At 51.4% G+C, this 140,824-nt stretch overlaps 6 protein-coding genes and 1 long non-coding RNA gene across 8 annotated transcripts in view; 2 read left to right on the top strand and 5 right to left on the bottom strand.

The window, feature by feature from the left end:
• Window positions 1–14,934, bottom strand: part of LOC103162169 (zinc finger and SCAN domain-containing protein 5B) — a 29,668-nt gene extending 14,734 nt beyond the window's left edge. The window contains exons 1-6 of the mRNA XM_035449182.1: window positions 14,758–14,934; window positions 11,462–11,821; window positions 10,891–11,094; window positions 7,969–8,136; window positions 7,671–7,680; window positions 6,907–7,529 (exon numbers count right to left, since the gene is read on the bottom strand). Of these exons, the coding sequence (XP_035305073.1) occupies window positions 6,907–7,529; window positions 7,671–7,680; window positions 7,969–8,136; window positions 10,891–11,094; window positions 11,462–11,821; window positions 14,758–14,934 (1,542 nt within the window). The remainder of the gene's footprint in view (window positions 1–6,906; window positions 7,530–7,670; window positions 7,681–7,968; window positions 8,137–10,890; window positions 11,095–11,461; window positions 11,822–14,757) is intronic.
• Window positions 14,935–22,297: 7,363 nt separating this feature from the next.
• On the bottom strand, window positions 22,298–59,052 carry Galp (galanin like peptide). 2 transcript variants are annotated; one of them, XM_027430828.2, is made up of 6 exons: window positions 58,972–59,052; window positions 33,841–33,962; window positions 30,792–30,840; window positions 27,148–27,228; window positions 24,773–24,850; window positions 22,298–22,426 (listed from the first exon to the last, which is right to left on the bottom strand). In XM_027430828.2, exons 2-6 carry the CDS (start codon window positions 33,922–33,924, stop codon window positions 22,383–22,385), a joined length of 336 nt encoding a protein of 111 aa, XP_027286629.1. In that variant the 5' UTR covers window positions 33,925–33,962; window positions 58,972–59,052; the 3' UTR covers window positions 22,298–22,382. The 2 variants fall into 2 exon arrangements, with proteins under 2 accessions (XP_027286629.1, XP_027286628.1); XM_027430827.2 differs by lacking the exon at window positions 58,972–59,052 and adding an exon at window positions 45,680–45,788.
• Window positions 43,454–59,101, bottom strand: LOC113837276 (zinc finger protein 444-like). The gene is given in 5 exon segments (XM_027430819.2): window positions 43,454–43,639; window positions 43,642–44,195; window positions 45,680–45,788; window positions 47,851–48,191; window positions 58,972–59,101. Coding segments are annotated over 4 exon segments (1,029 nt in total). The 5' UTR covers window positions 48,163–48,191; window positions 58,972–59,101; the 3' UTR covers window positions 43,454–43,585.
• An 81-nt stretch (window positions 59,102–59,182) lies between these two features.
• LOC118239335 lies at window positions 59,183–71,402 on the top strand. The gene is made up of 3 exons (XR_004771213.1): window positions 59,183–59,771; window positions 69,602–70,002; window positions 70,961–71,402. It is a non-coding gene; the product is annotated as an uncharacterized LOC118239335 (long non-coding RNA).
• Window positions 71,403–72,677: 1,275 nt separating this feature from the next.
• Window positions 72,678–73,919, bottom strand: LOC113837278. Its single transcript, XM_027430851.2, has 2 exons — window positions 73,564–73,919; window positions 72,678–73,472 (listed from the first exon to the last, which is right to left on the bottom strand). The coding sequence occupies exons 1-2, from the start codon at window positions 73,917–73,919 to the stop codon at window positions 73,157–73,159; spliced, it is 672 nt and encodes a 223-aa protein (XP_027286652.1). The 3' UTR covers window positions 72,678–73,156.
• Window positions 73,920–77,507: 3,588 nt separating this feature from the next.
• LOC113837275 (zinc finger protein 787-like) lies at window positions 77,508–96,994 on the top strand. The gene is given in 4 exon segments (XM_027430818.2): window positions 77,508–79,411; window positions 86,342–86,430; window positions 95,797–96,438; window positions 96,441–96,994. Coding segments are annotated over 4 exon segments (1,305 nt in total). The 5' UTR covers window positions 77,508–79,307; the 3' UTR covers window positions 96,911–96,994.
• A 7,997-nt stretch (window positions 96,995–104,991) lies between these two features.
• On the bottom strand, window positions 104,992–139,604 carry LOC100752389 (NACHT, LRR and PYD domains-containing protein 5). Its single transcript, XM_035449181.1, has 15 exons — window positions 139,535–139,604; window positions 137,525–137,575; window positions 135,727–135,804; window positions 134,025–134,075; window positions 129,694–129,744; window positions 127,649–127,714; window positions 124,081–125,665; window positions 121,422–121,592; window positions 118,936–119,103; window positions 117,322–117,492; window positions 115,210–115,380; window positions 113,048–113,218; window positions 111,406–111,576; window positions 108,870–109,040; window positions 104,992–105,124 (listed from the first exon to the last, which is right to left on the bottom strand). The coding sequence occupies exons 1-15, from the start codon at window positions 139,602–139,604 to the stop codon at window positions 104,992–104,994; spliced, it is 3,279 nt and encodes a 1,092-aa protein (XP_035305072.1).
• Between the last annotated feature and the right edge of the window lie 1,220 nt (window positions 139,605–140,824).

The raw sequence follows: 140,824 nt of genomic DNA, 5'->3' as shown, positions 1-140,824 counted from the left end.
CTTTGGAACCTATCCTGGCACTCGCTCTGTAGACCAGGCTGGCCTCGAACTCACAGAGATCCGCCTGCCTCTGCCATTGTAAGCTACTTTAAGCGGGTGCTAGGACCCTAGCTTGAGTCTTCCAGGAGAGCAGAAAGTGCTGTTAACCACTGAGCTATCTCCCCAGCCTCAATTTGTCTGTAATTTTCCAGACAGGGTCTCCTCACTCCATAGACCAAGGCTATCCTTTGGTCTACCTACCAGCTCACGGTGCAGGTTGGAATCAGCCAGCCCTCCTGCCTCAGCCTCCCAAGTGCTGGAGTCAAAGTGTGAGCTGACACATCCAGTTCTGGATTTGGGTGCTGTCCTCCTGATCGCATTTGGTAGGGGGAGGGAGGGTTAGGGTGAGAGATGCTGAACCCGTAGAGTCTATGTCAATATTCACAGTTCTGAAAGTGCTTGAAATTTGAAACACTTCTAGCCCCGGGCATTTCAAAAAACCCAGAGAGAGAGAGAGAGAGAGAGAGAGAGAGAGAGAGAGAGAGAGAGAGAACTCGTTACTCTGCATGCTAACCTACAAAAGACAGACCCCCTCCCAATTCCTCCCCGCCCCCACATATTCCCCTGGGGCAGACAAGACTTTTCCTGCCTCCCTCTTCTGCCCTCTCTCTGTCTGTGCATTTTTGCCTCTTTTCTCTTTCCTCCCACCCCCACCCCATCCCCTTTCCCTTTCTAATAAAACTTCTCACTAAGCTCTGTCTTCCTGGCCTGTTTGTCCCTCTGTCTCTGTCAACCTCGTCCGACATGGAGTCTTCCAAGGGTCCCCACGAATGTTGTCATAAGAGTGTGTCTATATTTTTTTATACACACCCAGGTAGCTATTTCTACATACGCGCAAAGTCTTTAAAAGCCACCACCAGTATTAAAATTGTCACTAGAGTCAGGAAGAGTGGCACCTGCCTATCACCCTAGCACTGAGGAGGTGGAGGTAGGAGAATCAGGAGTTCAAAGCCAGACTTGGTGACATAGCTAGTTAGAGGCCAACCTGAGCTACAGGAGACCTGCTTTAAAACAAAACAAAAAACGGTAGGCCAGTGAGATGGTTCATCAGGGAAAGGCACTTGTTGCCAAGAATGGCAGCCCGAGTTCTATTCTCTGAACCCACAAGGTGAATAGAGAGAGCCGATGTCTGGGATTTTTTTTTTTTTTTTTTGACTTTCACACGGACAGAATGGTGCATTCCCAGAGCATGTTTACAACAAAACAAAACTAAACTAAATAAAATGGTGGGATTAGAGCCAATGTAAACATTCTCCATTGTCCCTCCTGTCTTATCAAGTGTATTTAATGAATACGTGTGTATTGTCCCTCCCATCAGACACTGGCAACAGTCACTTTTTAAATTAATGAGGACCGAGTAAAGGCAGGCCCCCCTCGGGGCCAGCAATTGACAAATGACGTTTTCCCGGTTCTCAGAGTTAACTTTCCTACGCTAATTAAAAACTCTGGCTGGCAGGAACTGAGCTGCACCGTCCGGGCCTCATTAAAAGTGGTGTTAGTAGCTCCCACCGGGACTCTGAACAACTCTTCTCTCCACGGGATCATTGAGAGTAATTTGCTCCGCCCACCTTGTTCTGGCACACGAAAAAAACAAACACCAGAGAGAAAAACAAGAGTATGGCAGAAGGATATGGGAATAAATCAATTTGAACCAATTCAAGAGAGTTAAACTCAGAAATAGCTAGGAGTGTTGTTGCCCTGTTGTGCTGGGGACTAATTACCTAGCTGGATGTTTGTCACTTGGACTCCTCTGTTGGCCCGATGACAGGGGCTGCTGCTGGAGTTTCTTAATTCTCTGTGGCTTCCTCAGAAAAGGACAAGTTTCATCTCCCCACCCCCATCCCCGTACCCCGTACTCTCAGCGGGCCCCTGAGCACACTCAGGCTCAATAACTGGCAATTCTCGGAGACACTATTTTGCAAGTTGTGTGTATGTGCGTGTGTCCAGAAACTTCGTAATTAAAATGCAAGTCCTGGATCTGCCAGGTCGCTCAGTGGGTAAAGGCGCTTGGACCCAAGCATAAGGGAACCTGAGTTTCATCCCCAGGGCCCAAAGGATGTTAAGAGAAACCAACTCCAGTGGGCTGTCCGGTGCCCTCCATATGTGTGCGTATGCACAAGGTATAGACACACACAAATAAATGGGTGCAAATTTAGATAAAATAAATACAAATAGTTCTCCTGTTTCCAGTGACAGACTCTGAGGCCGATGAGAAAGCACAGCTCTGCCTGTAGATTGCCCAATGTGACTTTCTGTCACCTCGGCACTATGTGGTATAGATCTTCCTGGGTGGACCTTGCGTCTGGTTGGCTAGCTAGCTTTTGGGGCACGGGATCAGTTATCAATATGTTACAAATAAATTCCTCAGATTAGTACATGAAAATACGATTCTTTAGTGGGCACTAAGTCCTTGTTGGATGGGGAAAGAGGCTCTGGAAAGCTGCCGTCCCACAGGAGAAAAGGCGCTCAAGGTCTCTACAGTGGGGCTGGAGAGATGGCTCAGGGGTTAAGAGCAACGGCTGCTCTTCCAGAGGTCCTGAGTTCAATTCCCAGCAACTACATGGTGGCTCACAGCCATCCGTTATGAGATCTGGCGCCCTCTTCCCGCCTGCAGGCATACATGCAGGCAGAACACTGTACACATTATAAATCTTTAAGAAAAAGAAAAGTCTCTGTGAGTTTGATGTCAGTAAGTTCCAGGACAGGCTTCAGAGCTACAGAGAAACCCTGTCTTGAAAAACAAAACCAAAAGCCTCTACTGTAAACGACAGATTTTTGGCAGGAGGAAGCTTTAAACACTGTGTAATGTATATACACTTTGATGTATCATATGGTACCCAATAAAGAGAATTTAAGTGTATCAGTTAAAATGAGGGCTGGAGAGACAGATGGCTCAGTGGTTAAGAGCACTGTGTTCAGTTCTCGGCACCTACATGACAGCTCACAACCGTCTTTAACTCCATTTGCAGGGCATCCGATGCCCTCTTACTGCCCCCAGGGGCACGACAGATAAAACCCCCATACTCATAAAATAGAAATTAAAGAAGAAAAAAAAAAAACGGGTTGGAGAGATGGCTCGGTAGTTAAGAGCATGTACTCTGCTATAAAGCGTTGGAAAAGTTGAAGGTTACAGGGTCCCGGCATATCTCAGCCTGCCACGGGCAGGAGGAAATGCCAGGAAAAAAAAAAGTCATGGCACCAATGTTATGATAAAGTGAGTGGGGACTCTTGGCGGATTCCGTGGCAGGCGAGGGTGAGTCAGGGAACAAACATCCCAGGCAGACAGAGCTTAGTGAGAGTTTTATTAGAAAGGAAAGGGGGTTGGGGAGTAAAGAGAATAGAGGTAAAGAGACAGAGACACAGAGAGAGGACAGAAGAGAAGAGGGAGACAGGAAAGGGAAAGTCGTGTCTATCCCAGGGAAACCGAGGGGAAGAGAGCGCTTAAAGGGGTCCTTTGCACCTGCGTGCAAACTAAATGCAGTCATGGAGCCCTGGGCTGACCAGGGTACTGCCTGAGTGCATTCTACCAGGCGACAGGAACAGGCCAGCATAGTGCCTGAATCCTTACATACTCCACAAGCAGAGGACCTGGGCTGGGTTCCCAGCACCCACAGCGATGGCTTTTATTCCTGCTCCAGGAGATCCAGCATCCATCCTTTTCTCTCTGGGCCACAATACTCTCATGCCCAAATCCCAGTTTCCCCCTACATACATATACACATATTTAAAGTAAATAAATATTTCTTCAAATGCATAAGCCAGGCATGGCAGTATACGCTAAGGTGCTGAACTCTCCCACTTGACAAATGAATTTGGGTTTCAGTTCGCTGAGAAGGACACACAGGTGTCTCTCCTAACAAAGAGTTAATTATCCACTATAACTTCAGGGTCGAGGGAGAAAACGGAGGGCCTAAGTCAGCCTCACAGTATCTCAAGAACAAATCCAGCAGCTCCCCCCTTCTGGGTCACACCCAAACTTATGCATTTGTGTCCAAAAATGATTAATCCTCAGCCAATTAGAGATATACTAACGTAACTGATGCTTGCTTAACCAATTAAATTTGAGATCACCTAGTTAACCGTAAAACTCTCCTTTACTTAAAAGGAGACTACACTTTCCTCTCGGGGTTTGTCGTCATTTTGTACAGGTGAAGACCCCACACGCATGTGGTATAATAAACGCTCTTTGCGCTTACATACTATTTGAGCTGGGGGTCTTCCTTCAGCCCCTACAGTGCCTGTAAAGCCAGCACTCGGGAAGAGAGGGCAGAATAGTCAAAGAGTTTAAATCAAGCCTCAGCTGTGTAGAGTTTCATTCCAGCCTGAGATACATGAGAACAGGTCTCAAAAATTTTTATTATTAAAAAATAAGCTGGCGGGGCGTTGGTGGCACACGCCTTTAATGTCAGCACTCAGGAGGCAGAGGCATGTGGATCTCTGTGAGTTCGAGGCCAGCCTGGTCTACAGAGTGAGTTCCAGGACAGTCTCTCTCTGTGTAGCCCTGGCTGTCCTAGAACTTGCTCTGCAGACCAGGCTGGCCTCCAACTCAGAGATCCCCCTGCCTCTGCCTCCAGAGTGTTGGGATTAAAGGTGTGCACAGCCATTGCCCTGGCAACAAATGTTTTTTGTGTTGTTTAAATAAATCTTTAAAAAAAAAAAAAACAAATGGGGTGGGGCAGTAAGTTTGGCTTCACACTGCATGCACAAAACTCTACCTGGTTTACAAACAGTGTCTCTCTTACTGTTTAATCGGGTAGAAAGCGTTCCTTTGGGCTGGAGAGATGGCTCGGCAGTTAAGAGCAATGGCTGCTCTTCCAGAGGACCCAGGTTTCATTCCCAACACCGACACGGTGGCTCACAACTCAACTCCAGGAGATGCGATGCTTTATTCAGACCACCACAGGTACCGGCACAATGCGCATAAAACAATATATAAATCTAAAATCACTGAAAAGGAAACCACTCCCTTGGTTTAATGGTCTTGCACTGTCAAAGCCGAACCGGCCTGCCCCACAGGCCAGAGAAGGGCCTTTGCTATCACCTGCTGGACATTCCCATAACTACACATGATGGCTAAAAAAAAGATAAAACTTTAAAACCTGTAATCCCAGAACTCCAGGTGCTGAGGCCAAAGGATGCTGGTGAGTTCAAGGTTAGCCTGGGAAACAAAGTGAGATTCTGATATTTTAAGCGCCACGTGGCGGGAATGATGACTCAAGTCTGTGTTCTCAGAACTCTGAAGACGTGAGGCAGGAGGCTTGCCCATAAACCATCTGAGCTTTAGTTCCAGGTCTGTCAATGCTATATATCAAAACCCTATCTCAAAAAATAAAGGCCTGTCAATGATGGCACACACTTCGATCCCAGTGCTGGGGGTTGGGGGGCAGAGGTAGGTAGATGTGAGTTCGAGGCCGGTCTGGTGTACAGAAAGAATTCCAGGACAGCCAGAGCTACAGAGTAACCCTGTTGTGAAAAAATAGAAAAGAAAAATAACATTTACAGAATAATTGAGGTAGATGAGCTGGTACTCATGTGTAACTACACCCTGCCATTCAAAACCTGCCCCTAGTCACCGCATTCGGAACCAAACATGTGCCCTGGTCGTCACATCTAGGACCGAAGCCCTATCTCAGTGCTTACCTAGTGTGCAGTAGCCCGAGTTCAATCCCCAGCACCAGATAAAACCGGATGTGGATGCACACCTGCAGCCCCCCCCCCAATTTGGTAAAAATCAAGGTTGGGACTGGGGAGACGGCCCAGTGGTTAAGAGCACTGGCTGCTCTTCCAAAGATCCTAAGTTCAATTCCCAGGAACCACATGGTGGCTCACAGCCATCTGTAATGAGATCTGGTGCCCTCTTCTGGCCTCTTCTTAAAAAGTGAAATCAAGTTCAGGGCTGGTGAGACGGGTCAGAGGTTAAGAGCACTGACTGCCCTCCCGGAGGACCGGGGTTCAATTCCCAGCACACACACACACACACACAAGGCAGCTCACAATTGCCTGTAACTCCAGTTCCAGGGGATCCCTGACCTCCACACTCGTGCTTTGGAATTCAGACTCACGAGTACACACACAGAAAAAATTCGCTGGGTGAGCCGAACCTTTAACCTCAGCACTCTGGCCAGTCTGGTCTACACAGGGAGCTTCAGGCCAGCCACAGCTACACAGAAAGAACCTGTCTCAGAGTAAACAAATACATGACTGTATGTTCTAAATATTTACCTGCGTAAATATTTCTCTGCGTAGCCTTGGATGTCTTGGAACTCTGTAGAACAGGCTGGCCAGGATATCCGCCTGCCTCTGCTCTGAGAGCTGGGATTAAAGGCGTGAGCAACCACACCTTGTCCTGAAATTTTCATTGAAATATTAAAAATAATGGTAACGGGGAAAATACACTTTAAAAGCGTCGTCCTTGGCCAAGTTATTTATTGGAAACTCACATTTTAACATTTTACAGCATTGACGGGACAAAATGTCACTCCCATCTTGTTATTCAATACTGACAACTCGAGAACTACGTCAACCAAGAAAACGTGTAACAAAAGCCCCTGCCAAGGAGAGGCCATCTCAACCTTAGGGGCGGAGGGGTGGGTGGGGTCACAAATCCATAGCCAATCTGGGCTACTTAAGGAAAGTGGGTCTCTAGAATTTCAAGCCAGCCTGGTGTTCATAGTGAGTTCCAGGACAGTCAGAGATACCTAGTGTTTCCTGTCTCACGAAACAAACCAACCAACACCAGTGGGGAATAGTGAGACAGAAATGTCCTCAGACCTTCAACATGCTCCCAAGGTGTTGTCATGGAAGAGGGGTAACCTAGCAACAGTCTCTAGGAAAAAAACAAACAAACAAAACTGGACACAGAATCACACGGGCACTGCTCTTGAATGGGTTTTCACACGTCGCTTCAGAGTGCCGCTGTCGGAAGGGTCTGTAGGGTCTGCAGTCGCTGTGGATTCGGAGATGGACGTTGAGGTTGCCCTTGTGGCTGAAGCATTTCCAGCAGTGCTTGAACGCATAGGGCTTCTCCTTGGTGTGGACCCGACTGTGGCCCAGCAGGGTGGACTCGTGGGCAAACACCTTGCCCCAGACCCTGCACACGCAGGGCTTCTCACCCGTGTGGGTGCGCTGGTGGACCCGAAGGTCCGAGGACTGCAGGAAGCCCTTGTTGCACAAGGGACGCTCAAAGGGTCTCTCTCCCGTGGGTGACCTCTGGTGGATGATAAACTGAGACCTGTAAAGGAAACTCCTCCTGCATTCCCTGCACTCAAACCGAGCCTGGCCTGGGAGATGCTCTAGAGCAGCCACCGCTAGCTGCCTGTTTTCAGTATGGTCCACACCAGAGGCCCCTCCTCGGCAAGTAGGAGCGCGGTCCCTGCTGTTGCTGCAGAGACCCTGAGGATCTGTGCTTGCGGCTTGGTCTCTTTTTTCTAGAATGTGGGTGAACGGTGTGACAGGATCCAATTTTGCCTCTTCCCGGGGCGTCATCACATCTGATTGGGCGGGATTCCACACACAACGTTTAAAACTTGAGAGTCCAGTCTCAAAAGCCAATTATTTACTTGATGGCCGAGGGAGATGCCACCCTAAGAATGTGGTGGGCAGAGGACGACTTTTAGGGTTGGTTCTGTCACCATGAGGGCCCTGGGGATTGAACACAGGCAATCAGGCTTTGTGGCAAGCGCCTTTCCCCCCACTGAGACACACAGCACTCATTAAAGACTGCCTCAATCATACCAGACCCAGCAAGCTCTGGTGCTGGCTGAGACATCCCATCCACACCCCAAGCTGGAGAGCTCAGCCTGCAGAATTCTCTGGAAAGCTAGCCCTGGAGGGGGTGGGGAGTGCTGGACAAGGGACTGAAAGTCCCCAGTGAGTTCCCACCTTGTACTCACCAGGACCCTGGGCTGGCTGACAGTGTCACACGCTTACCTGCCTGACAGACGACGGCTCAGTCCCTGGCAGGTTCTGAAGCTCCAGGCTAGAGCAGCAACTGCTGGGGCTGTCTCCTGACACCACCACCACATCCTGGTCCCAGTCATCCCATTCATCTGCCTTGGCTTTTTCTGTTTTAGTAAAACCTCTTTGGGAAAATAAAGCCTGTGGGGGGGATGGGAACAGGTGAGACCCCAGAGGTTGCTCTCACAACTCCCCAGGGTTTCTCTGTGTAGCTTTGGAGCCTATCCTGGCACTCACTCTGGAGACCAGGCTGGCCTCGATCTCACAGAGATCCGCCTGCCTCTGCCTCCCGAGTGCTGGGATTAATTAAGGCATGCCCACTTAAAACATTCTGTCACCTACAGAAACTTGGAATTACGTGGATGAGCTGGTCCAGACACACACACACACACACACACACACAGAGAGAGAGAGAGAGAGAGAGAGAGAGAGAGAGAGAGGAGGAGGAAGAGAGAGAGAGAGAGAGGGAGAGAGAGGAGAGAGAGAGAGACGGTAAGGATAAAGCTTGAGAGGGACTTTGGTTGGGGGACCATGATGGATTCCATGGCAAGCAAGGGTGACTGAGGCAGAGGGACAAACATGCCAGGCAGACAGAGCTTAAATGAGAATTTTTTTTTTTTTTTAGAAAGGGGAGGGCGGGGGGAAAGAAAGAGAAAAGAGGTAAACAGACAGAGACAGAGAGAGGACAGGAGAGAAGAGGGAGACAGGAAAAGTCCTGTCTGCCCCAGGGGAACAGCAAGAAAAAGGAAAAGGGGGGGCGGGGAAGCTGGAAGAATAAGTGTCGGGGTCTTTCTTTTAAAGGGGTCCTTTGCACCTGCAAGCAGACTACACAACCATGGAACCCTGGCTCACCTGAGTGCATTCTGCCAGGTGACAGCACAATGCCTGAATCCTTACAGAGACAGACGGATAGCCAGAGACAGGCAGACAAAGACAAGGGAGAGAAACAGAGACAGAAAGAGACAAGGGGAGAGAGACACACACACTTTTTCTAAATCCAGACTAACTTGCCTGTAATCCTAGAACTCTGGAAGCTGAAGCAGCAAGATGAAGCTTAGGGCAGCTGGGGCTGCAGTGTGAAATCCTGTCTCAAAAACAAACACGTGCTTCCCCTAACCCTACCCAAGGCTCAGGAACCAGCAGGGAAAATGGGGTGTTAAGATTCCAAGAGGCACCTGGCTGTGCCGTTGGTGGCGCAGGCCTTTGATGCCAGCACTTGCAGAGGCAGGAGGATCTCTGTGATCTCAAGCCTGGTCTCCAGAGTCCCAGGACAGCCAAGGCTATGCAGAGAGGAGACCCTGTCTCAAAATAATAAAATAAGATTCTCAGAAGCAGAGTTGGGGGGAGGATGGGAAGTTGCGTGCGCCCGCCACAACTGCCTGGCGGTTTTGCTTTGTTTTGAAAGAGGGGCAGGAAGTTGGGGCATTGGGAAAGAGGTATGGCTCTGGGAGGCCACAGGTAACAAAATAAACTTTCCCAGTGGCTTCTGGCCTCACTCTGGACCTGAAAGACTCAGTGGGAGAATGGACTACCTTCTTCCCACTCACTGTGGCTTCATTCACCCACACCCAGCCAGCCAGTGACTCTACTAGCTTTTTTTTCCACCTCTTGGCTTCTATACTTGCTTATGGCACTAGGGCCTTGTGAGAGCAAGCATTTTACTGCTGAGTCACAAGGCCCTCTCCTCACTGGTGGACTCTAGGGGTCTGTGTGTGTGTGTGTGTGTGTGTGTGTGTGTGTGTGTGTGTGTGTGTGTGTGTGTGTGTGTCTACCTCTGTCCACTATGCTGGCCCTTTAACATATTTTCAGTTGGAAATAGGCTCTTCCTAAGTTACCCAGGCCCCTCTCCTCACTGGTGGACTCTAGGGGTGTGTGTGTGTGTGTGTGTGTGTGTGTGTGTTCTACCTCTGGCCACTCTGCTGGCCCTTTAACATATTTTCAGTTTGAAATAGGCTCTTCCTAAGTTACCCAGGCTGCCCCTGATCAAGCGTGTAGCCCGGCCTAGCCTCACACCTGATACCTTAGCCTCCTGAGCGGCTAAGGGTTAACACTTGTTTTTACCAGTTTCATTTTGATGCTGGCCTCGCATGTTTGTTGCTGTGAAGAGAGGGTCTCACCACGTAACCCTAGTTGGCCCTTAACTCCGCCAGATTCTGCTTCCTCGGAGCTGGGATTAAAGGCTTGCACCACCGTTCATACAAACTACGATATATACAATGGAGTGGTAGACACGCCTTTAATCCCAGCACTCGGGAGGCAGAGGCAGGCTGATCTCTGTGAGTTTGAGGCCAGCCTGGTCTACAGAGGGAGTTCCAGGACAATCAGATACACACACACACTCACACACACACTACCCAGGTTCCCCTCCCCCACTCATCTCAATACTCAGAAAAGGGCAGACCTCACATGGAAAAAAAATGGCATGGCATATGAAGTTGTATTAAGACTAAGCACTTCTCTTTGTATTAAGGCTGGGCAAGGCAACCTAGTATGAGACGTGGGGTCCCCAAAAAAGACAGTAAAATAGTCAGACATCCCTTGCTCCCACTGTTGGGAGCAAGAAGACCAAGCAAGCAACATAACCGTCACATACATGCAGAGGGCCTAGGTCAGTCCCATGCAGCCTACAGCCAACACAACTGGAGAGGAAAAAAAAAATGTCAACGTAACGATGACTAACGATATTCTGCCATACGTACTCATAGGTCGAGACCTATCCTGATTAACTGCCACACTCAATGCCAAGCTTTACTGCAGACAGACGGGTGGTCTACATTCTGCACAGCCAAGTGTAAGCACGGGACACACGTCTACAGCTTGAGTGTCCCACATTAGCCTTGATGGGTTTCTCCCACCTTCTAGTCCCTTCTCCCAAATTGCCCCAGACACACTCGCCTTGCTAGTGGAAGGCACTTCCGTCTCCGAAGACAGGTTCCGAAGCAGCGCTGGGCTACCCTGGCGTCTGCTGGGCGGCTCCTCCTGATTTGACAGGTCCTTCTGGGACCACTTCATGTCATCCCACTCATCCTCCCTGGCTTCAGCCTTCTCAACTCTGGGATCTCGGCGGAGGTATAGTCGTCCTTTCCAATTTACTATGGACTGGAGGGGGGGGAGGGGGAGACACAGACAGGATGAGACCCCTGAGTAAGAGCCTGGTCCTGGGCTGACTTAGCAGCCAAAACTGGCTCATTGGCCAATCTGTCTTCCTGGACGTGGACTGACCCACAGCGTCATACTCAACTACACAGCAAATTGGGGACCAGCCTGGACAAGGAGTGGGGGAGGGGGGCTGGAAAGACGGCTCGGCGATGAAGAGCACCGACTGGTCTTCCAGGGGTCTCAGGTTCAATCCCCAGCACCCACTTTCCTCTTAAGAGCCACTAAGGGCGAGACCCTCAGTGGATTCTGCCTCCGGGCCACCACAGCCCCCACCACGACTGTCCTTGCCCTGAGCCGCGCTGCTCACCCACGAGCGGGGTTTCCTATGATCCCTCAGCATCTTTTCCAGATCTTTGCAGCTCGTCACTCCGCTCTCCTTGACCAAAGCCTGCAGTTGTGGCGGCATGGAGATCATGAACTGTTCCAACACCAGCTGGTCCAGGATCTCCTCCTTGCTGTTGAGGTCTGGTCTCAACCACTGGTAGCATAGCTCAGAGATCTGCTTCAGACTTTGGTCAGGACTGGCCCTCTTCGAGGGACAAAAACCTCGGAATCTCAAGTGCCAGACCTCGGGGTTGTAGTTTTGCTTTTCTCCCGATGGTGGCTGCTCTGATGGTGGCAGGCTTGTAGCCATGTTCCCTCGGTCTCTGGAAGTCGGAATTCCTGCCTAAACAGACGTAGTCCTTTAATAGCCAAGGGGATAGGCTCAGTGTCGGTCCAGAAGCCTAGGAGGCAAGAAGCAACCGGATCAGTTTAACTCTGCTGCCTCCAAAATAAATCTCATTCCTTATAATATACCCTCCCCCCAAACACACTGGGACACACCATCCCAAGGTAACATTGCATTGGCGTTCTGCCTCTGTGTATCTGTACTAGGTACCCTGGAACCGGAATGACTGCTGCCATGTGAGTACTGGGTCCTCTGGAAGAACAGCCAGTGCTCTTAACCTCTGAGCCATCTCTCCAGCCCCCCAAGATAATTCTTTTAAATCAATTACTCTACTCTGTACGATAGAGCATACCTGTACCCTCAGGCAAGGGAGATGTGGGAGCCTGACACTTGCCATATTTTTGAGACCACCCTAGGTTACATAGTAAATACCAAGTCTAAAAAACATAAGGGCTATAAGACTCTTAAAATCAAAGAACAAGCCTGGCGGTGGTGGCGCACGACTTTAATCCCAGCACTCAGAATGCAGAGGCAGGTGCTTCTCTGAGTTCCAGCCAGTCTGGTTACCGAGTGAGTTCCATGACAGACAGGGCTACACAGAGAAACCCTGTACCAAAAAATAAAAAAAAAAAAAAAAACAAGGCTCAACCCATAATCCCAGCAGTGTTTTAAGCTAAAATTGTTAAAAGCTAGCCTGGGCTACAGAGCAAAAACCATAGTTTCAGAAAACAAAAATATACAGAAACGGGACTCGTCTAATCTTCCAACTCCTTGTTCCTACGCATGCTGTGCTGGCAAAAAGAATCAATGGCTCCTGATGTCACCCCCAAATGTGCACAGTCTCTCTGTGTAGCCCTGGCTGTCCTGGAACTCGCTCTGGAGACCAGGCTGAACCCTAACTCAGAGATCCGCCTGCCTCTGTCTCCTGAGTGCTGGGATTAAGCATGTGTTCCACTTTTGGAGGAGGTGGCAGTCTGACCTGTCATCCCCAGGCCAGCCAGAGCCAGTGAAACCTTGTCTGAAAAACAACCAAAAAGGATAGGAGGGGGGATGGGAAGGGTACAGAGTTGGTTAGGAGCCTTTGATCTTTTAGGTGAGTTCAGTTCCCAAACACACTTTAATCCCAGCTAGGCAGAGGCAGGCAGAGCTCTGTGAGCCAGCCTGGTCTACATAGTGAGTTCCATAGCAGCCAGGATATAGTGAGGCTATATCTCTCAAAAAACAGAAACAAGAAACCACCCAAACAAACAAAAACACCCACACAAAATTATTAAATTAAAAAAACCTAAATAAAAAAATTAGCGTATAATTTATACACTAATGATTTTCATTATATAAACTAGGTCTAATGACTAAGTATTTATGGCTTAAGACAGTTATTTGAAAATTTAACACAAATGATTGAAAAAAATATTTGTAGCTACGTGGCGGTATACATACACCTTTAATCCCAGTTGGAGGCCAGCCTGGTCTGCAAATGGTGTTCCAGGACAGCCAGAGCTACACAAACAAACCCTGTCTCTTTTGTTTGTTTGTTTTCGAGACAGGGTTTCTCTGTGTAGCCCTGGCTGTCCTGGGACTCCCTCTTGTAGACCAGGCTGGTCTGGTACCCTGCTTGCCTCTGCCTCTTGAGTGCTGGGATTAAAGGCGAGCGCCACCAATGCTGGGCCAAAGCGAATTCCAGGACAACCAGGACTGTTCCACAGAGAAACCCTATCTCAAAAAAACAAAACACAACAAAAAATCACTGTGGAGGGATATGGGGACGCCTGCCTGCCTGCCTGCCATACATGCTCACAGAAGTCAAAACAGTGGATAGTTGCCATGAGTTGTAAGCCAAACCCGGACAACGGAGTTTTAAGCCACCCTGGGCCTGCACAAACATACTGCATTGTCAAAACGAAAGAGAAAAACAAAACCCCCAAACCGTTATGGGACACGTCTACATCAATGATGAAAACATTTCTGTTAAAGCTCTAATTCCAGAAACATTATTAAAGTATTAGATTTTTAGCACCCTTTTTGGGGGAGGGGATTGAAGTGTTTTTTTATTTCTTTACAGTGCTGGGAATGTGACCCTAGGCCTCAAAGATGCCAGGAAGCACCCCACCGACTGAGCTACATATCCAACCTTGTACCTTTTTTTTTCCTGTCCTGTCCCTAGCACAGGGGACCAAAGCGTGCACCACCACCGACCGGCCCGACCTTATAATCTCTTTTTGTCCCTGATAGAGACAGGGTCCTCCTATGTAGCCCAGGCTGGCCCTGAACTCAGACCTTTCTGCCTCTGCCTCCAGAGTTCTGGGATTACTGGACTGCCACCACTACTGGGCCCACCGTGGATTCCTGTGTTCTTTGTCCTCACAACTTGGTATAATTGTGGGTATTAAGGATAAATGCCGGAGGAGGATCTGAGTTCGAGGCCAGCCTGGTCTACAAAGTGAGTTCCAGGACAGCCAGGGCTACACAGTGAAACCCTGTCTCGAAAAACCTTAAGAAAAAAAAAAATTGGGCCTGGCTGAGGCAGGAGATTGGAGTTCCAGGCCAGCTTGGAACTAGACCTTGTCGCAAAAGGAAGAAATAAGCAAACCCAAGCATGCCACCGCGTGCCGCAGCAGCGCAGCGTGGAGAGATCCAGACCCGGGAGCCTAAGTGGAATCCACGCTCCGAGTCCGTAACTGCAACATCGTGGTTTACCAGGAGCCGGGCAGCAAGGAATTAATGTCCATCCAAGGACGCAGCAGGAGCTCTTAGGTCCCTGGGCTTCTCGTCTGCTGCACCAAGCCTGGCCGGGGGGCCTGGGCACAGCATCCCCCTGCCTCAGCTGCCCGGTGCAGAGCTGCGGGTACTCAGGGTCCAGCTAAATGCATTGCAGCTGCACCGGGACCCACCCGCAGCCTCGCTCACCCAGCCCCCTCCCTGGCCCAACTTACTTTCTGGTCCAGCCTCGGCGCCTGCAGCCTCTTCTGAGCTCGCTCGCCCGCTCGCCCTCTCTGCAAAGTGCCCGGGGTCTCTTTTCCTAGGAACCACGGGACTGCCTTCCGGTTGCTGATCTGCCCAGTGATTGCCTGCAGCCCTAATGACGTCACCTTAGACGTCATTCCAGACATCCCCGGATTAAATTACAATCTGGCCGCCTGAGTGAGGAAATTTCCAGAGATGCCTTTTCCAGCTTAAAAATAATAATAATAATGAATGGATAAATAATTTTTATCAGCCTCGGCTGGGTTTGCAGCTCACACGTCAGAGGGTTTGCCTTAGCAAGCAAGAAGAGGGGCCAGTTCCTAGCGTGGCATAAAACCAGGCGTGGCCGGGCAATGGTTGGCCGTTAGTCCCATCACTTGGGAGGCCAGAGTCAGGAGGATCTCTGAGTTCCAGGACAGCCTGGTCTGCAGAGTGAGTTCCAGGACAGCCAGGGCTACACAGAGACACCCTGTTTTGGGAAAACAAACAAACAAAAACAACAAAAATAAAATAAATAAATAAAAAGAGTGTAGTAACACACACTTGTAATCCCGGGTAGGAGGTTGGGAAGTTTAAGGCAGTTTGGGGCCTACGCTGTGCTACAAGAAATCCTTTCTAAATTAACAAATAAATAATGACCTTGGGGCAGCCCAGCACGTCTCTCCATGGCAAAGTATGTGCCAAGTGTACATGAGTCCCTGCCTAGTTCAATATCTAAAAAGGTAACAGAGTAGACCTGGGGCCTGTTAGGGCAAGGAACTGGGGAGAATATGCCCAAAATATGATGTTTGCATGTATGCAATTTGCAAAACATGAATTTAAAAAGTTTTTTTAAAAAAGGTTTTATTTATTTATTATGTATACAACACTCTGCTTCCATGTATATCTGCACACCAGAAGAGGGCACCAGATCTCATAACGGATGGCTGTGAGCCACCATGTGGTTGCTGGGAATTGAACTCAGGACCTCTGGAAGAGCAGCCAGTGCTCTTAACCTCTGAGCCATCTCTCCAGACCCATTAAAAAGTTTTTAAGTAATAAATAAATTACCTAAGTATGGCACACACCTTTAGTCCCAGCACTTGGGAGGCAGAGGCAGGCAGATCTCTGTGAGTTCTCCTGGTTTTACAGAGTGACAGAAAGCCAGGGCTACACAGTAAAATCTTGTCTGAAAACAGAGAGAGAGAGAGAGAGAGAGAGAGAGAGAGAGAGAGAGAGAGAGAGACCCTGTCTCAAAAACTAAACAAATAAATAGATAAATAAATAAATGATTTAAAAAAGTAATAAAATAAGGCAGTGGCGGCGCACGCCTTTAACCCAAGCACTCGGGAGGCAGAGGCAGGCGGATCTCTGAGTTTGAGAGCAGCCCGGTCTACAGAGTTCCAGGACAGCCAGGGCTACACAGAGGAATCCTGTATTGGACCGCCCTCCAAATTAATAAAATAAATGAGTAGGCTCTGGCCATGTACTAGGTCTTCATGCCACCCACCAAGATGATCATGGCCTAAGCCTCCAAAACTGTGAGCAAGCTCCCCAAGTGTTCTCTTAGGTGAGCCGCCTCGGTCGTGGCTTCTTTTCACAGCGCTAGAACACGAAGACACTTGGCCTTTTGTTTGGTTTTTCTCATACGGCTTTGTCTTGCTGCAAATGTGTCTTAAAATGTTCTTTTTAGAAGTAACTATTTCTTTGTAAAGATTTTATGGCATTTTATTTCTCTGTGTGCATGACAGATGGGGTAGGAGCAGGTAGCTGAGAGGATGTGTGGTCAGAAGACAACCTCCAGGCCCCGGTTCTCTCCTTCCACTGTACGGGTCCCGGGGACTCACCTCAGGTCATGGTGTGCAAGCTCCCTTACACACTGAGCCAGTTCAAGGTCCCTGAAATAAATCTCTCTCTTTTGAAAAGACTTATCTTTATTTCGTTTATCTCAAATATCTCAAATAAGGATTTATCTTTATTTGAGGTTTCCCCTCCCCCAAATATCTATAATTAGAACTGGAGTCACAGATGGTTGGGAGACACCATGCAGGTACCAGGAATCGAACCTGGGTCCTCTGCGAGAGCAGCCAGTGCTCTTAACCACTGGATCGTTTCTCCAGCCCCAGAAATAAGTATTTCTAGAAAACCAGAGAGCTGCTCCGTCTAGGATGGTGAAATCATGGAGAAAGTGGTACCCACAGAGGGTAGGACACTCGGACGGCCATATTTTGCCCTATCCATCTCTTCATTGAATTCTTTGTGCTATCCTTTGCTGGGGCCTAGCTACAGAGGCTATCTATTCCGGACTGATGTCTTTGGGGCTGCGATTGGAGCCAGCCAAATGGCCTCAAGTCCATCCCGGAGTCTCGGAGTGCTGGCCCGGGAAACTCCTAGCTGCCTAAGGGCGATAAAGACATCTTGTCATTTCAGGAGGGCTCTCAGTCCATGCTGGAATCTGGAGTCTCTGGTTTATTCAAGCATCTTCTCTCTCTTTTTTTTTTTTTTTTGTTTTGTTTTGTTTTGTTTTTTTTGTTTTGTTTTGTTTTCGAGACAGGGTTTCTCTGTGTAGCTTTGGAGCCTATCCTGGCACTCGCTCTGGAGACCAGGCTGGCCTCGAACTCACAGAGATCCACCTGCCTCTGCCTCCTGAGTGCTGGGACTAAAGGCATGCGCCACCAATGCCCGGCTTCAAGCATCTTCTAAAATAGCTTTCCAACAGTGGGGGTGACAAAAGAAAACATCTATTCTCATGTATAAAGCTGATATCAAACACATCCTTTAATCCTAGAGACACCCCTAAACAGTCCCTAGGCTTGTAAACAGGCCCTCAGAACAGATGACAGCCCACCCAGGGCCTAGGTCTGTTGTTATGCAAACTAGGAGACATTCTCCACTGAGGCCAAGCCACCCATGAGATTCGTGAGATTCGAGCTCCTGGGACAGAGTTTGAGGCCTGTATCCAAAATACCATAATTGATGTTTTTCAGGCCCCAGCAATCCTTTCGTTTTGTTTTTCAAGATAAGGTTTCTCTGTGTACTCTGTGTAGCCCTTCTGTCCTGGAACTCTATTTGTAAGGCCAAGCTGGCTTTGAACTCACAGAGCTCCACCTGCATCTGCCTCCCGAGTGCTGGGATTAAAGGTGAGCGCCACCACTGCTCAGATGTAATATCCACTTTAACAAGCCAGTAAGTGTGTCTCCTAGATGACAGGCTCCTCACCAGAACTCCTCTGGGATATCTTGTTGTTGCCCTGAGTCCCAGTACCTCATGAGCCCCAGCAGGTCCTAGATGGGGTGATGGCTAGGGTGGGCCAACCCAAGGCTTGGCTGTGGGCCTGGGTGGTAGCTGAGCTGGTCAATCCAGGCCACTGGGAGCACCCGCCTCAGGGGGGAGGGCAGAGCTAGCTCCCTGACATCCATGTCCTCAGATGAGTTCATCTTCACCTGTGGTGAGGGGTGGAGGCAATCTGTCCAGAGTGCAAGGGCCAGCTCTCTTGCTGTAGTGTTCAGAGAGACAGGAAGCCAGCTGTCCCAGGGCCAGCTCACCATGGCCCTCTAATTTCCTCTCTTATTGTTCCTAAAGCCTCCTGAGTGACACGAGCCACAGACATCAACACAGACTCCAGCTGCAGCTGGACCATGGACCCAGACACGGTTATGGGTAGCAGCTTGGGCTAGAGAACATCCAGGCTCTGGGTGGAAGTAGCCACTCAGGTCAGGATGGTTCTGGTGGCCACATGGCCGACAGACACCACCAAGGCCTCAGGTCACGGCCCCAACCCTGGGCTTCTATGTGAACTTTGGTAGCAATACGGGACTAGGATTTCAGCACAGACCCTAGCCTCGACCATGGACCCACACATGGTCTTTGGCAGCATCTGGGTCTGGATGTCACCATTGTCCTAGGCACAGGCCCCAATGGCAATCTGGCCCTCAGACACCAACATGGTGTCTGCATGGCCTTCAATGGTAACAGGAGCCTCTGACATTAGCATAGACCCTGGCTGCTACAGGGCCAGGGACCCAGACATGTCCCTCGGCAGCAGCCTGGGCCGGAATCACACCATCGCCCTAGGTGGCAGCACAGGCCACCATCTCTGTATGGCCCCCCTGCTGTGGCATGGTTCCCCAGACTCCAACCAAGCTGCAGGCTCTGGTCCAAGTCCCAGGCCTCTGTATTGGCCCTAGTGGCACCCTGGGCCACAGACCCCAGCTGCAGCTGGGCCACAGACCCAGCCATGGCTCCAAGCAACACCTCTGCCTGGGCGACATCCTAGCTCCATATAGTAGCCTCAGTCGCTCAGATCAGGATAGCTCTGGCAGCAGCATGGCCCCTGGACACCAACAAGACGACAGGATGTAGCCCGGACCCCATGTGACCTTTGGTGGCACCATGGGCCACCTCAGCTGAGGGTCGACCACGAACCCAGACGTGGTCCTCGACAGCGGCCTGGGTCTGGTTGTCACCATGGTCCCAAGTGGCCGTGGAGGCTGCCCACATGGGCATGGCTCCAATGGTAGTGTGGCCTCCCTGGACTCAAACATGGCCTCAGGTGGTGGCCCAGACCACTGGAATCAACATGGCACTCAATGGCAACAGGAGCCATGGACATCAACACAGACTGACATGGCCCTTGGCAGCAGCCAGGCCCGGACATCAACATGGCTCCAGGTGGCCAACAGGCCTCCCCCTCTGTCTACTCCTCACTGCCTTCACCGTGGCCCCGGGTGACAAGCAGGCCTCAAACACCTCCTCAAGGTCTTCATTTCCTTTCTTCATCTTTCTAGAGCACACGAACCACTCTGCTTCTCTTTCTCATTTCTCCACCACAGATTTGCTTATCAAATAAGGGGGCCCACCTGCCCAGCGCCACAAGGCTAGCCCATGGATGTCTTCTGGCCAGCCAGGCCCTTGAGGACCCCAGCTGGCTAGAAACATCTAAGGGGAAATGCATCGGGCGGGGGTGGGGGAGTGAGGGGGTGTTAGGGTGAGGGTGGACGTCTTCCCGACAGCCGGAGCTAACAAATATTTACAGAACATTTCTCTGAAGCACAATATACCTTCTCAGCGCTTCATAGAACTTTCTCCAAAACCGACCACATATTTGGACACAAGTCAAGTGTCCACAGACACAAGTCAGCCAACAAGACACCCTGTGTTCTGTCAGACCACCACGGATTAAAGCTGGATGCCAACAGCAGAAACAACAGAGAGCTTACAAGCTTGTGTGTATAGACTATATGGCTTCCCACTTAGTGTTTTCCCGGGACTCCTGAGTGCAAATGAGTGGATCTCTGATTCGTTTTTTTTGTTGTTGTTGCTGTCGTTTTGTTTTATTAGTAGCTTTCTTTTTTTTTTTTTTTTTTTTTTTTTTGAGACAGGGTTTCTCTGTGTAGCATTGGAGGCTGTCCTGGAACTAGCTCTTGTAGACCAGGCTGGTCTCGAACTCACAGAGATCTGCCTTGGAGTCTGTCTTTTTCTTCTATGTATTTGTCTTGTCCAACTCCGATGTGTTAGTTTTTGTTTGATCTCATTATTATTTTATTTCATTATTATCTCTTAGAAGTCTGCTTATTCTCTCTCTGTCTCTCTGTCTCTCTCTCTCTTTCCAGACAAGGTTTCTCTGTGTAACAGCCCTGGCTGTCCTATCCTGGCACTCGCTCTGTAGACCAGGCTGGCCTCAAACTCACAGAGATCCCCCTGCCTCGGCCTCCCGAGTGCTGCGATTAAAGGCCACCAATGACCAGTACCTGTTTATTTTCTGAGAGACCGAAAGGGAGAGAATCCAGACGGGAGAGGAGACAGGGAGGAACTGGGAGAAGTCGGGGAGGGGAAACTGTAAACTGGATGTATTTTTGTGAGAAAAAAAAGTTTTCAATAATAAAAATTGTTGCCATCATACTCCTTAAGTATAAAATGTGATTTGTTAAAAATAAAATATGAAGTCTGTAGGGGAAAAGGGCCAGCCAAAGAAACACTCCCTGAGCAGAGCCAGAAAACATACTTTGGCCCTGCAACCAATAAATCTCTTGCATGAGGTTTGGGTGAGACCTTCCTTTGCCAGAATGGAGCAGAGGACAGAAGTTAACTTTCCATGACTTTCACTTGGGAGACCTTCCCCTAGCCAAGGGCGATTGTTAACACCGCACCCGGGGGGACGGTGCATTGGAGCTGAACTGTAACAGCTTTGCTGGGGAAGCTCTACCCCAGAGCTGTTTGATTGGGGAAGCCTTTCCCTGAAGCAGGGCTGTAAAGCTGCTACGCTACAATGCTTACAAAGTCAAGCTCAGAATCTATCCCCTTTGTCCAGAGAGCTGGGCAGAGGGGCCAGGAACAGTAGATCTTTATAATAAATAGGAGAGGAAGCTGTGTGCATATATCCTTACACACAGTGAGCCTGGGTTTCCCCTGGAAAATGGGACTCGGTTGTGACCAGGCCCCACTCAGCAGTGTTAGCTTTACACGCGCTCGCGCATACACACACACACACACACACACACACACACACACACACACACGCACACACGAATGTGCACACACTCCGTTTCAGAGCATCAGGGTCTTATGTCTCTCTCTGCACATGGTCACCCCCCCCCCCCCCCCCCCCCGCCACTTCTTGTTTTAGGATTTCACATTAGTGTCTTGTCTCTGTATCTAACATGGTTTCTCCTCCATTCTCTTTCTCTTTGGCCACCCAGTGCTAGGATCCAAGGTGTGCACCATCACACCCAATTTTATGAGGAGCTGGATATCAAACCCAAGGATTCAAACATGATAAGCAAGAACGTTTTCACACATCTGCTGGACAGTTTCCCCACCCCTTAGCTGGCTTTAGTGGGTTGTTTATTTTTTGTTTTGTTTCAAGACAGGGTTTCTCTGTAGCCTTGGAGCCTATCCTGGCACTCTGCTCTGTAGACCAGGCTGGCCTGGAACTCACAGAGATCCACCTGCCTCTGCCTCCCGAGTGCTGGGATTAAAGGCGTACACCACCAACGCCCGGCTACTCTTAGGTTCCTTAATGGCATTTTTTGTGTGTCTGCATGTGGCTGTGTGTCCCCGAGTGCAGGTGCCCTGGGAAGCCAGAGCTGTTGGGGTCCCTGGAGCTGGGGTTTCAGGTAATTGTGAACCTCAGGACATGGATGCCAAGAATGGAGCACAGGTCCTTTGTAAGAGCAGGAAAGGCTTTTAACCAATGAGCTGTCTCTCCAGGCCCTCAGTTTATTGTTTTTAAAAGAATATTTATGTTTAATTATTGATGTACTAAAATTAAGAGTGTGAATGTGTGTCTGCGTGTGAATTTGTGAGTGAACGCAGGTGCCTGCCTATGGAGGCCAGAGGCATCAGAACCCCTGGTGCTAGAGTTGTCACCAGCGTGGGTGCCGGAAACAGGACCCATGTCCTCCGGAAGAGCCAAAATTGTTCTGACCCACCAAGCTATCTCTCACCCCAAGGATAACCAATCAAATGAGACACTTCAGACTTACATCATCGTGGTTCTGCAAATATCACAACATGCTTTAGTGAGATTTAGGGATATAGCTGTAGGGTCTTAGTCTCAGGGTGGGGCGGGGGGGGGATGAACTGGAAAAGAAGGAGGGGTGGGGTGTGGCTGTCTCTATGGCTTCAGGCTGGCATCTTCCCTGTCCAGCACGTGCAGGTCTGTAACAAGAGAGCAACAGCAGGTGGGTTAATTCTCGAAGGGCTCTAGCAGGCCCAAGCATAGCACCCTCAGGTTTTACAGCTTACCCTCCACCCGCTCCTGGCTAAAAACCGTTAGATTTTTAACGGTTTTTAAAGGTAACCACCAAGGTCTACTCCCTATTTGGCCACTTTCTCCCCCTGAGGCTGACGACCAAGGTCCAGCTATAAACATATTGAAGTCCGGCAATCAAAAGCCCCCTTTTGGCTACACACCCAGTTAAAATTAAACACCTCATCCTAACACGGGGTTTCCCCCTTTACCTTTATAAACTGCCATTTACCTGTGGGCCACCTCTGTCTCCTGTCTCTTCTCTATTCAGAGGTCAGTCCTTTGTCCCCCTTGGGGACAAATCCTCCTTCCCCGTCTCCCTTGTTCCCTTGCCCCTGCCCCTCATCTTCTATCTCCCATTATAGTCTCTTATTCCCTGACCTCTGTCCCTCTGGAACAAATAAATCCCCATTTTTTGTTGAGAACTTGGTCTTGGGATGTCCTGTGTCGATTAAGGTTCTTTAGATTTTTAATTTTTTAATTTTATTTATTAGCATTGTATGTGCAGTGGTGTGTGTGTGTGTGTGTGTGTGTGTGTGTGTGTGTGTGTAGGGGGGTTACAAATATGTGTCATGACACATGTGAGGAGTTAAGAGGACAATTTGTGGGGTCACGCTTTCCCTGGGTGGGTTTTGGATAGCTCCGCTCCACTAATAATATGCCTTAGAAATTCATTTACTCTTATTCCCACATAGGAGAGGTCTTGTGGGTCACAGCTGTACTGCCTTTAATAATTTATATCTATTTTATTATTTTATGGGAAATTTGTGCTTGGCCCAGATATGTGTCAGTGTAGCACACGTCTGTGTGGTGCCCACAGAGGCCAGAAAAGGGTGCTGATTCCCGGAGACTGGAGTTACAGACAGTTGTGAGCCACTGTGTGGATGCTGGGGATGGAACCTGGTACTTCTTTGAGATCAGCAAAGCGCTTTTAACTGCTGAGCTGTCTCCTCTTTTCCCACCTTAGCTTTTGAGTCGGGGTCTCTCATGGAACCTGGAGCTTACCAATAAGCAAGAGTGGGTAGCCTGTACACTCCTGGGATTCCCACCTGTATGCAGGTGCTGGAGATCTAAACTCAAGCCAGCGCTTTACCAATGGAGCCATTCCCTCAGCTATGGATTCTTGAAGTCAGGGGTGAGGTTAGGGGGGAAAGCCTCTTTAGTTGTCTCAACTCCCATTTTGGCTTTCCTTTCTCATTCTGCCTCACAATTATTCACAGCTATACATGGGCTTCCCATTCTGTTTCAAGGGTCTTCAGAGAAGTGTCGATGATAAGGATATCCAAGAGCCAAAGAATGCAGCCAGGCGGTGGTGGTGCACGCCTTTAGATCCAGCACTTGGGAGACAGAGGCAGGTGGCTCTCTGAGTTCAAGGCCAGCGCCTGGTCTATAGAGTGAGTTCCAGGAAAGCCAGAGCCACAAACAGAAACCAATCTTGAAAAACCAAAGAGCCAAAGAGTGCAGTCAAGTTTGAGGGTGTGTGTGACAATCAGCGCAGTGCAATACATTCTCTCTCTCTCTCTCTCTCTCTCTCTCTCTCTCTCTCTCTCTCTCTGTGTGTGTGTGTGTGTGTGTGTGTGTATAGACTCTATCCATCTCTGTCTTACTGGAGACCAAGTCTCTCACTAAATCTGGAGCAAGGCCAGCAGTGAGCAAGCACCAACGAATCTCTGTCTCCGCCCCCACCACCCCTGCCCAGGGTTGGGTTCTAGGCTCACACTTGACTTTTTATCTGGGTTTTGGGATTTGAACTCAAGTCGTCAGGCCATGCCAAGGCTACACAGAGTTTTTCTTTTCCAGAGACATGATTTCTCCATATAACAGTCCTGGTGTCCTGGCACTCGCTCTGTAGACCAGGCTGTAGACCAGAGAGATCCGCCTGCCTCTGCCTCCCGAGTGCTGGGACTAAAGCCGTGCGCCACCGACGCCCGGCTCAACTGGTTTCTAAAGGACTTTGAGGAGTCTGGCCATGCAAGGCTGTAGAAACAGAGAGGGTATCAGTCTCTGGTCTAGGGCCTTATCTGGAAACGGGCTCAGTTGTAAGATTTTGGGACTGGTTTGGAAATTAGAGTTGGTCCCTGAGGCCAAGTCTGAAGTGAAGGAATATTGTTGACGGGGGAGATGAAGGCAGGTATGAGGGTGTGTGAAGGGAGATGGGCTTGCAGAAGGATGCTCTGGGCTGGTTGCCACGCCTTCTCCAACTCATCCTCACTTAGCCTCTTCTCAGTCCTCTCTTCCACATTGCCCATCTTTACCTCCATACTTAGGTTTGACAAAGGTCTCTAACAGCGTCCTCTTCGTCATCCTTGGAGAGTGGGAATAAGGGAGTCCATCTAGGAGAAAGGACAAGACCTCATGAGGGGCTGGTGAGACAGTCGAGCACTGGCTGAGTTTCCTTCCTGAGATCCACGTGGTAGACCGTGAGGACTGACTTTCCCATCATTTGCTCTCTGACCTCTACATAGGGCTGTGCATAGCACAGTAAATAAATAAGTACATAAATAAATGCAGGGGCGCAGGGCGGTGGTGGTGTTGGTGGCGGCGCACGCCTTTAATCCCAGCACTCGGGAGGCAGAGGCAGCCGGATCTCTGTGAGTTCGAGGCCAGCCTGGTCTCCAGAGTGGGTTCCAGGACAGCCTCCAAAGCTACACAGAGAAACCCTGTCTGGAAAAACCAAAACCAAAATCATCAGAATAATAAAATAAAAAAAATACATGCAGAGGCTCCATGGTAGTCAATATGTGGTTTCATTTTATTTCGTTGGAATCTTTGAGTACCGGGTGGCTCTCACTCAGGACTTTGCCCTGGTGAGAGACCTTTAGCCATGTCTGGAGGAGTGTTGGACGGGTCTCGACTGAGCAGAAAGGGAACTCTCTTAGCATCGGATGGGTAGAAGACAGATCTGTTGCAATGTCCACCTGGGATTGGCCCCCAGCAGCCAAGAAGGACCCAGATCCAAACCTTAATAAAAGCAAGGTTGGAAGCCAAGGGGTATCTGTTCAGCACTGCCCCTTGCAGGTGACAATGAGAGGGCAGCTCAGATCAAGTCCTGCATGGCATTGACAGGGAGGGGAGCACTCACTGACCCCTCCCAAGACTCTCTCTTGACAGAACTGTAGTCCCAGTGTGTGCCAGATCCGTTAGGGTTTTGGAAGCGGTTCCTCTGCCTATTTTTAGAGACACCACTGCGCATTGAACCTGGTAGCTCACCCATTTGGCTAGAGGGGCTGACCAGGAAGGTCAGGACCACCTGTCTTCCATATCCCCAGCACTGGGATTACAGACTCAGTCTGCCTTGCCCAACTTTTTGTTTGGTTTTTGTTTTTCAAGACAAGGTTTCTCTGTGTAGCTTTGGAGCCTATCCTGGAACTCACTCTGTAGACCAGGCTGGTCTCGAACTCACAGAGATCCGCCTGCCTCTGTCTCCCGAGTGCTGGGATTAAAGGTGTGCGCCACCAACGCCCGCTATAATTATTTATTATTGTTAATTACATTTTTATTATTCATCGTGTGTGTGTGTGTGTGTGTGTGTGTGTGTGTGTGTGTATCTGTGGTGACTGTGTGTGTAAGTGTAGTGAGTATGTATATATGTGTGTGTATGTATGGTGAGTGTATGTGTATGTGTGTGTATGGTATGCATGTATGTGTGATGAGTGTGTATGTGTGTGGGGTTATTGTGTGTATGTGTGTGTGGTGAGTGTGTGTGTAAGTGTATGTGTATGTGTGATAAGTGTGTATATGTGTGTGAGGGTTATTGTGTGTATGTATGTGTGGTGTGTGTAACTGTATGCGTAGTGTGCATGGGTGATTGTATATGGTGGATGTGTGTGTGTGCTGAGTGTGTGTGTATGTGTAGTAAGTGTGTATGGTGTGTGTATGTGTGATGAGTGTGTATGTGTGTATTGTGGTGTGCACGTGTGATGAGTGTGTATGTGTGTGTGGTTATTGTGTGTATGTATGTGTGGTGAGTGTGTAAGTGTATGTGTAGTGTGTATGTGTGATTGTATATGGTGGATGTGTGTGTGTGTGTGATGAGTGTGTGTGTGTAGTAAGTGTGTATGGTGTGTGTGTGTGATGAGTGTGTGTGTGTGTAGTGAGTGTGTGTGTATTTGTGTGTGCATGGGTGTGCACGATAAGTGTGTGTGTGTGTGTGTGTGTGTGTGTGTGTGTGTGTGTGTGTGTGTGTTTGGCACTGGTATGCAGATCAGAGGACAACCGATGGGAGTCAGTTTTCCCCTTTCATCTTGTGGGTCCTGGGGATGGAACTCGAGCGGCCAGGCTACACAGCAAGTGCCTTTACCCTGAGCTGGCTCTGTTTTTGGGGAGAGGGCAGTGCTGAGAAGGGGTAACCTAGACCGGCTTAGAAATCACTCTGTAGCTGGAGGTAACCTCCTTCCCCCACATCTCAGGTATGAGATAACAGGCGTGGACCACCACACCCAAAGGAGAGCCTGACTGCCATTTTACCTGTGGAGAAATTAAAAGCCTGACAGAGTTACCCTGTTTTCCCATGTTCTTTCTTCTGCCTGGGAATTGACAAGGTGAGGAGTGGAGCCCACATCCACCAGTTTCCAAAGCCAACAGAGAGTTTGCGGGAGAAGATGCTAGAGAAAGAGGGACCACTACTCACCGATAGCCTTCCATAGGTCTAGGATCTCAAGAGCTGAGTCTCTCTTTCTGCCTTGTTCGACCTTTGGGGGAAGGTGGAGGACTGGGGGATAGGAGACAGCAGGAGAGCTGGTTAATAGAATGTCAGCACCCAGGACCCACCAGTCCTCCAGGCATCTGGCAGAATAACTCCAAGCAAAGCCTCGGGATAGGATGCTTGGGCCAGGGTTGCAGCCCACCTATGTCTGGGAACAAATCTCACGTTTCCAATTCTTTCTGTCATGTTGTCAAGGCAACGCTGGCTTTTCTTACTCTCTTTTGCATTTATTTATTTGTTAGTTGTGTGTGAGAGACAGACAGACAGACAGACAGACAGACAGACACACACACACACACACACACACACACACAGGTGGGGACCGGTTCACATGCCATGGCACTTTTATGAAGGTCAAAGGACAACTTACACGGGAGTCAGTTTGCTCCAACAAGCACCCTTCTCCTCCTAGCCAACTTGCTGGCCTCTAACTTGAGTATTCGCAGAATACTCTGAGAAACAAAGTTCTTCGTTTTCGTAATGAAAGCCCTGAAGACTTAGGAAAACCGCAGCAGTTTAGGTTACGGTTTTGCAAATGGCAGAGAACACTTCATAAACCCCACCAGGTGACCTTCATCTCCCTCCCTCTTACTTTTGGGACAAATTCTCACTCGGCACTTCTGGCTGGCTTGGAACTCACTGTGTAGACTAACCTGGCCTTGAACCCACCTGCCTCTGCCTCCTGACTAGTGGGATTGAAAAGGGAACCCCATCACCCAGTTTTAGCTCTAACAAGCCGAGGCGAGCCTCGGGCACGGGGTGTGGTAGATTTGCTGGGTTTGTGTGGCTAAGTATGCATGCTCTTCGGAAGGTTCGCTCCTGGAAGTAGAGGGGCAGGGGTGGAAGTAATTAAAAAGGAAAGCATGGCATCTAACTCCTGACACGGTACCCACCGTGGGCTGGTACCCGCGGTGTACCAGTGTGGCTTCACTCGTGGTTAAAAACTACGTTTCCTTGGGCATTTATTTGTCATGTATGTGTTTACTGTATAGGCTTGCCCATGCCACTTAACTCCTGCGAGGAGCAGAAGACAACCTGTAGAAACTGGTTCCCTCCTTCCACCATGCGGATACCGGAAACGCAGGTCATCACGATTGGAGGCAAACACCTTTGTCCAATGAGCCATCTGGTCAACCCTTTCCCCTCTCCCTTTCTGTAGGTTTTAGGATCAAACTCAGGTCATTAGGTTTACACCATCAGGCTGCAAGTGCCTTTACCCCCGAGCCATCCTGCTGGACCTCTTATTTTTTCTTAACTTTTTTCCTCTTTTTATTTGATTTATCTTTTTTTTTTGCTTTTTTAATATATTCTTTTTTTTAAAGATTTTACTTATTTATTATGTATACAACATTCTGCTTCCATGTCTATCTGCACACCAGAAGAGGCCACCAGCTCTCATAATGGATGGTTGGGAGCCACCATGTGGTTGCTGGGAATTGAACTCAGGACCTCTGGAAGAGCAGCCAGTGCTCTTAACCTCTGAGCCACCTCTCCAGCCCTTTTTTTTTTTGCCTTTTTATTAATTTAGTTTTTACATTTCAATCCCAGTTCTCCTCCCTCCTCTCTTTCTGCTCCCCCCAAACTCCCTACCTCCCATCTGCTCCTCAGAGAGGGTAAGGCCTCCCCTAGGAAGTCTAAGTCTCATTGAGGTAGGACCAAGGCGCCTCTCCACCCCCACACCCCTGTGTCTAGGCTGAGCAAGGTATCTCTCTATATAGAATGGGCTCCACTAAGTCAGGTTGTGCATTAGTGTTAGATTTTGGACCTATCTGCGTCCATCTGTTTCTGGAAGAGGATTCTAGCTTCTCTGGGGTTGTAGATTGTAGGCTAGGTAGGACCTCTTGGTATTATTTTTTGAGATACAGACTCAGGTAGCCCAGGATGGCCTCAGATTCCCTAAGTAGCTCATGAGAACCCTGAATTCCTGATCCACCTACCTCTACCTCTCAAGTGCTAAGATTACAGGTGTGTGATCCCACACCCAGTTTTTGACAGTTCTGGGCATCAAACCCAAGGTTTTCAGTGTGCTAGGCAGGAGCTCTACCAACTGAGCGACATAGACAGCTTGCTTAAACCTTACAACTCTCTCATGAAGGTGGGGACCACCATTGTCCACCCTGTAGCAGAGCCAGAAATGGAAGCCCAGGGAAACTAAGCCTGAACACGGGATAGGTTCTGCACCCAGCCTTCTGCCTGGACTGACACTCCAGATACGGCTGTAATGGTTTGAATATGAACCATCCCCTATGGGCTCAGGCTTTGAACACTTGTTCATTCCCCCACAATTTCTAGAAGGTTGTGGAACCTTTAGAAGGTAGATTCTTTTCTTTTTTTTAAAGAAGATTTATTTATTTATTTTGTATCATTGTTCTGCCTGCAGGCCAGAAGAACGGGCCAGATGTCATTACAGATGGTTGTCTCCCATGTGGTCGCTGGGTTGAACTCAGGACCTCTGGAAGAGCAGCCAGTGCTCTTAACCTCTGAGCCATCTCTCCAGTCCTAGAAGGTAGATTCTAACTGAAGGAAATGGGTCACTAGGGGCGGGCCTTTGAAGGTTGTATTCTGACCCCATAGTCCTGGCTACATAGTGATCCCGGGCTTCTTCCACACCCACCTTTGTGGGGGCCCATAAAGATGGCTCCACTCTATCTTGACTAAAGGCCAGAGAGTTCAAAACTGTCCTTAAACCTATGAGTCTAGGCCTGGCGTTGGTGGCGCATGTCTTTAATCCCAGCACTCGGGAGGAAGAGGCAGGCGGATCTCTGTGAGTTCGAGGCCAGCCTGGTCTCCAGATCAAGTGCCAGGATAGGCTCCAAAGCTACACAGAGAAACCCTGTCTCAAAAAACCAAAATAAATAAATAAATAAATAAATAAATAAATAAATAAACCTATGCGTCTATAGTCTGGCTGCTGCAGGATGTTTCGGCTTTGGTAATACATGTCTTTATCTAAATAACAACAGACTTGGGCTCTGGTGTGTTTACTCTTGACCCTGAAGGCCAGATGGCAGGTGTGGCTACCAAATACCTGGAGGATTGAGGGAAATAAGTCTGTTTGCCCCTTACACATGACAATACAAGTCTTCTGTCATTGTCCCCACTTTTGGTTGGGTACTTAAGTATGTTGAAAATTCAAGATATTCAGCGTTCAGTATGGTCTGAATGACCCTCCTGACACCTATCCGGTGTCTCTGTCTTTTCTTTTAAGGTCTTTAGCTAGCCTTTCTTTGTCCACACTCTCCCTTCTCAGGTACGAACCGTGGGCTAGTTGGCTGTCTCGGACTGCAGCCCTGCAATGACACCTTTTCACACATGGCACAGCAACGTGAGGCTACACAGAGGGCAACCACACACCTTCGAGAGGCACGCCAGTCCACCAAGCCTTGCCTACCACGATGGATAGAACCCCTCTGAAACCATGAGCCCCAATGAGTCTCTCCACCCTTAACTATCAGGTATTTTGGTAACTGTGATGTAAAACCGACTAACCCAGCATCTTTGAGGGTCACAAAGCCATTGGTATTGAGTAGGCACGAACGAGGGATGAAGCGTAGAGAAGAAGCACTTACCAGGACCCAGAAGGTAACCAGCACTATTGAGGGTCCAGCCTCCTTGTCCCTGGAAGAGATGAAGAAATGAGGACTAGGGCAGGAAAGTGACAGGATCCCGGAAGTCTACGGTGATGTAGACATCCCCATACCGCCTTGATACTAGCCAGTGACATATTTTGCTTAGTCCCTATTTCAGCCCTGTGCAATTCAGACTTCCTATAACCTAACAAGTGGAGGGCCCGGGCAAAATAGCTCAATGGGTAATGGTGCTTCAGTGCTAAGTATGACCTGAGTTCAAGCCCCAGGACCTACCTAATGGAAGGAGAGATCTTACTCCTTCAGGGTTATCTTATGATCTCCACACTCTCACTTCGGAATGCATACCCCCCCCCATGACAGACAGAGACAGACTGTGAGAAATATCATGTTTAAAACATAACAGCTTGGGTCAGGCGGCGGTGGCGCACGCCTTTAATCCCAGCACTCGGGAGGCAGAGGCAGGCGGATCTCTGTGAGTTCAGGGCCAGCCTGGTCTACAGAGCGAGTTCCAGGACAGCCAGGGCCACACAAAGAAATCCTGTCTTAAAAAAAAAAAAAAGCAAAAAAAAAGTAAGATGGATGAGTTCCAAGAACGAGTGGACGGTGTGGTGCTTGGCGTTAACAAGGAATGTGGTATTATAAACTGTGTGAGTAGGTTGAGAGCCGGGCCTGGTGGTGCAGGCCTAGTATCCCAGCTTTTCAGCACGTTTGACAAAAGGAGAATTCTAAGTTCCAAGGACTTCCTGGGCTACTGAGTGAGCCCAAAGCCAGCCTGGACAACTCGGTGAAATGCTGCCTCGAAATAAAAACTAACTAACGAAAACAAATAAATAACAGCTGAGGCTATAGCTCAGTTAGTAGAGCGCCTGCCTAACAAACATGAATCCCCGGGTTCTATCCCCAGCACTGAATAAAACGAGCCATCTCAACTCTGAGGAGGTGGAGGCACCAAATATCAGGAGTTCAAGGATATCCTCAGAATCCAGTTAATACCAACTCAGGAGGCGAGGCAGGCAGATCTCCAATGGCGGATGTCCTTCTGTATATACGTTTCTGCTATTGGTTGATGAATAAAACACTAACTGGCCAGTAGCCAGGCAGGAAGTATAGGTGGGGCTATGAGATGAGGAGAATTCTGGGGAGAGGAGGCAGAGAGAAGCCTCCAAAGCAGATGCCATGTAGCTGCTGAGGGAGCAAGATTCTCCCATAAGACCACGTGGAAATACTTAGATTAATAGAAATGGGTTAGTAATTAAGAGAGAGCTAGCCAATAAGAAGCCTGAGCCAGCCGGGCGTTGGTGGCGCACGCCTTTAGTCCCAGCACTCGGGAGGCAGAGGCAGGCAGATCTCTGTGGGTTCGAGACCAGCCTGGTCTACAAGAGCCAGTTCCAGGATAGCCTCCAAAGCCACAGAGAAACCCTTTCTCAAAAAACAAAACAAAACAACAACAACAAAAACAGCAAAAAAAAAAAAAAAAGAAACCTGAGCAGTCATTGGCCAAACAGTTTAATAATTAATATAGCATCTGTGTGTTTATTTGGGGCTACATGGCTGTGGGACCAGGCGAAACAGAAACTGTGTCTACAGAGCTCTCTGAACTCAAGGCCAGCCTGGTCTACACATTGAGTTCCAGGACAGCCAGGGCTACACAGAGAAACCCTGTCTCAACAACAACAACAAAACAAAAACAAAAACAAAAACAAAAACAAAAACAAAAACGGGCTGTCCTATCTACATGAGACCCTGTCTCAGTGGTCCTCAACCTTCCTAATGCTGGGACCTTTAATACAGCTCCTGACGTTATGGTGACCTTCCAACTGTAAGATTATTTTCATTGCTACCTCATAACCATGATTTTGCTACTGTGATGAATCATAATGTAAATCTCTGATGTTGAGGATATCGGATATGTGGGGGTGGAGACCCACAGGTGGAGAACCACTGCCCTATCTGGAAAATAAGAAAGGAAGGGAGAGAGGTGTGAAAGTCAGTCAGGCTTCCAATCTCAAGGAGCCGGTTACTGATCTTTTGTCTTTTTTTTTTTTGTCCTTTTTAGCATTTTATTTATTTATTTATTTATTTATTTATTTGGTGTTTCGAGACAGGGTTTCTCTGTGTAGCTTTGGAGCCTATCCTGGCACTCGCTCTGGAGACCAGGCTGGCCTCGAACTCACAGAGATCCGCCTGCCTCTGCCTCCCGAGTGCTGGGACTAAAGGCGTGCGCCACCAACGCCCGGCTTAATGAAGCTATTTCTTATTGTTACTTTTGTCTTCACTCATTCGAGAAAGGGTCTCATGTACCCCGGTCTGACCTTGAATCCTCGCTACACTTGATTTTAGCCAAAAGACTAAGAAGGGCTTCGAACTTCCCAGGCATTCCAGGGTGGCCTTGAACTTTTCATCGTCCTGTGTCTGCCTACGAGTGCTGAGATCACCACACCTGGCTCTGTGAACATTTGAAGTTTACTCTCCTAGTGATTAGTCTTTTCTTCTTCTTTTTTTATTTGGTTTTAAATTTTTTATTCACTTTACACACCAACCACAGTTCCCCCCTCTCCTGCTCCCCCTTTCCTGGCGATTTTCAAGCTTACAACCCATTGCCTTTAGCTGCAGCTGCCTTGTTGTATCACAGGCCACGGGAACCTAACTCAGTTTGTATTCAGATTCTGTCTTTGGGTCACATCACTTGGTTTTAGCTAATCTGCCTAAGCAAGACCCTGTCAACTGGGATCTCACTGTGTTGTCCAATGGCCTTGAACTCACAACCCTTCTGCCTCAGCTTCCCGAGTGCTGGGATGACTGGCAGGCACCATCACACTGGGCCAAACAACCTGAATCTCAAATATCTATTTCCACCTGTCTTCTACTCCACTCCCAGGGCCCAAGCTGAGGAGGTCACCTCCTGTCTTCCTTCTCAGTTTGAGCTTGTCCCGTCCCCCCCCCACAAGTGCCCCTGGATCAAACCAGAAAAGAAAAAACAAAAAGTAAAACCTCTCCCCAGAGGGTAGCAACAGGGGGAAGGCATTACCCTGTACACAGGTGCAGACTCTTGAGTTCCTGCCAGACTCAGCAAGACGGTGACAAGGAGGACCAGATGCAGGGAGCAGGTCATCCTGAAGCTGGAAGAACACCACACTCAGCTGAGGAAAGCTGCAAAGAGAGCCGGCGTGTTATTCTCCATGGTTGGTGGTGGCGTATGCCTTTAATCCCAGCACTCGGGAGGCAGAGGCAGGCGGATCTCTGTGAGTTTGAGGCCAGCCTGGTCTACAGAGCGAGTGCCAGGACAGCCAGGGTTACACAGAGAGAAACATAGCACGGTTGTGTGCAGCTCTGATGTGGTGGAGAGAAATTTACTGAATGGAATTGCCCCCAGACCCCCCCCCCCAAAAAAAGTACACATACTGTCTACAGCTGAATGAGTCTGGCCATATGCATACAGCGTGACATCATCGCTATGACCATTGGTAGACAGACAATGTCTTTTTAATTTAAATGTACCACAGAGAAATAATGACATTTCAATCTGTTTGTTTTGGAATCCTCCTCTCTCTCTCTCTCTCTCTCTCTCTGTGTGTGTGTGTGGGGGGGTGGTGGTGGTAAATGAAAACTGAATTTAGGGCTTCTCATACACAAGCACCAAGCCACACCCCCAGCCCCTCACTGGGGGATTCTAGGCAAGGGCTCTACCACTGAGCCACGCCCCCAGCCCCTCACTGGGGGATTCTAGGCAGGGGCTCGACCACTGAGCCACGCCCAAGCCCTTCATTGTGAGATTCTAGGCAGGTGTTCTAACACTGAGCCACGCCCCCAGCTCCTCACTGGGGGATTCTAGGCAGGGGCTCTATCATTGAGCTATCTATATCCATGGGGTTTTTAATTTGTTTTATTTTGAGACAGAATCTCGCTAGTTTTCACATGGTGACCTCGAATTCATTCTGCAGCCCAAGCTGGGTTGGAATTTTTGATCTTCCTGCCTCAACTTCTTGAGTGACTGGGATGATAGGCTTGTGCTACAGGATAAACCGAAAGGATGCTGACTTTTAGAACCCAGGCTTGCTTCAAACTCTGATCCTCCTGCCTTCACTCTGGAGCGTGGGAATTAGAGGTACATACCACATCTGGTTTAAGGGGTTCTTTTAAACTCCATTTTGAACTATGTGCTTAAATAAAACAAGGACTAGGCTGCATGCCTATAATCCCAGCATTCTAGAGGTACAGGCTGGAAAGTCAAGAATACAAGGTCATCCTTGGGTTTGAGGCTAACCTAGGATACACGGTACTGCCTAAAAATGAAAGAATGACGGGTGTGTGTGTGGAGAGAGAGAGAGAGAGAGAGAGAGAGAGAGAGAGAGAGAGAGAGAGAGAGAACTCAAAGAGATGGTTTAGCAGTTAAAAGTGCTTCCTGTAACTCCAGCTCCAGGGAATCTGACACACTTTTCTGACCTCTGTGGACACACACACACACACACACACACACACACACACACACACACACACAAATTAATAAAAAAAAAAAGGTGAGGCTAGAGAGATGGCTCAGTGGTTAATAATTCTTCCTACAGCCAGATAGACAATCGTGGCACGAGCCTTTAATCCCAGCACTCGGGAGGCAGAGGCAGGCGGATCTCTGTGAGTTCGAGGCCAGCCTGGTCTCCAGAGCGAGTGCCAGCATAGGCTCCAAAGCTACACAGAGAAACCCTGTCCAGATGAAATAAAATAAATCTTAGAAAAAAGTGGGGGAGAGAGTGAGCACACTGGACGGGGAGGTGGCTAGGTGGACAGACAAAGCGCTTGTCTAGCAAGGTCGAGGACTGTAGTTCATATCCCCATAGCTGCTAGAAAAGCCAGGGGCGGGAGTATGCGTCGGTAACCCTGGTTGTCCGGCACTGATGGGGTGAGGAAAGTATCCTGAAGCTCACAGCCAGCTACTCCGTGTGTGTCCACAGCTCCACAGCTATACACCAGGGGCCCTGCATCCAACAAGGTGAAGGGTGAGAAGCCGACCTCAGATTGCCCTCTGACCTCCACGCATGCACTGTAGCACTCAAAAATAAATAGGAAAGGATTTGTGGGGGCGGGGAGAGTTGGTTGAGGGATAATGTGCAATTAAATACGTAAAACTGTTTTCCGTGCCCATGGGACCTTTCTCCACAGATCCCCAAATCTGCCAACCCTCCACGTCCTTGTATGAAATATACAATGTTTGCACAGAACCAGTACGCATCCGCCGTAGAAACAGGTGTCAGAGCCCCTAGATCTGAAACTATTATTATTATTATTATTATTATTATTATTATTATTTTATGGTTTTTCAAGTCAGGGTTTCTCTGTGTAGCCCTGGCTATCTTGGAACTAGCTCTGTAAACCAGGTTGGCCTCGAACTTACAGGGATCTGCCTGTCTCTGCCTCCCAAGTGCTGGGATTAAAGGCGTGTACTTACCACCAACCAAATTATAACTGATTGTGAGCCAGCAATGGTTCTTAACCACTGAGCCATCTCTCCAGCCCCCTCCTGCACACTTTAGATTGCCTCTGTAAATATTGCAGGAATTAAGGAAATATTAAGGAAACACAAGGAAAATGTCAGTACATGTGTGGAGGTCAGAGGTCAACTTTCAGGCCAGCCGTCTCCCCGCCACCTTGCAGACACCAGGATTTGAACTCACACCATTCGGGTTAGCTTCAAGCACCTTTCCCAGCTCAGCCATCCAACTGACCTTCCCTGACAGACAGAGACCAGAACAGAACAAGGGCCGTCAGAGCGGGATGTGGCTGCACACACCAATGACCCCGACACCCCGGTGGTGGAGACAAGAGGATTAGAAGTCCGAGGCCATTCTGTTCTACACAGCAAGTTTGAGGCCAGCCTGGACTGCATGGGGCCCTGTCTCAACATTAGAGGTCAGCAAGACGGCTGCCAAGCCTAGAGACCCAAGTTCAAGTCCTAGGAGCTACAAGGCGTAGGGAAGAGAGCCGATTCCAGGTTGTCTTCTGAACTCCACAACCACACTGTGGCACAATCGCAAGCACACAACACACAAAGTAAGTAAATAATGTGATTTTTTTTAAAGGGAGAGAAAAAAAAAAACAAAACAAGAAAACAAGCAAAAGACACAGTCAACCCCCACCCCACCCCTTTACCCTTGTTTCTCGGACACACCATCCACCCATCCCATGGAATTCAACCATACCACTCTCTCCTCCACACCCCCCCTTCCGTTCCTGCCTCTCTGACAGACCCTCCCTACTGACAGTTCGTTCACCAACGCCCCTTCTCTCTTGCTGCTCCGTCTTCTCCCTCGCTTGTCTTTCTCCGTTCTCCAAGACACTTTTACCGCGGTAGCCCTCAGCCCCTCCAGCCCCCGGCTCTAACCTGCGTGTGGAGTCCACAGCACTCGGCTGCTCTCAAGGTCCTGGCTTTTATGCTTCCGAGGAGAATGAGGAGTTGAAAGACAAGAGGTTAAGCAGAGAGAGCCGAGGGCGGGCAGGGTACTGAGGATGGAGAGAAGACTCATCCACTTGAGTGTTTATTAGCTGGTCTGTGAGGTCAGACAAAGGTGCTTTGTGGCAGAGCACATGTCTCTGTCTCAGCTGCCCCTGTCAGAGCCTTGGGACATTCCGACTCTCCCACCCAGTCTCTGCATCCTCTCTCTGACTTGTGGTTTTTTTCCCCACTGTGTGTGTGTGTGTGTGTGTGTGTGTGTGTGTGTGTGTGTGTGTGTGTGTGTGTGTACACTCACAACAGTACAACTTGTGAGAACTGGTTCCCTCCTTCAACCATGTGGGTCCCAGGGATGGAACTCAAGTTGTCGGACTTGACCTTTGCCTACTGAGCCGTCTCAACCCCGTTGTGTTTCTTTTCTGGTGCTGTTTTGACGCTGGGTATCAGTAGCCCAGGCTGGCCTCAACTCCAGTGGCAGGGGAGGATGACATTGAACTCTTGATTTTCCTGCGTCCATTTCTGTTTATACATAGCTGTTAACCACACCCAGTTTGACCTGTGTTTCCTTGGGGTTGTTAAGTCAAGGTCATCACCTGTCCTGTCCCTTTCTTCTTTGAGCGCAGGTGTGCACATGTGTGTCTGTGTATCTGAATGTGTGCGTGTGTGTCTGTGTTTCTGTCTCAATGGTTTCCTTTCTCCACTGGACTCAGCATCTCATAGGGCACAGGACGCCTGCTATGGTTGAAAATGATTCTAAGGACTGCAGAGATGGCTCAGTGGTTAAGAGCACTGGCTGCTCTTCCAGAGGTCCTGAGTTCAAGTTCCAGCAATCACATCATGGTGGCTCCCAACCATCCGTTATAAGATCCGGTGCCCTCTTCTGGTCCATAGGCAATCACGCAGGCAGAACATTGTACACATGATAAATAAACAATTTTTTTTTTTTTTGGTTTTTCGAGACAGGTTTCTCTGTGTAGCTTTGGAGCCTATCCTGGCACTCGCTCTGGAGACCAGGCTGGCCTCGAACTCACAGAGATCCGCCTGCCTCTGCCTCCCGAGTGCTGGGATTAAAAGTGTGAGCCACCAACACCCAGCTGATAAATAAATCTTAAGAAAGAAAATGATTCCAAAATGGCTCCAGGATCTTAGACTAAAAGTTCACACTTGTAATCCAGCACTTTGGGGGCTGAGGCCTGAGGATGATGAGTTCCTGGACTTTAGTGAGACCCTGATCCAAACAACCACTAAACAATTGAGGGCTAGGGAGAAGATGGTTCATTGGTTAAGAGTGCTTGCTGCACAGTTGTGAGGACGAGAATTTTGGTTCCAACACCCACGTAACAAGCCAGATACCCTGCACCTCCCTGTAACCCTGGTCTCATTTTAGGAGGGAGGGAGGTGTGCAGAAGGAAGAAAAATAAGGAGATCACCAGGACCCGCTGGCTTCCAGCCTAACCAAGAAAATGGGAGCCTCAGATTCAGGGAGAGACGCTGCCTTAAAGGAATAGGTAGAGAATGGTGAAAAGGACCCCCAACGCCCTCCCTCGTGGGTATACACGGATACACTCACCCATGCACACACATAAATACACTAAAATTTCACCATTATTTATCTATGGTAGGCACATGTCATAGCATATGTGTGGGAGTCAGAGGACAACTTGAAGGAGTCAGTCCTATAAAATGAGTCCTGGGTATTGAACTCAGGTCAGGTCATCAGCCTTGATGACAAACACCCTTTCCCGCTGAGCTATCTCATTGGTCAATTTTTTTTTTAAATGTTCCTGGATAAACAGTTGTAGGATGAGCTACTGATGGGGGTCATTGTGTCTGCTCTAGCTTGCTCCTTCTGCTTTTTGTTTGTTTGTTTGTTTGTTTTGAGACAGGATTTCTCCGTGTAACAGTCCTGGCTGTTCTGGAACTCACTCTGTAGTCCAGGCTGGCCTGGAACTCACAGAGATCTGTCTGCCTCTGCCTCCCGAGTTCTGGGACTAAAGGCGTGTGCCATGTGCCACCACCGTCCGGCTTCCTTCTGCTTTTTTATTCTGTCTCTCCATTTCTCTCCCTCTTTGCCCCAGAGAGCAGCCACTTCTGAGAGGAAGATGCTTAGATGACAGCTAAACCCTGCTGTTGCCCCTTGCTCCCCAAGAAACAGTGGCAGAGTTCAGGTCGTCCTGGCCTTTCTCTTCCTCTCTGCTAGGAGGCCTCTTTCTTCCCCGTACCCCACTAACCAGGCACCACTTTTTTGTCTCTGTCCCTGCCTTCGAATCAGCCCCCACACCTAAAGGGCAGGGAGACAGCAAAACCCTTGTCCTGAGGTTTCCTCTGTGTGACCTCAGATCTGGGGGAGGAAGAAGCTGACGCTCAGGAAAGAGAAAGTGACAAGGAAGTGTAAATGGCTTTTCTGGGAAAGAGAAGAGAGGTGATGTCCTTAGGACGGGGACAGAAGGGCTAAGGGATGGAAGAGGTTACCTGGAGACCACAGAGAGGGAGGGATGGAGGGAGGGAGGGAGAGAAGGGCAGGGGGAGAATTGAGCGAACGGGAGGCTCAAAGACCTCACCCTAGCCATTCTCTCTCCCAGAAGATTTTATTTTCAGTGTGTGTGTGTGTGTGTGTGTGTGTGTGTGTGTGTGTGAGACGTGTATGCAGGTGCCCACAAAGGCCAGGAAAGTGTGTCAGATCCCCAGGAGCTGGAGTTACAAGCAGCAGTCACAAGCCACCAGATATGGGTGCTGGAAACTGAACTTGGGTCCTCAGCAAAAGCAGCAGGCACTCTTAGGCCCTGAACCATCTCTCCAGTCTCATCTCCAAATTTCTCCCCAGGGTTCTGGACTCCTCCCCACCTTCTTCCCCACTGCCTCTCTCCCAGGCACGGGAGCGGCTTTCTGTCACCAGGAGGGGGAGCCAAACTCAGGCAGCTCCAGGCCGTGTCCAGGCCAGCACTATGCAGTCAACTTGAGCTGGGGTTCCCACTTATCAAAGAAGTGTTTCTATCACCATTTTCTCTCTCCCCTCCTTGGAAAGCCCCTTACTACTTTCTGACCTTGGTGGGTATCCAAATGTGAAGACTTAAATAAAGCTAACGTCCACTAACGAGAGAAAATGTGTGACCGTTGCCTTTCTGGGACTGGGGCTTGGGTGACTTCACGCAGAATGATTGTTCTCGGCTCCATCCGTTTGGCTGTGAATCTCACAGTTTTATTTTCCCCAACAGCTGAAGAATAGTCGGTCGTGTAAACAGAAATTTTCATTTTCCATTCACTGACTGATGGACATCTAGGCAGTGTCCACCTTCTGGCCACTAGGAACAGGGCAGCAATGAACACGTATGAACAAGGGTCTCTAGAGTATGATCGTATAGTCTGCTGGGGGCAGGCAGAGTGGTGTCGCCGGATCGTGTGCCACAGCTATTTTTCATTAGCTTTCTGTCTTTCTTTTTTTGTGTCTTGAGATGGGGTTTCTCTGTGTAGCTTTGGAGCCTATCCTGGCACTCGCTCTGGAGACCAGGCTGGCCTCGTACTCACAGATATCCGCCTGCCTCTGCCTCCCGAGTGCTGAGATCAAAGGTGTGCACCACCACACCAGGCCTCAGGGTATCTGGTCTTAGGTGGAAGTCCTTGATCCATTTAGAGGTGAGTTTTGTGTGCTGGGTGATGGATATGGATATGGATCTATACTCATTCTTTTTTCTTTCTTTCTTTCTTTTTTTGGTTTTTTGAGACAGGGTTTCTCTGTGGCTTTGGAGGCTTTCCTGGAACTAGCTCTTGTAGACCAGGCTGGTCTCGAACTCACAGAGATCCGCCTGCCTCTGCCTCCCGAGTGCTGGAATTAAAGGTGTGTGCCACCACCGTCTGGCCTATGCTCATTCTTCTACAGAGCCCTTACCCACTGGTTTGTCTCAGCCCAGCACAGGGTTTCCTCCATGTATTTCCTGTTACTGCAAATGAGTCCCCCAGTCTGCATGGCACCCCACCCCCAACTGCTCCATGCTCCTCCTAGTCACTCGACAGCCTGCAGCTGACTGTGTGACTTCAGTCTGTCCCATACACAGCAAAACAAACCTCTCAATACAGTGCTGCCGAGCAAGACACTGCGTGAGCGTGGGCCCCGTGCCCTTTGCACACTCTGCGGCATTGGTCTAGCTTTTAGAACTAGGCTTCCTTAGCCATGTTAGGGCGGGCAACTGCGGCTTGGCGGCTTTGTCAAAGGGGCTGGCAGCACCCGCCTGCCGTCTGGGTCTACACCTTTGTGAGTGTCTGCACCAGAGTGGCTGTAAAATGTTGGACAATCCAATTAGACGTCTCCTACCCGTGGCCACGAGAACTGGAGGCCAGAGAGAGGCAGCAGCAAGGTAATCGACAGGGGTCAGGGTTGGGACTGCTGAAGGCGTGAGGGAGAGTCTGCGTTCTCTGCCAGTTTCTCGAAATGCCAGTGAAAATTCTCCTGGCAGACAGGGCTGTCCAACCCGTTCCTTCCTATCCGAGAGCTGCAGAAGCCGCCCAGAGAAGACCCCCCCACCTCTTAGTTCAAGACTCAGCTCTTACCACCAGAGGGCTCCATTGCCTGAAAGGAATCCCCACTCCTGTGAGGACAGCCTTAGTCTCCTATTACGTTACCCCCTCACGCATATTTCCCAGTGGAGCCCCCCACCCCCATTTCTGCCATGGCATGGAGCCGCACACCTTAAATCCCAGCACTCAGCCGGACGTTGGTGGCTCATGCCTTTAATCCCAGCACTTGGGAGGCAGAGGCAGGTGGATTTCTATGAGTTTGAGGCCAGCCCGGTCTACATGGAGAATTTTCCGGGACAGTTAGAACTACACATAGACCCTGTCTCCAAAATAACTAAATAACTAAATAAATAAATAGAATCAAACTTGGGCATGCTGGCACACGCCTTTAACCCTAGGCACCATCATGCACACCCAACCCCAAAACCGGGGAGGTGGAGACAGGAGAAACAGAAATTCATGGTCATCTTTGACGACTTAGTAAGTGCAAGGTCAGCTTGGGCTGCTCCAGCAAGACCCTGTCTCAAGCCCGGAGGTGGTAGCGCAGCTGGCAACAGGTGCCCACTTCTTCCCAAGCCACACAGCACTCTCTTGGCAGGTTTCCTTCTTGGATAAAATCAGGTCTGGACTGCTGGACTGTGTGCGTGCAGAACTGAGGACTAGGGACAGTCTTCTCCTTCCCAAGGCCTGATGAAGTCTTCATGGCACAACGCACTGTCCCAGACCTACTGGCATTGGTTACTTAGGGGTCCCTCAATGACACGGAGTCACCTAACTTAACAACTTGGCGAGGGTGGTGGCGATATTTAAAGTACTATGACTTAAGAAATTGGGACTTTCCTGGCGTGGTGGCGCATGCCTTTAGTCCCAGCACTCGGGAGGCAGAGGCAGGTGGATCTCTGTGAACCGAACCGGAGGCCAGCCTGAGTTCCAGGACAGCCAGGGCTCTACAGAGAAACCTTTGTCTCAAGACAAAAGAAAACAAAAAATTGGAACTATTGCCCAGAGGGGCACCACCTGCCTGAAGCTACAACAGCCAGGAGACAACCGGGACTGCAGCGAGCGTGTCTGGTACCGGACCAACCTTGAGTCCAGTCCTTGCTTCTGCAGTGTGGGTTGACGGGTGGGAGCCCACCCAAGTCCCCCGTGTCTCAGATGCTCAACTCCCCCAACACAGGAGAGCCTCAGACTTCCTTACACACGGAATCAGTCACTTTATTACTCTCTCTGAGGCTGGTGACCTGCCATCTGTGACAAGCTTCTCAGGCACCTCTGCCCACCTCATTGCCTTGCAACTGTGGAGGGAACCAGATCCTGGGTCTGGGCCGGCTCCTTTTCAGAAACCATTGCCTCCTCTTGCCTTTGGCCCCGACTCTGTCCTGGGGTCCAATATTGCCTTCGTCGGGAGGCTGGGGGTAAGGTGGGGTGGGGTGGGGGCCCTCTGCTCCTTCCCTGAGCGCCTTTCCCCTCTCCCCCCAATGAAGGGGGTGTCCCGGGGAAGCTCTCCCCTCCACGAAAAGAGGATGGGATGAGGAGGGAGGGAGGGAAGAAGGGAGGGAGGGAGGGAGGGAGGGAGGGAGGAGGGAGGGAGGGAGGGAGGGAAGGATCTTTTGCAGGGGCGGGTGAAGGCGGAGAACTCCGGAAGGGAGGAAGGAGTGGGCGTGGGGCCTGAAAGGGAAAGGCGCGCTGGGTTAGGGAAGAGGTGACCGAGGTGGCGGTGGGTGGGGCGCTAAGGGGATGATGGATGGATGGATGGATGGATGGATGGATGGATGGATGGATGGGGCCCCCGCGGTGCAGCGGGTGTTTGGAACCGCGGCTACCCCAGGGCCCAGGGCGGGAAGGCACCACCACCGCCGCCCCCGCCGCCCCGCCCTCCGGTCCTGGGGCGGCGGTGCCCTGCGCCGCGGCCGCCCGGCCGTGGATGCGCTGGTGGCGGAGCACGTGCTCGCGCCGCCCGAAGCCCTTGCCGCACTCCCAGCAGGCGAAGGGCCTGGCCCCGGAGTGCGTCTTGCGGTGGCGCACGAGGTGCTCGCGCCAGTAGAAGGTCTTGCCGCACTCGCAGCACGCGTGCGGCTTCTCGCGCGCCGGCAGGGGGCGCAGCGCGGGGCCCGGGCTGCCCGGGTGCGTGCCGCGGTGGCGCCGCAGGTGCTCCTTGCGCCGGAACGCCTTGCCGCACTCGGGGCACGCGTGCGGCTTCTCGGCCGAGTGGCTCTGCCGGTGGCGCAGCAGGTGGGCCGGCTTCAGGGGCGACTTGCCGCACTCGGGGCACGAGACGGTGACGGTGCCCGGGGCCGCCAGGAAGGCGGGGAGGACGGGGACCAGAGGCGCGGGCAGGGGCGGGGGGCTGCCCGGCTCCTGCTTGTAGGGGCGCGCCGCCGTCCCCGCCGTCCCCGCGGCGGGCGCCTCTGTCCCCGACGCCCCGGTCCCTGCGGGACAAGCAACAGGGTCAGGGGGAGCGAGCGGCACACGTGCGGGCAGGGAGGTGGCCCCGGGGGAGAGGACCTGAGCCTCCTGGCCAGGAGCCCCACACCGCCCGCCCCCCAGCCCGCCCGAGGGATGGATGGATGGGTGACGCCAGGACAGTGCGTGCGGGGCTGGATCGGGAGCCGGGTGGCCCTGGGGGAGAGGGCCAGTAGACACATGGGTGGGGTGCACACGGACTTAGGAACCGCGGAGAGCCCAGGGGGTGGGGAGGGAAGGTACGCACACGCACGCTCTTACACACGCACACGCGTGCTCACACAACACGCTCACACACACGCTCGCTCACGCACACGCTCACGCATGCTCTTACACACACACGCTCACACACACATGCTCACACACACACATAGTGGACCAGTAGACACGGGTGGGGTGCACACGGACTTAGGAACAGCGGAGAGCCCAGGGGGTGGGGAGGGAAGGTACACACACACACGCTCATGCATGCTCTTACACACGCTCACACACGCGCGCTCACACACGCATACGGGATATTACCCAGGTACACACACTCACACACACACACACTCACACACGACATTACCCAGGTACACACACACTCACACACACACACAAGATATTACCCAGGTACACACACGCGCGCGCGATATTCCCCAGGTACACCTGCACACACTCGCTCACACACGCACACGCTCACTCACAACGCTCACACGCAGACACTCGCACACACACACGCACGCAGGCACACGGGTGGGCCGATTGCACTGCGCAAGGCTGAGGGGGTCCGAATGCAGCAAACACACGGGTTTCCCATCTGCTCTGGGCAGCCCCGGGAAGGCCCACGCGACCTCGCTTTTGCAGGTTTTACACCATCAACTCGGGGTCCTCTTCTGTCTGACAGCCCCACCCTCTGTCGTTATCTGCTGTCTCCGTGTCTCTACCTCCCCCTACTCCCCCTAACGTGACGGCACAGCCTCCCTCCGTGCCTAGCTGGGGACCCTGGCGCAGCACCTGGCAGCGGAGGCACGTGCATGCCACGTCCCTGGCGCCGGTCTGAATGGGGTCCGGGTGCATAGGATATGCAGCAGGCAGCCCGGGGCCCAGCCGTGGGTTAGCAGCAGCACCCACCCTTCGGTCAGGCCCCTTGGAAGCCTGGACCTGAACGCACTACAGCCAGTTCTCACGGGGCACGCCTGTAACCTTAGCACGCGGGAGGCCGAGGAAACAGACTTGTGCCAGCCTGGGCTACGGGCTTTCCATGCACGCGCAGACCAGCACCTGGTGGCCGATGGTTAGGAAGAGTCTGACCCCACCTTCCGAGGGCTCCCCAAAGGCAGGGGGTGCATGTGTTGAGCTGCCCCCGGAGCATTGGCTGAACAAGTAAAGATGGCCAGGTCAGTCCCTGCCTCAGCCCGGGAGACACGGACCCGTGATGTTGGGGTGGGAAAAGGGGCCAGCTGCTCACCTACGGGAATCGCCCCACTTTCTTCCTTTCCAACAGTGACCCCCGAGCCTTCCGTCATATCCCGGGGTGCCCTCATTGCTGAGGACCGATCTGGGGAGGCTGCTGGGCCCTGAAACGAGAGATAGCATGCGCCAAATTGAGAGAGGACAGTGGCCTGTGTACCTCCCTCTGCACACCTTACACACAGTCCTCAAACACTATCGCCTGCTTTTTGTTTGTTTTTGACATTTACTTCTAGTTTGTTGGGGTGGGCGCGCAGGCACACACACACACGCGGAGGCCAGAGGGCAGTATGTGATCCTCTGGAGTGACGGGAAGTTGTGAGCCACCTGACATGGATATTGAGAACCAAACGCCAGTCCTCAGCAGTAACAGCAACAGCTCTTCTTTTTTTTTTGGGGGGGGGGTAGGGGTGGGGTTCGAGACAGGGTTTCTCTGTGGCTTTGGAGGCTGTCCTGGAACTAGCTCTTGTACACAAGTCTGGTCTTGAACTCAGAGATCCTCCTGCTTCTGCCTCCCCAGTGCTGGGATTAAAGGCGTGAGCCACCAACACCCGACACAGCAAGAGCTCTTAACAGAACCTTCTTTCTACCGTGTGTGTGTGTGTGTGTGTGTGTGTGTGTGTGTGTGTGTGTGTGTTTACATATGGGGATCAGAGAACACTTTTTTTTTCTCTGTGTGTAGCCCTGAATGTCCTGCAACTAGCTCTGAAGACCAGGGTTCTCCTCGGTGACAGACTGTCAACCCCCCAAAAAACCCTTTCTCCCTTAAGTTGTTGTTGGCATTTATTACACTAATGAGACAGGTCGTATGAGCATCAAAGCCATCCCTGGAAGGGATTTGCCTATGCCACCGGAGCCTGAGCCCAAGCCCAAGGAGCTGAGCAGAGTCATTAGAACAATGACTTCCCCACTTTAGATTATCTAGGTAAGGAGGACCCTCCCACTTGACCAGTAAAAGAGATTTTTGTTGCTGTTCTTTTGCAGACAGGGTCTTCCTCTGTAGCCCAGGCTGGCCTCAAATTCACAATCCTCCTAACTTAATCCCCAATAATGAGATTATAGGTGTGTATCGCCTCACACGACTTGGGAGGGTTTTTTTTGTTTGTTTGAAGATTCTGCTAGACAGACACATTAAAAGCAACTACCTTACCATCTTCAGTTAAAGGCAACACGGAGGGTGGGCCATTGAGATGGCTCAGTAGGTAAAGGGGCTTGTTGACAAGCCCGATGGCCCGAGTGCCACATGGTGGAAGGAGAGAACCCACTCTGAGGTCACCCTGTGTGTGACCTCCACAGGCAGGGTGGGGTGTGCTTGACGTCTACCCCCCAACCCCCTAAATACATGTATTTGCCATTTAAAAGTTTTTTTTTTTTTAATGGCCCCAGAGAAGGCTGGCTGTTGTCCTGGCTTCTGGGATGTCATACGTAACCCTTCAAATGTCATACCTACGAAAAGGGGTTTCTGCCTAGGCCCCAGACCAGACAAAATTAATTAATTATTTTTTAAAAGAGACTAAGTGATCTGAGGTGGGGGTTTGGACCACACAAGATTAGCCTGGCTCTGGAGGGGGCTAGTGACACGTGGCCAGCCACCGTGTGGCCCAGCTTGAGGCCTGGTAAAAACCCTGGACAGCACAGTGAGAGGCACCCTAACTGAGGTCACTCCCTACTTTCTGTTCTGCTTTGGGGTTTTGGTTCTTTTTAAAGAGAGGGGGGTCTGGCTACAGACGGCGCTGCGTGACCCTCCTGCCTCAGCCCCTTTCACGTGTATGAACTACCACACCAGGCTGAGGGCTCCGAGCTCATAGCTCCCCACTCGGTAGCTAGGACTGGCTGGCCCTGTCCACCTGTCGGATGGCTTGGGAATCTTTTCGAGACACCCTCACCCCTCCACCTGCGCTGCTGAGGCTCCTGAGGCTTCCTTTAGGCTGCTGTGCTTTTTTTCTGGGCAAGGGAGCCTTTGGCTGGGCCTTCCCTCAGCTATTACTTGAGGGAGGAACTGGGGACCCCCGGTATACAGATGACACTGGAGAGGCGCCCTTGCATCTTTGGAAGAGCCACCGTGACCCAGCCACAGACCACACCTTCCTTGTCTGCATGCTTCTGATTGTAAGTGACGTGGAGTCCCTCCCACGGCCACAGCCACGGCCACCAGGGCCGCCTGCTCACCCAGAGCTCCTCCAGCAATGCCACGGCCTCCTCCCCACTCTGGGGCCGGCGGCTGCACACCCAGGCCTGGGTGTCTGCGGGGAGGGCACTCAGGAACTGCTCCAGCACCAGCAGCTCCAGCATTTGCTCCTTCGTGTGAACGTCCGGCTGGAGCCAGTCACGGCACAGGGCGCGGAGCAGCCCCAGGGCCTCCCGAGGCCCTGCTGCGTCACCCAGGTGGAAGTGTCGGAAGCGGTGCCAGGGGGAGTCCAGGGTCAGGGCCTCCACGGACAGGCTCTCCTGCTTCACCGGCTGGGGTGCTGCGGCCTCCATGGGGCCGCCTGGGTTCCAGTCACCAGTATCTGTAGAAAGGGACAGTCAGTAATGGGGAAGGAAGGGCACAGCTCAGCAGGCTGGACTATGGCCTCTTATGTGGGCCAGAGAACTAGCCTGAAGCCAGATGGCTGCTAACCATTACCTGCCTGTCCACTTCTTGGGCTCCCATTTCATGTTTCTGTGAAACGAAAGCTTGCCCGCTTGCCTCTGACCAAGGAGCAGACAGGCCAAATGGACATCTCTTGTCATCAAACGAAGCTTCTGGTAGCAGGCAGGAATGGGTTGCCTCTAATCAAGCTGTTGACTAAAGAGGCCCCGTGGGAACCCCCAAACAAATCCAGGCTACTGCCAAGGCTACTGGCTGCTCTCCACAAACTGATAGTGAGGCCCTATTGCTTCAGGCGAACACCTACACAACTCACTGAACACGGTTGAGCCGCTGCCTACCTGGGGCCTTCGCCCCCAGGACTAGAACTGGTGTTCATCCTACTGGGAGATACTCCCCACAGTGCCAGGAGAAAGGTAGACCCCAACCCAGCTACACAGCCTTCCATCTACGATGGTGGTCTGCCAGCCAGACGCACTGGTGCAACAGAGGTACACAGTTGGGGGCGTGGCCAGTCACTGCTTGGATCTGGGGCTGATTTCCTATGATGGAACCTGTCCCTGACACTGCTCAGGTGGCCGAGAACCCGAGACCAGATAGGTCAGGGACCTGGGGGCAAGACAAACACTACTGTTCTATAAAAGGAACGTAGCGGTAGGGAGACACCGTGACCACGCCTCCTAAGGACTAGCTACAGGTGTGCTCGACCACGCCCGTCAAGGTGTGGTCGAGGTTTTAAAGGGACAGACAAGGCACAGCATATGTCTTCACAAAATTGGAACAGTTTTTCAAATATTATAACATAAAGCTTGTCATCGGTATACCACACAGTCCTACGGGACAAGCAGTGATTGAGAGATCTAATAGAACACTAAAGGAGATGCTCCATAGACAGGCTGGGAAAACAACCCCACCCCAAACATAGGTTGTATAATGCTTTATTAACAGTAAACTTTCTTAATGCCAACGAGAAAGGACAAACAGCTGCAGAGAGACACTGGACTATGGAGAAAACTGCTGAACTGAATTAGCCGGTATACTTCAAAGATGTACTAACCTCTGCATGGAAACCAGGACATGTGTTATGAGGGGGAAGGGGTTTTGCCTTTGTTTCCACAGGAGAAGAAAAACTTTGGATACCATCAAAGTTGATCAAGATTCGAGTTGAAAAGGAAAAACCTCTCCATGAGGACAAATGACAGGTATTCTACCAAGGTATATCTCATAAACTAAATAGAAACCTCCCAAAGGAAAGGGAAGTGTTTTGTTTTTATCTTCACAGGAAAACTCATCTCCAGAAGGCAAAGGACACTGCATGGGTAGATGCTTAAGAAGAGAAGGTAGCTATAGCCATCAAACAAAAGGAATGTGCCATACGGTAAACTTTATAGCTGTCTCTCAGAGAACTCTATTTCTCTTTATTTCCTAGTCCTTATTCAATTAAACCAATGCTGGATTTAGAGGTGGATTTGGCTTTCCTCCTCTAAAATCCAAGCACGTTGTTTAACTAAACTTTAGAATTTCTGTATAGTATTAAGAAGCCAATTGATGTAATACAGAATAAGAGAAGAATTTGGGGGACTTTCTTTGTCTTTTCTTGGCTCTTTCTTTCAAGGTCTGCACCCTCTCATAATTGTTATTTTCCCATGGTTGCCTTTCCCAGCATGTGTACATACACAAGCAAACATTTCTCTGCTAACACTTACGTTTGAGTCCCACACAGCCAATGAAGACCTGCCTGACAGCAATCCCTGGATGCTCTGGAAAAGGAATTGGGCCACACCTCCTCAACTGCACTGGATCCAATTTACTCTGTTTCACCTGACACTCCGACCAGAGCTTAAGTACTGACTTCAATCAAGTTGAGGATTTCAACCTAGATCTTCAATCAAGCGAATCCCATCTAACATGGACTGGATATAACCCATTCGGGACTTTCAGCAGGAAATAACTTGGAGAATGCTATGCCTCCTTCCCCCCATTGCTGTCACTAAGGATAATGTATACCTAGTTAGGGATAGCTTCCTATTGTTTATGGTTGGGATTGGAAGGAGGTGTTCAGGCTTGGACATCTCCTTCAGATGACTTTAGGGTTTAGTTAAAATAGACATAGTTAGGATATGACAAAAGCAGATTGTTGTATCTTCTTATATTTCACCTTTATGATTGTTAATTTTTGGATAGTTTACACTGTTAAGTAACCACGCCTCCTAAGGACTGGCTACAGGTGTGCCCAACCACTCCCATCAGGGTGTGGTCAAGGTGATGTCAGAATGACCTGGGAGAGGTTTTAAAGGGACAGACAAGGCACAGGCTCACCTTCCTGCTTTGGCACGCTCTGGCTTGCTGTTGGTTGGCATTCATCTATTAAAAGTTACCCTAACCTTATGGATTTCATATCAGTTATTCACCGCTTTACACAGCCATAAAATGACCCCTAATGGCATACTGCTCTCCTCATGGATGGGTGCCTTGCTCAGTCTGTCATCAGAGAAGCTTCCTCCTACAGCAGTCGGGAACAAATACAGAGACCCACAACTGGACAATGCCCACAGTGGGAGCTTGGAATGTTCGGTCCCATCAAGACTGTAAGAGTCAGAGGGGATGGAGGTCACCAAAGAAACAATGCCTTCCAGATACAACAGAACTGGCGCACGCATGAACTCCAGAGACTGTGGCAGTGTGCACTGGGACTGCATGGGTCTGTGCCAGATGGGGTTCCAGAGCTGAAAGAAATGGACACATGCCTTCATCCCTAACCCCGAACCTATCTTCAATTGATAACCACTTGCAAAATAAAAATTAGTTTTCTTACAAACCATGCTTTTTTGTTTTGTTTTTTGAGATAGGGTCCCTCTGTGTAGTCCTCAAACTAGCTCTTTAGACCAGGTTAGCCTCAAAGTTACAGAGATCCGCCTGCCTCTGCCTCCTGAGTGCTGGGGTTAAAGGCGTGGACCACCACTGCTCTGTGCCTGTGTTTTCTAACAAGAGACAGAAAGGGTATGGACTGGGATGGGAGGGGAGATGGAGAGGACCTGGGAGGAGTTGGGGAAGTGTAGAGTATAAAGTCTGGGTGTTCTGAAAACTCACCAATCCCTGAGCCCGCCCAAGCTCAGGACTTGATATCTCACTAATTCCCACCCTGGAAATCTCTGCCCACCCCGTCCATCCCCCCATCCCTGCTGCAAGTAACCCTGAATAAAGCCTGCCTCCCACTTAGCTCTTTGCCACTCCTCCCCTTGCACAGGTAGTTACCCTCTTGTGCCCTTCCCAATAAACCTCTTGTGTGAGGTTTGTTGTACACTGTGACTTTGTGGTATTCCTTGGCTCCCAATGGCCAGGACGCCGTTACCCTCGGAGCTGAAAACTTCCTTTGGGGAAGCCTTTCCCCTCAGGGCTGCCACACTTAAAGAAGGGCAACCATAATCAGAAAACATTTCATGGAACCCTCTCTGGGGCAACCGTGGCCTGGCAGAACCTCCCTCTTCCTAGTTTCCTGGTGGCTATTTAACTAAGAAAACTCGAGAAGGTGCCATGTCACTGATGAGCAGTTAAGATGCGCCCACTGTCGAATTAGTGGCAGGTCAGTTACGGGGGGGTAACCCACGGTTTCTGACTGGTTTTGAGGCCCACCCCGCAGGAGGGAATTCATGTCTGTTGATGTAAACCCAGTCAAAAGCCCATGTCTGGGAACGTCACAGGCCCTGGCGAAGAAGCAATTGCTGTTCGTTGCTCTGCTACACAGGCATGGTGTGAGTGTCAAAGTGCCTTCTGAATATTTATGCTTATACCCATACAGCTCGGTGCTGCTGTCAGAGCTGGCCAGAGAGGCTTCTTATTGTGGCAAGCCATTACTGTAGAGTCTGAGAGCTGTCCAGGGTGCTAAGGGTAAGCTCGGTTTTTTTTATTTGTTTTGGTGGTGGGGGGAGGGTGATTTTGAAAACAGAGTTTCTCCATGTAGCCCTAGCTGTCCTGGAACTGGCTCTGTAGACCAAGCTGGCCTGGAACTCAGGGATCCACCTGCCCCAGCCTCCAGAGTGCTGGGATTAAAGGTGTGCGCCACCACCGCCCAGCCGGGATGTTGGTCTTGAATGCTCAGCTCTAAGTGGGACACCTGTGTTACTCCATCCAAGACCCAGGGTATAGGGAACTAGAGAGGGAACAGAGAATGTGGGAGCCAGAGAAAGGCGCGGATGAACTCCCAGCAGTTGTGATGACTTGCAAGTCTTGGCCTGTCAACATTCTCTCTTGAGGGGAGTGTGTGTGTGTGTGTGGGGGGGGGACACACAAGAGACCCTGAGCCTCCAAGGGGACCTATAGGCAGTTAACTGTTGCCTATAGACGTTTTCTTCAGTGGTGTAGTCACTTCCACGTTGTCTACACTCCTGTGAATAACCCCGTCACCCATGTTCTTTTGCTGCTCGGAGCTGGGCAACGGCGGCTCCATGACTCCAGTTTCACTCGGTTTCTGCATGCATAGCCCTTCTGCCGCCACCTAAGGCATGCATGCACGATGCAGCCATGCAACCTTTGACAGCTGGCAGTGAGGAGCGATCCTGGGGCAGGGAGAGAGGCCGAGGATTAGAGAGGCCCTGCGACCGGGAAAAGTTCCCTAAGGAGAAGGCCCAGGCCCAGGAGAGGGTAGGCGCGAAGTGACAGGGTGCTGAGGAGAAACCACGGGAGTGGGAGGAGAGAGGCTGGGCGCAGAGACCGGGCAAGGCTGCCCAGGACCCAGGGAGAGGGAGAAGCCAGGGTATCAACAACCCATGCTCAGGTAGCTGGAAAGAAAAAGACTACAATACACAAAAGGAGGGAGACAATTTGAGAAGGGGAAAGGACCAGCGGGAGTGACCGGAGGGCAAGAGAGGGTTATGAATTTCATGTGAATAGGATAAAATAGATTATACACATACATGCCATGGGATCCATTATTGGCATAGTTAATACATGCTAGGCCAGGCGTTGGTGGCGCACGCCTTTAATCCCAGCACTCGGGAGGCAGTGGCAGGAGGATCTCTGTGAGTTCGAGACCAGCCTGGTTCACAGAGCGAGTGCCAGGAAATGCTCCAGCAACCACATGGTGGCTCACAACCATCTACAATGAGATCTGGTGCCCTCTTCTGGCCTTACATGCATACACGCAGGTGGAACACACACACACACACACACACACACACACACACACACACACACACACACAGAGAGAGAGAGAGAGAGAGAGAGAGAGAGAGAGAGAAAATAAGTAAATCTTTTAAAGAGAACACAGGATGGACTCTCAATGGTAGCAAATGCTCACATGCAGGTTACTATCTGCCCTAATGCTACCAGGTTATTGCAGGCTTCTACCCAGTTTCTGATTTTTTTTTTTTTTTTGAGTCTCACATGGCCTAGGCGGGCCTCTCTCTCGCTATGTAGCCTAGGATAACTTTGAACTTCTGGATCTTAGAGCAGGAGCTACTGCCTCCACTTTACTAGACCGGCATAATTCCTAACTGCATTCTAAAACTTACTCTCGGATCTACAGGTACAAGTGTAGCTCACACCGCTTATCAAAGAAACTTCGGTTTACAGCAAACGGAGGCCAAAACAGAAAACCACAGCTGTCACAATAAAGAGGTCAACGGACTGTAGGGGCTGTCCCAAAGGATACACCTACAACACCATGCTTGTCCCCGAGGCCGGGGGGGGGGGCACTGAAGAAGAAGGGATGGAAAGACTGTTATGTAAGAGCCAGAGAACCACGGAGCCTGCTGTGATGTTTCATCTCCTAGAAATGACAGGGAACCTCGACACCTCAACGATACTGCTGTCACCGACTGGAAGAGTGACAGAATCAAAGCATATGCTAGCTCAGAGGGTAGAAACCCCACGGAATTCCCAACCCTAGACAAAGAACTGGAGGCGACTAATGACAACCAGAAGAGGAAGAATTAGCGTCTCTCAGGGATCAGTCTCCTAACTGGTTTCACCATACCAAATGGTTAGCCCTGAATTCATATACACACAAGCGATACTAAATGAACTGAGCAGGCTGTGCTTATATAGCCATGCACTAAAATGTGTGTGTGTGTGTGTGTGTGTGTGTGTGTGTGTGTGTGTAGTATGCATACACACACACAGTCAAAAAAAAAAAGAACCCATCAATTTGGGAGTACGGAGGAGTATGTGAGGTCTTGGGGGGAATGGCGTAACTACATTTTAATTTTTAATAATGAGTTGCTGAGAGCTGGATTAACTGAATACAGCTGAGAGGATCAACTCTCACTGTTGATGGGACACTGTAAACACGCCTCCCCATTACTGTTGAAATACTCCAAAAGGCAGAGACCCAACACCCAACATTGTTTTTGTTTTTGTTTTTTGAGACAGGGTTTCTCTGTATTGCTTTGGAGCCTGTCCTGGAACTAGCTCTTGTAGACCAGGCTGGCCTCGAACTCACAGAGATCCGCCTGCCTCTGCCTCCCAAGTGCTGGGATTAAAGGCGTGCGCCACCAACACCTGGCCCCAACACCCAACATTGTAAAGGGACTCCTATAAGGAATGAGAACGTGCCAGGGGCCGGCGAGATGGCTCAGTGGGTAAAGGTGCTTACCTCCATGCCTGAGGACCTGAGGTTGAGCCCCAGACCCCCAAGGTAACAGGAAAGAACTGACACCTTCAAGTTGCCCTCTGACAACCTATATGTATGCCCTGGTATGCCCTGGGCTGCTCCTCCTCACCCCACATAAACATACAAAATAAATGAAATTAAAAAGAGGGGGGGAGGGGGAGGGGAAGGAGAGAGCAAGCCTTTTTTAGCATGCTAAAAACAAACAACAACAACAAAAACTGTAGTTGCAGACTGTTTTAGCCACCGTATGAGTCATGGGTGATGGGATTTCAGCCATGGTCATCAGGGCTGGAGAGATGGCTCAGTGGTTAAGAGCACCGGCTCTTCTTCCAGAGGTCCTGAGTTCAATTCCCAGCAACCACATGGCAGCTCACAAGTGTCTCTAAGTCCAGTTTCAGGGTTTCTCACACCCTCATATAGACACCGATGCACATAAAAATAAGTGTGTGTGTGTGTGTGTGTGTGTGTGTGTGTGTGTGTGTGTGTAAAAGAACCCTGGTCACCTACAAGAGCAACAAGCGCTCTTAACCACTGGACCATGTTGCCAGTCCCTCAGCCTGTTTACCTTTAAGGTTCAATTAGACTGTTTGTTCTGTGGCTTTACTATCTTGAAAGTAAAACTTGCCACAAACTACACATCAATTTCCCCAAACCAAGTCCTTGCTTATACGATGAAAAGGGAAAACAAACAACTAAGCCTGGCTGAGCACCACTGTGGCACGGATGCTAGGCAGGAAGAAAGGGAAAGGGAGCCCTGTGCAGCCCTCTTCCTCCTAGGAACCCTGGAAGACACACCTATCAGCACAATTAGCTTCCTCTGACTGAGCAGTCAGTAGCCCCCTTATAAAAGCCTGCTGTAGGCTGGGCAGCGGTGGTGCACGCCTTTAGTCCTAGCACCCTGGAAACAGAGGCAGGCGGAGGGATCTGTGTGAGCTGGAGGCCAGCCTGGTCTACAGAGCGAGTTCCAGGACGGCCAGGGCTGCTACCCAGAGAAACCCTGTCTCGAAGAACCAAAACAAACAAAGAAGCCCTCTGCAGATGTCTGTCACATCTGGATCCGGTGAAGGGGGACTTCCTTGAGGTGAGATCCAATTCCTGCAATATGGGAAAATCCAGTTTTATGACTTGAACCGGCTAGCCTAAAGCCAGATCGAGACAGACAGCAAACCTGTGTGGATGAGGTAAGAAAATCTTAACAGTCTACTTAAGTGAGATACCTACTTCGTGTCCCCCCCGCAGAAGCTGTACCTTAGACAGACAGTAGCCTGCACACCTTCACCGCTGGGCCTTGTGAGGTGGGGGTGGGGGGCAGGAATCGGTGCAGAAAATTCAAAAGGAGGCCTACGTCACAGGTGGAGATGGAAAACCTCCAAGCTGGCCGGAGCTCATATTCGGGCGCTGGCCTTCAGGGGCCAGATCAAAAATAAACCCAAGTGGGTGATAAAGATCACAGACTAGCTTGTAACTGATTGCAGGGAAAGCTCAAGCCATGTTGGTGGGGTGGGGTGGGGGGAGGCTTGAAACCCGCGCCACAGGAAAAGCAGGATGGGTGAGATAAACAGCTCCGTCTTTCCCACGCGGAGCTTACAAAACTAAGAAGTCAATTAGTGACACTAGCTAGTTACTAGTCTTTCTGAGTCCCAGGCCACAGAGAGCGACTCTCAGCCGACACACTGGTTAAATATTTCCTCCTCGGCTGACCCCAAAGGATGGGCTGCTGATGTCTTGCCCAAGGTCCAAGTCACCATAGGAGGAGGGGCGTTTCGTGTCCCCCCTTCAACAATTTCTGACTTTTTTTTTTTCCCCCTGCTTTGCCATTTCTCCAAGCTGTTGACTTTTTGGCCTGTGGGGGCCTAAGGCTGGGGTTAGATGTCTTGGCCTTATTATTAAAAGTCACTCACTGAAACTAAAGCTTGCTGCTTCAGCTGGGATGACAAGCCAGGGAGCACACCCTGAGGTGTCCCTGTGCTCAGTGTTTACCTGAGCACTGATCCAAACTCGGGTCCTCGGTTTACACTTTCCCCATGGAGCCATCTCCTTACCATGCGTTTTTGCTTTGTTTTGCTGTTGCCTTTGCTTCAACCAAATGTATAACTTGCAGGGTCCCCGTCTTCTACCTCACGGCCCTAGGTTCAATGGTCCTTCAAAGGGCCAGGCATCTGCAACCGGGGACTCTGTGCTCTCAGCCACACAACACACCAAATATTTACTCAGAGGACAAGAGCCGCAGAATTGGAGCAAATTCCAGCCAGCTACCAGCAATGCGTCCTTGGGCAAAGAACAATTGCCCCTTTCACACACTATCTCCATTTCCTTGGCTGTAAAGTGGGGGCAACAATCCAGGCTGGAGAGAGTCAACTAGAAGAGTACAGAAGGACCCAGAACAGGGTTGGAGAGATGGCTCTGTGTTTAACAGCATCAGGTGCTGCTCTTGTAGAGGACCTGGGTTCAATTCCCAGCATCAGCCTGGCAGCTCACAACTGTAACTCCAGTTCCAGGGGATTCAACAGACACACAGGCAGGCAAAACACGAATGCACATAAAATAACCATGATTAAAAAGGGGTCTGGCCGGGCGTTGGTGGCGCACGCCTTGAATCCCAGCACTCGGGAGGCAGAGGCAGGGGGATCTCTGTGAGTTCGAGGCCAGCCTGGTCTACAGAGTGAGTACCAGGTTAGGCTCCAAAGCTACACAGAGAAACCCTGTCTCGAAAAACCAAAAAAAAAAAAAAAAAAAATTAAAAAAGGGGGGTCTGGAGAGACGGCCCAGAGTTTAGAGCACTGGCTGCTCTTCTAGAGGTCATGAGTTCAATTCCCAGCAACCACACGATGGCTCACAACCACCAATAATGCGCTCTGGTGCCCTCTTCTGGCCTGCATTGCAGGCAGAACACTGAACACTGTATATAATAAATAAGTAAATCTTTTTTTTTTAAGTCAGCAATAAAAATTTTAGAACTGTAAAATCGTAATTCTAAAAAAAAAAAAAATCATTGAAAAGCAAACAAAAAACAGCCTGGTCTACAGAGGTAGTTCCAGGGCAGCTAGGGCTGTTACACAGAGAAACACTGTCTCGAAAAACCAAGAAAAAGAAGAAAAAGTACACAGAACAGCACCTGGCAATGAACGAAACTCCACCTGGGTGCTCAAATTTGCATGCACTATTATTAACACGCGTTTACCGTCAAGCTCCTTGTGAGAAGTTTAACAAGTGCCCAAGACTAAACTATAAGTTGGAGCGGGTGTTAAAACGGGACATAAAAGGGGGTGAAGACCGGTGTTGTGGTGCATTTCTTTTTATTCCAGCAGTTTCTCGGGGGGGGGGGGATGAAGACAGGAAGAGCGGGAGGAGTTCAAGGCTTGGCTGCACAGGGCGTGCGCTTAGCCTGGGCTACAGGGGACGCAACCTAAAACAAAACTAAACAACCCAACAGCGGGGCGGACGCTTGTAACCCCGGCACTTGGGAGGCTGGGCCAGGAGGCTCATCAGGACCCCAAAAGAGTTGAGTCCATCTCACCCTGCTAAAAAAAAAAAAAGCCAAGTCTCCAAAGCCCTTGTGCACATTAACGAAAATCGCCTCTCGCGACGAGCTAATGAGGCGGGGACTGCTTTCAAAAAGCCGTGCACGGGGCAGGTCCTCGCCCTCCCGAACCCCCTCCACTCGCAGACAGAAAGACGTGCACGCGAACTTAGCAGCAGCAGCAGCAGCAGCAGCGCACAGGGCGAGCACAGCGCAGAGCACACAGTGCAGAGCAGAGTGCGAGCCATCTCCGCGGCCGTGCCCCTGCACGAACCCCTTGCCCTCAGCCCTCCTCCAAGGGGTGAGAGGTCCCGGGGACCCAGGCGTCCTGGGTGGGGCCGAACCCTCCACCCGGAGCACCCCCAGCCCCCTCCCGCGGACTGCCCAGCCCCCCCGACCCAGGCCTCCAGCTCTGCACCCCGCGATCCTCCCGCTCCCCCGCGGCCCCAGCCTCTTTAGCATCGCCCTCCCCAAACCGCCCATCCCTCCCTCCACCCCCCCCCCCCCCCCCGCAGACCCGAGCACCCCTCCCCCTGGTCCCTCCCTCCCGCCCCCCCACCACTAGCTCACCTCACTCTTCCAGGGCGAGGCCCCCCAAAGCACCCTCACCTCCCCGCACATGCGCACAGCAGCTCGCCGGGACTCCCATGCCCCAGCAGGCTTTGCGCCAAACTCACCCGTCCCTCCCCCCCATCCCCATCCCCACCCCGCCCCCGTCCCCTCACCCCAACACTCGGAATCGCCGGTTCCACCCAACTACTCCCCTCCTCCTCCGAGGCCCGCTGGGAACTACAACTCCCAAGAAGCATCGCGCCAAAAGAGCGGCTTTCCCATTGGTCGGCTCCCGTGCGTCCGCGAGCCGCTCCGGCCATCTGCGCCGGCACCAAAAAAGTGCATCTCTCCAGACGGGCGCTAGATGATGCCCAGCCGCTCCCTACGGGTGCAGGAGGAGCGCTTCTGATTCTTGGACTACATTTCCCAGGTGGCACATGGTGTAGATCCTCCTCTCCCACCCCGCTCGCCCGCACGCAGACCTCAGGCATGCGCAGATGGGGCGGGGCGGGGCAGGAGGCGTCGTTGTCGTGGAAACCGGTGGACGAAGCATCCTTTGGACCTGCGAGCACCAGTAGAGGAGGGAGGTCGAGGAGGCCTGGCCAGAGTGCTCCCCCGGCGCTCGCCCCAGTGGGAGATCCGTCTCCTTGACAACGGCTGCAGTTTCGCCCTCTGCAATTACAGGTTAAAGGAAGGTTGGGGCTGACCCACCCTCTGGCCTCAGTTTCCCCTCTTGTGCATAGGGAGGCGTGACAGGTACCGCTTCGGACAGACTTCAGCCTCCACTTGCCAACCCCAGCAATGGGCAGAAGGTTTTGGTGGGTTTTGTTTTTGTTTTTTTTTGTGTGTAGTGTGTATGGATGTTTTGCCTGCTTGAGGATCATCTGTGCACCAAGTGCGAGCCGCACTCTCACCGAGAGTCAGAAGACAGCCAGCGTGCGGTGCCTTAGAACCGTAGTTTACAGGCCGTGTGGCCGTGTGGGTGCGGGGAGTTGAATCCGGGTCCTCTAGAAAGAGTGCGCTGTGCTCTTCACCCCTTTGCCATCTCTCCAGCCCCACCCCCACTTCCCGCTCCTCCTCATCTCCCCCCACCTACCCCCCCCTCGAGGTCCAGGGGAGGAAGGTAATGAGATGTCGTGTTTCGAATGACGGAGGGTTCTTTTTTTAAGTTTTATTTATGTACTTTTCCCCCTGTGTATTATATTATTATTATTATTATTATTATTATTATTATTGGTTTTTCGAGACAGGGTTTCTCTGTGTAGCTTTGGAACCTATTCTGGCACTCGCTCTGGACACCAGGCTGGCCTCGAACTCACAGAGATCCGCCTGCCTCTGCCTCCCGAGTGCTGGGATTAAAGGCGTGCGCCACCAATGCCTGGCCTTATTTTCACCGGTTCTGTCTGCGCGTATATGCCTGCAGGCCAGAAGAGGGCATCGGATCCCATTACAGATAGTTGTGAGCCACCATGTGGTTGCTGGGAATTGAACTCAGGACCTCTGGAAGAGCAGGCAGTGCTCTTAACCTCTGAGCCATCTCTTCAGCCAGTGATGGGTGTCTTCTACAAGCAAGTGGACCACACAGATTAGGTACTCTCCCCTCCTTATTGGACTTTGAAAAGGGTGACGGGGCGGACAGAGGCGAGCATAGGTGAAGCAGAAGTTAGCTATTGTCCTTACCAAACTCGAAGACGGACAAGACCTTTCTCCCAGTTTCTACAGCTGTCTAGTAGCTACCTTAGAACTTGGTGACCAACCTTCTACCTCATGGCGGTTAAGCTTGAGCTTTCCCCGCTGAGTCCCTCCTCTTGCTAAGTGTGCCAGCCACACAAGCTGCTTTTCTATTCCTAGAGCCTTTCCTATATGCTGAATTTGTTTGTTTGTTTGTTTCTTTGTGACAGGGTTTCTCTGTGTAGCTTTGGAGCCTATCCTGGCACACGATCTGGAGACCAGGCTGGTCTCGAACTCACAGAGATCCTCCTGCCTCTGCCTCCCGAGTGCTGGGATTCAAGGCGTGCGCCACCAACGCTCGGCTATATGCTGTATTTCATGTTGGATTCATTCCGTATACACTTTTTTTGCAGGGGGGGGCGTGTTGAGACAGGGTTTCTCTGTAGCTTTGGAGCCTATCCTGAAACTCAATGGGTAGGCCAGGGTGGCCTTGAACTCACAGAGATCTGCCTGTCTTTCTTTTAAACCCTTTTGAGACAGTTTCTTGTAGTCCAGGTTGGTCTCAAACTCACTGTGTAAGCCTCCACTTCCAGAACTTGCTGGAGTTACAAGTGTGTACTACCATGCCTGGTTTTATTTTCGTGTTTATTTATATTGTTTTATTTTTTAAAAAACTACATGTATTGTGATTCAGTGTGTGTGTGTGTGTGTGTGTGTGTGTGAGTGAGTGTGTGCACTCGTGCACACACGTGTGCACTGGGTGTCACAGTGTGTATGTGGAGGACAGAGGACCACTTTCAGGAGCTGGTTCTCTTAACCACTAAGCCATCTCTCCAGCTCTGGGAGCTGGTTCTCTTTCCACCAAGTGGAGACAGAGGATCAAAATCAGACGCCAGGCTTTGACTGCCGGGGCCCTTATTGTCTGAGCCGTCTCAATGACCCAGTTTCCTTCCTTTGTAAAACTGAAAGTTGTGATCTCAGCACTTGAGAGAGGGATGCAAGAAGTCAGGAGGTCAAGATTTCCTTCTTGCCTGTGCAGTGTGTTTGAAGCCATCTTGGGCTACATGAAACGCTGTCTCTGGCCGGGCACCCCTTTAATTCCAACACCGGGGAGGCAGAAGTAGATGGCTCTCTGTGAGTTCGAGGCCAGCCTGGTCTCCAGAGCGAATGCCAGGACAGCCAGGGCTACACAGAGAAAGCCCATCTCAAAATAATCAACGAAAAATAAATTGATGTGTATGTGTGTGGGGGTGTTGTCTGTAAGAGCAGCAAGCGCTCATAAGTGCTAACCCGTATCTCCAGCCTTCCAATTCAAAAAACAACAAAGTCTGGGGAGATGGCTTAGTATCAGAAAGGCTAGCAAGCTGAAGGTCCTGAAGTCATTCCCAGCACCACAAAGAACGGGACTAAGTAAGGTTCCATCTTATGGAGAGACAGCATTTTGCTTACCCACACCTGAGAGGGATCCTTTGGGCATGGAAAGGATCTTATCTGTTTTGTTTGAAACCTTCCAGTATACACGGCTGAGTTTCCCCTGCTTGCAACTCCACATGTCTGATTCTCTCAGATCCAAGTTCCTGTTGCAAGTATGGTGTCTTTGTTCTCATCAGCGGAAACAGTCTTGTCGGAGCTGAAGGACTGGGCCCAGGGCATGAGGACAGAGCAAATAGGGGAGGAAGATTTCAGCCTCCACTTCCGGCTTGGCCAGGTGCCTAAAGGCTGGGTACAAGGTTCACACAGGCCTGCAGCCCAGCACCTCTTTCCCCATTCCCTAACAGCTCCAACGCCCTGGCCATCTGGATATGTTCACATTCTCCACAGCCCTCTCTTAAGGTTGTTTTTTTGTTGATATTGTTTTATGGGTTTGGTTTTTTTTTTGGGGGGGGGTGATGTTTGAGACAGGGTTTCTCTAGGTAGCCCCAGCTGTCCTAGAACTCGCTCTGGAGACCAGGCTGGCCTTGAACTCACAGAGATCCATCTACTTCTGCCTCCTAAATTCTGGGATTAAACACGAGCACCGCCACCTGGCCAGAGTTGAGGTTTAAGAAAGATATTTCAGGGCTGGAGAGGTGGCTCAGAGGTTAAGAGCACTGGCTGTTCTTCCAGAGGTCCTGAATTCAATTCCCAGCAAGCACATGGTGGCTCACAACCATCTGTAATGAGATCTGGCGCCCTCTTGTGGCCTGCAGGGATATATACAGGTAGGACACTATACGTAATGAATACATAATCAAAAAAACAAAAAAACAAAAAAACAATGTTTTTTAAAAAATCGACAAAATAGCCGGGCGTTGGTGGCGCAAGCCTTTAATCCCAGCACTCGGGAGGCAGAGACAGGCGGATCTCTGTGATTCGAGGCCAGCCTGGTCTCCAGAGCGAGTGCCAGGACGGGCTCCAAAGCTACACAGAGAAACCCTGTCTCGAAAAACCAAAAACAAAAACAAGGTGAACAGAAATTGGGGAAGATGCCTATCTCTGAACCCACACACGAGCACATGCATAAACCAGGCAACACAAAAGAGGGGGTGTATACATAGCTCAGGAGTAGAACATTGCCTGGAATGAACCAGTAAGACGCTGGGGTGTGGCTCAGTGGTAGAGCCCCTGCCTAGAATCCCCCAGTGAGGGGCTGGGGTGTGTGGATCAGTGGTAGAGCCCCTGCCTAGAATCCCCCAGTAATGGCTGTGGTTCGAGGCTTAGTGGTAGAGCCTCTGCTTAGCCTTCAAACTATCCTATTATGTGACTCAAGAGACAATCCGTAATCCGTAAGGTCAAGATATCTTCATTGAGATAAATACCAGCCAAATTCAAGCCAGAGAAATCCCAGGGCAGCCGAGCAGCGAGGCCAGGGAGAAGGGGAAGGAGAAGGGGCCTCCAGGTGCTCTGCGGGCCCTTAAGAGCCCATCCCGCGTCATCCTGACCTCACCTTGACCACAGGCACGGTTAGGCACACCTGTAGCCAGCCTCTAACAGGCCCACGCCTGTCCTGTCCCCTACACTATCCCGTGTTCAGTTCCCACGGGGAAGAAAAAGAAAAAAGAGAGACCCAGTTCTTGTCACTGAGCCATGGCTGAGGACTTACGTAGCTGCCTCCCCTGTAGTTCCCTACTCTAGACATCTCTGGCACCCTCCTGCCTTCAGCAGGCTGTTTCCGCTGAAGTCAAGGTGTCATGGCACATATCTGTTAACCGGAGCCTCGGCCTTTGTCACCCCTTTGCTGGTACAACTAAAGATGGTGACCTGTCTTCTGCTGCTCCCAGAGGAGTCTGTATATCCATGTAACAGCTCATCAGAGAACAGCAGGAAGACCCTTACCCCGTCCAAGGGATCATTGATGATTGTGGTAAAAAGAAATCCATGAAGGCATTTAAGAAGAGATTTGCCTGTAGCGGTACTGTGGATGACCATCTAGGGACGAGGAAGCAATTCAGCTACAGGCTGGCCAGCCTAAGAACACACACCAGTCCCTGACAGAGTCTGTACTGGCTAAGAACCATCGGCTAGCTGAAGGTTCGTGGGTTCTGAGGTATAAGTGAGGCTTTCCTTGCAATGGCTGAAATTTCTCTTCTGTCCCTTGTTGTAGGTTTAGAAACCTCACAGCCCAGATAACTGTGTGTGTGTGTGGGGGGGTCATCTTTCTTCTTCTTCTTCTTCTTCTTCTTCTTCTTCTTCTTCTTCTTCTTCTTCTTCTTCTTCTTCCTCCTCCTCCTCCTCCTCCTCCTCCTCCTCCTCCTCCTCCTGCTCTTCCTCCTCCTCCTCCCCCCTTCTCCTCCTTTTGTTTTCAAAACAGGGTTTCTCTATGTAGCTTTGGAGCCTATCCTGGCACTTGTTCTGTAGCCCAGGCTGGCCTCGAACTCACAGAGATCTGCCTGCCTCTTCCTCCCAAGTGAGGGGATTAAAGGTGTGCACCACCAACGCCTGGTTGGGAGTCTTCTTTTTTTTTAGAGATTTATTTTATTTTAGTATATGAGTATCTGTACTGGAGGAAGTCAGAAGAAGGTGTTGGATCCCCTGGGACTGGAGTAACAGGTGACTGTAAGCCACCACAATGTGGGTACAGGGAACTGAACCCCAGTCCTCTGTAAGAACAGCAGGGCTCTTCAACCACTGAGCTATCTCTTGAGCCCCCAGGGGTCCACTTCCAACATGATCAGTGGACCGCTTTCATACCATAAATGGAAAAGATGCATGAAGAAAGAAAAAGACCCAATAAGAGGTGGATATACTTGTGGTCTAAAGTCAATTCAGATACCCCTTGCTAGAGTTGGCTGAGGCTCAAGTGTTTGGATGCCTTGGCCAAAGACATATGAAGATGTGTTTCCTAGTGGGGCTTCTGGGAAGGTTTTTTTCCCACTATGAAAATGAGATCACAAGAAAGAAAACATTGTCCAACAATCAGGTCTGCAGGTGACACTAGAGCTTGGCAGCCATATAGCTGGAGCAATGGCTCAGCGTTTAAGAACCTACGGAGTTTCACTTAGGACTTGTATTGCTGTGGTGAAACCCATGACAAAAAACACAAGTTGTGGAGGAAAGAGTCTATTTGGTTTACACTTCTCTTCACTTCCAAGTCATAGTCCATCACTGAAGGAAGTCAGGACAGGAACTCAGGCAGGGCAGGAGATGATGCAGAGGGCACCGATTGCTCCTCATGGCTTGCTCAGCCTGCACTCTTTCTTGCTTTTTTTTTTTTTTTTTTCCGAGACAGGGTTTCTCTGTGTAGCTTTGGAGCCTGTCCTGGCACTCGCTCTGGAGACCAGGCTGGCCTCGAATTCACAGAAATCCACCTGCCTCTGCCTCCCGAGTGCTGGGATTAGAGGTGTGCGCTACCAACGCCCCGGCCTCAGGACCTCTGGAAGAGCAGCCAGTGCTCTTAACCTCTGAGCCATCTCTCCAGCCCTAAATCAGTAAGTCTTAAAAAAAAAATCTACCTTGTGCCTCTGCCCTTTTACTTTTCTCTATCTCTTTCTTTCCTTCTTACTCCGTTGCTGGCCGTGTGGCTGGTGTTTTCTTTCCCCCTTTTCTCCTCCTTCCCTTTTCCTCTCTCCTGTTTATTCTCTCTGCCCACCAGCCCTCTCTCTCCTTCTATCCTGCCCAGCTATTGACACTTCAGCTTTTTATTAGATCAGTCAGTTGTGTTAGGCAGGCAAAGTAACACAGCTTCACTGAGTTAAACAAATGCAACATAAAAGAAGGAAATACATCTTTACATCATCAAACAAATGTTCTACAGCATAAAAGAATGTAACACACCTTCAACTAATATCCCACAACAGCTGTGAGCTGCCATGTGAGTGCTGGGAATTGAACCCCGTGTCCTCTGCAAGAGGGGCCAGTGCTCTTCACAGCTGAACCATCTCTCCAAGCCCATAAAAATAATAATATAATTATATAGAATTTCTGGGGGAGATTGGTTCATCTTTCAGGTTTCAGAACAAATACCACTGACCAAAGTGTACCCTCTGTTCTACTTGGCTTTCTGTTCCTGTGATAAACAGCATGACCAAAGGCGACTTCGGAAAGCAAGAGTTTATTTTACCCTACAGGTTAGAGCTCTTCACTGAGTGAAACCAAGGCAGAAGCCTGAAGCAGAAAAAAACCTCGGCAATTTGCTGCTTACTGTCTGGTTCCCTGTGGCTTGCTCTGCTAATGCTTTTATACAGCCCAGCCCTATTGGTCCATGGATACACTACCCACAATGGGCTCCTGCAACAATTAACCATCAAGGTTTCTCTGTATAACAGCTCTGGATGTCCTGGAACTTGCTCTGTAGACCAGGCTGACCTCAAACTCATAGAGGTCTGTGTGCCTCTGCCTCTGGAGCACTGGGGTTAAAGGTATGTGCCACCACAGCCCACCCCATTCCTTTTTTTGTTTTGTTTTGTTTTGTTTTTTGAGACAGGGTTTCTCTGTGTAGCTTTGCAGCCTATCCTGGCACTCGCTCTGGAGACCAGGCTGGCCTCGAACTCACAGACATCTACCTGCCTCTGCCTCCTGAGTGCTGGGATTAAAGGCATGAGCCATCAATGCCCAGCTTCAGCCTGCATTCTTATGGAGCCCAGGACCACCAGGCCAGGGATGGTACCATCTACAATGGGCTAGACCCTCCCCCGTTAATAATTAAGAAAAATTCCTATAGGCCTACAATCCCAATCTTACAGAGGCATTTTCTTAAATGAGGCTCCCTCTCAGATGACTTTAGCTTGTGTAAAATTGACATAAAACTATCGAGCACAGGAAGGAAAGAAAGAAGGAAGGAAGGAAGGAAGGAAGGAAGGAAGGAAGGAAGGAAGGAAAGTGTCCCCCAACAATAGCCCAAGAGTCAAATCACTTACACTGTTGCAGAGGACCCAAGGAACTATATGGGGCTGCTCATTACTACCTATAATTTCAGCTCCAGAGGACACAACAGCCTCTTCTGGCATCCATGGACACCCCCCCACACACACACACACTCACAGATGGTGAGTGCACACAAGAACACATTTTAAAACAAATCTGTGGGAGCCACCTGGAGGCCGTGAAGCTCCTGTGAGGGACCTGGATGCTGGAGGGGGGCGAGCATCCTGAATCCGTGGGGGATGCTGAGTTAGCTGCACCGGATTCTGCACACTCACATTGGTGCTCTTTCCCACCCCACCCCTTCCTCTCCCCTCTTAGAACGAGTTCCCGCTTTGAAAACCAGGCTGGCCTTGAACTTGGTCCTCCACCTTTTCCCCCAGAATAGTTAGGATTACACATTTACCACCACACCTGCCCACCGCAGCCATTTGAGCCATTCTTTAAAAAAATAAGTTTCAATCCCAGCACTCGGGAGGCAGAGGCAGGCGGATCTCTGTGAGTTCGAGGCCAGCCTGGTCTCCAGAGCGAGTTCGAGGACAGCCTCCAAAGCCACACAGAGAAACCCTGTCTAGAAAAAACAAAACAAACAAAAACAGTAAGTTACATTTATTTATGTATGATGATCCCATCTCTTTAGCCCCCAAGAGCTTTCTCTCGATGGCTAAGCTTCCCATCCGCGACGTAATTCGTAATTCACACGGTTAAACTCCCGGCTTCTCTTTCCCACTGTAGACACGTTTATACGGTGAGAGGAACCGCAGGACAGTGGTGTGTGGGCGACGGTTTGACTTCCAGCTGATCTCAAGGACACAGTGTTTTTACTCGGACTGCTGTGCTTATCACACAGCTGGGGACAGCATGTCCTCAGATTTTTGGAGGACACCTGGGGACAAGCACACAAGGGTCTGAAATGTGGGGAGGGGGCCCCCACTTTCCTGGGACAGCGTGTGACAGTTTACCAGTATCATGTATGTGTCACCGCCCTGCACAACCCCAGGCAAGTGGCCCCATCAGGGACACACCTCCCCTACTGCCCTGATCCCAGGGAGGGGGTCTGCCCTTCGAAGGAGTAAGACTCTAGGAAAGGGGTTCCTTTCTGACTTTCTCAGGCCCCAGGGTGAGAATTCCTTTGGCAGCAAACACCGTTTGTACCGTTCCTAAAGCTCCCCGGCCTCTTTGTAGCACCACTATAATTACTACTCAAAATAATAATTACCGTTTTTCTCTTTGTACGGCGCTTTGAAGCGGCGAGATCCTCCAGGGCAGGGATGTGGTTTGGTTCATCCCTGGGTCCCAGGCCCCTGGCACTGGAAGGCTCAGATTATATTTATTGGACAAATAGATGATGGATGGGCTGAGCAGGTGAGCTCGGGGGTGGAGGGGTGGGGGTGAGGCAGGGAAAGAGCTCGGTGAGCTGGTCACTGGGTGCCCACAGCCTGGAGTCCTAGAAGTGAGATCTGACTGTAGGTTACCTACTGATAACCCATTCACGGAGACATTTGAGAAAGGACAGTTAAAACTGCTTTTTTCACCCCCCCCTTTGATCTGTAGACCAGGCTGGCCTCGAACTCACGGAGATCCCCCAGCCTCTGCCTCCCGAGTGCTGGGATTAAAGGCGAGTGCCACCACCACCCGGTGAGAAAGCACAGTTAAATGAGGAGCTGGGGTATGGTTCGGTTGGTAGAATGCTTGCCCAGCATGCACAAAGCCCTGGATTCAATCTGTAGCAACGCTGAAAGCCTGTGTGGTGGTGCACGACTGTCATCCCAGCCTGTGGGAATTAGCTGCAAGCAGATGTCCGGGAGTTTGAGGGTTGCTTGGTGCACACGGTATGTTCCAGGCCAGCTGGGACCACATAATGAGATCCTGTCAAGAAATAAACAAGTAAACAAACAGCCAGGCGTTGGTGGCGCACGCCTTTAACCCCAGCACTTGGGAGGCAGAGGCAGGCGGATCTCTGAGTTCGAGGCCAGCCTGGTCTCCAGAGCGAGTGCCAGGATGGGCTCCAAAGCTACACAGAGAAACCCTGTCTTGAAAAACCAAAAAATAAATAAGCAAGATTGGACCTGCAGAGGAGACTCAGTGGTTAAGAGCATTTACTGCTTTGTCAGGTATTAGGATTCGGATCCTAGAATCCTCATCTGACAGCTCACAAATGCTGTAACTCCAGCCCCAAGAGATCTGCCCATGTGGGCACCCGCACAAATGCAAACACACAGACACAGACAGACATATGCACACACAAATACAACGCAATACAAACATCTTTAAAAACGGGTGGAGTGCAGCTCAGGGCGTTAACGAGTGTCTGCGGCTCTTGCAGAGGACCAGAGTTCAGTTCCCAGCACCCACGGCAGATAGCTCATAACCAACCACCTGCAGCTCCAGATCCAGGGCCTCTGACACACTCTTCTGGTCTCTTTGGATACCTGTGTTTTTGGTGCTGTTGTTTGTTTTCTCCAGACAAGGTCTCTCTGTGTGTAACCTTGGCTGTCCTGGCGCTCGCTCTGGAGACCAGGCTGGCCTCGAACTCACAGAGATCCGCCTGCCTCTGCCTCCCGAGTGCTGGGATTAAAGGTGTGCACCACCACAGCACAGCTTGGGCACCAGCATTTATGTGCACACACCCACACAGACACCCGAGGAGCAACAGCTGATGTTGACCTGTGTGGATTTTCTCCGTGGGAGTGTCAAGGGCTTCCCGTGCCGCCGTCTGGCATCACCCCGAAGGGCTCTACGGTGGCTCGCCCTGTGGCAGACTCTCACATCCGGAGCGACCTGAAAGTAAAGACCGGGCCACCTCACCTTCAACACCTCAACAGCTGCGAAGGTGCAAATTCAGGGTCAGATTGGAGCCACGACAGGAACAGTTTATGTCGTGTGACACAGTAATGTCAGGAACAGGAGCACACGCCCTCGGCAACACCTGCTATGACAAGGAGAGCGCGGGATGGAAGCATTTTCCAGAAACCGTTTAGAATCTGCAGATGAATTCTTCCTAACTTCCAAGACCAATCCGCTCCCAGAAAGAGAAAGGTGACCAGGTTTTTTGTTTTTTTAAGATTTATTTATTATATGTACAGTGTTCAGCACCAGATCTCATAACAGATGGTTGTGAGCCACCATGTGGTTGCTGGGAATTGAACTCAGGACCTCTGGAAGAGCAGCCAGTGCTCTTAACCTCTGAGCCATCTCTCCAGCTCCCAAAGTAATCCTTTAGAGACGAAAAAGTGAAGGGTGTAGCTCACCACGTACCCTCACCCAATCCTTCTTATTGTTCATTTTGAGCCTGAGTGGAAAGATCCCCAGGGTCAGGGTTAACACGCAGATTCTCGGGGGGCCTAGAGAAGGCTCAGAAGTAAGGCTCATTTGTTGCTTTTCCATAGGACCCACCTTCTGCTCCCAGTACCATGTTGGGGGGGAGGGGGGCTCCCAACCACCGGTTAACTCCAGCCCTAAGGGACTGGTGTCCTCTTCCGCCTCTGAGGGCACATACAGGATACCCGCAGGGCACTCACACATGGGCATAAATAAAAACAATCAAGTAAGTCTTTAAAAAAAAAAACACAGGTCTGACGCAATCACTCTGAAAGGGAATCTGGGACTCCACATTTCTCACAGGCTTTCGGGTGACGCCAATATGGCACACCTTGAGACTCTCACTCCGTCATGTGGAGAAGCAAAGATCAAACAAAGAGACGTATTTGCAGATCCTGATGAGAGCTAAAAAGTGGTTGCTTAGATAATGATTTGCAAAGTGTGTGTGTGTGTGTGTGTGTGTGTGTGTGTGTGTGTGTGTGTGTGGTGGGGGGTGGGCCAGGGACCCTTACAGGGATGGTAACTTCAACAGCAGCCTGCTATGACAGTTGTTGCCACCACTCTCTGGGAGAGGGCATCCCCTGAGGGGGGAGGTTTGTGAAGGGCTCTCTGGTGGGGCCTGCCACTCAGACAGCTATACCCAGGAATTCCCGTGAGCGCTCCTTTTGCCTCAGAGGTGACCTGCCCGTTGCTTAACGTGGAGTCAGGTTTGAGATGCTTGGTGACAGAAACCCAGCCCGGTGGAAGCAGCTAAAGGCCCGAATGGGTTTCCCTGGGAGTTTGGAGACATCGCTCAGGAGAGAAGAGTGAAAGAAGCCGGTAGGAGTGCCAGGAAGCCTTAGGGGCACCCGAGGCCTTCGGCTTGGGGCAGGGCTGGGCCTTTTTCTCTGACTGTTTCTTCTCAATACAACCTGCCTTCTCTAGACAGGCTCATCCCACAGGCTGCTCCCAGCTCCAGAGCTTGTCAACCTCAGTCACCTCAGGGCCTGTAGACGCTCACCTCAGTGCAGAGGATGCCAGGGGAGGCCACCGATCGATCGGCCACTTTGGGTCACATGACAGCCCTCACACCCACCAGCTGGGTGTCCTTTCTCTATTAAACTTCACTTTCCCCCTCATCCTGTCTTACTCAGTTTCCTGGTTTGGATTTAAGGACTTCATTTTTTAAATTATGTGTATATATGTGTGCCTGTATGAGTGGGTGGGTGCATGTGAGTGTAGGTGCCTCGAGGCAGTGAGATCCCCTAGAGCCGGGGCACAGGTAGTTGAAAGTTCACCTATGTGGGTGCTGGGAACCAAACGTGGGGACCTCTGGAGGAGTAGCCAGCACTCCTCACCTCTGAGCCATCTCTCCAGCCCCAGGATGTTTGTATACTTTTTGTTTTCATGTAAGCATCTTGGATTGGGGCGGGGACCTGTCTCCACAGGGCACCCATTCACAAACCCAGGTTTCTCTGGCTTTGCCACTTTCTCTCGCACGTGTAACATCTAGCAAAAGGCAAACGGATGCCAGGCGCCAACCAAACCCAGGTCACACTTAGATGCCTAGAGGAGAAGTGTAGCCCTCGGGTGTGAAGAGACACAAGTCTATGGAAAAGAAGAGCCAGTTTGAGCAGTCCCCATGCCTTGTGTGGGAAACTGATGGCTGGGATGATTTCCAAGGGGCTTGGGAGCTGGCTCAGTGGGTAAGAGCATTGACTGCTCTTCCAGAGGACCCAGGGTTCAGTTTCCAGCACCCACATGGCAGCTCACAATTGTCTGTAATTCCAGTTCCAGGGGACCCGACACCCATGGCAAAACACCAATGCACATAACAATAAATAAACATTGATTGCCAAACTCAAGAGGTGGCCAGCAGTTAAGAATACTTGGTCCAGCCAGGTGTTGGTGGTGCACACCTTCAATCCTAGCACTCGGGAGGCAGAGGCAGGCGGATCTCTGAGTTTGAGGCCAGCCTGGTCTACAGAGTGAGTGCCAGGATAGGCTCCAAAGCCACAGAGAGACCCTGTCCTGGGGGGGGGGGATTCCATTCAATTGCTGGAGAGAGATTCTTCAACGGGGTTTTCTGGGAGCGATATGACATCAACTTCAGGTCTCCAGGCAAATCAGATACAAAAGGTGACCTGAGGGCAGTGGGTTGGAGTTAGGGCGGGAGGGGGGCCCAGTTTGCAGAGATTAAGAGGTAGCCTGAGGCGGCCAGGGCTTTGTTCCTTGTAGCTGTCACTGAAGCGGGCACAAAGCCGTTCCTCCCAAGGGTCTCACGGCTACGAGGTGAGAGGGTACCCTTGTGCCCTCTGAGGCTCACCACGGGGGCAGGGGGGATATTTAACTTTCCTACTCCTCGGTTTAACATTGTAAGCATTCCTCAGGCCGCGCTCACGCCCGCCCGGCTTGCCCTTGCAGTTCTGTTAGCGTTGAGCTAAGGAATAGTTAAAAACTGTTTGCCGACCTGCTCCGTTTACTCTTTAGCTTTAGTTTTAAGGCCCCTGCCGTCAGTTCACCTTTACCCTTTCGTGATCTCTATCCCAGCTGAAAGGTGCCCGGCTGGTTGATGTTTGATCGCAGCCATGGAGACCTTCCCCCTGCAGGGCGCAGCCTAGTGAGGCCTCCTCGCCCACCCAGCAGGGGAGGCTGGTGCTACGGGCGGTGGCGATGCTCGCCTTTAATCCCAGCACTCGGGAGGCAGAGGCAGGCGGATCTCCGTGAGTTCGAGACCAGCCTGGTCCACAGACCTAGTTCCAGGACAGGCTCCAAAGCTACACAATGAAACCCTGTCTCGAAAAACCAAAAAAGAAAGAGTCTGGCATCGTGCTAAGGGGCGGTGGCCATGCTTTCCGTTTCCTTAGCTTGTCCTCAGGGGTCTTTTTTATTTTTATTTTTTGCCTTTAGGCTGTGTCTCTTTGGGCCGTACAGGGTCTCCCTCTCTGGGCCGGGAAGAAGGAAGGGGTCGTGGCAAAGATGCCCATGCCTCGCTTAGCGCTGCCGTCTGCCTCCCCGGGGTCAGCTGCGCAGCGCCTCGCCGACGGAAGGTGACGCTGACGTCTAGGAGGCAGCAGCGCCGACGCCGCAGAGACGGAGGCACGCGCTCCATTTCGGAGGTCCGGACTCCCTCCGCGGGTTCGAGCCCAGGCTCCGCCGCGCGGGGCTGCGCGTCACTCGAGCCAGGTGCCGCCACCCCGCTGGGTCCTCTGCAAAAGCGTCACCTCCAGATGAGGGTCGTCCCCAGACAGCGGTCCCTCCCGTCCCCTCCCGTGCCGAGGGAGCCGCAGGACCGCACACCTCGGGAGCCCGCCGAGCGTATTTGCAAACACGGGCGGCGTCCCGGGGCGGAAGGGGTTACGACGATAGAGACGCCGGGAGGACCGCCGCCAGCGGCGGGAGCGTCCCCGGCGGGCAGCCCCGCTCCGCTCCGCCCAGCGCGCAGGCGCGGGTTGGGGGGGGTGGGGTGGGCGGCGGGCCCCGCCCCCCGGAAGTGTGCGGCTAACGGGCCGAGCCCGGGCCCTTGTGTCCTGCGAGGGGGCGGGGCCGGAGCGCGCCCCCTCCCCCCCCGCCCCCAGGCGCCATAGAGCGGGGCGGAGGACCGGGGTCCTAGACGCATCCGGAAGTGGCGTCCTAAGGCGCCTCTCGGTAACCATAGAGCCGGAGGCCCGTGGGGGGGGCGGGGACGGCGCGTGCGTGCGTGCGCGCGTGTGTGTGTGTGTGCGGGGGGGAGGGAGGGGGGGTCGCGGAGCTCGCCGCCTAGAGCGGCGAGGAAAGCGGGCGGGCGGGCGGGCGGGGGGGGGGCGGAGAGGGAGAGCGAGCGAGCGAGAGCGAGAGAGTGGCGCGAGCGGAAGCGTCCGGGAAGGTCACTTCCGGCCTGGGCGCCCGTCCCCTGACCCCAGGGTCTGAGTCGCCGCCGCCGCCGCCGCCGCCACCACCATCCGCAGGCGAGAGGAGGACGCGCGCGGGGCGGGCGGGCGCGGCGGCCCCGGAGCCGAGGAGGTGAGGGCGAGCGGGCGAGCGAGGGGGCGTGCGAGCGTGCGAGCGAGCGAGCGAGCGTGCGTGCGTCCGCCCGTCCGCCCGCCGGCGGGGCCCGGGCCGGGGTGGGCGCGCGTCGGGGAGCCGGGCTCCGCACGGGGGTGGCTGGGCGGGGAGGGCGAGCGCGGCGCGGCGCGCGGCGGGGGGCGGGCGAGTGCGCGTGCGCGACCCGGCGACTGGGGGGGGGAGGGAGTGCGCGCGCGTGCGTGTGTGCGCGTGCGCGACCCCGGCGGCGCGGCCCGGAGCCCCCTCCCCCTCCGTCCCCTCCCGGTTCCCCCCCCCAGTCCCGCCCGGTCCGGTCCGGATTTGCCGCCCGCCCGCTCGCTCGCCCGCCCGCCGTGGCCGGAAGTGCATGCAGGGGACTTGGGGACTTGGGGGCGGACCGGGTGGGGGGAGTTGAGTCCCGATGGGGGGGACGGACCCCGCCGCCTGCACCACCGGGCCGACCGGAAACGGCGGGCCCAGGTCAGCTCGGGGGCCGTCTAGGCCTCGGTCCTCCCCCCGTGTCCCCGTCCCCGTCCCCGTCTCCTTCCCCATTACAAGTCGGCCCGGTCCGTTGCTCGCCCCGGGCGCCACGCGCTCGCCCGCCCGCCCGCTCGCCCGCCGCTGGTCTTTGATCCGGCGGGTAATTAACGGGGATGCAGGCGACGGGAGGCCCGTTCATCTAGTTCCTCCCCCGCTCCCCCTGCCCGAGCGCACGGGCGCGTGCGAGCGTGTGTGTGTGTGTGTGACTGCGTGTGTGCGAGCGTGTGTGTGCGAGCGTGTGTTGTGTGTGTGACTGCGTGTGTGCGAGCGTGTTTGTGAGCTCGCCCGTGTGTGTGAGTGTGTGTGTGAGCCGGCGTGTGTGTGAGCGTGTGTGTTTGTGCGTGTTTGTGAGCTCGCCCGTGTGTGTGTGTGTGTGTGTGAGCCGGCGTGTGTGTGAGCGTGTGTGTTTGTGCGTGTTTGTGAGCTCGCCCGTGTGTGTGTGTGTGTGTGAGCTCGCGCGTGTGTGTGAGCGTGTGTGTTTGTGCGTGTTTGTGAGCTCGCCCGTGTGTGTGAGTGTGTGTGTGAGCCGGCGTGTGTGTGAGCCGGCGGGCGGCAGGAAACGGGTCCCCGGAGGAGGGGAAGCCGGCGCCGGGCCGGGCAGCGCCTGCCTGGACGGTGGCCTTCCTTCCTTCCTCCTCCTCCTCCCCCACCCACGCCCCCTGCCCCCCCCCCCGCGGAGCCCCGCCCCTCTGCAGCCCTCCAGCCTGCACCCCCAGTCTGCATCCCAGCAGGTCCCAGCGTGACCCCCACACCATCCTAGGGCGGGAGCGCCCCTGGCACCCACCGACCACTCCTGTGTGGCTGGGGCGGGCTCCAGGGTAGGAGGAGCAGGGCGGCTCAAGGCAATTGCTTCAGGGCCTTATTAAAAAAGGCAGTGACTTGTTTTTTGTTGGTTTCCCCCCCCCCCCATCCCGTGTGTCGTTTCTGGGTTAGGCTCCCATGTTGGGCGGGCATTGTTGAGCTTCCAGGTGAGATGTGACCTCAGCTCTCTCCGGTGGAAGCTCAGTGGGCCCTAAGCCTCTGGGGTCCATGCCTGCCTCCCTCTCTCCCTCTCTCCGGAGTCACTGAGTGCTTCGCTGCCACGGCCCGAGAACTTTGAGATTCCCATTTGGCTTATCCCATAAGTTAGTTCTCCACCTGAGCTGGGGGTGGGGCGGGAAGGGCCCATCCTCTGGCTTGGCCCACGGTGACGTTCAAGACTTTGAGTCGAGCCACTGGGAACACTCCTCATAAAGAGTTCTGTAGCTAAACGCTTGCCTCAGCTTCCCAACTTCTGCCGCCATCGATAAGAAACTTGGCTTCTGTTCCCATGAGGACCCAGTGCAGATGACAACAGGGGCCTCCCCAGTGTTCCTTCCAGGCAGAAGTTACTCAGAAGGTCCCCGAAGCCAGCGTTCCTGAGTCCCAGTATTGGCTCTATGCAGTTCTGTGACCGTGGATGTGTCACTTCCCCTTTCCCAAGCAGTTTCCTCCCCAGTTCCTTAAGTGGGGAACGTGGTTACAGTTCCCCGAACAAACCCAGTCTCTGAAGACTACAGACACAGCTAACCCCAGGACATGGAATTGCTCTCTCTGCTGGGGACACCCCATAGGTTGGACAGACATTGCCAAGGTTTCCATGGGCCAGGCCTGCTGGTGGGTGACACTGGTCAACTTGAAAGGATCTTGTAGTCCCTTTTTAGAGCTGCTCAGACCACGAGGGAGGTGTTCCACATGAGTTCTGGGGGTCTACAGGGAAAGGGTGCAGGGGCAGTGACATTAGCTGGTGGGCTTGGACAAGGGGACCCTGGGACTTCTGGGGGATGGTAGGCTGCCTAGCTCAAGGCCATCAGCAACTATGTAGTCACCGGTGGGGACCCATAGCGCTTTCAGGGAGGGGTGCCCAGATACACTTGACAGGCTTTCCCAAACTGTATTGGCGTCCTTGGACTAACTAGGTCTGAACCCAGCGTTGGGCTGCCATATTTAGGAGAGACTGCAAATTTGGTGACTTGCTCTGAGAGCTTGGCAGTTACCTGGTGCTAAGTTCTTTGAGTCCCTGGGACAAAGGTGGTCACCTTGGTTTTGGCAAGATAGTGCAGATCCTTGTGCTGGGGCTGGAGAGCCTGAGGCCCTAAAGTAGCTTCAGAATATAGTCTCTGTAGGAGCCCAGAACTGGCCCCTGATTGTAGTGCCATCCCTTCTGTTGGAACAGTTCTTTTGGGCAAGGCTGGATCTGGGATTTCAGGCCTACCTTTAGGTGCTAGCTGTTGGGTTGGGGTTCCCGGTTCCCCATTCTGTGGGTAAACTGTCAGGAGGACTCCTGCATAAGTGGTTGCTGGCTGGAAGACTTTGAGACCTGGTCTCTTATTGTAGGGGACCTACAGCATAGTGGGATAAGCAGAGGTGACTTCTACTGGTGGCTGGGATGGTGGTGAGAATTGAGATCCATGTCGGCTGTGGTGGAGGCCTCACTAGCCAGCAGGATGGGTGGGGAGCTGAGCTGTCATGGTCTTAGTGCCAGTGGCCTTGAGCTGGAGTGCAGAGAGCTATAGAGAGACCATGCCAGCCCCCGTCCAAGTAGACGGGGTGACCCGGGTTGCCTCTGCTTTTCTTTTTCTTTCTTTTCTTTTCTTTTTTTTTTTTTTTTTGGTTTTTTGAGACAGGGTTTCTCTGTGTAGCTTTGGAGCCTATCCTGGCACTCACTCTGTAGACCAGGCTGGTCTTGAACTCAGAGAGATCCGCCTGCCTCTGCTTCCCGACTGCTGGGATTAAAGGTGTGCGACACCAGCGCCTGGCTTGCCTCTGCTTTTCATCTTCTCTTTCTGTCTTGGCCTCTCCTTTTGGGCTCCCAGAGCAGTGGTTTCCGTGCTGTGCCCAGTGTGGGACTTCTGTCTGTCTCCACACAGGAGTGCCTGCCCTGAAGCGGATAATGCTGGAGACCAGACATCAGATAAGCTCAGCCTCAGGGCCAGGTCTCTCAGAGCATTGCTTTGGGTCTGTGTACAGGGTCAGTTGGTCAGGGCCGAGTATAGTTCCTGCCCCCCTTTGGGGACTCAGCCTGCTGGACACTCCCTGTGATGTTAGGGGGTGAGAAACCCATGGGAGGAGCTTTAGGGTTGAGCTAAGAGTCTCCCAGAGGACTGAGGACTCAGCCACAGGAACAGACATTAATTGGGACCAGTGCCAGTGTCCTGAGAGGAAGTGTTGCCGACCCAGATTTGACCCGGAGTTTGCTCTGTGGCTGTATGACATTGTATTAGCCACACAGTTGTCTAGGTCTTGGCTTTCTCCTTCTGAAACAGGTACAGCGGTTGTGTGCAGAGAATGCTTCCTTGCCTCGTCTGTTGGCATAAAGCACCTGCAGGTTTCTTGTTCAGTACTGGGCATGTGTCATGATTTCCTACTGGCATGGGGTGAGGAGATGAGGCACCTTTCCTCGGTCACATGGTTGGTCAGCGGTGGGGTAGCTTCTAACCCTGGCAGCATGCCTGTAGGGATTGCCCTCTGGCCTCTCTCTGGCCCTTCAGGGGATCAGGATCCGAGCTTCTGTGCTTAGAGCACCATGCAACCCACGGCTGGGGGTTTAATCTGCACTTGGTGGATGTTGTCTGTTGCTGTTGGCTAAGGAGGACAGTTGCAGCAGAGGGAAGGGAGCACTTGGGAAGGCTTCCCAAGGGAGGAGACACTGTTGATGCTAGGCTGTGTGTGGCACACGGGCATGGTACCTCAGCAGATCTTGAGAAGCATAAGGCCAGGTGGTATCTGCACACCCACAAAACAGCCCAGCCAGAGATGGGTCTGAGATGCCTCCTGAAAGGTGTAGTTTTGAGAGTTTTAGGTTCACAGAAAAGTTGGGCAGGAGGCACAGTTTCCTTATGCTGCTCCCAGCAATCCCAGGTTCCCCGCTGTTGGTACCCCCTCCACCCCCACCCCAGGTTAGCTTGCTGTTATGGAGAATCCTGTGCAGACATTGTAATCGCCCAGCATGCACAGTGATTTCGTGAAGAGGGTTTGCTTTTGGCAGTTGTCAGTTACATGCTGGTGGTTAAGAGTCAGGTGCTCGGGAGTGACCCTGAAGGTCTGCAGGCTCACTGAGACTGCAGCTAACGCTGCAGCTCACATCTGGCTTGGCTTCTGCTTCCTGGCTGTGCTTGCCCGGGGAGGAGCAGGGCGCCCTCAGGGACTGCTCCAGCTGCGTGCCAGGTGTGTCACAGATTTACAGTGGGTTAACAATCTAGAAGGCTCTCCTGGGGTAGGTGGGGCCAAGGTCTTTCTCTATCCTGACCGTGTTACTTCTTTTCCTTGACCATCAGGCCCTGCTAGCCCGGGTTGACAGTGTCCGTGCTCTGCTGAAGAGACTAGAGCCCACAGGAAGTGGATGCATTAGACCAGTTAGGAGGCAGAGGCGTCTCATCAGCTAAAACACTGGAGGGGCGACCATGAGGACCAGGAAGTTCTGCCTGGCTCCATGCCATGTCTAAACACACCCTCAGATCCGGATGAGGTGTAGACAGTGTTCTCAGGTTGTGACTACCAAAACTGACTGGATGAGGTGGCGTAGTCCCCACGAGCTCACCCACACACTCACCCTGGAAGGACAAATGTAAGAGCCAGGTGGTGGCAAACGGTGGGATGCGTCCCCTGGGTGGTCAGGTGGTCTCCTCGCGCTGAGGAGGAGACGAGGGCTTAGCTTTGCTCTGGTGTTGGATGCAGGGCTTGGTTAGAGAGGCCACCCACAGACAAGGGAAAGCCAGAATGGATCTGCTGGGGACAGCAGAGAGGTCATTGTGGAGCACCCTAGTGAAGGACGGCAGGACAGTGGGCTGGTGGCTGCCCACAGCATATTCTGGAGCGGAAGGTACCCGGCACACTTAGTGATTGCCCTCGGGGATCACAGAAGGAAGGAGGAAGGTGAGCGGAGTTAATGGCAAAGCTGGCCTGTGACGAGGAGGGGCCTGGGCACAGGAGGAGGACACTTGAGTCAGCCCTTGAGAGGGGAGGAGGATTGGGCTGTTGGAAGATCTGGGCAGGATTCTCCAGCCGGGCCCAGTGGGGGTTGACAGGGAGACGGGGGCTCTGGAGGAAGGTGGGAGTTTGCAGAGCCTGGGCCAGCCTAGGGTCCTGTGGGGTCTGCCGTGAATTTGGTTTTGTGGCGAGTGCAGTGGGCCTGCCAGTGCTCTTAACCTCTGAGCCATCTCTCCAGCCCCTTGATGGCCATTTCTGTTGGCTCTTTTTGGATCCGTTTTTTGGGACAGGGTTTCTCTGTGCAGCTTTAGAGCCTGTCCTGGCCTCACTCACAGGTCCGCCCGCCTCTGCCTCTGCCTCCTCTGTCCCGGGACTAAACGCATGCGCCACCAACGCCTGGCTCTATCACCGTTTTGGCGTTTGTGATGGCATTCCCAGGACATTCTCATCTGGATTTCCGTGTGGCAGGAGTTTTTCCATGCACTGCTCTGGGGTGTAGACTGCTGTGGAATTGCTGGGTTGATGGCGATTATTTGCTTACCCTTGAGGGACTGCCAGGTGCTTTCCGAAGCAGGTGCGCCGCCTTGCCCTCTCACCAGCCGAGCCTGAGGCTTCCTTTCTCCACATCCTCGGCAGCACTTTGATGGCAGTGGCCTGTGGTGTGGTGGGAAGTGGAGCCTCTCTGTGGCTGTGCTTGAATTTCCCCAGGCTAAGAGTCGTCTCATGTGTCACTGACCGTCTGGATAGCTTCTTTGGAGAAAAGGGAATCCAGACCCCTTCCCTGTGTGGGGTTTGTGTGCGCGCTCTGTGTGTGCAATGTGTGCACGTGCTTGTGAGTGTGAGCACACGTGGAGGTTGACTCCAGTCACTTCTATCTCATTTTTATTTCTTATTTTCTGTTTTGTCAAGACAGGGTTTCTCTGTAGTCCTGGCTGTCCTAGAACCCCCTCTCTAGCCCAGGCAGGTCTCCAGCTCAGAGATCCTCCTGCCTCTGCCTCTCAAGTGTTTGGATTAAGGGCGAGCACACCACGGCTTATTTTGAAAGAGTGACTTATTTATTTAACATATGTCTATGTGTGCCATGTGCATGCAAGTACTTGAGGCCAGGCGAGCATCGGATCCTCTGAGACTGGAGTTACAGGCCGTTGAGAACTGCCATGCGGGTGCTGAGAGCCAAACTCAGCTATCCCAGTAGTCAGGCTCCTGCGCACTGAGCCTCTCTCCAGCCTCTACCTTGCTTTTTGAGATGGGCTCACACTGAGCCTGGAGCTCACTGTTTTGGGTAGATGAGTGACTTGGCCTTGCAAGTCGCCTTCCTGAAATAGGCCTGGCTCTGCTTCCTGGCGCTGGGGTTACAGGTGTGGACGGCTACCCTAGGATTTTACGTGGGTGCTGGGGATGTGTACTTGGTCCTCACACTGGTGCAGGCACTGGGCCGTCTGCCTCGGCTTGTTTGCCCAGGTTTTATTTAGCTTATTTGAACTGAGTTACTGGAGTGAAGGGGGTCTTAGAGGCACAGGCTGCATGCAGAACTGGGGTGCCAGTGAGGGAGGTACCCAGAAGCAGGACCGAGGGTGGGTGGAGGGAGCAGAGGGAAAGAAGAGACGAGGCAGTGGTTTGGTTGGGGGCTTTGAGGAAGGGGGGAATGATGGGGGGGTTGGTATCCTTGCTGGTGACCCAGGGATTTGGGGTGGGGGTGTTGAGACTCAAAAGTAGATGGGGCACTTGGTGACAGAAAAGTCAGAGCGTGTTTGCTAATTAACTCGGTGGGAGGAGAGGAGCAGGGCTCCCCTTTCAGGCTGGAAGAGGGAGCCAGTGAGTGTGAGGGGATGAGGGGCGGGAGGGTGTGGCCTCTGCACCCAGCCCAGCAGGCAGCAGGTGAGATTGGCAGCAGAAGAAAGCAAGGGGATAATTGGTGGGCAGGCATCCAGAGGGGTGGGTGGGACCTAATAACAACAATAATAACAATAATTTGTCGGGGCTTAATAGCTCTGTCAGATCCATGTGCTAATTGGATTGCTTAAGGGCCCTGCAGGGAGGGGCGGGGGCTGAGGGGGTGCTCTTTCTTCTCCTTCTGCAAGGTGGAGTTCAGAGCCCGGTGAGCACCTGTCAGAGGCTGGAGGTGCTGGCTGGGAAGAGAGGGCGGGAAAGGCAGGGGTGGCTGCACCTCCAGGTTTCCTGGTCAGAAGCATCAAGTTGCTTTTCTTTTTTTATTTCATGGGAGGTGCTGGAGCCTGAGCCGAGAGGAATAAGCCTAGGGTCTCCGTCATAGGCCAGGCATAAGCTTTGCCACTGAGCACATCTTGGGGTTTTCTCGTGTTCAGGTTGGGACTCTTCTCCAGGGAGCTGGGTTTGTGGCTCCTAAGGTTCCCCTGGTTCCTCTGTTTCTCCCCTGCAGACCCAACATCCTGCCCCCCAGGCTGTGAGATCTCAGAGGGGCCCTGCACCTGGAGAGCTAGAACAAGAGGGAGGGGCCAGTAGCTACCTTCATGAATGGTGAATGGATGGGAGAGGAAGAGGACTGGACACCCTTCCTAAACCCTTTGCAGAACCCCTGATTCATCGCTCTAAACTCAGTGCCACTGGGGGCTTCACACAGGTCCGTGGCACACCTGTCCTGCAAGGATACAGCTGAGTCCTAAGAGCTTTTACGTGCTCAGGGTCAGTGTGTAGCTGTGGTCACATTTGGGTTGAGCTTCCAGGCTGGGATTTGCCAGGTGCAGAGAGGTGTGTGTGCCGGTCTGGCACCAGGCCTGCTTTCAGTGTGTTTGCTTGGGTCTGTCCAGGCGTGGTGTTCTGCTCTAGACAGTCACCCAGACAGGCCTGCAGCTCTGCTACCTAGGGGAGTCAGGACATAAGAGGGGCGGGAACCTTGGAGGCTTGCTGAAGATCTGTGTCTACCGCACAGAGAAAGGCTGGCTTCTGTATTGTGTGGCCTGCTGCACCTCGCTGCCTTCCCAGCTAGCCAGAAGGGGCCTGAGGCAAAACTAAAACAGAATGCCTTTGCCTTCCTTCTGAAGTCTGACTCTTTCAGGGCGTTTTGTTATGGTGTGGAGGCCGTGCATTGATTGATACATAGTCTTTCCCAGTCGTTTTCTTAGTTGTTAAAACTCTTTGACTGAACATGGAGCTCCCCCTTTTGCAGACTGCTGTCCAGCCAGCCTCGGGAGTCCTTGTGTGTCCCCTTCTCCAGCGCTGGGGGCACAGGTGCGCTGCCATGTCCAGCTTTTCCATGGGGCCTGGGGATTGAACTCCAGTCTTTACGCTTGTGTGGCAGGCCTCTACAGACTGAGCTGTCTATCTCCTCAACCCTTCCAGGGCAGTTTGTGTTATTTCACCCATGGGAAAGGAGGCAGCCCATCCTGTACCGTAGGCCACCAGCGCTGTGGGCTTGTGTGCTCCCTCGGTTCAGGGGAACTCGCTCACACAACTTGGCTTCACAGACAAAACTCAACCCAGCAGCTAGGAGCATATAAATGTGACCATTTGAGGGGACACCACGGTGTCAGTGTCAGTAGGAGGAACTGGGCTGTTCTAGGGAAGCTTTTCCAGCCAGCACAGGTTAGATGCTGCATCCTTGCCTCTCTCCCTGCCTGCTTTCTTTTGGGCTTTAGTCCCCTTGAGGGTTGCCTCCCTGCCTTTTCAGAATAGTAAGGCTTCCTGGTTTTCAGGAAGGAGAGGCTCCTCCTCTGACCACTGAAGGCATTTTGCAGGGGTGAGGTGAGTATAAAGTGAGCACACTTGCCCTGCCTCCCCTCCTTCCTGCAGGAAGTTGGCTGGAGCTGGGAATTCCCTGGTGCGTGCTTGACCTCCCAGGGTCTTAGAACTCACTCTGTAGACTATGCTGACCTCAAATTCAAGATATCAGCCTGCCTTTGCCTCCTGAGTGCTGGCATTAAAGGCGTGCGCCCCCTCCCAGCCCTAGTCGACTTCTTGTCTGTGGACTTGTCTAGAGACCCATAGAATCCTAGGCCATGTGGCCCTCAACTTAGTGACCTTGGTAGTTGATAAACATAGAATCTTAGGTCATGTGGCTGTGGACTTAGTGACCTTAGCAGTTCATGAAGGCAGAATCTTACACCCTGTGGTCCTGGGGCTCATTAGACCCTGAGTTTGGTGGGCTTGGGCAGTTGACACACAAACCTATTCCTGCGTCCCTGGGCTTTGATCTTGGACATCTCCTGGGCGTGGCTCTTTCACCTCGTGGCTTTGGGTGTAGTGACCTTTGGCATTTATGCAACCATGTGTCCCTGGGCTTAATGAGCCCATGACCTTGGGAAGCCCATGAACATGGGATAATGGGCTTAGGTGTGCGTGTTTGTTTCCCTAGCATTTGCCTTCTGCTTTACAGCCCTGACACACAGCACTGGATGCCTGTTCACTTGTGCTGTTGCTCAGGTGTGTGTTCTCTTCTCTTGGGTGTGTGCCAAGAATGCAACTACAGGGTTACTGGGTAACTTCTTGCCATTTGAGAAATGGGTTGCTTTCCAAGTGGACAGGTCCACCTGACACTTCCCAGTGTATTGCAAGTTCTTTTGGAGTTGTTTGCTTGCTCACTGTGAGACGAGATCTCCTTTAACCTAGGATGGCCTTGGATACATTATGTAGCTAAGGCTGGCCTGGAACCTGTGATCCTCCTGCCTCTACCCCTCAGGTACCGCTGTCAACACGTGCACCCCCTCACCTAGCTTCCTTTTTGGTGTTCATGGTGTGCCACCTTGAGCCTGGCAGTGTTGGGTCTTGTGTAGGGGAGACAGAGCTCCATCCCTCTTAGAGTTTCCCATTATGTCCGAGAAATAAGCTGCCGTAAAGCAGATTAACCAGAAGAAAGTTGAGGTTCTTCCTTGTGTGTGGGCATCGTGTAGAATCAAGGCCCTGTGGGCTTCTGTGCGGGTGACTGGAGTTAATGCTTGCAGAGCATGCATGGGGAGGCTTGTTTGTGCAGAAGGCCTTGGCCTTGCCTCCTGTCCTTGATAAGGTCGTTCACTCCCTGGAACAGGGAGGGCGTGTCTCAAGAGGAAGCTGTGCTCTGGCTTTGGAAGAAAAGGAGAGTCACTGCTGTCCCCACAAACCTTGGGCTGAAATCATCCCGTGCCTGGCGGTGTGCTCGGTGGTTTCTGCCCTCACACCTGCCTGTTCTGCTGTAGAGTCCTGGAGGTTTTGGGATGAGGAAAAGGAGAGAACCGAGTGGATTTGGACTCACTTGTGTGAGCAGGAGGACCTATTGGTGTCACAGCCCTGTGTGACCACACTCAGTGAGTGCTCGCGTGGAGCAGGTGCCTATGGTTTGCTGGCATTCTGTCCCATCTGTAGGCTCATGGGTCCTCCCAGGTTTCCCAGTTTAAGCCCTGCTGTCCTTTCGAGAAGCATCTTCAGAGTTTCTGGTTTTCCTGTCCCAGTGGCTTCTGGAGAGGTCACCACCTGGGGTTCCTGTAGCATCTGTACCCAGCTCTTGGGCCACAACATGGCCACCTTGTGCTGTTGAGACCTGGCTCCCGCAGCCGGGGCCCACTTGGGTCGGTCTCCCTCCTGAGCCGGGATCAAGTGCTGGAATTCACTGAGTTTTGTCTTTGAAGCCTTTCCTTGGCTCAGTTTCATTCACCTCTGTATCTGTGCCGTTGTTCTCTGGGGCACTAGGGCTGCCTGTCGCTGCTGCGGGTGCTGGGGTTCCCCTGGGTAGCGCTGGTTTAGGAGTGGAGGCAGGGGACAGACTGACTTGGCATAACATGAAGGAGCACTAGGGTTGAGCAGGAGAAAGCCCAGGTGGGCAGAGGGTGGATAGACAGGTCTTCCGAGGAGGTGACTGTCCCTTCAGACTGGTCTGGCAGGGACAGCGGTCATAGCGGTCAGCACTACTGAAAGACTCTCAGGACCCGGGAGGAACACAGCTGAGGGGTCCCAGGTGGCTGTGCTGGTGGGGGACCTGTGGTTCAGGGTTTCTGTCCTGAGGGCTGGCCCTGGCCCAGAAGACCTACGTGTTAGTGTTGTCTTGTGGAGCGGGCTTGTCCAGACCGGCCTGCAGTGGCACTGCGTGTAAATTTAGGCAGCCCCTCAGTCCACAGTGTTTGATGCAGGAGGTACAGGCTTTCTGCCTCCGAAATTTCTTTTCTTTTTTTTTGAGACAGTGTTTTTCTGTGTAGCAGTGACATTTCTGTTTGTTGCTCTTACCTTGATGTAAACAGTTGACAGCCTCCTGTCACTGCTCTCTTCCCAGCTGTCCCCAAGCGTCCCTGCCACACTCCTTGCCCAGCTGTCAGATTTGCATGGCCGTATAACCCTCGCACCTCTCTTGTCCATCTTGCCCAAGAGGAAACCAAGCCACAGAAGCAGAGTTGCTTTATTCCAGCTGGGTGGAGCCGCGCAGGGGTCTGGGAAGGTGGCTGCGGCCTGTGTGGCTAATGGGGGCTGAACAATGAATCTTACCTCCTGAGTTAGGGGTGCTGCAGCTTTAGCCACTCCTGTCTCAGGCCAGGCTCCTGTCTGCTGGGGGACGGTGCCTGCTGTGGAGAGTCCTCTGCTCTCTTCAACACCTGTAATCGCTGTCTTCCTGTATTGTCCCCTCCTGCAGGGACCCAGACATGGAGCTGCGGGAAGAAGCTTGGTCTCCGGGGCCGCTGGATTCTGAGGACCAGCAGATGGCTAGCCATGAAAACCCAGGTGAGGTGGCCTTGGTTCCTCAGCCAATCCCACTGCCTTTCCACCAGGCCAGGGAACTATCCTTTGTGACTCTGGGGTGACTCTCGTGTCCCTTTCCCTCCAAGAGCCCCACGCCCACAGCTTAGAATGAGAGGCTGTCCCCAGGGTCCCTTTAACAGGACCCTCTAGATCCTTGGGGACCACACTTTGTCTCCCCTGGCTGTTGGGCACCCCTTTTGTGCCCTCTGCGCTGTTGGGGTTCCAGGAGCACTGTGACTGCTTTACCTTTGCTTCTCATATCAGGGGTGGGCCCCCAAACCCAAGGCCTGGAAGTTGTAATGAATGAGGGAAGGACTAGCAAGGGGAATCTCTAGTCACCTGGTAAGAATTGGGAAGGGTGGGCTGAATTAAATACGAAATCATTCATTAAGTATTGACAACATGTGTTTTGTTTAATAAAGTATTGGGTGGGGTACATGGTGCCTAGGTTTGTTGGGTAAGACCCATCCTGGCCCCCCACCCGTCTCCCTGGCGACACAGGTGTGATGACAAGGAAGCTCTGAGAAGGCACAGTGAACGCGGTGTGCCTGCCTCCTGGGTGATGGCATTAGCTTCCTCCATTTTAATAAATTGGTGCTTACAACCCATTGCTTCAGTGTTCCTTAGACTTTGCTGTCCTGGCCCGAGGTTGCCTGTCTCGTCACCTCCACCTGTACACAGCCATATGTCCATTTGTGCGGGGTTACAATAAAAGTTTGGTGCAACCCTGACCACCGGAAGTACATGCTGGCTGTCCTAGTGTCCTTTCTGTTGCTGTGATAAAATAACCCCACGTGAAGTTACTTAGGGGACAGAGGGCTTATTGAACTTTTAATTCCAGGTTACAGCCCATCGTGCTGTGAAGTCCCAAGGGCAGGGGCTTGCAACAGCTAGCCACAGCCCGTGCACAGTCAGGAGCAGAGAGAAATACATGCGTGTTTGCTTGCCTGGGCCCAGGTTGATGTCTTTCCACGCAGCTCAGTTTCAGATTTCCTGATCAGTGAGCCCTCACCACGGGCTAGACCGCTCCCTACAGACATGTCCATAGGACAACCCGGGGTAGACGCCCAGCTGCTTCTGGGTTGCTCAAGTTGACAGTTACAGCTGACCAGCATGCTGATGTTGCTTTCCCCGGGCTCTGCCGTGTTCAAGTGCTGGCCAGCCCGTGTGCCACACACTTGACTAGCGTCTAATGGTGCCTGTCTAAGCACCAGAGCCCTGGCTCTGGACGGCGGTTGTGCTGAGTAGTTGCTCAGAGAGTAATGCTCAGAGCATTAGTTTGCAGGGTTTTAGAATTTCCTTCTCATATCTCTGGGAAGCCTGTCCAGCCCAGAGAGGGCAGTGCTGTTGTGGTATGTCCCCACCATCGTTGTCAGCCTCTGTGTGGGCCATCTCACCGCACGCGCACAGAGCCTTGGAAGGTCAGGCTGCCTGTTGAGCCATCTTATTTCTGAAAGGATATGGGTGGGGGTTTGGGGAGATGGAATTTGAGAGGTAGGCTCAGCAGCTTGCCTGGGGATGGGGTGCAGAGATGAGCTGGGGCTCCCTACGGCTGAAGTAGTTTCACAGTTCTGATGGCTTCAGCTGCTGTGAGATGGGCAGTGGCCATGGCCAGAGAGATCCTTCCAGACGGTCTTGGTCCTTAGCTCAGCAAGAGGGTGCGCAGAAAGAAGAGTAGAGCAGTCCCAGTAGGAAGGGACTTTGAGCTGGCGTGGTCGTCTCCCCCGGGGGATGAGGCTCTGTCCTCCCCGTGGAACTCATCCTTTGAGCTGGCGTGGTCGTCTCCCCCGGGGGATGAGGCTCTGTCCTCCCCGTGGAACTCGTCCTTTGAGCTGGCGTGGTAGTCTCCCCCAGGGGATGAGGCTCTGTCCTCCCTGTGGAACTCGTCCTGCCATGCACCTTGGTCACCTGGGAAGGCTCACTTCACAACTGTAGAACGACCCTTGAATCTTCCCAGGTCCCTGTGTAGGAATACAGCAACACATAGCCAAACCCCGAGCCCTTATCTCACACTGACAAGTATCCCATCTTGAGCGTGTCTGCTAGCTCTAGCAGACATTAGATGGCATAAGCCACCTCAGTCTGGGTGGGTGGGGTGGCTTAGGGGAGGGAAGCAGAGGAGATGGCCTTCAGGTGTCTATTGGGAAGCTTGGGGGGCAGGGACACACTTGGGGACCCCTGGCTATAAAATAGGTGTTTAGGGCAGAACTGTGTGGGACATGAGAGGCCACAGAGGCCAGTGAGGACCAGGCTGGGTTCCTGAACCATCCAGGTACAGCCCTGCAGGGCATGGCCTAGGGAGAGAGGAAAGAGAATGTTGTGAGGGAAATAGGGGTGGCAAGTGGCCATTTGTGTGACCACAGTATGAAAACAGCTGAGAATTCCATCTTGTTGCTTCACAGGCCAGGACACCCGCCTGTAAAAGGAACTGTTACATTAAGGAAACAGGGCAGCCTCTCCACAGACAGGTGACTGGGGTACAGTCCCCCTCCCGAAGTCTAGGATGCTTAGGTGTGCTGAGAGAACGCGGTACGCACAAACCTTGTGACCATGGAACTCTTAAATGGGGCAGACTCAGCAAAGATTAGGAGTCAAAACCCAAAGCACCTCAGAATGAAAAGACTACAAGGAAGTCAAGTGAATAAGCACATTGTTCCAGAGTATTAAAGGTGAGGGCAGAGAGATGGTAGCCAAGAGCAGGCAGTTCTCCCCGAGGGACCACCGTAACGCCAGCTCCCACACACACAGCCCCTCAAGACATATAATGGAAGACTGTTTTTAAAAGCTGAAAACAGGATAATTGTAAGGTGAAAATGAGTGACTTAGTTTGGGTTTTTCAAGACAGGATTTCTCTGGAGACCAGGCTGACCTCAAACTCAGATCTAGCTGCCTCTGCCTCCCAAGCACTGGGATTAAAGGCGTGCGCCACCATCTCCCAGCAAAAAACGAAATTTGTAAAAGATGAAATTGGAGTAAAGAATACTGAAGTTAGGCAGAGACAGTGATATATGTTTAGGCTGAATCTGACATATCCAAAGTAAAGGGACGGAATGCATGGTAAAACTGTAATCCATGCGCTACAGAGAAGGCTCAGTGGCTAAGAGCACTTAGTGCTCCTGCTGAGGACCCAGGTTCTCTTCCCGGCACCCACATGGCAGCTCAACTTGCCTGCGACTCCAGCTCCAGGGAATCCAGTACCTTCTCCTGGCCTCTCCATTCCCCGTCCACTTGTGGTACGCAATACAGACACACGCACACACAAATACAGATAGATCCTAAAAGGTAATTCAAGCGAAACGATCAGAAATCGAGCTCTGTTGAGAGAACAAGTCACACTCATTGAGCGCGGCTGTGAAGGGCTGAGGGTCATGGACTAGAGTAAAGGCTCAGCAGTCAACAGCACTGGCTGCTCTTCCAGAGGACCCGGGTTCAGCTCCAGCACTCACTCACGTGGCAGCTCACAACTGCCTGTAACTCTAAGAGCTGACACTCTCACGGAGACATAGCCGCAGGCAATACACCAATGCACATTAAAGAGAAACAAAATTGTCAAAAGAGCTGAGGGCTAGGATGTGGCTCAATGGTAGTACCCTTGTTTTTTGCGTGTCTAACATTTCTGCCCAACAAAAGCATAACTGAAAATCCTCGGGGAGAAGGGTGAGTCAAGGATTTGAGGGATGCTGACAACAAGAGCCCAGTTACCCCCCCCACACACACCTGTGCCTCTCCTGGCAGTGTGGTAGTGATCAAGCTTTGGACCAACCCCAGTGACCAGAGAGGGGCAGACTAAAGGTGGCAATGAGCAGGGGCCGGCTTCAAGCACAGGACCAGCTGGCCACCCAGACATCTGCCTGTGGAGACACTGAAAATGGAAAGGATCTCCTTAGGGCCCTTGTGTGGCTGTCCCCAGAAGGCAGCATGGGTTAAACCAATAAGAGACCCCTGTGTTCTGATTCCGTTGTCGCCCACAGGGGTGATGGGAGCTATTTCAAGTGGGAGATACTAAATAGTTTAAATAAAAACTTTTTTGGGGGGGGGTGTGCTCAGAGTGCATATGGCAATTGCCAGTGTGGATTTCCGAGTTTTTATTTGAAAACCAAACCCCAAACAGGCACTTCGTGCTTTTGTTCCTGAGTACTGCTCTGGGGAAAGTAACCCTGGTGGCTCTGGGGTGAGCAGTGTATAAAACAAATGGGATGGTGTTGAGGGCACCTGGACCCAGGGAGGACAACAGGCGACAAGGAGGCTCACACTCACCACAGATGGGCAGTTTTAGCCTGAGTGAATTCAACACAGAGTTGGTTTTTGCCGTGGTCCTGGGGATCCAGCCTAGAGTCTTAGACATTCTAGATAAGGTCCCTGCCGCAGAGCTACATTCCCGGCCCTGTTTCTAGTTTTTTATTTGGACACAAGATCTTGCTAAGTTGCCCACATTGGCCTTGAACTCATAGCCCAGGCAAGCCTCAGCCTCCCAGGTAGCTGAGCAGCCTGTAGTCCTGGCACTTGGCATGATATTGGGAAGGGAGAGCCTCCTTTGATCACTTTGGGGAGGAATAGAGAACCAACCTACACTTGAAAACAGGGTAGATGTCCTGCCTCTAATGTCAAGATAGCCAAATGCCAAGAGTTTGCCTCCAATGTGTTGAGTATCCCACAAACAGATAGCTGCCCCTGCCGTGTCTGGTTGGTCCATGATCTGAGCCTCATCCCAAAGTAACACAAGGAGCCTTTCTTGTGGGAGAGGACATGACATCTGGAGACTGTCAGTCCACGGGTCCACGTGTGGCCCAAGTGTACGGTGTAGCCAGCAGAGTCATCTGGCCCTGCTGTTTCTGATATTTTTAAATTCAGTTTTGTGTGTTTTGCTTACCTGCATGTCTGTATACCATGCGCTTGCCTGGTGCCTGTGGAGGTAGAGCCCCTGGAACTGGAGTCACAGGTGGTTTTGAGGCACTGTGTGGGTGCTGGGAATCGAACCTGAGCTCTCTGCAAGGGCAGCAAGTGACCTTAACAACTGAGCCAGCCCTGCTTTTCCTGAGACAGTGCGACTGAGAGAAGCTGACTTCCTAAGCCAACCCTTCAGGCCCCTGCCAAATGCTCACAGTACCACTTGAGACTCCACTGAGAATAGACTGTCCCTGTGGAGCCCGGGCACCACACAAACCAGAGCTCCACCTTTAATTTGTCTTCCAATCCCTTAACAGTCTTATTTAGAAAGCAGACGCACTTAACCGAATGACCAGACCACTTAGAACAAGTCAGAGGCTAGGGAAGGAACACACTAGTCTAGCATTGTCCTTGCCCCTTATTGCCTTAGCCAGTTCTCCAGCTTGTCATCTAGCCTGTGGTGGCCCTGAGGGGTGCTGGGCAGCTCTTCCACTCCTGCAGGCCTCTGTCCTGAGCTCTGACTTCTTGCTGTACTCAACATTGAGATTCTGTGTCCTGACTATTAACACTGTTCAAAGATGTGCATACACTGTACACTGGCACTCCGAATCTTTAAGCTGAATGTTTTATATTGCATTGTGTATGTGCATGGGAGGGGGCGGGGCAAGCAGGCTGCCGTGCACACACGGAGGTCAGAGGGAAACTTGAGGGAGTCGGTGTTCTCCTTATACCGTGTGGATATTGTGATTGAATTCCGATCGCCAGGCTTAGGGCAAGCGCAGTTACTTGCTGAGCCATCTTCCAGGCCCCATTATGACACTTGAATACATAAGTGTCACCGTTTTGTTCATACGTGCTTCCTCCACCACCCTTGGTGCTGGGCCCGTCCCCCCCTTAAATAGTCCGTCCTGCTCTCTTCTCTCATGTGTTCTTCCATTTCCTGCTCACCTGCCTCTTTTAGACCTCTTTCTTCCCCAGTTTCGCGCCTTCATCTCGTGCGTGTGTGTGTGTGTGTGTGTGTGTGTGTGTGTGTGTGTGTGTGTGAGAGCGCGCGCGCGCGCACACTGACACTAAACCTGCATGCTACGGCTAGGTTGCCTTGCCAGGGAATTCCTAGAATCCATTTGTCTCTACCAGCCAGCCAGCCAGCATTGGAGATTCAGGCCTGCACTGTCATGCCTGGCTTTTATATGGGGGCTGGGGATTTGGACTTGGAACCTCTTGCTTTCACAGGAATGAGCCACATACTATATACTTACATTTGGCTTTTTTGTTTTAAAGATCTATCATGTATACAATGTTCTGTCTGCATGTGTGCCTGCAGGCCAGAAAAGGGCGCCAGATCTCATAACGGATGGTTGTGAGCCACCATGTGGTTGCTGGGAATTGAACTCAGGTCCTCTGGAAGAGCAGTCAGTGCTCTTAACCTCTGAGCCATCTCCAGCCCTACATCTATCTTACTATGAGGAAAAGTGATACTGTTGGAAACTGGCTTGTTTCATTTAATATAATAATCTCCAGTTACACCTATTTTCCTGTAAGTTTCATTCTTTACCACGGAATAAAATTGCATGGTATGTATGCATGACATTTTCCTTATCCATTCTTCTGGGGAAGGGCTTCGAGGCTGGCTTCATGTTTTTTTTTTTTTTTTTTTTTTTTTTTTTTTTTTGCCATGGCTGTCCTGAAACTCGATCTGTAGACCAGGCTGGCCTCAAATTCAGAGATCCGCCTGCCTCTGCCTCCCAAGTGCTGGGTCTAAAGGCGAGCACCACCACCTTCCAGCCTGGCTTTGTTTCTTGACTACTGAGATGAGTATCTGTTTTGCCCTCTCTGTGTTTGGATTTCTTCTCTACCCAGGTGATTCTAATAGTCAGCCTTGAGCATGGATAGCCACCTGGCAGGGCTTGTGACATCACAGCTGAAGTTGGAACAAAATGAAGCCTGATGGTCCTAGGGCTTCAGTGGGAGAGTCTCCTTGGCTACTCTAAGAACTGCAGCATGTGTGTTGGGCCAGTGGCCATGATGTGTGGCTGTTCAGTACCAAATGTTCATCACCGATCTTGGCTTGGCCAATTTCTGGTTCCATCACCACGGACTGATACTTCAGTCCCTAGTACCTGGACCTAGGACCATTTCTTCCACAGGAAGAAATATAGCCGGGGCACTGAGCCCTGCAAGGTTCTTGTTCTTGATCAAAGAATTTACAGATACCGAAGGGGACTTGACAGTTGGATTAGCGTTAGCGGGAGAGAGATTGCTGTGAGAATAAGGGTCAGGGTATTGGGGGAAGGAAAGAAAGGAGACAGAATGTCACACTTTAATAGAGGTTCTCTTTTAAATAGAGCTTGGGGAGAGGAGGGAGACCAGGGCCCAAGGCCTTGTTCCTTGTTGTTGCGGGGGTGGGGGAGGAGGGCAGTCCTCCTCCCAGGGTGGTGTAGGCATTAGGTGATAGATAGAGCAGCTCTCCATCCTTTGGAACCCAGCAAGGGGCAAGTATCGAATCTTTGTAATATTTGTTTTAACCTTTTGGTAAGCTAAGAGTTGGCTGTGTGTATGCCCTGGAACTCAGGGCGTCTTAGAAGGCTCCACTTGTCTTTCAGTTTGGGGCCCTGACAGAATAGCCTTGTTTATTCTCACCTGCCCTTGCTTTGCTTGTGGGGCCAGATTTCAAGCCTCCAACCATTGCTTCAGCTGTAACCACCCTCCCTTCCCCCATCAACTGCCATGGCCTGTGATCTTTATCATCTGCTGAGTTTACTTTTGAGATGGCCGCTCAGGGCCAGCTCTTGAACATGAGCTCCAGGCTGAAGGAGAGTTCTGGTCATTCAAATCCCCCCTCCCCAACTCGTGCCCCCCCCCACACCTATGAGACCCAGCTGTAGAGGGCTGCCTGCAGGCAGCATCCTCTGAGGGGGCTCCTGGAGCATATGAAGTCCGTGTCTCTACTAAAGAGACTTTCCACTTTCTAGCCTTGCCTTACTATTTAGCCATTTGGCTTTAGTCTGGCCTCCTTAGGTTATAGAACTGGATTTTTTTTTTTTTTTTTTTTTTTTGAGACAGGGTTACACTGCAGCCTTGGCTGTTTTGGAACTCTGTAGACCAGGCTAGCCTCAAACTCAACAATGATCTCCTGCCTCTGGCTCCCAAGTGCTGAGATTAAAGGCGTGCGCCACCACCCACCTGCCGATATTTTTTTTCCTTAGTGTAGAAGTAGAAGGGACCTTGTCTTAAGTCCACTGTCACCCAGTCCTGGTGGGGGAAGCAGACTTCACACACCTGTGGACTTGGACTCACCCCATCTGTCTCAGGAAGCTGACCTTGCTGGTCATGCACAGGACCCTCCCCACCTACCTAGCTTCCCATTAGAAAGAAGCAAGGCTACCCTGCGGCTGCAAGGGGTTTGACAGGTCCCAAGTGTGTCCTCCAGCCCAGTGGGCCGCAGTTACTCATTTTGGCAGGGATGCCTCAGGCCACATTTGAGCTGGAGAGGGGGGAACAGGGCATCCAGTGGGCTATAAGAGCCTGGCTTTGAAAGCAGACTTGAGGGTGCCATCTGAGTTGGTTGGCAGGGTGTCCTGGTGAGGCCCTGGCATGTGATTCTGGGCTTTGGGTTCCATTGTGAAATGGGGAGGCTGAGGGAGTTGGTGGGGTGGGTGGGTAGGCCCCTGGAGAAAAGGACAGTGCACCCAAGGCCTCAAGAACAGGACAAGTTGGGCCTGGCCAGGAGGCAGGCTTCCAGGACAGGCCGGATGCACCCTGAGAGGTGGGTGGTGTTTTCAGTTGTCCAGAACAAGGCCCCTACACTGTCCTTGGTAGGCAGAGGAGGGGGTGGGGAGTCTAACTGTGTGGGGATTGAATGCCCAGATAGTCAGGCTGCTGCATCTCCCAAGCTGGTGTCCCATCCTGTTTGTCCAAATCGTTCCCGTTTCTGTTTCCCCCCCTGCAGCTGGGATTGCCCAAATGTGACACCATTGCGTCCTAGTCTGGAGGCCCTCTAAGACCTATCTTTGCAGCTGCGTCAGGGCTGGCCCTTCATCCCCATGGATTTTCAGGGGCCGTCTGTGCTGGGCCGCCTCTTAGCATCCTCACTCTTGACCCTCTATAGCTTTGGTCCGTAGACCTTTATGGAGGCCCCAGTAGCCTTAGGCATGGGTCAGCGGGTCCACAGAAAGGCGAGCAGAGGCAAAGTCCTCTCCGAGGGAAGGGGAACAGGTCTTAGGGAGATGGGTTATGAACACAAAAACACATACCTGGAGTGATCGGTGCCCCGTGGGATAAGGGGTGCAGGCCGTGAGCTGGCACAACCCAGCCGTCCTTGGGTTGGAGGAACCCTGAAAGAACGAGCTGCCCCGGGCCGCTCACTAAACTGGAACCCGTCCATCAGCAGCCCCGCACGTGGACAGGCGCTGTGGGCCCCGCCACCTCTGACTTGCCTCCTCCTCCCCTCTTGCCTTGCAGTGGACATCCTCATCATGGATGACGACGACGTCCCCAGCTGGCCCCCGACCAAGCTGTCCCCACCCCAGTCCGCGCCTCCGCCTGGGCCCGGGCCCCCGCCGCGGCCCCGGCCGCCCGCCCCCTACATCTGCAACGAGTGCGGCAAGAGCTTCAGCCACTGGTCCAAGCTGACCCGGCACCAGCGCACGCACACGGGCGAGCGGCCCAACGCCTGCAGCGACTGCGGCAAGACCTTCTCGCAGAGCTCGCACCTGGTGCAGCACCGGCGCATCCACACGGGCGAGAAGCCCTACGCCTGCTCCGAGTGCGGCAAGCGCTTCAGCTGGAGCTCCAACCTCATGCAGCACCAGCGCATCCACACGGGCGAGAAGCCCTACACCTGCCCCGACTGCGGCCGCAGCTTCACGCAGAGCAAGAGCCTGGCCAAGCACCGGCGCTCGCACAGCGGCCTCAAGCCCTTCGTGTGCCCGCGCTGCGGCCGCGGCTTCAGCCAGCCCAAGAGCCTGGCGCGCCACCTGCGCCTGCACCCGGAGCTGGCGGGGCCCGGCGTGGCGGCCAAGGTGCTGGCGGCCAGCGTGCGGCGAGCCAAGGCGCCCGAGGAGGCGGCGGCGGCAGCGGCGGCGGCGGTGGACGGCGAGATCGCCATCCCGTGGGCGACGGCGAGGGCATCATCGTGGTGGCGCGCGGGGGACGGGGCGGCGGCGGCGGCAGCAGCTGCCGCAGCCCTGGCCGGGGCGGGCCCGCGGGCGTCCGGCCGAGGTCCCGCAGGGCACCGGCGCCCAAGCCCTACGTGTGCCTGGAGTGCGGGAGGGGCTTCGGGCACGCGGCCGGGCTGCTGGCCCACCAGCGCGCGCAGCACGGCGACGGGCTGGGGCTGGGGGCGGCCGGCGGCGAGGAGCCCGCGCACATCTGCGTCGAGTGCGGCGAGGGCTTCGTGCAGGGCGCCGCGCTGCGGAGACACAAGAAGATCCACGCGGTCGGGGCGCCGTCCGTCTGCAGCCGCTGCGGACAGAGTTTCTATTGGGCCGGCGGAGAGGACGGCGGTGGCGGCGCCGAGGACCAGGCGGCCGGTGCTGCGCGCTGCGCCGAGTGTCGTGGCGGGGAGGCCCGGTAGGGGCGGGGGTGCCCGAGGGGTGGGCAGGGCCCCTCGGGCTCAGTGGGGGACTCTGAGCAAGCAAGACCACGAGGCCCAGGGAGAACAAGAGCAGCGGCCTCTCTTCTCCTCAGTCCACGCTGTCTCCTCCCCCCCCATCACCACCACCACCCCCGGTGTGTGTGTGTGTGTGTGTGTGTCGGGGGCGGGTTGGGGGACCCGCGGCCATCCGAGCAGGTTCTCAGGACTGCCCGCAGCCTCTCTGCAGCCCCGCACCGGCCCTGTGTGGCTTCCCAGCCCGGGAGCCAGAGACAGTGAGAGGGAGAGAACTGGGTAGATCCATCCTTCGGCACAAGATCCTCAACGGAGAGGCCGCCCCCACGGCAGGGGTGGGGCCTCGGCGTCCTAAGGATTGGAGGGAATCCTGGCCTTGAGCATCAAGAGGGTCTTCCTTCCCTTCTAGAATTTTCTTTTAATCATACCTTTTGATCCCTCCCTCCCATTCATTAATTTTTCTGCCCCTTGGGTCCTTGTCAATTTTCTAGCCCAAGTCGTTCCTCTCCCTCCTGGATTTGCAGTAGCAGAGGAGTGAAGAAGTAGCCTCCTGCTCCCAGCACGGTCCCATTGAGAGGACAGGGTCCCGTGTGCTCCCTGTCCCTATGGTGGAGGGGATGCGGGGGCAATAAATGGCACTATTCGATTATCCCAGCACTGCCTTCTTCTTGGGTTCGGGATGGACCAGGGGAAGAGGTTAAAAGGGAGACCTCACTTTGGTGAACACAAGTGACAAGTGCCAGACAAGAGGTGACCATGCTGGGCCCAGAGTTGTCCTCACCCAGTCCCAGGCAAGTTCCGGAAAGCTTGCCGAGGAGCTCCCTACTGACCTGGCGCAGGGTTACTGAAGGAGGTCTGCTCTGCTGGGAAAGGGATTCAGGCGCTGACAACTCCACGGATGGCTGCAGCCCCCAGAGCCCCCTCCTGTGTTGCGACTCCTCCAAGCACTGGCCGCAGTTAGCCACATACTGGCATCCTCCGCAGAGTGGGCTGTATCTTGGTGGCTGCTACTGCGCAGTGAAGGGTATCTTGGAGGAGGAAGATAAGAACTAGGGGTAGGTAGACAGAGCCTCTGGGCCCAGCGGGCGGATGAGGACAGGATATTGGCAGTTACCGTGTTGTGTTCCGGCCCCGCTCAGTGCCAATGCAATGCTTTCCCCACAACACTCCAGCTGCTGGACCAGAAGGGCACCCCCGTGTTACTCTAGCTTCTGGGTCCACAATCCTCAGCTCAGTGCCGCCTGTTCCTGGGCTTTGGAAGGCTGTGTTGTGGACTTTGCCAGGGAGCGTTTTCAGGCTAGTCTGGGCAAGTGAGGGATGAACTGTAGGTTTCTTCCAACCACCCCAAGGGGTGGCGAGGCTTCTTGGTAATGGGTGTTGTGGAAGACGTGTGAGTCCTGAGTGTGCCCATCTGTGTCTGTCTGTCCCGTCCCATCTGAAGGTCAAGAGTGAAGGTCACAGTGGGCCAGGGCATGGCCATCCTCCCGATGATGTATCAATAGTTGGAGGCCAGGAAAACACTCGGGTGGCCGCTGCCTGGCTTGGGCGAGTGTCACCAGAGTAGCTTACCGTCCCAAAGGAGAGGTGAAGTTGTGTGTGCGGAGTGGGCACAGGTTAGTAAAGATTGAAGAAATGTTGCTGAAAACCCCTTCAGTTCTTACTGCCAAATGCTGACCTGGGACATTGCTGGAGCCAGAGATGGAGGGGAGATGCTCTACGCTTGTAGACGTAAGCCTGAGCCCACAGCCAGGACGCGAAGGAGCTGAAGATCAGTTTCCACTCTGCTTCTTACCGGCTGTGTTATTCTGGGCAGGTGAACCAACCTCTCCAGTCCTCGTTTGGCTTTCTCCTCTGTAGAGGGAAGTGCTGGTCGCTCCTGAGCTGTTGCAGGTGACCTAAGCCAGATGTGTGGTCGCGGGACTCTGCGCCTCTCCCAAGCAGGCGCCGAATGCCATGGCGAGGAGCCGGTGCTTTAATCCCAGCTCCACGCTACCCATTTGGGCCTCAGGTACTTAATGCAACCCTCTTAATAGAGAATTTACTGAGCCAGAGTGACTATGCACTTAGGCCAGGGTGGTCTCATCCCCACTCCCACCCCCCAGGGCCAGCCCATCCTCCGTCTTGTGAGGCCCTGCTTTGGGCAAAGAAAGGAGGTGTGTCTCCCCTTGGGAGTCACCACCTAGTCCTCAGCCTGCGGTGCAGCAGTCCCAGTGTTCAGGTGGACAGATGGGAGGACGAACGAGGCTGGACAGTCTTCTCAAATTTTGGGAAAACAGAGGTGGTGACCATGGAAACAGCATCTATCATTTGGTGTTGGCTTTTGCTCGAGCCATGCCATTTAGTAGCTCTGCATCCCACCACATGAGTCCCGGGGATTGGGATCTGGCTTTTTGCAGGCTCTGCAGCCCCAAACCTACACTCTCCCGAGGCAAGCCCTCCCTGCTTGTACTTACTAAGCATGTGCTACACACCAGGGGCTCAGCTGCATTCCACGGTCATGGGTGGCGACCTTGACAGCCACAGTCTGTGCCCTCGTGAAGCTTGTCCTCTGGGGTGAAGGGAGACGCACCAGCAGGGTGTGTCACAGTTGCTTAGAGAGGGGCCCAGGGGAGGGTAGAAAAATCAGACATGGGAAAGGATTGAGCCTCCTCGGCCTCCTTCCCTCCCCGAGTGCAGTGGGCATCCAGGGCCATTCACAGTGCACATCCGCTTCCCAGTGTGCCCCGCAGGGCGGCTTGAGGGAGGGAATGTTGGTGTGTGGAGAAAGCTGGGTTCTGTGCTCAAGTAACTTGGGAACATGACAGATGCCCCCTCCCACACATTCGCACACCCCTTCCCTGCCCAGACCTGTTCCTGTGGCTAGTGGTGAAGCCACAGTCTCTGTAGGGCAGGCTGCTGCTGTACAGTGACGAAGGGGACCACGGGAGGAGCAGCAGCAGGCGCAGGAACAGCTTGGGATATAGTACCCAGTGTTTTCTGAACTTGTTTGGTCATGAAACCTTCCATGCCATTAGCAGGTTTGCTAAATTCCACCACTCTGTGATGCCTGAGTCCTGCCTGTCAGCACCATGGACAGAGAACCCTGCCCCAGGTCTCCCAGCGGCGCCCCCAGTGCAATCCACAGGCATCCTGGTCTCTTACCCCGGGTCTCTTCTGCCCCAGTAAGGGAGCAGTGTCCCATTTTCCAGCAAAAGAAACAGAGGACAGTGGAGGCCAAATGTTATGCCTAGGTTCTCCCAGGAGAGGCACAGCAGAAACTGATCATTTAGAGTCCAAGTCCATGTACTCTGCTTCACTGAAAGCAGCTCCCGGAGTAAACTGATTTTTCTGCCGATTTATTATGTGCATTCATTCACACGCAGCGGTCAAAGGACAGCTTGCAGGAGTCATCCCTCTACTTCCACCACGTGGGTTCTGGGGATCCAAGTCGGGTCGTGGGTCCTGGAGGTGGGTGCTTCTACTTGCTGAGCCATCAATTAATTAACGGGCTAATGGAAGGTATGCTGGGGGAATTTGGGCAAGGAATTGATGTTTGGTCACATTAAGTTTTCTTTTGAAACTCATGGATACTTTGAGGAAATGGTACCAAATCCCTCCTATAACCAGCTTCTAGAGTCCTTATTCCACGCATCATCCTTGAATACTTAGTGCAAATATAGTGCTTTTTAAAAAAGTTAGCATTATATATATATATATATATATATATATATATATACATATATATGTCTACACACATATATGTATATATCTATGAGATTACATGGTGTCATGGAGTCCAGGCTGACCGTAGTTGAAGACGACCCTCAACTCATTCTCTTACCTCCACCTCCCAGTCTTAGGATGGCTGCGTCACACAGGTTAAAAAAACCCATGCGTTTCTGGGGTCCGAGAGATGGCCCCGAGGTTCAAAGCCCTTCTTGCTCTTGTGGGGGACCCGGGTTCTGTTCCCAGCACCCACAGCAAGCAGCTCACAATGGCTTGTAACTGCAGCTCCAGGGTATCGGATGCCCCGCTATGCTCTCTCTGAAGGCACTGGCGCTCGTGTGTGTACACACGCAAGCACACAAACACCCCCCCATGCACACAGCGCACACACGCACACTCATAATTTTCAGGATGTCTCACTCTGACAAACGTATTTGCACTTTGCTCACGTCTACCCTTCCCCTCCCCCGAACTCTCCTCCCCCCCCCCCCCGTTAGTCCCTATGGTCCTATAAATAGTCCCCCTTCCGCTTTTATGCCACACAGTCAGACACATCTGGCTTCTGCATAAGGGAAAATGAGCACTAGAGGGTTTAAAGAATTGCCCTTTCCGGGCCAGTGAGATAACTCAGTGGGTGAACGTCCTTGCCATGCGAGCCCGACAACCCGACTTTACTCCCCGGGATTCACAAGGTGGAAGGAGAGAACCGACTCCTAAAAGGTGTCCTTTGACCTCTGCACGTGTGCCACGGCAGCATACATGTGTCTATGCCCACACCTACACACTCACAGAGGTAACATTCCTTCTAACGCGAGCATCCCCTACACCCCATCCTTCCTTTACGTACCTGTCATCCGTTAGCACCCATCATGTTACCTGCCCTCAATACATGGACCCTATGTCTCCCAGTCACCCCTTTGTCACCCTTCCCCCATTACTGGGGGTCCAACCGAGGGCCTTACGCGCGCACACAGCGAGCTCGCTGCCACTGAGCCAGACCCCCAGGCTCCCGTTGGTTTCCATCAACTGTGCATTTGTCTATGCTCGTCTAGACGGGTCAGTACACATCTCTCAATTCTCTCTCCACTCTCTCCCTTCCCCGCTCTATCTTTCCTCTCCCCCTCCATCTCTCTCTTCCCCTCTAATCTCCATTTCTCTCATCCCCCCCACCCCGTTTCCCTTCCTCATCCCAACCCGGACTCAAACTTGCTACATAGCCGAGAACAACCTTGAATTTGCCGTCACGATGGGTTTTAAATGGCGCTGGGGATAAGAGCCAGAGCTTTCACGCACCCACGCACACTAGGCAAGCACTCGGTCAACCCAGCCACAGGCTGGGCCGCTGTCTGTTCTCCTTTGGGGAGCACCCAACCATCTCCCTGCGTGGACGCAAGGGATCCACTTCATTCTTGGAGGATTCACAGTTTGTTTCTGGATCTCTGCTCTTACTAATACACTGCAGGAACCCATGTCCATGAAAGAGACGTGTGAGTGTGTGAGTGTGCGAGTGTGAGTGTGTGTGCGCGCGCGCGCACTCATGGTCATATACCCAAGTGTGTGTGAGCATGTGTGTTTGCTGACAGGTAAAGAGACGAGACTAATTTAGAGTGCTCTTTAGCAAGCGGTGCACACAGGGGCCGCTGACCCCCCCCCCCCATTTCTGCAGTCAGGGCACCGTTACGGTGGGTGCCCGATCCTAGGAAGGGAGAGTTTCATGTACACCAGCCATGCACTGGACCACTGTAGATGCCATTTCACTCAACAGAGAAAGCAGACCCAGAGAATCAAAAGACTGTTCAGACACTTTTGAGATAACAGAGTAAATCTAGCCTTGGCCAACGGTTTCCACTATACTCTAACGGCCTGGCTGGGGCCAACGACATGGTTCAAGTGCCTGTCTCCAAACCTGACAATCCGAGTTCCATTCCCCAGGACCCCACATGGGGGAAGGAGAAAGCCTCTGCACAAAAAGGCATCCTCTCTTTCTTTCCTTTATTATTATTACTTTGTTTTTCCCTGACAGGATCTTTCTGGGTAGCCTCAGCTGTCCTGAAATTCGCTCTGTAGACTAGGCTGATCTTGAACTCAGATCTGCTCACCTCTGCCTCCTGAGAGCTGGGATTCAAGGTGTATGCCACCAGTACCTTGGCTAGTACTCTGACTTTCACGTTCGAATGTCATCCCCGGCCCCTCAAAACAAAACACGAAAGCTGTTTGAAAAAAAAAAAAAAAAAGTCTCGACTGCATTTGTTCATCAGAGCCGGCCCTGCTGGGAGAGGTCACCGATCCTCACACAATAGGAGATCCAGCCAAAAGGAGTGAAGACACAATACACCCTACAACACGGATCAGCTTTGCCAAGGACAGACAATCCCAAAGGGCTGTTACTTCTCCCCCCCCCCCCCGACAGAATCGGAAGTTAGCAGACACCCTTCGACAGACTGTCTGAACCAGTGCTTTGCAGTCCTAAAGGGAAAGCTGTTGGATGCCAAGATTTGCTTGGATTGTATAGATCTGTGGCTCTCAGGCCCCGGTCATCAAGGAGGTTGTGCCCCTAGAAACATTTGGTGACAGTTCTGGTCGCTGCAGCTGGAGCAGGCGAGTCTCCCTGACATGTGGCGTGTTGAAGCCAGGCACACTTTTCAGCATCCTGCAGTGTGCAGGAAGCCCCTTAACACAGAAGCAGGTAGCCCCCCGGCGTCTGGTAACCTACCAGGAACCCAGGAGCAGCGCCTTCCTCTCCGCCAGCTCCTTCCCGCTGAGACAGGGTGCTCTACCGCCACCTGGTGTGCACCGAGAGAACGCCAAACACTCAGGAGACTACGGGGATCAAAGGGAACCTGACCCGTTCCACCTCCTTGAATGGCACAGGAAACTTCATGGCTTCAGCTGGGCACACCAATTCGCCAACCCGCAGGACGTGGCAAGGCAGGCAGAGACAAGAAAAGCAACCCGAGCTGAGGTCTACAACAAAATGCAAAGACTGGACTGGAGAGAGGGCTTCGGGGGGTTAAGAACACTTACTGCTCTTGCACAGGGCCCCAGATCCCAGCACCCACATGGGGTAGGGAGCTCACCACCTCCTGGACCTCCAGCTCCAGGGGGTCAAACAGCTCTGGCCTCCGAGGGCACCTGCACTCATGTACACAGAAAAGGAACTTCTTTAAAAAAGGCAAAGAATCGGCAACTCTCAGCCACACCCCACCCGGGAACCCTGGGTCAATGCAATGTTAGCATATTCCCTAGGTGAGCTGGAGCAGGAGCAGGTCCTCAATGGTGCTCCCCCCCCCTTTTTGGGTTTTTTTTTTTCGAGACAGGGTTTCTCTGTGGCTTTGGAGGCTGTCCTGGCACTCGCTCTGGAGACCAGGATGGCCTTGAACTCCGAGATCCGCCTGCCTCTGCCTCCGCCTCCGGAGTGCTGGGATCAAAGGCGTGCGCCACCAGAATGAGACATCTTCATTGGATATCCCACCCACCTCCTCACGCCTGTCCCTCTCCCTGTATTTTCACATCCATCCCAGAAAACGTTTCCTTCATCTCTGAATATATTCCTAAAAGGCTAAGACTAAGTGTATATAGCCATAACCATATTGATACACAGGGACAAAGCCATTTGCATAGCCGCACTAAGCCATCCTATCTGGGGTTTGGCCCTTGTTGATGTTTTGGTAGTGCTTCTGGGCCAGAATCTGGATGAAAGCAGTGTCCAGAGGTTCTTGATTATACTCTTAACTGGAGCAAAAAATATTAAGAAAAATTATTCTTTTACATCAAGGAAAAATGTAACAGATACCATCAAATAACCAATATTAAGATGTTCCTGGTTGCTTCATAAAGTTTGTATATGCTTTATTCTAACCATAATCTATACAGTGTGTTTGGTGGTTTTGCTTCCTCTCTCTCTCTCTCTCTCTCTCTCTCTCTCTCTCTCTCTCTCTTTTTCGAGACAGGGTTTCTCTGTGTAGCTTTGGAGCCTATCCTGGCACTCGCTCTGGAGACCAGGCTGGCCTCGAACTCACAGAGATCCGCCTGCCTCTGTCTCCCAAGTGCTGGGATTAAAGGCGTGCGCCCAACGCCGGTCCACACCTGGCTTTTTAATGGACCTTCTGTGCATCAAATTCAGGTCCTCCTCACACTAGCACGACAAGCCCTGTACCCACCGAGCCACCTTCCCGTGCCATCTCTGCCTGACGCCACATCCCCACCGATGAACATATCACGGATGCTTTTCCACAGTGCTGAGTGTTTATTTTATCCCCGACACACCCTCGGAGGTGGGACCAGGGTTTTCACAGACGCGGAGGTGCTGGGACCCGAAGGGGAGGGGAGGGGGACTCCTGTCTTCAGTTTTTCCACCAGTTGCGGTCGTCTTCATCAAAGGCATACCAGTCGCCATCAATCACCATGTGGGGCTTAATAAACTGCACTTTCTCCAGCTGCCTTCGCACCTTGGCGTAGTACTGCTGCTTCCACAGGCTGGGAAGAAAGGGAGCCGTCAGGCTGGGACCTGCCTTTGATTGTCCCCCCCCCCCTCCTCAGGTGGCCTGGAAGCCAAACCAAGGACTACAAATCTTTTTGAGGACTCTCAATGAGAGCAGTGCACTTGCCATAGATTAAAAGGGCTGGGGGGAGGGGCTCCCAAGGCCCCGCCCCCAATTGGAAGAGGGAGAATCACTTTTTAAAAATTTTTATTTATTTATTTTTGGTTTTTCGAGACAGGGTTTCTCTGTGTAGCTTTGGAGACTGTCCTGGCACTCGCTCTGGAGACCAGGCTGGCCTCGAACTCAGAGATCCCACTTGCTCTGCCTCCTGAGTGCTGGGATTAAAGGCGTGTGCCACCAACGCCCAGTCTCACTTTATTATTTTTTTTTTTAAGATTTTATTTATTATGTATACAGTATTCTGCCTGCATGTGCTCTGCAGGCCAGAAGAGGGCACCAGCTCTCATTCAAGGTGGTTGTGAGCCACCATGTGGTTGCCCAGAATTGAACTCCAGGACTTTTGGAACAACAGCCAGTGCTCCTAACCTCTGAGCCATCTCTCCAGCCCGAGAATCACTTTTCTTTGGGAATGTAGCCACTGGTGGTTGCTCACCCCCCTCTCTTCCCAGGATGACTCCATGGCATTTGGAGGCAGCTATTATTATTATTAATTATTATTATTATTAATTATTATTATTATTATTGAGACCGGGTTTCTCTATGTAGCCCTGGATGTCCTAGAACTCACTCTGTAGACCAGATTGGTCTCAAGATCCACCTGCCTCTGCCTCCCGAGTGCTGGGATTAAAGGCGTGCGCCACCAATGCCCGGCTGCAGTTATTAATTTAAAAGAAAAGACAATCCTGGCATTGTGGCACGTGCCTTTCATACCAGCGGGTAGATCTCCGAGTTTGAGGCCAACATGTCTCCAGGACAGCCAGGTCTACAGAGTGAGAGACCTCGTCTCCAACAAAAGAAAGCAAGGACACCTCTGCCATTCTGGGGACTCCAGAGGTTAACCTCTGGCCTCCGCATGTACAGGCAGACACAGGCTTGTGAACCCCAGACGCGCATACAAGGAACCCACACATGTAAAAGTCAGTCCTAAATGCAAAGGAAATCTGCCCTGTGCTGGGTCTTGGCCCAGTTTGAGGCACAGTGATGGACTTGGTCCAGGCAAAGGCCCCACCCATCCCGATTGAGGAGACGGCTATTCAATGCATTTAAATAGCGGCAGAGAAATCCTGCTTTGCCCGTGAAAGACCAGTTGGTAGAAAATCCAAGTCTGACTAGGTGGGCGTGGCAGTGGTGTATACGCATGTGTGGATGGGTTGTTGACGTGTGTGTGCCTTCATGTGTGTGCAGCGTTGTGTCTTTTGTATGTGTCGTGCGTCCATGTCTGTGTATTAGGTTTTGTGTGTGTATGCGTGTGTGAGTGTATTGCTTTGTGTGTATATGTCGGTGCATGTGTGTATTATATGTTTGTTGTGTGTGCATATGGATTGTGTCTTTTGTGTGTGTGTGTGTTGTGTGTGTGCACACACACTCAAGCATGGAGGTGGAGGTCAGAGGTCAGCATCATTGTTAGTCTTTTCTCATCATTCTTCACTGACACAAACTCCCGAAACCCAGAGCCTGCTGACTGGCTGGCCAGTGAACTCCAGGGTCTTCTGGTTTCTCTCCCTAGGGCCAGGACTGCAGGTGTGTGCACCACCACATCTGGCTTTCGCATGGCTTCTAGGGAACAGAACTCGCAAGAACCCTCAAGCCCTCGGGCTTGTGTAGGAAGCACTTTCCAGAGTTATCTGGAGAAGTCATTCAATTGAGTCATCTCACCTTCAAGCTCATCTGGGTGGCCAGCCCTGTCCTCTTCAGCCAAAACTTTTGTTTTTGTTTTTGGAGGCCCAGTTTTTACCCAGAACATATGAGGTAGGCTAGCCTGGCCTCAAATTTACAGCAATCCTGCCTCTACTTGGCAGAGCCAGGACTACAGGCATGTACCACCTTGCTCGGAAATTCAGCAACATTATAGTTTGGTGGATTATGAGAACACACTCGGACATGCGAGATATCTCAGTAGATAAAGGACACTTGGCTGCAAGCCTGGCAGCCTGAATCTGATCTCCAGGACCTACTGGATGGAAAGAGAAAACTGCCTTTTTTCAAGTTTTCTGATCTCCACATGAGCACTCCACACAGACTCGTAAATAAACACTACTTAAAACAAATGTGCGGGACTGGAGAGATGGCTCAGAGGTTAAGAGCACTGGCTGCTCTTCCAGAGGTCCCGAGTTCAATTCCAGCAACCACATGGTGGCTCACAACCATCTGTAATGAGATCTGGTGCCCTCTTCTGGCACTGCAGTGCAAGTGCAGGCGTACACGCAGGCAGAACACTGTGTACAGAACACATTAAAAATGAACACTGAGTACAGGCTCAACACTTTAACAACTGGAAACACAGACATGCATGTATCTGCATGCATGCATGGGCAGTAGGTACATGCAGTGCCCACCGAGGTCAGAACACGGCACTGGGCCATCAAAACTGGAGTGACAGGCTCTTGTGGGCCGCCACGTGGGTTCTGGAACAGAGCTCAGTTCCTCTGCAAGAGCAGCCAGAGCTTTCAAGCATCAAGTCATCTTCCCAGCCCCATTTTTTTTTTTGACCCACTCCATTCAATCATAGTTGCGTGCACAAGTCAAGGTGTTATCTGTCAGAACATGGCCATCCAGTGGCTCCATCCAACATCCAACAAGCAAGGTCAACTTGTCTCTTTCTGACAGTCTCTCTCTGTGGTCTACGTCATCCTGGAAAGACGGCCTACATGTATGCCCGCACTTGCACTACAGGCCAGAAGAGGGCAGCAGATCTCATTACAGACAGTTGTGAGCCACCATCTGTAGACATTATATGGGAAGTCTAAATTTTCATCTACCCTTTAAGTTATTTTGGCAGTGCTAGGTACGGAACCCAGGGCTTTACAGACATCGAGAAAGACCTCCAACATTGAGTTACACCCTTCAAGCCCTCTTTGTCTCTTCCTTTAGCAACCTCTGGGTCTGAGTCTAAATCTAGGAACCTCACATGAACAATATTTGTCTTTATGACTGACTGACTTCTCTAACAATCTCCTTGCGTCTTATCCAGACATGAGCACCAAACTCCCCTTTCTTGAAAAATGGCACTATAAACATGAATGTACAAGTTGTCTGACTTTTTTGAGACAGGGTCTCACTGTGTAACCTTGGCTGTACTGAAACTTTTTTTTTTCCTCCCAGACAGGGTTTCTCTGTGTAGCTTGGGAGCCTACCCAGAGGCCCAAGGAAGAACTTGCTCTGAAGACCAGGCTGGCCTCAAACTCAGAGATCCACCTGCCTCTGCCTCCTGAGTGCTGGGATTAAAGGCGTGCGCCACCAATGCCCGGCAAGGCTGTACTGAAACTCTTTTCAACAGTTGTCAACCTGTGGGTCCCCACCCCTTTAGATATCAAGCATCCAAGTCAGATGTTTACATGACGGTTCATAACAGTAGAAACTTACAATTATGAAGTAACCGTGAAATAATTTTATTATTGGGGGTCACCCCAACACGAGGAACTGTATTAAAGGCTGAGAACTCTTCAGAGAAAGAGTTCCCAAGGCATGGATCTCAACTACTTTTCAATTGCTGCGGCTTCTCCAAGTATCTTGTCAGAGAGTCACACGTATGTCTCAGGAGAAGACTGGTAGGGACTTACCCAATTATCCACAGATTAGATGTGGGATGCAGGAAGGCAGAACACAGCTTCAACATCCCTGGTGTACTGAAGTCGTTCTTCATCAGGTTTAGGCTGGTGAGGCGTGAGTTGCAAGAGAGGGCCAATGAGAGCTCCGTGCAGCAGTCAGAAGTCAACCCGCATGCCTCCAACCTACCCAGAGGCCCAAGGAAGAACTGGTCAGTGATGGACCCTCCGTTCGGCCATAAGAGTTTCAACCCAACGGGACGGTGGTGACACAAACCCTTTAATCCCAGCACTCGGGAGGCAGAGGCAGGCAGACCCGAGTTTGAGGCCAGCCTGGTCTACAGAGCGAGTTCCAAGACAGCCAAGGCCACACACAGAAACCCCGTTTCAAAAGCCCCCCCCCCCCAAAAAGGTGGTATTGCACCAGAGACTCAAATGATCAATTGGGAGCTGCGCGCAGGAGGCAGGATGTCCAGACATGCACAGGATACCCAAGAAGCTACATGGACCCTGCTCTACTGGAAGGACCCTTAACAGATAACCATGTCCAGATGGTCAGAGCTTAGCAGAGTCTACGATATATGAGATAAAGCTGAAAGCTCTATACACGAAAAGGGTTCTAGGAACATGGGTAAGACTGGAGGTTTGCATTTTCAGTGAACCAAGTCAGACTTTGTTTTCTTTTTTGTTCTTCTAGATAGGGTCTTCTCTGTAGACATGGAGCCTGTCCTGGAACTCACTCTGTAGACCAACCAGGCTGGCCTTCAACTCAGATCCGCCCGCCTCTGCCTCCCAAGTGCTGGGATTAAAGGCGTGCGCCACCAACGCCCGGCTTAAGTTAGACTTGGAAAGACAAATATTGCATGTTCTCTCCTGTTCCTGGAGCCCAGGCTGTAAGCAGATACAGGAAGTCATCCATGCCACTAACACAGATGTGAAGTTATGTAGGGGACTGAAGCTGGGGGGGGGGAGGGGGGAGGGGACACGGTCAAAGTACACTACATACGTGTATGAAAATGTCCCCGTGAAACCCAGTCCTACGTAGGGTGAATATATGCCAATCAAAAGCTTAGGGCTTGATCCCAAGAAGAGCAGCATGCCAGAGAGTATCATTGACGGGGGCACTGGAGAGACGGCTCGGTGGGCGGTTCAAAGCATCCCCTGCTCTTGCAGTGGTTCCCAGCACCCCCATCAGGTGGTTTACAACTGCCCGGAACTCTGGCTCCAGGAGAGCTGACGCCTGCCTTCTGTCCCTGGTGGGCACAAACATGCGTGCGATGCAAAGCAAGGCAAGCAGGCACACACACACGTGTGAACACATGGTAAATTTTAACTAAAAAGACGAAGCAAACACGGAGCTGCACACTCCGGTAATCCTCACGCTCAAAAGGCGGAGACGACGGGAAGAGCCTAAGGTCCAGGCCACTTGGGCTGCACAGAAAGAGTCCGCCTCTAAGAAAATGAAGCGACGATGGTGTCAGTGTGCTCCCATATTTAAAAAATCACACCAATTTGTTTCGTGCACGCTTGCATGTATGTGTGTGCTACGTACGTGGAGATCAAAGGACAATTCACTACAGTTGGCTTCCTCCTTCAACCGTTGGAACCCACGTGATGGTTGTTGGGTGGCTTTACCTGCTGAGCCACCTTACAGGCCCATATTCTAGTATTAATAAAATCTTAAAAAAATTATGTATACAACATTCTGCTTCCATGTACATCTACAGACCAGCAGAGGGCACCAGATCTCATAACGGATGGTTGTGAGCCACATGTGGGTGCTGGGAATTGAACTCAGGATCTCTGGAAGAGCAGCCGGTGCTCTTAACCTCTGAGCCATCTCACTGGCCCATATTCTAGTATTAAATTTGTTTTACTTTCATTTTTTATTTATGTGTCTCGAGTGTGTACATGACAGTGTATGAGTGCAATCCCGTGCATGTTGGGATCTCAAAGAACCTCACAATGTAGCCCAGTCTGGCCTCAAACTCAAGGTGATCCTCCTCCTGCTATTGTGTCCTAGAATGCCAGGTGGGAGCCGCCATCTGGGTAGCACTCTGCTCTAACAGGCTTCCCAGGTGAATGAGAAACTGAGTCTTAAGGACCCCTTGGTAACCGATTGCTTTGGGTTCATTCTTCCTGCTAGAGTGTAAGTGCTACACCACTAAGGTCTCAATTGTCAGCCGGGCGTTGGTGGCGCACACCTTTAATCCCAGCACTCGGGAGGCAGAGGCAGGCGGATCTCTGAGTTCGAGACCAGCCTGGTCTACAAGAGCGAGTTCCAGGACAGCCTCCAAAGCCACAGAGAAACCCTGTCTCGAAAAAAAAAAAAAAAGTCTATAGTCACAACCCTGTACCCAGCATCACTCCCGTCTGAGAGAGGAAGCTCAATGAGTATCTGAAGGCTCCACACACTGACACATCCTGACACCCGGACCCATGATCCCCCCCCCCCCAGGTCGTTAAAGTCACACCACCTGCTGTCATGCTCAGGTCCCTCCCACCACCTCCTCTGAGCTCAGCCCCTCAAAGAGGTGGCCCAAGACATTACCCAAGTCTCCTCAGGGAGCTGTTATTTTGCTTCAGCGCCTTGCACAGGGCTATGACTCCGCTGTCACCCAGGGCGTTGCTACTCAGATCCAAGCTCTTCAAGTGCTGGTTCCTTGTGATCACAGAGGCCAGATCTGCACAGCAGTCCCTTGTGAGCTGGCAGCTCACCAGTCTGCAAGAGACACGAGACATCCGTGTCCTCAGTGGGGAAGGGCCACCTCGGGAGTGACCTCCAGAAGCATTCAGAATAGCTGCTTTCATCGTCTCTGAAGAGACTGCCTTGGGGGGTCAGCAAGATGGAGCAGCAAGATGGATAAAGGTACTTGCCACCTCGAGGGGTGATCCTGGAGCCACAGGGTTGAAGATGAGAACTGCCCCCCCGCAAGTTGTCTTCTGATCTCCACGTGGGCCTTTTCCCATAAAGCCCCTCACTCCAAATAAGAAAATAGACTTATGTGACTTAAAGAGAGATGGTCTTTGTTCTGTGTGGGGCGTATGCGTGTGTGTGTGTGTGTGTGTGTGTGTGTGTGTGTGTGTGTGTGTGTACATGCATGGTGGGTATGGGTGTATTCACACCCATGCATGCCTGTGTGGAGTCCAGAGATCACATCAGGTATACTCCTCTTTCTTTTTTCTCTGTGCAACATTCCTGGCTGTCCTGGCATTTGCTTTCTGTAGATAAGGCTGGCCTTGAACTCAGAGATTGCCAGCCTCTGGCTCCCAAGCGCTGGGACTTGATGCGTGCGCCACCACAGCCCAGCCGCTCCTCTATTTCTTCTCTATGCCTCAAACTTGTCATTGCTAGAGAGACTTGCTGGCAGTGAACCCCTGGGATCTGCTTGGCTGCCTCCTCCCTGAGTGTTGGGGTTACAGGCAGGTATGGGGGCCTCTGCAAATCTGAATGCAGGTCTTCATGTGTGCTCAGCAGGCGGTTAATCCATGAAGCCATCTCGCCATCCCCAAGGGATGGCCTTTCTATCTCTTCTCATGAGTGGTGTGCAGTGGGTGGCACATTAGCCTGGGAGACAGACAATGGTGCAGGAGAGTGCAGGGGGTATGGAGGGATGGAGGATTCATTGGAAGAAGAACTGTATAGCAGGCTGGGGGCGTGGCTCAGTGGTAGAGCCCCTGCCTAGAATCCCCCAGTGAGGGGCTGGGGGCGTGGCTCAGTGGTAGAGCCCCTGCCTAGAATCCCCCAGTGAGGGGCTGGGGGCGTGGCTCAGCGGTAGAGCCCCTGCCTAGAATTCCCCCGAGAGGGGTTGGGGTTGTGGCTCAGTGGTTCCATACCTGGAGGGCTACAAACAACATAAAACCAACAGCAAACAACAAAATCCCTTAGGCAACCAACCAACCATTCATCCATCAAACCAAATAATCTCCTCAGAAATGATCAGACTTCAAGGGATCAAGGGTGACCCTGATGGCATAATCCCCCCTCGGGGCTCCTGCTCACAGTCGTTCCTTCCTCCAACTCTGTCCACTCCACAGATCACTTCCCCCAGCTAGTGAGATTCCCCAGCAGGCTGAGCGCTTAGCCCCAGGGTTAGATTCTCACGTCTCCCTGTCCGTCTCTGGAATTCTAGAAACTGGGGTGGGAGAGATGACCAGGTAGGGGTGACCGTCAGCCACCGTGGTCTACTCACTCCAGCTCTTGGAGGTGACAAGTGGGCTTCTTTATAGCATCACACAGCAGCTTCATCCCGCCGTCCTCCACGGGGTTCATGGTCAGGTTCAGGTGTGTCAGCTTTCCGTTGTGGGACAGCATCAGCGCCAGGAAGCCATAGGCGTCTCCTCTCAGGTTGCACTGTTTCAGTCTACCAGGACAGAAGGGGACAGGATGGGGCTCACATTTACACCGGCCATCGCTCTCAGGCGTAAGTGGTGGGTGGCTAGGAACTTGGCAGAGGGCGGCTGGAGAGATGGCTCAGAGGTTAAGAGCCCTGGGCTGCTCTTCCAGAGGTCCTGAGTTCAATTCCCAGCAACCACATGGTGGCTCACAACCATCTGTAATGAGATCTGGTGCCTTCTTCTGGCCTGCAGGCGTACATGCAGGCAGAACACTGTATACATAAATAAATAAATCTTTATATTTATTTATATATGATGGGGAGAGAGGGAAATCCACCGCTTAGGCTCCAAAGCTGCACAGAGAAACCCTGTCTAAGAAACAGATGCAAAAAGAGCCAACAGAAATGGCCATCAAGGGGCTGGAGAGATGGCTCAGAGGTTAAGAGCACTGACTGCTCTTCCAGAGGTCCTGAGTTCAATTCCCAGCAACCACATGGTGGCTCACAACCGTCCGTTATGAGATCTGGTGCCCTCTTATAGCCTGCAGATGTACATGTAGGATGAACGCTGTATACATAATAAATCTTTAAAAATTTTTCCCACTTGGTGAAACTTAATCTGCAAAAACCACCACTGATGGCACGCATGTGTCCCCTCATGTGACTCGTGTCACAGAGGCATTTCCATATCCAGCCCTACGTTCTGTTCCTGGTGGAGGTGGGGCTTGTTTCAACTCTCACACTAAACAAAATTATCTTTTTGGTGTGTATTCAGGGCCATGCTTGTTGATATTTTGTGCTTTCTGGTGGTGATTTAGTTGTTAAAAATGGCCCGGGCTGGACCGTGGGCTACTTCTGCATTGGTAAAGGAGCTTGCCTAGCATGCATGAAGACTCCGGTTTCATCTAGCATTTCCATTAGCAAACTGGAAGGGCTGGAGACATGGCTGAAGCATAAAGTGTTTGCCCCATGAGCACAGGGACCCGAGTTGGGATCCCAGCTATCCATATAAATGCAGGGGGCCGGGCTTGGTGACCCCTCCTGTAATCTCAGGGGATGAAGGCCTAGACAACAGATCCACTGGGCTACCCGGCTACCTAGTCTGGCTCAATTAGCAAGCAAGAGGCTCTGCCTTTGTATAGTAGATGGGGAGTGATTGGTCAAAGACACCAGAGCAATCCTTGGCCTCCATCTCAAGTGCACCCACATACCTATGTGCCTGCCTCTCTCTCTCTCTCTCTCTCTCTCTCTCTCTCTCTCTCTCACACACACACACACACACACACACACACACACACACACAAATTAAAAAGCCAAAGGTTGCCTGTAGAAAAAGTCTTGGGGGCACATGAGATGACTTAGTGATAAAGACCCTTGCGGTCACCCCTAAGGATTGGAGTTTGATGCTTGGGACCCACGTGGAAGGAGAAAAATCAATGCTGCAGGCGTGTCCTCTGAGCTTCCTATGTGGGTCGAGGCACTCTCATCCCCACCCCCATGGATACATAATAATATAATAAAAACCCAGGGTCATCTTAAAAACACAGACACAAATAGCAATAATGAAATGGTTTTTACACCCAGGAGAGTCCTAGAGCCAGAGTTCTAAACATACTGGGCGTGAAATACAACGTGGCCTCCTAAGGCTCCTGTTGGAACACTTAGTCACCAAGGAGGTCGACCCTTGCTGGAGGAAGCGTGGTGTCACTGGAGGTGGCCTGTTCACCCCATCTCCCTTCCTGTTCTCTCTGCTTCCCGTGAGTATAGAAACGTGCTCAGCCGCTTCCTGCCCCAGCCGTTTTGTTTGTCCTGACTGTTGCCAAGCCTCCGGGCAGCATGCTGGACTCTATCCCACTACAACCGGAAGATAAACCAAACACCTTTCTCCTCTCAAGTTGCTTTTTCTTGGGGCCCGATAACACAGCAACAGAAAAGGATCCAATACGCTACAGGATGCTGGTCCTACCGCTTGCCATCAGTCCTGTCGCCCCCAGAGGAAATGGAGCTAGCCAACTCACATCAGTCTCTGCAGAGCGCACTCCGGGTTGCTCATGAACCGACACAGCCGTCTCACTTCCTCGGTCCTCAGGCTGTTGTCCGACATGCACAGGTGCGTCAGGGTCCGGTTGCCGCAAAGGGCGGAGGCCAGAATGTGGCAGCTGACGGGCATGAGTTCACAGCTGTCCAGTCTGCAAGGAGAGAGCGCCCCCCCCCCCACGAGAGAACAGTGAGGTCCCTTCTTACGTCTTCCTCCCCCAACTCACACACAGACGGTGACCATGGCACTGCCCACAACAGCTAAACTACACAACTCGAGATCCACCCACCTGTGCCTCTCGAGTGCTGGGTGTAAAGGCGAGCACCACCAGTGCCCGGCCGGCCTCACTTTTAAAAAGCGCATTTTACTTTGTTATGTGCATGTATCATCCAGGCACAGGGTGTCAGCCAGAGGGCAACTGAAAGGAGTTGGTTTACTCCAGTCCTCTACAAGAGCAGCAAGTACTCTGAACTTGGGAGCCATCTTTCTAGCCTTGCCTCTGGCCTCTAAAGGGTGATGTACTATTTGGTTCTCAGTGTTGGCAGTGACTTTAAAGTAAACTAGGTCTGTGACAGCTGGCAGCACACAGCTCCGAGCAGTGATCACGAGTGTGATCTCTGGTTTTGCCAATTGAGAATAGTTCTTTCAAGAATGAGTAATTTAGCCTAAAACTGCCTCAATGGCCATTCCATAGACATGTCTGGAGAAGGAAGTAAAAGGCACCAACAAGATCCAGTCAATCTCAAGCTGGGGGTTGGTGGCACACGCCTTTAATCCCAGCACTCGGGAGGCAGAGGCAGGCGGATCTCTGTGAGTTCGAGGCCAACTTGATCTCCAGAGCGAGTGCCAGGATAGGCTCCAAAGCTACAGAGAAACTCCGACTCAAAAAACCAAAAAAAAAAAAAAAAAAAATCCAGTCAATCTTATGATTTAAATAATGGTTTCTACAGTTACTACCTCGTCACACTTCTCTGTAATCACAAGACAATTTCACCAGTTAACAACTGACCTCCTTTGGATCATTGACATAAGGGACCCACCCTGCCCCCGGTTTCCAAGCACAAGTCTGTCTACAAGATGGCACTCTTTAGAATGGTCCCTCTATTAGCACCTTTGTCTCCACTGGAGGTCAGAGCTATCCGACTGGCATTTGGGGTGACATTCTGTTAGGACCCTCCTCTTTTTGGTGTGTGTAGTGTTATGCATGTATGGATGTGTGTGTGTGTGTGTGTGTGTGTGTGTGTGTGTGTGTGTATGCATGTATGTGTGCGCAGCTGCAAATGTCAGAGCATGCATGCTTGTGGAGGGCATGTGGGTGACACCAAGCACCTTGCTTGATCCCTTCTCCATCTTATACATGGAGGCAGGGTCTCTCACTGAACCTAGAGATGACCCATCTGGCTCGTCTGGCAAGCCAGCTTTCTCTAGAGATCCTGTCTCTGCCTCCTTAGTGCCGTGTAATCCTCCAAGTCTATCTGGATATACGTGGGATCTGAACTCTGGCTCTCATACTTGCTCTACATGCTCTTTACCAGAGATCCACCTGCCCAGCACAACTTCCGACATCCTTGGTGTGTGTGTGTGTGTGTGTGTGTGTGTGTGTGTGTGTGTGCGTGCGTGTGCGCGCGCGCATGTGTGGACAAGGGCTCATTCTGCAGCTCAGGCCTGCCTAGACCTTTTACGATCCTTCCGTCTTAGCCTCCTGGGCACTAGGGTTTATGGTCACATACCACGTGCCAAGCATGCTCATGTTCTGTTTGGGGCTTGGCCAGGCAAGCAGGAAGTCATTAGTCACAGAATGAGTGGATTATCTCTACTCTCAGAATCAAGTGTGAACCAACCCACTTGGCGCGTGGGCGTCATGTTCCAAAGGAGCTCTGTGAGTACAGAGGTCTCGGGCTGACTCCCATTGGTCTCCCTTTACAGAGGAAGGGCGATGATGGAATGAACGGGGTTCTCTGAAGCCCCTAAACCAGGGCTTTCCCATGAGTCCATGGGGCCTCATTCTGGAGTGAAACATCTGCCATCCCCACCCATCTCCTGGACATCCCAGACACAGCACAGTCACAGAGAGAGAGGAGGCGAGACTCACATCAGCTTCTGCAGTGCACACTTGGAGCTGTTCAAGGCATCACAGAGCCACCTCATGCTTTTCTCCGTCACCTTGTTTCCTGCCAGGCTGAGACATCTTAGGCTGGTGGTTGAGAGCAGAAGGTTGGAGAGCATCAGGTAACAATCTGGGGTCAGGGCGCAGGAATCCAGTCTGCAGAGACAGACAACCTCAGACATTGTTTTCTCATGCCTCCTGGGTAACCCAGGGTAACACTCTCGACTCCGCTCCTTAGGAACCAGAGGTGTGTGCACACCAGTAGATTTCCCTTTCCTTTTCCTTATAGCAGCCGGCCCACGCTCTGAACCGTGCACCCCCCCCAATAAATTAGGCTATTTGCTAATGAAAAAATGATAGGCTTGTGAGAACACTCGGGGGTCAAGGAGCTTGCCACCAAGACTGAGACCCGAGGTTGATCCCAGGATCCTCACAGTGGAAGGAGAGAACCCATTTCCACAAGTTCGCAGACACACGGGCAGACGACACACGGGCAGACGACACACGGGCAGACGACACACGGGCAGACGACACACGGGCAGACGACACACGGGCAGACGACACACGGGCAGACGACACACGGGCAGACGACACACGGGCAGACGACACACGGGCAGACGACACACGGGCAGACGACACACGGGCAGACGACACACGGGCAGACGACACGCATGAGCACGTCCAGGCACATGCGTGGACACACACGCAGAAGGATGGCCTTTGCCAGCTCTTATTTAGCAAGCTCGCTGTCTGGCATAACCAAAGAAACTGCCCGAGGTTGCACGTGACCCCTTTTCTTCTCGAGACAAGGCCTCACATAGCTCAGGTTGGCCTCAAAAAAAATCACTAAGTAGCCAAGGATGATCCCCAGCTTCTGCTTCTCTGCCTCTACCCTCTTGAGTGAGGGGCTTTCAGGTTCAAGCACCATGCTTGGTTTTGTGCGGTGATGGAGACTCAAAGCCACACTTCTGCATTCTAGACAAGCAACTTCACCAACCAAGCTACATTGGCCGATGGCCACCGCCCCCACCCTCCCAACAACACGTTTTCTGAAGACAGGAGCTTGTGAGTCAAACCAGGCTGGCCTCCGAAACTCACCATCCCGCTGACTCTGCCTTCCTGGGCTGGATTCCAGCTACATACTGCCCTCCCTGGCATGCAATATTGTTTTCATTTTTTTTTTTTTACATTTATTTACTCAGTGTGCATGTGGAGTTCGGGGGACAACTTCTGGGAGTCATTTCTCTCTCTCCTGGGTTCTGGGGACCAAATTCAGGTCACCAGGCTTAGTGGCAAACTACTTTATCCCCTGGGCCATCTCACTGGTCCCGTTTTTTCAATCTTTACAAACACTGAAGTGTTTCACTGTGGTGCAGCAATTATACCTTAAAACTATGATCTAAAATGCTCACTTTGCTGGCACACAGCCCACTCTTGTTCTCAACTCTGCTGGCTCTCCCACCCTCAATGACAGTGTTGGCAGATCAGTATGGCCACCCCTCCTCAGGACTTCTCTCTAATCCTCTGAAAATTTTGTTTTGCAACTTTCTGGAAATTATTCCAGATTCTCACACTGTGACAATCATTGCTGCAGCTCACCTCAAAGTTTCCAGGGAGCATTTTGGGTGTTGCAGGGCCTGACAGGCTAACTTGATGTCATTCTCCTCCATGAGAGTGTTCCCCAGATGGAGGTATTTTAAGTTCCGATTGCTAACGAGGGTCATCCAGAGATGCCGGAGACCAGAAACTACCTCTGCATTCTTAAACCTGCAAAAAAGAGAGATAAGGACCACAGTCACATTCTGACTCTCTTTTATGTTGTGGGAGCTTTGTACACTGTGTGAAGATCCATTTCTGCCACTAGCTAGTCCGGGGGTATGGGTGGGACTTCCAGGCAGAGAAAAAGTAGGAAATGAATCTAGGTGCACACCAGACATCAACAAAACGTGGGAGTCAGACATACAAGATGAAACAGGTAAAAAGCCAAGCAGCAAAAAAAATGTTCATTAATATATATGGGTTAATTTAAGTTATGAGAGCTATTTGGACAAGTCTAAGCTAAGGTCAAGCTTTCCTAAGGAAGTCTCTGTGCTTTTATTTGGGAGCTGTCTGGCAGGACAGGAAAGGATTCATTGAGCTTTTTTACCCTGCTAGACCAGCTCTCGAAGCTGCTACCTATTTACACAGTGTTTGTTTGAGACAATCTCACAGCTTTGTGTCGGCCTTTAACGCCCGTCTTCTTCCTTTCACCTCTCAAGTGCTGGGATTACAGCCCTGTGCAGCTCTCCTGACAGCTATTTTTTTTTTCTTTTTAGAGACAGAGTCTAATTCATCCCAAGCCGAATTTCCTCAGCGATGTGGTGTGAATGTTATTTTTGGGGTCTCTATTGCTGTGTTAAGATACCATGACAAGAAGCAATTTTGGGAGGAAAGGGCTTATTTCATCTTATAGTTTACAGATCATCTAGGGAAGTTAGGGCAGGAACTCTGGGTGTTTGTGAGGCATCAAGAACCGGGCCTGCCTCAAGTCCATGCCGTGTGGCTTTGCCCTGGGTTGGGACGCCAAGTTAAGGAGTGAGCTTTCGGTCTGAAGTAAAGTTGACATTTATTCTCCTACCCCAGATATAAGTCATCTGTAGCAGGCTCTGGTTTTTATTACTGTTAGAGGATGGAGCTGCCCCCTGGAAGATAGCATTTATTACAGAAGGCCAGAGCCCACCGCCCAAGGACAGGCCACGCCCCCACAGCTCTCACTGGTTCAGAGGTTCAGCAGCCCTCAACTGAAGGTACCTGGGCCCTCCAGGCTTCTTGTTACACGTGCTATGCCGAAATCATGCCATGGGAAACTTCTCACCGCTCCTACAAGTTGTACAAAGTCAGACCTTTCCTTTGGTCTGGGGGTTTGGTGGAGACTTCTCAGGGGGATTTGCGGAGTGAACTGACAGCTTCTCACTCAACACAACAACCCTCCCATGATGGCTTGAGCATGCTCTCTTTCACTTTTTTTCTGAGACAGGGTTTCTCCGTGTAGCCCTGGCTGTCCTGGAACTTGCTCTATAGACCAGGCTGGCCTCACACTCAGAGGTTCACCTGTCTCTGCCTCCCGAGTGCTGGGAGTAATATCCACACTCTTTAAAAAGATTTTTTAATGTGTAGGCGTGTGTTCCCACAAGGAACCCGGGCAGGTGGCAAGAGGGGCTTGGATCCCCCGGAGCTGGGGGTAGAGAGGGTGTTGAGCCGCTGTGTAGGCGTTGGGAACAGAGCCGAGTCTTCTGCAAGAGCCAGTGCTCTTAACCTCGGAATCTCTCCGCCCCCTCCCCATCCCATTGGCTGCTCTGCCTCATTCTGAAAGGGAAACCCCTCCCGTTTTAAGGCTCCATCGTGTTTAGCTGTCTCTATACACTGTCATTTCTATAAATTCTGCTTTCACACCTCGAGGCCCTTTTCCCTCCGCCAGCAACCTGCTTCCTCCGAAGGGGTTTACACGGTCGAGTTTCTTGCCCCGACTATTACTTCTGATAGATTTAACAATTAGCTGTTCACAGATTTGTACGATATCCACTAGCTCAAAGGCATGAGAGAGTGATTAGAGAGAGCTATGTATTCACGTCCCTCAACCTACTGCCTCAAATATTCTATTACCGGCCCCCGAAGCCCTCTCATAGTCTTCCTTTACTAACCGACTCCTATGCATCCTTCAAAACCCACAGTAATTAAGCCTCCCTCAAACCTATGCACTTTTTTTTATTTTTTGGTTTTTTGAGACAGGGTTTCTCTGTGTCTTTGGAGGCTGTCCTGGAACTCGCTCTTGTAGACCAGGCTGGTCTCGAACTCAGATCCACCTGCCTCTGCCTCCCCAGTGCTGGGATTAAAGGCGTGCGCCACCAACGCCCGGCTTCCTACGCACCTCTTTAAGAGGTCTTTTTAGTCAGCTCCCATCCTGTGTTTCTGGGAACTTGGTTCATGACTATTTTATAGCATTAATCCTCTCAGGACACACCTCCCCCTCAGGGTCGAGAGGGGGCCCCTATCTTGGCGAGATGGCCATGGGAAGGATTGCGCGTACCAGACCGGGTGGCACTTACGTCAGGCTCTGTACTTTGCAGGCTTGATTCTTCAGTTTCAGGCACATTATCTTCATGGCCCATTCGCTCAGGATGCTGCTGCCCAAGTCCAGCTGCTTCAGTTTCGGGTGGGTGCCCAGGATAGAGCAGAAGTCCTCCCAACACTCCATGATGAGGGGTTTACCCTGTGTCCTGTGTCAGCCAGAGACAAGAAGAGGGGAGTGACTGCCACAGCAAGGGGACCAGACTCTAAGAGGGGGCCAGGCCGCTGAGAAGGTAAAACCAGCTCCGTGGGTGCTGCCTGGTGCTCTACAGGACCAGCCCTACGTCCAGCCCCCGCCCCCAGAATACTGCAACATCCCCTGCGGGTATGCCAGCATCATCAGGAGCCTTCAGCCCAGGCAGTCACATGATGACTTAAATTCTAGCACCCTTAGTGGTGAGATGGTGCAGCTGTATTGTTAATGCCGTTAGAAAAGATAGATTTTTATTTTTAGTGTGTGTGTGTGTGTGTGTGTGTGTGTGTGTGTGTCTTTGTGCATTCTTGCATGGACATGTGTGCATGTGCCCATGGAGACCAGGAAAGGGTATCAAAAGATCTCCCTGGAGCTGGAGTTAGAGGCAATTCTGAGCCACCCAATGTGATAAATACTAGGAACCAAATTCGGGTCCTCTGGAAGAGCAGGCAAGTGCTCTTAACTGCTGAGCCAGCTCTCCAGCCTGGATTCTTTTTTTAACCCTGGGGAGAATACGATCATTCAATCTCCACCTTGGATTAGAGATCTCCACTCCCAGGTAGCTATGGCAGTCAAGTAAACAGCAATACAGAACAGCCAGGTATATGGCAGGGGAACTATTGATAATCCTTAGCAGCAAGAGGAGGGTTACAGGACCGCTGGCCTGGGGCTCTAGCTCTTACTTCGTCCCCTCCCCTCAACTGCAAGTGATCTTGGGGGCTGCCAGCATCTATACAGAAGTAAACGGTTAACTGAAAACACGACTACACTACGCAGCTTTCCGTGAAGCCGTTATTTACGTGAGGGGAGACTCTGACGCCATTGTTTTAGGGTCACCCATGTTTCTGTAAGCAACCCCAATAAACTCGCTGTTTAACCCAACTGACTGATAAAATGATGGCTCTAGGCTTTTGTTGGGTTCCTACTTGGGGTGAGGAGAGGTTGGTTTGCAACCTCTCCAGGAAGACTTCCCACAGCAAGCTGCTATGGAAAGCCACGCGCAGGGCCCTCCAGAATTAGAACTCAAGTACACAACTCAGCAGCCCTGTATTTCTGTACGGTTAGCACATGGCCTGCCCCTTGAAGACACCCTTAGGAAGTCCAGATCTCACAGGTCCAAAGAGAGCAGGCGTGTCTCCCTGCACACATCTCTGAGATGTGTGCTCTGACGTGCCGGCTCTTGGCCGATGGCCCCTGGCTTGTCCATGCTTTGTATCTCGTGCCTGTGCCAAGAGCAATAAGCTGTATGAAGTAAATGTATGTCGAGAGGGTCAGCAACCGATGTGGTGCCAGGGGCTATATCCTTCCCACTCACGCTTCTCTCTGTAGGTGGCTTGTCTTTGTGGGTAACAGGACGGCAGGGTCACTGAAACAGACAGTGAATGGCTGCCCATGTGTGTGCAGACTCAAAAACAGGTCAAATCCATGCTACTGAGATGGCTGAGTGGGTTAAAGGCACATGCCACCCATGCTTGCTGACCCGAGTTCAAACCCTGAGACCCATGTAGAGGAAGGAGCAGCTCCATTACTGCTGGTTGTCGTCCTCTTAAGCTCCACACATGGGTTGTGGCATGTGTGTGCACATGCACAAACACAGGCACACACACACACACACACTCAGGCAGGCAGGCAGGCAGGCACACACACACACACACACACACACTCAGGCAGGCAGGCAGGCACACACACACACACAGGCAGGCAGGCAGAGACACACACACAGACCAAGAAACTGCCAATCGCCCAGGAATCTCACACTGGGAGGAAGGAAAGGCTGAATGAAGCCTGGCACCAGCCAGAATGGAAGAGATTCCACACAGAGCAGCCCACCTTGCTGGAGAGCCTGGAGGCCAGACTGAGTCAGTGGTGGGCAGGCTTCACACCTTGGTTAGAGCTATTTAGATGTAATGTCTCTAGACCTCTATACCCTCTGTTTCACCTCTCTTTGGGATCCAGAAGAGGGGCTATGGCAAGGGGATCAATAGAGACCTACTGACCCTTTGATCTTTGTCCCTTATTCCAATGTGGCCACACTGACCAGATTTCCCTTTTATGCATTGTAGTCTACATTTGGCTGTTCTAGTTGTCTTACTGGTGGAACCTAGCTTGACGCTTCTCCCTCCTGAGCGCTGGCCTTGTGGGTAAGAACCCCTCCCAGTCTATGCAGTGCTGGGGATTGAACCACAGGCTTCATTCATTGCTAGGCAAGCAGTCTCCAGAGATCTACCTACCAACCTATGCGATACGCCCGGCGTGCGACTCAGTGTTTTCAAAGGGATTGCCCAGGGGCTCCTGATGAACCAGACTTGGGTCAGGTCCTGTTAGTAAGTGAATCACTCTTTAGGAGCAATCTGGTACCCTGAATATTTCTCAACACTATATCCAAGCCCAACAACATACAACATTTACTAATTGGTTTGAGATGAAGATCAGGCCATACTCACTGCTGGGGAACAACGGGGCACAGCTCAGTATTCATTTCCACTGAGAAGATGTCGCTGACATCCACCCGGAGCGCCTCCAAGTTCTTACAGTGCTGGAGGCAATAGGAGGATACTACTAAGTCCGTCCTCTGGTTAACCTGAATCTCTACTTCTCGGAAGCTTTTCAGAGCCGAGCAAACAAAGTCTTTATCCTGAGACTCAAAGACATGGCGGAAAGCATCCAGGACATCCATCGGGCTGGTGTCATTGGCCTGCTGACCTAGCATGAAGACCCAGTGTTGGAGCACCTGGTTTACAATGGGGGACAGGGGATACCCCAGCAGAACCTCCAGGGTCCTCATCGTGTCCTTGTTCACGAGGCCAAACAAGAAACGTTTCATCCCGCCGAGGTGAGCGTTAAAGTGGGTTCCCTTCAGCTCCGAGAGGCTCCTGAGGTTTTTTATTACGAAACAGGACTGATTCCATGTCCCCAGCCCTTCCAAAACGTAATGCAAGGCAGCAAAGAAATCCTGCAGGCTGAGGTGAAAGAAAGCGTAGCACCGCTTGGCGCTGTGGCTAGCCTGGAAGACGTCCATGCCAAAGAGGGCCGAGATCTCCGACTCCTTCAGGCCGTAGGTCTTCAGGTCGTTATCATAGAACACGGACCTCTTGCTCCACACTCCCTCGGCGGCCATCCTGCACAGACCCATCAGGGTGCCTCGCTCTTCCGGACTGAGGCAGCCCCGGAAAGGCTCTCTCGGGGTGAGCTGGTGGAACACCAAGGTGGAGTACAGACTGGTCAGAGTCTGACAGACTGGGGTGCAACTCCCTCCCAGCTTCTCCTGGATCTTCAAGGCCTTACAGACCAGCGAGCAAATGGAGGGGACCCGACACTGCTCAGCGAGCCATTGGTTATCCAGCATGGACCGGATGACTTGCTTTCTTCGATGGTCGTCAGAGACGTTCTCGAGGACGAGCTGAGTCCTCTTTGTCGCAGACAGTCCTTCCACCAGTATGTAGAGGGGGGACACCACCATGGACTTGAGCTTTTGTAAGCCTGTGTCTCTGGTGGTGACCAGGAGAAAGGACTGGGGTAGGAGTGTCTTCTTCAGGAGGCTGTACAGCAGGGTGTGTATGGGCTGCTCATCCTTCCAGTCTTCACAGAGCCTCGTGTCCTCCTGTGGGAGGGCAGAGTCCAGATCGTCAAAATCATCCACGACAAACAAGAGCCTTTCAGGTTGGGACATGATCTCGGTCATTGGCGCCTGGGAGTCCGCCCACTCCCTGGAAATCAACTGTGCCAAACTGCTTTTCTCTGCCCATTGCATTTCTCTAGGGGAGAAGAAGAAGGCATACGAGATGTCCTGGTAGAGCTTATCCTGTGCCCAGCCCAGGATGACACTTCTGGCCAAAGCCGACTTCCCAATGCCTGGCTTTCCGTGTAAGACAACAGTGTGGGGCCGGAAGGTGTTCTGGTCTGGCTTAAACGCCTCAGACAACACTCGCATCTCTGGGTGGTCATAGCAGATTTCCAGGCTTGTGCTGAGTTTAGTGATCATGTGGGCCTTATAGGTTTGCAGGTCACCTAGATGATATGAAGTCAGGTAAGAGAGCCAAAGGAACACAAAATTTCAACAAAATCTTATTTTTCATTGAAACCGACACGCGTATCTGCAAGATGAGCCTAACAATGGCTTAAAACATCTCAAAAGAGAGGGAAGGAATCTAAATGAACTTTCAGTAAAGTGATGAAAGTTTAGGGGGATGAATATACTCCTTGTCTTTAATTGTTTGTTACTATATGTGTAATGAATCAAATACGTCTCTCCCTCTTTTGCCACAAGTCAGATGGCTATGTACGTATCCTTGCTAATTCAGTACCTGTTTTGAGACAAGATGCCCATATTTGCTATGTAGCCTCCAGTGACTTTGAACTTCTGGTCCTCCTGTCTATACAGGTGTGTACCAATGTGCCCCCAGTTTCATCTGGTGCTGGGGTCTGAACCCTGTGACTTCATGCATGCTACTCGACACTTAGTTACATTCCTCGTCTGGCTTATTCTGCGAGATGCATTTGTCATGAGATGCAAGTAGGGCTGGACCGTCTTTGGCCAGTGAGTTGTGGAGATTTGCCTTTCTCCCCACCCCATCATGAGACTACTGTGATTCCAAGTACAATGCCATTATATACGACTTCTTCCCGAGACAGGGTTTCTCTACAGAGAAATTGGCTCTGTAGACCAGCTGGCCTCAAACTCACAAAGATCCGACTGACTCTGCCTCCCAAGTGCTGGGATAGGCGTGCAGCACCACCACCTATCAGAGATGTATTTATCTTTATGACTATTTGGCCTGTGTGTTATCCCTGTGTACTTTGTGCATGCTATGCCTGCTTAGGCCAGAGGAGAGCAGATCCCGTGGACCTGGAGCTACAGATGGTTGTGAGCTGACATGGGGGTGCTGAAAACTGAATCTGGGTCCTCTGGAAGTCTGCCCAGGGAACTGAAAGGCTGGAGCCCTCTCTTGTACCTAACCATATTTTTTTGAGAGTCTCTCACTAAATCAGAATCTCAAGCAGTATGGCTAGACTGGCTGAAAGCACCGTGGACCCTCCTGTGTCTGCCCTTCCAGTGCTGGATGTCAGGAACATACACCTTCGCCTGGCCTTTTAAATCTGGTCTTGGGAACTGATCTCCGGTGCTCATGCAGCAAACATTTATTGGCTGAATAATGTCAAGTCTCACCCTTATTAATAGAGGTAGCTGTATATCCAAACACCGATCCGTGTAATCTAATGTAATCCAATCAAGAACCCAGCTGACCTCCAAGAAATTAACAAAATGATTGTTAAACTCATGGTTGAATCAATGGGATCAAAAATGGTCCCCAAGTTTGCAGACTAATGTAGAATGCCATATACCCTGAAGGAAACACTGAAGTCAGTGGGCAGAGTAGTATAAGGACAGGCATATAGGTTAGTTACCTATAACTGAGGAACCCAAATGACCCTCCCATTCTTCTATTTAGACAATTTAGTAGAATTCTGTGTGCACAGGTTTGTGGTATGTGGTGGTTAAGTGCAGGGTATAGTGTGCGAGTCCATGTGTGGGTGAAACAGGTCAACCTTTGCTTTCTTTCCTCCTGAAACACTATGCTTTTACAATGAGGTTTTTAACTGGTAGTTACATGTCTGCATGGGTACATGTGAGCACTTGTGCCTGCAGAAAACAGAGGTGTTGGACCTCTTGGAGCTGGAGTTACCAGTGGTTATTTGTCACCTGATGTCGTGCTGGGAACCAAACTCCAATCCTGTATGCACACACATAAGAATTCAGAGGTCTAGCTGAGATGTGGTGGCGCACGCCTTTAATCTCAGCACTCTGGAGGCAGAGGCAGGTTGATCTCTGGAGTTTGAGGCTAGCCTGGTCTACAGAGCGAATTCCAGGATAGCCAGGACTACACACAGAAACCTTGTTTAAAAAAGCAAAAAGAGTTCAGGGGTCCAATTCTTTAGGGAACACATAAGCCATGTGGCTTTAAGTGTATCCATGTTTACTCCCCAACCCTGCATGCAAACCTGGGGCCGGTCCCTCATCTGGCCCTTGGTCACTCGGGATTGGCTCTTTGTCTTCTTCCTGGTGAGTCCTTGAGTCTTCTGCAACAGAGAGGAAGAGAGAACGCTATAAATAAGTCACAGTCTAAGTGCTCCAGAGCTGGGGATGAGAAAGTTCCATGTCCAAATTACCCAGGGGAGTTAAAGCAAGTCCTGGCTCAGTTTACCTCCTAGGCCATCATGAGCACCAAGTGACTTCATTCAAGTGGCCAACAGGAGGGTTGCTGGGAGGCATCACATATTTTGAGAGGATCTTACTATAGAATTCTGGCTGGCCTAGAACTTGCTATGTCCACCAAGCTGGCCTTGAACTCCGATCTCCTGGCCTCTGCCTCCCAATTCAAGCATTGGGATTGAAGGTGTACCTAACTACCATTGACTGGCTCATTGAATGATCCTTGCTACTCAAAGATGACACCTGCTCCTTGCCTCAAAAACAAAAATAAATTAATGATTCACGTAAGTTTGTGGATATGAAGGAGAAGTTTTGGTTAACTGTAATGCAACTGCTTAGCTAACCTGGAAACAATTCAGATGCCCCACAACTGAATAGATAAAGAAAATGTGGTACATTTACACAATGGAGTACTACTCAGCTTCAAAAACAAGAACGTGTGGCTGGATTGATGGATCAGAAGTTAAGAGCACTGCTGCTCTTCCAGAGGACACAGGTTCCATTCCTAGCAACCATGTAACAGCTCACAACTGTCTGCAAACTCCAACATGTAACACCCTCACAGAGACATGCATGTATGCAAAACACCAATGCACATAAAATAAAAAGCAACAAAGTGCCTTTTAAAATAAGATTATGACATCATTAAAATAGGCCAAGACATTTTTTGTAAGTGCTTGAGATGATTGAAGCCAGCGCCTCATGAACACACTATTATTAGAGACTGAGCCAGAACCTCATGCATGCTAAGTAATACAACCACTGGGGATTGGAGCCAAGCCTCATGTGTGCTGTGCACATTCAAGCACTAGAGATTGAAACCAGGACCTCATACTCTCCACACACCACCTCCAGAAGCCAAGGCATCATGCATGTCACGCACACACCACCACAGACTGAAGCCAGGGTCTCTTACATGCTAAGTACACACCAATACAAGAGACTGAAGTCAAAGCCTCATGCATGCTTTGTATGCATGACCCCTAGGGACCATCAATGTCTTGGAAGCACAGGCAGCAGAAGGAACAGGGAAAACCTGAGCAAACAGCCAGGCAATGAGCAGGTGTCAGTTTTGAGTAATGGAGTCATTGTGAGAGTCTTATAGCTGGCCTGGAACTCACAGAGATCCACCTGCCTCTGCCTCCCTAGTGCTGGGATTAAAGTTGTACACCACCACCTCTTGCCCACCCCACCCCTTTTAAAAAATGATTTAGTATGTCAACACTGTTCTGTGTGCATTTATGTCTGCACGCAGAAGAGGGCACCAGATCTCATTAGAGATGTCTGTAAGTTACCATGTGGTCGCTGGGAATTGAACTCAGGACCCCTGGGTGAGCAGTCAGTGCTGTTAACCTCTGAGCCATCTCTCCAGCGCTCACCCACAGGCTAAGCAACCTTGAGTAAACATGTTGGGTGGCCAACCATCAAAGCAGAAGGAGGGCTAGGTGTATGAAAATATCATACAGAAACCCAGTATGTATAATACTTGATATTAAACCCACTGATGTAAAAACAAAAATCCACTTTGAATGCTAATTTAAAACCTAGTACTTCTAATTTTGCTCAGTGTAGAATAGCATTCTAAGCCGTGTTTAGAACAAGTCCAATAAGCTTGTGCTTGCCCCCCATTTTGGAGGAATTATGGTTTATTTTGAACTTTCCATAGATGACCACCAACATAAATTGCCTTGAGCCTCATGGTTGTCCATGGTGCTCACCCCCAGGACTCACAAGAAGGGTTCAGGGGGACAGGCCTGACACACCGGGACCCTGCCTCCTATCTGAATGCCACAGGCTGCTCTCACCCAGCCTCCTTAGAGTTGGCACAAATAAACATTGCCTTTACCTTGTTCACACGCCTCTGCTGATGCATCCCGTTCCTCGGCTTGAAAGGCTTCTGTAAAAGAGAGATACATGCTTGTTGTTCAAATCAGATTCCATCTGTGTCAAATCAGATACCACCTGGGCTTAGGACACAGAGGGAGAGGGGACAGAAAGGAAGAGCTGGAGGATGCTGAGGAGAGCGGAGAGATGCAGTGCTCTGCACACGTGTGAAACCCCTGCCCCACACACGAAGTCAGGCAGCCGTGTCCACCTGCCCAAGACAGAGACAGCAAAAGTCCCATCACGCATCAGCCAGGGGCTCTGGAGGCTCTGTCTATAGCTGAGGAAATATCAGCATTTGGAGTCACAGTTGTTCAGGATTGTGTCCTCTGGTTGGTTGTCTATCCTCTCCCTCCCTCCCTCCCTCTCTCTCTCTCTCTCTGTGTGTGTGTGTGTGTGTGTGTGTGTGTGTGTATACACATGTTTGGGCAGGTCCATGTACACATTCAAGTACATGTATGAGGACCTGCCATTTACTTTTGGTGTCTTTCTCAATCAATCTCATGCTTTATTTTTTAAATATCTGTCTATCTAATCTATTTGCTGGTTTTTCCAGACTGATTCTCTCTATAACCATGGCTGTCTTGGAACTCACTCTACAGATCAGACTGACCTCAAACTCAAAGATCCAACTGCCTTTGTCTGGCTAGTGCTGGGATTAAAGGTGTGTGCCACCACCCAACTGGCAAAGATGTATTTTTTAATATATTTTATGACGATTTGGCCTGTGTGTTATCCCTGAGTACTTTGTGCATGCTATGTCTGCAGAGGTCAGAGGAGAGCAGATCCTGTGGACCTGGAGTTATAGATGGTTGTGAGCTGACATGGGGGTGCTGAAAACTGAATCTGGGTCCTCTGGAGGTCTGCCCAGTGCTGACATGCTGAGCCCTCCGCTCTGCTACCTGATCAGATTTGAGAGTCTCTCACTAAGTCTGAATCTCATCAGTATATCAGTATAGCTAGACTGGCTGGCCAGCAAGCACCACGGACCTTCTGTGTCTGCCTTATCAGTGCTGGGATGACAGGAACATGTATGCCTTCAACCGACTTTTTAATACACCTTCTGGGAACTGAATCCAGGTCCTCACGTAGCAAAACATTTTAGTGACTGAGCAATTTACCTCAAGACTCAACCTGATTAGCCTAACTAGCTATATATCCAACACAGATCCATGCAATTTAATGCAATCCATATCAAGAGCTCAGAAGACCTCCAAGAAATTGTCAAAATGAATGTAAAGATCATGGTTGAATCAATGGGATCAAGAATGGTCCCCAAGTTTTGCAGACTAATGTAGAATGTCATATACCCTGAAAGAAACAACACTGAAGTCAGTGGGTGGAGTGGTACAGGACAGCCACATAGGTTAGTTACTTAGAACTGAGGAACCAATAATTACTCACCCACACCTCTAGACAAATTAGTAATATTGTGTGCACAGGTTTGTGGTATATGGTTAAGTGCAGGTCTTATGTGTACATGTCCACATGTGTTCTTTAATCTCAGCAACAGGGAGGTAGAGGCAGGTGGATTGCTGTGCGTTCAAGGCTAGCCTGGTCTACAGAGTGCATTCCAGGACAGCCACGACTATACAGAGAAACCTTGTCTTGAAAAAAAAAAAAAAGGAGTTCATAAGTCTAATTCTTTAGTAACACTATAAACCATGGGGCTTTAAATGTATCCTTGTTTACACCCTGCCCTGCATGCAAACCTGGGGCCTTTCCCTCATCTGGCCATTGTTCAATCCACATTATTTCTTCGTGTTCTACCAGGTTGATCCTCACTGAGTGTTCTGCAACAGAGAGAAAGAGAATGCTATTAATAAGTCAGTCTAATTGCCCCAGGTGGGAATGAGAACCGTCAATGTCCAAAATAGCCAGAAGAATTAAACCATGTCTTGGCTGCGTTACTCTTGCAGGACTGTCCTAGGCCATCCCGAGAACCAAGTGACTTCATTCAAGTAGCCAACAGGAGGGTTGCTGGGAGGCACCACAGACTATTTTCAGTTAGGGACTTACTATATATTGCTATCTGGCCTGGAACTTGCTATGTACACCAAGCTGGCCTTGAACTCAGGTCTCCTGGCCTCTGCCTCCCAATCCAAGCATTGGGATTGAAGGTGTACCTGACTACCATTGACTGGCTCATCACTCGACTCTTGAATGATCCTTGTTACTCAAAGATGACACCTGCTCCTTGCCTCAAAAACAATAAAACTGAATTAATGATTCACTTAAGTTTGTGGATATGAAGGAGAAGTTTTGGGTCGCTGTAATGCAACTGCTTAGCTAACCTGGAAACAACTCAGATGCTCCACAACTGAATAGATAAAGAAAATGTGGTACATTTACACAATGGAGTACTACTCAGCTTCAAAAACAAGTACTTGTGACTGGATTGATGGCTCAGAGGTTAAGAGCACTGACTGCTCTTCCAGAGGTCCCGAGTTCAATTCCTAGCAACCATATAGCAGCTCACAACTGTCTGCAAACTCCAACATGTAACACCCTCACAGAGACATGCATGTATGCAAAACACCAATGCACATAATATATTTAAAAAAACCAACAATTTAGTATCTGAAATACATGACACGAGAGATTTAAGTGCAACAGAGTACCTTTTAAAATAAGATTGTGACATCACTTGCTTGCCATGACCTTGCCCTAGTCACTAGACGTCAGATGCCTGCCTTGTGGCAAGGAACCAATCAGAAGTTAGCTGGCGGCGCAATGCTTTAAGGCGCTGAGTGTGCTTTATGGACAAGTGCACAGCAATGACTCGCAAAGCATTAGCAACCACCTTGGGAGGGCCTATGGGCCATAACAATCAGTTGACCAATCAACACAGGGCAAGCCCTCCAAGCCTGGAGGCACACCAATCCTGAGCCTGTGCGTTCCCTTAGACACTCCCTTTATGCTGCCCTAAAAGATCTCTATGCAGCCGGTTCAAGCTGTCTTTGCTAGCCATCCACCATGGCGGGTGGGTGAAAGACCCGAGCTAACATTGGGTTAGCTCCTTAAACAATAAAGCCTCATGCAGTTTGCATAAAAAAAAAGGATTGTGACATCAAAAAGGCCGAGAAATTTTTTAAGTGCTAGAGATGATGGATCCAGGACCTCTACACACAGTGCCACCAGAAGCTAAGGCATCATGCATGTCACGCACATGCTACCACAGACTGAAGCCAGGGTCTCTTACATGCTAAGTGCACACCAATACAAGAGACTGAAGTCAAAGCCTCATGCATGCTTTGTATGCATGACCCCGAGGGACCATCAATGTCTTGGAAGCACAGGCAGCAGAAGGAACAGGGAAAACCTGAGCAAACAGCCAGGCAATGAGCAGGTGTCAGTTTTGAGTAATGTCTTATAGCTGGCCTGGAACTCACAGAGATCCACCTGCCTCTGCCTCCCTAGTGCTGGGATTAAAGTTGTACACCACCACCTCTTGCCCACCCCACCCCTTTTAAAAAATGATTTAGTATGTCAACACTATTCTGTGTGCATTTATGTCTACACGCAGAAGAGGGCACCAGATCTCATTAGAGATGTCTGTAAGCTATCATGTGGTCGCTGGGAATTGAACTCAGGACCCCTGGGTGAGCAGTCAGTGCTGTTAACCTCTGAGCCATCTCTCCATCGCTCACCCACACGCTAAGCAACCTTGAGTAAACATGTTGAGTGGCCAACCGTCAAAGCAGAAGGAGGGCTAGGTGTATGAAAATATCATAGAGAAACCCAGTATGTATAATACTTGATATTAAACCCACTGATGTAAAAAAATCCACTTTGAATGCTAATTTAAAACCTAATACTTTTTTTGAAATTTATTTTATATGCGTTGGTGTTTTGCCATGGGTTGTGGGTTCCCTAGAACGGGAATTACAGATAGCTGTGAGCTGCCATGTGGGTGCTGGGAATTGAACTCAAGACCTCTGGAAGAACAGTCAGTGCTCTTAACCACTGAGCCATCTCTCCAGCCCCAAACCTAGTACTTCTAATTTTGCTCAGTGTAGAATAGCATTCTAAGCCGTGTTTAGAACAAGTCCAATAAGCTTGTGCTTGCCCCCCATTTTGGAGGAATTATGGTTTATTTTGAACTTTCCATAGATGACCACCAACATAAATTGCCTTGAGCCTCATGGTTGTCCATAGTGCTCACCCCCAGGACTCACAAGAAGGGTTCAGGGGGACAGGCCTGTCACACCGGGACCCTGCCTCCTATCTGAATGCCACAGGCTGCTCTCACCCAGCCTCCTTAGAGTTGGCACAAATAAACATTGCCTTTACCTTTTTTACACCCCTTTGCTGCTGCATCCCGTTCCTCGGCTCGAAAGGCTTCTGTAAAAGAGAGATACATGCTTGTTGTTCAAATCAGATTCCATCTGTGTCAAATCAGATACCACCCAGGCTTAGGACACAGAGGATGAGGGGACAGAAAGAAGGGAAGAGCTGGAGGATGCTGAGGAGAGCAGAGAGATGCAGTGCTCTGCACACGTGTGAAACCCCTGCCCCACACATGAAGTCAGGCAGCCGTGTCCACCTGCCCAAGACAGAGACAGCAAAAGTCCCATCACACATCAGCCAGGGGCTCTGGAGGCTCTGTCTATAGCTGAGGAAATATCAGCATTTGGAGTCACAGTTGTTCAGGATTGTGTCCTCTGGTTGGTTGTCTTCCCTCTCCCTCTCCCTCTCCCTCTCTCTGTGTGTGTGTGTGTGTGTGTGTGTGTACATGTGTGGGCAGGTCCATGTACACATTCAAGTACATGTATGAGGACCCGCCATTTACTTTTGGTGTCTTTCTCAATCTCATGCTTTGTTTTTTTAAAGATCTATCTGTCTGTCTAATTTATTTGCTGGTTTTTCCAGACAGGGATTCTCTCTATAACCATGGCTGTCTTGGAACTCACTCTACAGATCAGACTGACCTCAAACTCAAAGATCCAACTGCCTTTGCCTGGCTAGTGCTGGGATTAAAGGCGTGTGCCACCACCCACCTGGCAAAGATGTATTTTTTTTTTTTTTTACATTTTATGACGATTTGGCCTGTGTGTTATCCCTGAGTACTTTGTGCATGCTATGTCTGCCGAGGCCAGAGGAGAGCAGATCCTGTGGACCTGGAGCTACAGATGGTTGTGAGCTGACATGGGGGTGCTGAAAACTGAATCTGGGTCCTCTGGAGGTCTGCCCAGTGCTGACATGCTGAGCCCTCCTTTCTGCTACCTGATCAGATTTTTGAGAGTCTCTCACTAAGTCTGAATCTCAAGCACCACGGACCTTCTGTGTCTGCCTTATCAGTGCTGGGACGACAGGCACGTGTATGCCTTCAACCGACTTTTTAATACACCTTCTGGGAACTGAATCCAGGTCCTCACGTAGCAAAACATTTTAGTGACTGAGCAATTTACCTCAAGACTCAACCTGATTAACCTAACTAGCTATATATCCAACTCAGATCCATGCAATTTAATGCAATCCATATCAAGAGCTCAGAAGACCTCCAAGAAATTGTCAAAATGAATGTAAAGATCATGGTTGAATCAATGGGATCAAGAATGGTCCCCAAGTTTTGCAGACTAATGTAGAATGCCATATACCCTGAAAGAAACAACACTGAAGTCAGTGGGTGGAGTGGTACAGGACAGCCACATAGGTTAGTTACTTAGAACTGAGGAACCAATAATTACTCACCCACACCTCTAGACAAATTAGTAATATTGTGTGCACAGGTTTGTGGTATATGGTTAAGTGCAGGTCTTATGTGTACATGTCCACATGTGTTCTTTAATCTCAGCAACAGGGAGGTAGAGGCAGGTGGATTGCTGTGCGTTCAAGGCTAGCCTGGTCTACAGAGTGCATTCCAGGACAGCCACGACTATACAGAGAAACCTTGTCTTGAAAAAAAAAAGTTCATAGGTCTAATTCTTTAGTAACACTATAAACCACGGGGCTTTAAATGTATCCTTGTTTACACCCTGCCCTGCATGCAAACCTCGGGCCTTTCCCTCATTTGGCCATTGGTCTCCCCAGATTGATTCTTTGTCATCTTCCAGGTTGTTCACTGAGTATTCTGCAACAGAGAGAAAGAGAATGCTGTTAATAAGTCAGTCTAATTGCCCCAGGTGGGAATGAGAACCGTCAATGTCCAAAATAGCCAGAAGAATTAAACCATGTCTTGGCTGCGTTACTCTTGCAGGACTGTCCTAGGCCATCCCGAGCACCAAGTGACTTCATTCAAGTAGCCAACAGGAGGGTTGCTGGGAGGCATCACAGACTATTTTCAGTTAGGGACTTACTATATATTGCTATCTGGCCTGGAACTTGCTATGTTCGCCAAGCTGGCCTTGAACTCGGGTCTCCTGGCCTCTGCCTCCCAATCCAAGCATTGGGATTGAAGGTGTACCTGACTACCATTGACTGGCTCATCACTCGACTCTTGAATGATCCTTGTTACTCAAAGATGACACCTGCTCCTTGCCTCAAAAACAATAAAACTGAATTAATGATTCACTTAAGTTTGTGGATATAAAGGATAAATTTTGGGTCGCTGTAATGCAACTGCTTAGCTAACCTGGAAACAACTCAGATGCTCCACAACTGAATAGATAAAGAAAATGTGGTACATTTACACAATGGAGTACTACTCAGCTTCAAAAACAAGAACGTGTGGCTGGATTGATGGATCAGAAGTTAAGAGCACTGACTGCTCTTCCAGAGGACACAGGTTCAATTCCTACCAACCATATAACAGCTCACAACTGTCTGCAAACTCCAACATGTAACACCCTCACAGAGACATGCATGTATGCAAAACACCAATGCACATAAAATTAAGAGCAACAAAGTGCCTTTCAAAATAAGATTATGACATCATTAAAATAGGCCAAGACATTTTTTGTAAGTGCTTGAGATGATTGAAGCCAGCACCTCATAAACACGCTATCATTAGAGACTGAGCCAGAACCTCATGCATGCTAAGTACATACAACCACTGGGGATTGGAGCCAAGCCTCATGTGTGCTGTGCACATTCAAGCACTAGAGATTGAAGCCAGGACCTCATACTCTCCACACACCACCTCCAGAAGCCAAGGCATCATGCATGTCACGCACACACCACCACAGACTGAAGCCAGGGTCTCTTACATGCTAAGTACACACCAATACAAGAGACTGAAGTCAAAGCCTCATGCATGCTTTGTATGCATGACCCCGAGGGACCATCAATGTCTTGGAAGCTCAGGCAGCAGAAGGAACAGGGAAAACCTGAGCAAACAGCCAGGCAATGAGCAGGTGTCAGTTTTGAGTAATGGAGTCATTGTGAGAGTCTTATAGCTGGCCTGGAACTCACAGAGATCCACCTGCCTCTGCCTCCCTAGTGCTGGGATTAAAGTTGTACACCACCACCTCTTGCCCACCCCACCCCTTTAAAAAAAATGATTTAGTATGTCAACACTGTTCTGTGTGCATTTATGTCTGCACGCAGAAGAGGGCACCAGATCTCATTATAGAAGTCTGTAAGCTACCATGTGGTCGCTGGGAATTGAACTCAGGACCTCTGGGAGAGAAGTCAGTGCTCTTAACCTCCGAGCCGTTTTGAACTTTCCATAGATGACCACCAACATAAATTGCCTTGAGCCTCTTGGTTGTCCATGGTGCTCACCCCTAGGACTCACAAGAAGGGTTCAGGGGGACAGGCCTGTCACACCGGGACCCTGCCTCCTATCTGAATGCCACAGGCTGCTCTCACCCAGCCTCCTTAGAGTTGGCACAAATAAACATTGCCTTTACCTTGTTCACACACCCCCGCTGCTGCATCCCGTTCCTCGGCTCGAAAGGCTTCTGTAAAAGAGAACAAAACCCTGCCACAGGACCATGTTTGTTGTTCAAATCAGATTCCATCTGTGTCAAATCAGGTACCACCCGGGCTTAGGACACAGAGGGAGAGGGGACAGAAAGGAAGAGCTGGAGGATGCTGAGGAGAGCGGAGAGATGCAGTGCTCTGCACACGTGTGAAACCCCTGCCCCACACATGAAGTCAGGCAGCCGTGTCCACCTGCCCAAGGCAGAGACAGCAAAAGTCCCATCACGCATCAGCCAGGGGAGGCTCTGTCTATAGCTGAGGAAATATCAGCATTTGGAGTCACAGTTGTTCAGGATTGTGTCCTCTGGTTGGTTGTCTATCCTCTCTCTCTCTCTCTCTCTCTCTCTTTATCTCTCTTTATCTCTCTCTCTCTCTCTCTCTCTCTCTCTCTGTGTGTGTGTGTGTGTGTGTGTGTGTGTGTGTGTACACATGTGTGGGCAGGTCCATGTACACATTCAAGTACATGAATGAGGACCCGACATTGACTTTTTGCATCTTTCTCCATCACTCTCACCCTTAATTTTTAAAGATGTGTCCATCCATTTTCTGGTGTTGCAAGACAGGGCTTGTCTTTGTAGCCATGTCTGTCCTGGCACTCGCTCTGTAGACTAGACTGGTCTCAAACTCAGATCTGCCTGTCTCTGCCTGGGGATTGCTAGGATTAAAGGCATGCACCACCACAACATGGCAAAGATGTATTTATTCATCTTTTATGACTATTTGGCCTGTATGTTATCCCTGAGTACTTTGTGCATGCTATGTCTGCTGAGACCAGAGGAGAGCAGATCCCTTGGACCTGGAGTTACAGATGGTTGTGAGCCGACATGGGGGTGCTGAAAACTGAATCTGGGTCCTCTGGAGGTCTGCCCATTGAACTGACAGGCTGAGCCCTCTCTCTGGTACCTAATCCTATTTGAGATTCACCAAGTCTGAATCTCAGCAGTATAGCTAGACTGGATGTAAGTCCCATGAACCCTCCTGTGTCTGCCCCTTCAGAGCTGGGATGTCAGGCACATACACCTTCACCTGACCATTTAATACAGGTTCTGGGAACTGGATCCAGGTCCTCATGCAGCAATCATTTTACTGACAATTTACCTCAAGACTCAATCTTATCAATATAGCTAGCTATATACCCAAACACAGATTCATGCAATTTAATGCAATCCATAAAGAGCCCAGCTGACCTCCAAGAAATTGACAAAATGATTGTAAAGCTCATGGTAGAATCAATGGGACCAAGAATGGTCTCCAAGTTTTGCAAATTAATGTAGGATGCCATATACCCTGAAAGAAACACTGAAGTCAGTGGGCGGAGTGGTACAAAGACAGGCACATAGGTTAGTTACCTAGAACCGAGGAACCCAAATTACCCACCTGCACCTCTATCTAGACAATTTAGTAGAATTCTGTGTGCACATGTGTGTTGTGTGTGGGTAAGTGCAGGTTATAGTGTTTGTGTCCATGTGGGTGAAACAGGTCAACCTTCGCTTTCTTTCCTCCTGAAACACTATGCTTTTACAATGAGGTTTTTAACTGGTAGTTACATGTCTGCATGGGTGCATGTGAGCACTTGTGCCTGCAGAAAATAGAGGTGTTGGACCTCTTGGAGCTGGAGTTACCAGTGCTTATTTGTCACCTGATGTCGTGCTGGGAACCAAACTCCAATCCTGTATGCACACACAAGAATTCAGAGGTCTAGCTGGGATGTGGTGGTCCACGCCTTTAATCTCAGCACTCTGGAGGCAGAGGCAGGTGGATTGCTGTGAGTTCGAGGCCAGCCTGGTATACAGAGTGAGTTCCAGGACAACCAGGACTACACAGAGAAACCTTGTCTTGAAACAAAAACAAAAAGTTCAGAGGTCTAAATCTTTAGAAACACTATAAACCACGTGGCTTAAATGTATCCAGGTTTACACCCCACCCTGCATGCAAACCTGGGTCCTGTCCCTCATCTGGCCATTGGTCACCCCAGATCGATCCTCCGTCATCTTCCTGGTTACTCATTGCGTCTCCTACAACAGAGAGGAAGAGAGAATGCTGTTAATAAACGTTCTCTTATTTACTCATCTGGGGATGAGAACACTCCATGTCCAAATTACCTAGGGGAATTAGAGCAATCCCAGCACTCAGGAAGCAGAGGCAGTGAACTCTGAGTTTGAGACCAGTACTGTCTACAGACAGAGTTACAGCACAGCCAGGCCAGCAAAGATAAACAAAAAGATTTGGGATTGAGCCAGGAATATTAGTGCTTATGGTAGTGCATTCCTTTAATCCAAGCACCCTGGCATCCTGGAGGCAGAGCCAGGCAGATTTCTTAGTTCGAGGCCAGCCTGATCTACCAGGCAAGTTTCAGGACAGCCAGAGATACACAGAGAGACTAAAAAATCCAAAGACTTGGGATGAGTCTTTCCTCCACCCTTCCCCTCCCTTAGCCTTTCCCCCAAGTCGTATTTTTCATAGCATTCTTGGCTCTCTTAGAGCATGAAGAATTTCATGTCTTCAAAGACGCAATGGTTGTGCCCCAGGAGACAGGTCCTAGTTAGTAAATACTCAAGAGAGAGGCTAGGCACTCCACATCGGTTATTATTCACTTTTCCTCTTGGGAGCTCACATGCTGTCCAGCCTGAGTAGCTTTCCTTCAGTTACCGCCTGAGCACCCTGGGGTTCTTTTCTTATCTAGCTTCCCTCAGAAACCACTGTCGTGTGTTGCTGTAGCAGAGGGCGGGTGATATGCTTTCCATCGTAGAGCTAAGCTCAGGCTCTGGTGGAAAAGTAGACTCCTTTGGTAACAGTGAGATTGGGAGGCTGGGCAAGCTCAGCAGAGGATCTTGAAAATCCAAGTCAAATGACTGACCTCAGTCATACGAACAACCTTCTCTTGTGGACACACCAAGCCAAGCCCGCCTCACAGTGACAGTTCTCAGTAGATCTCACCCAGGCACCTATCTGTCTGACCTAGAACACGGAATCTGGGACACTTCAGAGGCTGGATCCTTAGTTCCCTACACACCATCCAGCACAGACTACCATTTAACGTACTGCCCTCTGAATGCTCTTGGCTGGAGCACTATACTCAAAGTAGCAAATAGGACCCCACTCTTTAGATCTGTTCCACTTGGTGCCTGTTAATAACACGGAAAGTTTTGGCATTAAAAATAACTCTAGGGCCGGGTGTTGGTGGCGCACACCTTTAATCCCAGCACATTTGAGGCAGAGGCAGGTGG

This window comes from Cricetulus griseus, chromosome 9, assembly GCF_003668045.3.
Source record: "Cricetulus griseus strain 17A/GY chromosome 9, alternate assembly CriGri-PICRH-1.0, whole genome shotgun sequence".
NCBI classification, from domain to species: Eukaryota; Metazoa; Chordata; class Mammalia; order Rodentia; family Cricetidae; genus Cricetulus; species Cricetulus griseus.
Note: the sequence above shows the minus strand (reverse complement) of the source record. Positions and strands in the feature narration are given on the sequence as shown.

Excerpts from the sequence above, each read along its gene's own strand:
- Galp (XM_027430828.2), bottom strand. The coding sequence starts at position 33,924 with ATGACCTGCTCCCTGCATCTGGTCCTCCTTGTCACCGTCTTGCTGAGT. Across the intron at positions 27,229-30,791 it reads TGGTTACCTTCTGGGTCCTG|TCCTCCACCTTCCCCCAAAG; the intron begins GTAAGTGCTTCT and ends CCTATCCCCCAG. Across the intron at positions 24,851-27,147 it reads AGACCTATGGAAGGCTATCG|ATGGACTCCCTTATTCCCAC; the intron begins GTGAGTAGTGGT and ends CCTTTCTCCTAG.
- LOC113837278 (XM_027430851.2), bottom strand. The coding sequence starts at position 73,919 with ATGGTTACCGAGAGGCGCCTTAGGACGCCACTTCCGGATGCGTCTAGG. Across the intron at positions 73,473-73,563 it reads ACGCTCGGCGGGCTCCCGAG|AGGACCCAGCGGGGTGGCGG; the intron begins GTGTGCGGTCCT and ends ACGCTTTTGCAG.
- LOC100752389 (XM_035449181.1), bottom strand. The coding sequence starts at position 139,604 with ATGAGTAACCAGGAAGATGACGGAGGATCGATCTGGGGTGACCAATGG. Across the intron at positions 129,745-134,024 it reads AGCAAAGGGGTGTAAAAAAG|AAGCCTTTCAAGCCGAGGAA; the intron begins GTAAAGGCAATG and ends TCTCTTTTACAG. Across the intron at positions 115,381-117,321 it reads TGTGCACTGCAGAAGCTGAT|ACTGGACAGCTGTGAACTCA; the intron begins GTGAGTCTCGCC and ends CTCTCCTTGCAG.